Below are 144179 nucleotides of genomic sequence, written 5' to 3'. Positions count from 1 at the left end.
AATTATATACATAACAAACAAGTGTGAAACAACTGAAAATATGTCATATTCTAGGTTCTTCAAAGTAGCCACCTTTTGCTTTGATTACTGCTTTGCACACTCTTGGCATTCTCTTGATGAGCTTCAAGAGGTAGTCCCCTGAAATGGTTTTCACTTCACAGGTGTGCCCTGTCAGGTTTAATAAGTGGGATTTCTTGCCTTATAAATGGGGTTGGGACCATCAGTGGCGTTGAGGAGAAGTCAGTTGGATACACAGCTGATAGTCCTACTGAATAGACTGTTAGAATTTGTATTATGGCAAGAAAAAAGCAGCTAAGGGCCAACAAGTGCTAAGCATCTCTGGGAACTCCTTCAAGACTGTTGGAAGACCATTTCAGGGGACTACCTCTTGAAGCTCATCAAGAGAATGCCAAGAGTGTGCAAAGCAGTAATCAAAGCAAAAGGTGGCTACTTTGAAAAACCTAGAATATTACATATTTTCAGTTGTTTCACACTTGTTTGTTATGTATATATTTCCACATGTGTTAATTCATAGTTTTGATGCCTTTATAGTCATGAAAATAAAGAAAACTCTTTGAATGAGAAGGTGTGTCCAAACTTTTGGTCTGTACTGTATATGTGTCTTGCCTTTCCCTGGTGTTTGTCATTAGGCCTGAGGGAGACTCTTGTTCGTCCTTCGCTTTGGAGGAACAGGTAGACTCAGTCCTGACATTAGATCCAGGGTCCTATAGGGTGAGAAAGGATTCTAGGTATACGGTGTATGAACTTGCCTAATTTTGGGGCCTGTTCACACTGGTAGTCTGTCAGGACTGGAGTTAGGGTTTTCTCTAGGAGGTGTCCATCTTCCTTCCCTAGTTTCCAGGCCTTATTCTAATATCCCCTCTTCCTCCTATGCTCTGTGTGATGTTTTCCTCCCACACATGAGCGTGACACAAGGGCCAAACAATGACCTCCAGTCCTACAATTTTTGTATACCTAATAGGCACTGCCTTTGGCTTAATAGGCATTTTGTCAGTTTTATGTAAATTACGTGTCTTATTTGGTTGATGAGTGGATTGAATGTTCAAGTCCCCTACTGGAAAAACTAAATCTTGTTAAAATTATGTGAAAAATAAATCAAGTAAAAAAAACTCAAAAGAAAGAAAAAGAACACAGCTATACATCATTTTCATAATGACCTATACAAGAGAAGGAACACATTATTTATTTTTTACAGTGAACATGGTAAAAAAAAATTGTTAATGTTTTTTGCTCAAGTGACCTTCAAAAAAACAAGCTCTCACAGTTTCCTTGAAAGAAAAATGCTCTGATCCAAATTTTTTTTTAAATTAAAGTGTTTTTGTACAAAAGTAGTAAACATATAAAAAGAAAAAAAAAATAATTTTAATAAATTTATAAAAGTTATACAATATATTAAATGTTCCTCCAAATGGTAGTATTTAAAAAAAATGCAGCCTGTCCCTAAGTTGAGGGAAAAATAACTTTTAATATGTGGAGACTAGGGCTGAGCGAATCGACTTTGGAAGAAGCATCCAAAGTCGAGTCGCATAAAACTTTGTTTCAATACTGTACGGAGCAAGCACTTTATCTGCTCATATTCAGCCAAATGCTTCAGAACTCATTGGAAGGCACTTCACAACTGAAGGGAAAATGCCCCAAGAACAAGCAGGAACTGAAGACAGTTGCAGTAGAGGCCTGGCAGAGCATCACCAGGGATGAAACCCAGCGTCTGGTGATGTCAATGCGTTACAGACTTCAGGCTGTAATTGACTGCAAAGGATTTGCAACCAAGTATTAAAAAGTGAAAGTTTGATTTATGATTATTATTCTGTCCCATTACTTTTGGTCCCTTAACAAGTGGGAGGCACATATGCAAACTGTTGTAATTCCTACACCGTTCACCTGATTTGGATGTAAATACCCTTGAATTAAAGCTGACAGTCTGCAGTTAAAGAGGACCTTTCACCTATTATGACACTGTGAACTAACTATACAGACATATAGAGCGGCGCCCGGGGATCTCACTGCAGTTACTATTATCCCTGGGCGCCGCTCCGTTCTCCAGTTATGCCCTCCGGTATCTCCGCTCACTAAGTTATAGTAGGCGGAGATTCCAGTCACTAAGTTATGGTAGGCGGAGTCTGCCCTTGTTCTGCTCTAGCGCTGGCCACTCGCAGCGCAGAGCTCACAGCCTGGGAGGTTATTTTCTCCCAGACTGTGAGCTCTGCAATGCGATTGGCCAGCGCTACAGCAGAACAAGGGCAGACTCCGCCTACCATAACTTTGTGAACGAAGATACCGGAGGACATAGCGGGAGAACGGAGCGGCGCCCGGGGATAATAGTAAGTGCAGTGAGATCCCCGGGCGCCGCTCTCCATGTCTGTATAGTTAGTTCACAGTGTCATAATACGTGAAAGGTCCTCTTTAACCCCTTAAGGACGCAGGGCGTATTGGTACGCCCTATTTCCCGAGTCCTTAAGGACTCAGGGCGTACCGGTACGTCCTAACTTGAAATCGGCATTCCGGCGCCCCAGGGGTTAATCGGAACGGGATTTCGGCTGAAATCATTCAGCCGGCATCCCGTAACAATGCAGGGGGGGGTCATTTGACCCCCCCGCATCGACGATCGCAGAAAACCGCAGGTCAATTCAGACCTGCGGTTTTCTGCGTTTCCGGTCCATTCGGGTGTCCTGTGACCCGATGAACCGGAAAAAGACTGCGATCGGTGGCGTAATTTTACACCACCTATCGCAGTCCGAGGATTTGAAGAGGCGGTGCTGGCCCTGGTGCTGATGCCTGCTGTCCAGGGTGCTGATTGGTGCAGGGGAGAGAGGCGCGAGATTCAAACTTCCTGCGCTCCTCTCTCCCCTCCTCTTCCTGTCCAGCACCCTGACCATGCAGCACCGTCCAGAACGAGCTCCTGTGTCCCCACAATTGGCATCCATCACCCTCCTGCACCCATCGCCACCCAGGTAGGTTAGGGTCAGTGAGGGAGAGGCACCGTTAGGCAGGGAAAGAAGGGAAAAGTTAGTTAGAAAAAAAAACTTTTATTTCCAAACTTTCTTTGATCCATCCATCAGACCCCAGATCCCCCCCTGCCACTTGCCCCCCCCACCAGACCCCCCCACCACCAGACCCCCACCCCACCCCCCAGTGAGGATGAGGATGACCCCACGTTCCTTTTATCATCCGCATCCTCCTCATCATCATCTGATGACGATGAGCCACCAAGGCGGCGGAGACGCCGCCAGGCGGAGCCAGGGGCCCCACATGCTAGGGATCCTGTGGCCCACCCTAGTACGAGCCGCCCTGGGGTTCGTACTGGTTTCCCGGCCCACCAAATAAGTCCACCGGAGCCCCCTGCCGATGAACTTAGCTGGTGTCCCCCAGTGGACTTTGAGCCTGAGATTCCGGATTTTGCTGGCAATCCTGGAATCCAGATTCCCACAGTGGGGTTTACTGAAATAGACTATTTTAGTTTTTTTTTCAGTAACCCACTGGTGAATCTGATGGTGGAGCAGATGAATCTGTACGCCCAACAGTTCGTCGCTCAAAACCCAGGCTCATTTTTGGCTAGACCCAGTGGCTGGACGCCGGTCAGTGCAGCCGAGATGAGGACATTTTGGGGCCTCGTGCTGCATATGGGTCCAGTTAAAAACCCAGTGTCAGGCAATACTGGAGTGGGGACGTCCTATACCAGACCCCACTGTACAGTATGGTCATGACACGTCCCCGGTTTGAGGCCATCCGGAAATGTCTGCATTATTCCGATAATGCAGCATGTCCCCCCCGAAGTGATCCTGCCTATGACCGGCTGTACAAGATACGGCCGGTCATCGATCACTTTGGGGCCACATTTCAGCAGGCCTACGTACCTGGAAGGGAGGTCGCGGTTGATGAGTCTCTCGTTGCGTTCAAGGGGAGACTCAGTTTCCGCCAATATATTCCCACAAAGCGGGCGAGGTATGGCGTGAAGCTATACAAAATTTGTGAGAGTACCTCAGGGTACACTTACAAATTTTGTGTGTACGAGGGGCGAGATTCCCGGATTCAACCCCCAGAATGTCCCCCCACTCTGGGTGTTACCGGGAAACTCGTGTGGGACCTTATGTACCCACTGCTGGATAAGGGTTACCACTTGTACGTGGACAACTTTTATACCAGCATTCCCTTGTTCAGGTCCCTTGCCGCCAGATCCACGTTCGCTTGTGGGACCGTGCGGAAAAATCAACGCGGCCTCCCTGCCTACCCCCTCCAGGTACCTATCCCCAGGGGTGAGACCCGTGCACTTACCAGTGGAAACCTGTTGCTGGTCAGGTATAAGGACAAGAGGGATGTCCTTATGCTGTCCACAATCCACGGTAACAGCACCACCCCTGTCCCTGTGCGAGGTACCGCGGCAACGGTCCTCAAGCCCGATTGTATCGTCGCCTACAATCGGTATATGGGAGGAGTTGATCTCTCGGATCAAGTCCTCAAGCCATATAACGCCATGCGCAAAACCCGGGAATGGTACAAAAAAGTTGCGGTCTACTTGGTGCAGGTTGCCATGTACAACTCTTTTGTACTATCCCGAAGCGCTGGCAGCACAGGGACATTCCTCCAATTCTATGAGGCAGTCCTCAAGGACCTGATCTTTTCGGACCGGGAAAGAGCAGGCTGGAGTACCTTGGGAATTGGAGGCGCCCGGATCGTCCCTGGCCAACACTTTCCAGGTGTGGTCCCCCATACTGGAAAGAAGGGACGAACCCAAAAAAAGTGCAGAGTGTGTCGCAGGAGGGGGATACGGAAGGACACCACCACTCAGTGCGACACTTGCCCCGATCATCCGGGCCTCTGCGTTATCGATTGCTTCAGGGAGTACCACACTTCCATGGAGTACTAAATTTTTATAATCCCCAACAGTCCACTAGAGAACATAAAAAACTATGGCTCTCAGACTTTGGAGACACGGAAACATTATTTTTTTCCCAAAAAAATATTAGTTTTAGTGCAGGCATCCTCAAACTGCGGCCCTCCAGATGTTGTAAAACTATAACTCCCAGCATGCCCAGACAACCTACAGCCATCAGCAGGGCATGGTGGGAATTGTAGTTTTACAACATCTGGAGGGCCGCAGTTTTTAGGATGCCTGCTTAGTGTCTCCAAAGTCTGAGAACCATACATATTGGGCATCGTCGCGTGCGTAAAAGACGTCGCTTTAAAAATAACTTTTGCCCAAACGCCTCGGATGAACAATGTTAAAAATATAAAATAAAAACGGTGCCAAAACACCCATTTTTGGGCAAAATTTCCATTTGAATCCTTTTTGCCGGTAATAAAGCAAGGGTTAACCGCCAAACAAAACTCAATATTTATGGCCCTGATTCTGTAGTTTGCAGAAACACCCCATATGTGGTCGTAAATGGCTATATAGCCGCACGGCAGGGCATAGAACGAAGGGAACTCCATATGGTTTCTAGAAGGCAGATTTTGATGGACAGTTTTTTTTTTGACACCATGTCCCATTAGAAGCCCCCCCTGATGTAGCCTAGACTAGAAACTCCAAAAAAGTGACCCCCATCTAAGAAACTACACCCCTCAAGGTATTCAAAAGTTACTTTACAAACTATGTTAACCCTTTAGGTGTTCCCCAAAACTAAATAGCAAATGTAGAAACAATTTTAGATTTTTTTTTTGTTACATTGCCTCAAAAAAGAGTAATATAGAGCAACCAAAAATCATATTTACCCCTAAAATAGTCCCAAAACAACAACCACCTTATCCCGTAGTTTCCTAGATGGGGTCACTTTTGTGGAGTTTCTACTCTAGGGGTGCATCAGAGGGCTTGAAAGGGTACATGGTGTAAATAAACCAGTCCAGCAAAATCTGCCTTCCAAAAACCATATGACGTTCCCCTTCTTCTATGTCCTGCCGTTTAGCCAAATAGTAGTTTACGACCACATATGGGGTGTTTCTGCAAACTACAGAATCGGGGCAACCCATTTTGAGTTTTGTTTGGCAGTTAACCCTTGTTTTACTCCTGGAAAAAATTGATTATATTGGAAAATTTTCCAAAAAATAGAAATTTCTAAATTGTTTCTCCATCTGCCATCAACTCTTGTGGAACACCTAAAGGGTTAACAAAGTTTGTAAACCCAGTTTTGAATACCTTGAGGGGTGTACTTTCTTAGATGGAGTCACTTTTTTGAAATTTCTATTCTAGGGGTGCAACAGGGGGCTTCAAATGGGACATGGTATAAACAAAACCAGTCCTGCAAAATCTGCCTTCCAAAACCCATATGGTGTTCCCCTCCTTCTATGTGCTACCGTTCGGCCAAACAGTAGTTTACGACCACATATGGGGTGTTTCTGCAAACTACAGAATCGGGGCAACCCATTTTGAGTTTTGTTTGGCGGTTAACCCTTGTTTTACTCCTGGAAAAAATTGATTATATTGGAAAATTTTCCAAAAAATAGAAATTTCAAAATTGTTTCCTCATCTGCCATTAACTCTTGTGGAAGACCTAAAGGGTTAATAAAGTTTGAAATAACAGTTTTGAATACCTTTAGGGGTGTAGTTTCATTTTTGGGAGGTTTCTATTATCTAAGCCTCACAATATGACTTCAAACCTGAACTGGTCCATAAAAAGTGATATTTTGAAGATTTCTGAAAATTTCAAAATTTGCTTCTAAACTTCTAAGCCTTGTAACATCCCCAAAAAATAAAATATCATTCCCAAAATGCTACAAACATGAAGTAGACATAAGGGGAATGTAAAGTCATCACAATTTTTGGGGGTATTACTATGTATTACAGAGGTAGAGAAACTGAAACTTTGAAATTTGCTAATTTTTCAAAATTTTCGGTAAAAATTGTATTTTTTTATGCAAAAAAAATTAACTTTTTTGACCCAATTTTAGCAGTGTCATGAAGTACAATATGTGACGAAAAAACAATCTCAGAACGGCCTGGGTAAGTCAAAGCGTTTTAAAGTTATCAGCACTTAAAGTGACAGTGGTCAGATTTGCAAAAAATGGCCAAGTCCTTAAGGTGAAATAGGGCCGAGTCCTTAAGGGGTTAAAGCACATCTTGTTCGTTTCATTTCAAATCAATTGTGGTGGTGTATAGAGCCAAAAATGTTAGAATTGTGTCGCTGTCCCTGACTGTATATCTGCACTTGGCAGCTGAAGGCTTCTGTGTTGGTCCCATGTTCATATGTGCCCGCATTGCTTCGAAAAATTTGGTTTTAATATATGCAAATGAGCCTCTAGGAGCAATGGGGGAATTGCCGTTACTCCTAGAGGCTCAGCTCTCTCTGCGACTGCTGCATCCTCTCCACTTTGATTGACAGGGCCAGGCAGTGAAAATGCCATCACACCTTGCCCTGTCAATCAAAGTGGAGAGGATGCAGCAGCGGCAGAGAGAGCTGAGCCTTTAGGTGTAAAGGCAATGCCCCCTTTGGGGATAGCGCCATCCTGACTGCGCACACCCTAGGTAATATTATTGTGTTGTTATTTCAGTAATACCTTATCATTTTTTGGGCTTGTGGTGTCTTTCATTAATGGATATGTGTTGTTGTATCTGGCTTCCTTTGTTTCCATTTTTTCGAGCCTTATGTATACTGTAAGGGGACCCAGGGCTAATCTTTACACATCTGTGCCCTGGGTCTACTAATTGTTTACCTACCTTATCACCATTATAATTTGTGCATCTTTGCCCCTGCCCTTAGTACTACCTTTTATAGTTACTGATTTATTCCCATTAGGTGTCAACAGAGATGTCACCTTTTTGTCCTACTTCTCATCCTTGTCTCATTTTATGTATTGTATTTTTTAACTATTTATTTTAATAAAGTTTCTTTGATTATCTGGTATATCGTGGCTCTGATTTTTTTTCTTTAGGTTTGGATGCTTTGACATTGGTAGAGGAGCAGACGTTGGAATTAATCTGATTGGATCTGAGTGCTGAGTGATCGCATGACCACAGGAAGACCTTGCCAACTTGGCAGGCATGGATGGAGAAAACAGATTCCCTGCTGCTGCCATTCCCATACTTACCCAGTCTCCACTGGTCCTGGCTTGACACACAGGAAATGGCAGGAGATGCCTGTTCAGCCAATCACTGGCCACAGCAGAAACTTGCCTTATCTGCTGATTGGCTGAACAGGCACCTTCAGGCATTTCCTGTGCACCAAGGTGGTGCCAGGATCGAAGAATAGCTGAGACTCAGTGATCACTGGAACGGCAGCGGCATGGATTCAGTGAGGTGAGTAATGCCTAATTTTTAAACCCTTTTTTGTAAACCCATTCTTTTTATTCTTTCTTTTTCTGCCGGACAACCCCTTTAAGGCTGGCCCTGTTTTAACCAATCAGAGAGTATGTAAGCACTCCAATTGGCATTTGGAGGGTTGGTTTCTAAATAACCTAATCAAGCTACTCATTCATTCAGCATTTAAACGTCAAATTGAAATTCTATGCCATTTTTACTGTAACTGTCAAAGCTGCATGAAGGCGACTAAATTATATACCATCTTCATGTTTTCTAATAAATATATAGCTTTAGTTGAATAATTCATGTTATCATTGTATCATTACTTATTTTAAAAGAACCATTTGACGCAAAGTTGCAGGAAGGTGCTTGTAAAAGTCAATTATTGAGTTATCCCATTGCATTGCAAAACAATTAGAGGAATGTAGGCTGTCTGCATAAATTTTCTAATGGAAAATCCGCCAGTAGCGTGGCTTCACTAATTGTGGCCTCAGACCTCTAGTACGTCCCATATCAGGCGCATCTCGTAGATCATATATGGAAATGCTGTTAGGAATGTGAGTGGCAGTTCATACTGCATGCTGTATGTTCGACTGGCTCTTCGGTAGTAGTTTACCCCGCATCTTTATTAAACCAACTAACAAGCCGTCCATTCTTATAATCAATATCTTTTCATTGTGTAACAACCGAGAAGGATTGCAAACAGCGCCACCCTTGTCCTTGGGCTGCGACTGGTATTGCAGCTCAGCTCCATCATCTGCAATGCCAGATGCAACTATGCACTTGCATGACTTGAGTTTTTTTTGGGGAAAAAAATATAAGACCCTGTTTTCAAATCCTGGGATGCCCCTTTAAGCAATGCAAGAGAACTTTTATTCCTGCACTTTCTTGATATCAATGTTTGTGTATTATTATACAGTATATGGGGGAATAGCTTCCAGGAGCGCGCTCTGAAGTGCTGCTGATCTACTGCGGCAATAAATGCTTTAATATATTTTGTGTTTCTACATCTCTCCATGTAATGAAAACCATTTGCTATTATAGTTCCATTTCCATCAACACAGCTACTTCATACGTTCCGGAAAACATCCATTCAGTGCCGATGAGACTCTCTTAAATGGTTTTTCTATTAAAAGTTTTGGTACACCGCAGCTCGCTACGCGGCATCGCTTTCAGGGAACAGCCCTCAGTTATTGTCGAGTGCAGTACCTGGCACTTAACACGCACTTTTATTTAGTGTACATCCTGGTGCAGTGATATCTAACATCAAAGTACCCCCTGATATTTATCATACTGAATAGATTTTGGACATTGCATGGGATGCAAAGCGCACACAGATATATTTGTATATATTAAGACCCATGCACACAACCGTATCCATTGTGCGGTCTACAAACTGCAGATCCGTAAAACATAGATACCGGCCATGTACGCTCTGCATTTTCCTGTTTCGCACATCCCGCTCTATGTTAAAAACGCAGATTCTTGTCCTCAAAATATACATGAATAGGACAAGTTCTATCTGTTTTGTGTGCTGTCCACATGTTTGGGGGATCCATTGAAATTATTGTGCCGGCAAAAAATGCAGATCGGATGTGGAATAAAATAACAACCATATACATCGGATGTTCATGTAATGACAGTTTTATGTAGATATTGTATATAACTGTTATTACATTATTTTATATACTGTATGGGACTGTTATTTGGTTGCTATGTGTTGGCATTATTTGAGCACTGTATGTTGGTATTATTTGAGCTAGAGTTGTTGCGATACCAAATTTTTGATTTGATTTCGATACCATAAAAAAGTATTGCGATACTCGATACCACACCAAAAAAATAAAACACCAAAAAAGCCATGTGCAGTCCGCATTTTAAAAAATGGCGAATCGCGCAGTTTTTATTTTTTCAGTTCACCGCATAGATTTTTTAAATATTTTAATAGTTTGGACTTTTCGGACGTGGCAATGTGATATGTTTATTTATTTATTGTTTATATATTTTATATGTAAAATTGGGAAAGGGGGTGATTTATACATTTTTCTTTTAACAGTTTATTTAATAACTATTTCCCCCCTTAGGGCTAGAACCTGGGATCTTTTGATCCCTTGTCTATTCACCCTGATAGAGCTCTATTAGGGTGAATAGGACCTCACACTCTCCCTGCTGCCCTGTGCATACTACACACAGCAGCAGGGCGCTGACTATTAGCTCCCACGGCTTCAGTAGCGTCCTGGCTGCCATGGTAACCGATCGGAGCCCTGCGATTACACTGCTGGGGCTCCAATCAGAAGCTGCCACTGCCACCAATGAGGGGGAGGGGACCCCGTGGCCACTGCCACCAATGAGAAGGGGAGGGGACCCTGTGGCCACTGCCCCCAATGATTTTAATACTGGGGGGGTTGAGGGGGGCGGGCGCACTGAGCCACCAATGATAATTAACCTTTAAGACAGGAGGCGGGTACTGGCAGCAGATCAGCGGCAGTTAACCCCTCAGGTTCCGCACCTGAGGGGTTAACTGGCGCTGATCGCAGCTCCCTGTCAGAGGCAGGGTGCCGGCTATGTGATTCTGCTGCCGGGACCTGTCTCCTTTATTAAAGGTTAAAGATGACCTTTCATGAGCAGGCTACATAGAGGGGCGCCCAGGGATCTCCCTGCACTTACTATTGTTCCTGGGCACTGCTCCGATTGCCCGCTGTGGCCCCCATTACCGTCTCCTTCTCCATATACTAATTACTACTATCGGAGCAATGGGCAGGAGACATCAGCTTCTCTCCTGGGCGTTCCTTCTCCCTGGCTGTGACGTTCTGCGCTGCGATTGGACAGCGCTACAGCCAGGGAGAGGGAACGCTCAGGCGAGAAGCTGATGTCTCCTGTCCATTGCTCCGATAGTAGTAATTAGCATAAGGAGCAGGAGACGGTAATGGGGGCCACAGCGGGCGAACGGAGCGGCACCCAGGAATAATAGTAAGTGCAGGGAGATCCCTGGGCGCAGCTCTATGTAGCCTGCTCATGAAAGGTCCTGTTATCATTGGTGGCGCAGTGCGCCCGCCCCTCTCTCCTCATTGGTGGCAGCGGCAGCAAAGGCACAGGGGGAGGGAGACACTGCTTCCTTCTCCCCTGTGCTGCTGAGGGAACACGGAGAGCGCTGAGAGCAGCGCACTCATGTTCTGTGATACTAGACTGAAAAAATGGAAATCCCGGTATCGTACCGATACCGGGACAAAAGTATCGACTGGGTATCGAAATTTCGATATCCACAACAACCCTAATTTGAACACTGTATGCTGTTTTATTTGAACAAAGTATTTTGGTATTATTTGAGCACTGTATGCTGGTATTATTTGAACACCACATACTGGTATTATTTGAACACTGTATGTCGGTATTATTTGAGCACAATTATGTTGATATTATTTCAGCACTATATGTTGGTATTGCTTGAGGACTGTATATTGGTATTATTTGAGCATTTTATGTTGGTATTATTTAAGCATTGCATGTTGGTATCATTTGAGCACTGTATACTGGTATTCAGGGTGGATTTGATTTAAATCAAAATGATTTAAATCACGATTTAAATCACTAGTCAGAAAGGCTTGATTTAAATCATAGTTTTCTACATAAAGACAAATTCTTGCTGGTATAACTTATAATATGCAAGTAGATGAGAGTGTAGGGAGCGGATGCTGCTGGACTTGTGATTTCAGGGAGAGAATAGGAGTGAATCTAACTCAGCGATCTACCTAGAAATAATTGTGTGGGTGCAGGGCACAATCGTTTTACCCTGCCCTAAGCCCATTGACCAAAAAAAAAAAAACTTTTATAATTCTGTTAGTTAGGTGGGCAGCGGCGGCGGCCATTTTATGCAAGCTCAGTGCACCAGCACTGCATCTGAGCTTTTGGGACATTGCAAATCACCATTTTTTTGGGCAATCTACAACATCTGGATTAGTCAGTGTGCAATTTAAGCTAGAAATACACCCATCATTTTCTGGGGTTTTAAAAACACACTTTTTTTTTTACAAAAAACACTATTTTCAGGCCTTGCAGCATCAGCACGTGTGAAATTACAGGCTTATACACTGCTGTCAAATTCAGTTGTTAAACAAACACTCATTTGGGCACAAAAAAAATTAGTTAGTCATTGTGAGATACACCCTTAATACATTTGGGTTAGAGTCAGAGATTTTAAATACCGCCATTTAGTGCACCAATATTGAATTCAGGCCTACACTGGTTCAGGCTGTGTGAGATACACCCTCTACATACAGGGGTTTGATTCAGCCATTTGAAATACAGCCATTTTGTGCAAAGAAATCTTTAATTCAGGCCTACACTGGTTCAGGCCGTGTGAGATACACCCTCTACATACAGGGGTTTGATTCAGGCATTTGAACTACAGCCATTTTGTGCAAAGAAAATCTTTAATTCAGGCCTACACTAGTTTAGGCCGTATGAGATACACCCTTTACATACTTTCGTTCTATTCTACTATTAATTAAACACCCATTTAGGGCAAGATCCTAAATTCGAAAAATATGAGGAGAGCGTCAAATAACGGACATGCCCCAGGTCATGGTGCTGCTGGTGGAGCTCCTGTTGCAGGGAGAGGATGTGGTCGATCTGTTCCAGCTACAAGCACAAGTGAAACCCCTTCCTCAGGTGCGAGTAGGCGACAAAACCTGCAGCGGTATTTGGTCGGGCCTAATGCTGCTCTATACGAATGGTGAGGCCTGAACAAGTACAGGCGATAGTAGATTGGGTTGCTGACAGTGGATCTAGTTCCTTCACATTGTCTCCCACCCAGTCTCCTGCTGAAAGACCACAGTTGGCATCTGCAGCCGATGTCCATCAGTCTTTCACCTGACCCCCTTGCAAATCAGCCAAGCAGTCTGAGCCCCAAGTCATGAAGCAGTCTCTTCTGCTTTTTGATGACTCTGTTAGAAGGGTTTCCCAGGGCCATCCACATAGCTCTGCCTCAGAAGTGGAAGAGATTGAGTGCACCGATGCCCAACCACTTATCTTTCAAGATGAGTACATGGGAGGACCATCGCAGTTCGTCTTGGAGGATGACGAAACACAGGTGCCAACTGCTGGGCCTTTCGAAAGTGTGCAGACCGGTAAGGAGGGCAGGGGTGCAGACTGGGTGGAAGATGATGTGGAGGACGATGAGGTCCTCGACCCCACATGGAATCAAGGTCATGCGAGTGACCTATGTAGTTTGGAGGAAGAGGCGGTGGTCGCACATAGCCACCAGCACAGCAGAAGAGGGAGCAGGGTGTAAAAGCGGAGCGGCCATCCTCTAGACAGTACGCCTGCTACTGCCCAACGCAGCAAGGGACCAAGCACACCAAAGCCAGCACCAAGGAGTTCCCTGGCGTGGCAGTTCTTCAGACAATGTGCTGAAGACAAGACACGAGTGGTTTGCACGCTGTGCAATCAGAGCCTGAAGTAAGGCATAAATGTTCTCAAACTGAGCACAACCTGCATGACCAGGCATTTAAGTGCAAAGCACGAGCTGCAGTGGAGTAGACACTGCAGTGGCAGGCTCCTCCTGCTTCCTCTTCTGCTGCAGTCGCGGCCTCTTCATCCACCTCTGGAGTGACAGTGCCACCTGCCACCCCGCAAACAGAGGATCTGCCAGCAACCCCAACACCTGGGTCACCAAGCATCTCCACAATGTCCCACGGAAGCGTTCAGCTCTCCATCTCCCAAACGCTGGAGAGGAAGAGGAAGTACCCCCCTACCCACCACCGATCCCTAGCCCTGAATGCCAGCATTTCTAAATTACTGGCCTTTGAAATGCTGTCATTCCGTCTGGTGGAGACGGAAAGTTTAAAGGCCTTATGGCGGTGGCTGTCCCACAGTACGTCGTGCCCAGCCGCCACTACTTTTCAAGGCGAGCCATCCCTTCCCTGCACAACCAAGTAGGGGACAAAATCAGGTGTGCACTGCGCAATGCCATCTGTGGCAAGGTGCAACTGACTACGGATACGTGGACCAGTAAGCACGGTCAGGGCCGTTATATCTCCATAACAGCACACTGGGTAAATGCAGTGGCGGCTGGGCCGGAGGCGGATAGCAATTTGGCGCATGTCCTTCTACCACCGAGGATTGCAGGGCGCTTCAGTTTGCCTCCTGTTGCTTCCTTCTCCTACTCTGCTTCCTCATCCTCTACCAGCTCCTCATCCGGTCAGCAAAACACCTTCGCCACCAACTTCAGCACAGCCAGGGGTAAATGACAGCAGGCAGTTTTAAAACTTATCTGTTTGGGGGACAAACCCCACACCGCGCAGGAGCTGTGGACGGGCCTTGAACAACAGACCGATGAGTTGTTTGTGCCAGTCAGTCTCAAGTCCGGCCTGGTGGTGTGTGATAATGGGCGAAATCTCGTAGCAGCTCTGGGACTAGCCGGTTTGACGCACATCCCTTGCCTGGTGCATGTGCTGAATTTGGTGGTGCAGAGATTCCTTAAAACTTACCCCGATATGCCAGAGCTGCTGCATAAAGTGCGGGCCGTCTGTTCGCGCTTTCGGCGTTCTCACCCTGCTGCTGCTCGCATGTCAGCTCTGCAGCGTAACTTTGGCCTTCCCGCTCACCGCCTCATATGTGACGTGCCCACAAGGTGGAACTCCTCCTTGCACATGCTGGCCAGACTGTGCGAGCAGCAGCAGGCGATAGTGGAGTTTCAGCTGCAGCACGCACGGGTGAGTCGCTCGGCGGAACAGCACCACTTCACCACCAATGACTGGGCCTCCATGGGAGACCTGTGTTCTTTTTTGCGCTGTTTCGAGTACTCCACCAACATGGCCAGTGCTGATAACGCCGTTCTCAGCAATACTACCCCACTTCTATGCCTCCTTGAAATAAACGCTCCTGGCGATGATGAAAGAGGATGTGGCACAGGAGGAGGAGGAGGAAGAGGGATCATTTCGTAGGATTTCCGGCCAGTCATTCCCAAGTGGCTCCGAGGGTGGGTTCCTGCACCCACAAACCCAAGGTACACAATTGTCCAGCCAGGGCACAGTTCTGGAGGATGATGAGGAGGAGATGGAGGAGGAGGAACCATGTTCACAGCAGGGTGGCACCCAGACCAGCTCATGGCCATCACTGGTGCGTGGCTGGGGGGCTACAGAGGACACAGATTATACACTTCCCACAGAGGACAGCTTTTTGTTGCCTCTGGGCAGCCTGGCACGCATGAGCGATTGCATGCTGCAGTGTCTCCGCAACGACCGCCGAGTTGGCCACATTCTAACTTGTGCTGATTACTGGGTGGCCACGCTGCTGGATCCCCGTTACAAGGACAATGTACCGTCCTTAATTCCGTCACTGGAGAGTGATCATAAGATGCGCGAGTACAAGCGCACGCTGGTAGACGCGCTGCTGGGGGCATTCCCACCTGACAGCGGAGGCACAGTGGAAGCACAAGGCGAAGGCAGAGGACGAGGAAGAGGTCGCCAACGCAGCTGGGGCACCGCCAGCACCTCAGAAGGCAGGGTTAGCATGGCCGAAATGTGGAAAAGCTTTGTCAGCACGCCACAACAACCAGCACCACCAGCTGATATGGAACGTCTTAGCAGGAGGCAGCATTTCACCAACATGGTGGAGCAGTATGTGTGCACATACCTACACGTACTGAATGACGGGTCTGCCCCCTTCAACTTCTGGGTCTCCAAATTGGGCACATGGCCTGAGCTTGCCCTTTACGCCTTGGAGGTGCTGGCCTGCCCTGCAGCCAGTGTATTATCTGAACGTCAGGGGGCGTCATCACAGACAAGCGCAGCCGCCTGTCCACAGCCAACGTGGACAAGCTCACGTTTATTAAAATGAACCAGGCATGGATCCCTCAGGACTTGTCCGTACCTTGTCCAGAATAGACATGTATACCGGCACTAAGCAGCCATTGTTATACTGCAGCACAATTGCTCATGTTTGTATTTTGGATATTTCACACTCTTTTGGAGTGTACCTTAATTTTAAAAAACAAAATTAAAACCAAAAACCTGTGTTGGCTATCTCGTCCTCCTTCACTGCCGCTTCCACCTACACCGCTACGTCCACCGCCTCCTCAAACTCCTACTCTATATGGAACTCCACCTCATAAATCAAATTTTTATTTTTATTTGTACGTGTTTTATTTTATATCATTTCACTACTTTGTGAGTTACATTTTTGGGTGAAATTCACCAATTTTTGGGTGTATAGTACCACTGCTTATACCTAGTAGGCCGGTTAAAAAAATATATAATTGTCATTAACATTTTTGGGTGAAATTCACCAATTTTTGGGTGTATAGTACCACTGCTATACCTAGTAGGCCGGTTAAAAAAAAATATAATTGTCATTTACATTTTCCGGTGAAATTAAATTTTTGGGTGTGATGTACCACTGCTATACCTAGTAGACAGGTTTTTTTTTTTTTAATTGTCAGTTACATTTTTGGGTGTAATATACCCCTCCTCTACCTAGTTGCCAGCTTAATAAATTTCAATAATTTTTCTGTTACATTCTTGGGTTGACATTATACAATTTTAGACGTGAATAAACCCCTGCTCTGCATAGGTGACAGGGAATAAAATTTAATAAATTCTTCAGTAATTAATGCGCACCACATCCTTACATTCAATGCTTAAACTTTGAAAAGTTTTCACACTTTTACGCTTTAATCATTTAATAACAATGCTTCGTTTTGTGTAGGATGTCTTTGTGGTGCATGTGGACCGCGCCGACATCCTCCATTGTACGCATTTTTTTCCTGGGGATAGTCGTTTGCTGCGGTCCACATGCGGTAGGACTGTTCCCCCCAATGAGAAACACGCTACAGTGTTTGGGGTCTGAGCAGTTCCCCCATATTGGCCACTATATTTCTGTGATTTTGTTCCATATGTATTGAATGTGCCTTTACCTGGCATTTAACATTCTTTTGCACCTGGTAGCCTCCATCACACGGTCTGATATGGGTGTGGCTTACAGTCTTGCTTTATTCACATTGCACTAGTTGTCCTGCTAGGCGATTGTGTGGAAGCTTGGCTGTGAGCTGGATTTCATCACCTTCAGACCGTGTTCACACCATAGTTAGCGTAGTGGTAGGACCCTTGCCATGCTGAGAGACCATGACGTGGTGCATGATGGGCTCCGATGTGTTCCTGACAGGAATATATTGGCAAAAGTCTCAGCTTTTAATATCTGCTTGCATGACTGGCTAGTATAGTCAGTGGCATACCCGTTTGGTGCATTTTTTTTCTGTGACTTTAATAATTTCTCCCATATTTCAACTCTATAATTTTAAATTTGAAAAAATGAATCCTCCCTTGGATGTGGTCTCTCTTTCTCACTCTCCCTCTCCGGCCTGGAACCCTGATTCCCCGCCACCCGTAATCACCATGGTAGGCGCATAAAAGAACATCGAAAGTTGATAGAGCAGATATGAAATTGGATAGTGAACATCACGGGGACGTGCGACACGGTGGGGCAGTAAGTGTGCACACGCCTTCACGGTCTGACTGACAGGGGTCAGCCCCTGCAACTTCTGGGTCTCCGAATTGGGCACATGGCCTGAGCTTGCCCATTACCCCTTGGAGGTGCCGGCCTGCCCTGCAGACAGTGTATTGTCTGAACGTGCGTTTAGCTCGACTGCAGGGGGTTATCACAGGTTATATTTCCCAATGTTTTGGGGTGTACCCTAATTTAAAAAAATACAAATACATTTAAAACCAAAAAGCAGTGTAGGCTACCTCCTCCTCCACCGCTGCTTCCACCTACACCGCCACATCCACCGCCTCCTCAACCTCCTACTCCATATGGACCTGGTCCTCCTAGAGCAAGATTATTATTTTTTATTTTTACGTATTTTGTTATTTTAAGTCATTTCCCTATCCACATTTGTTTGGAGAGCACTTGCCATGCTCTTAACCACATTTTGACGACATTTGCAGACATATAGCCCTTTCCATGACATTTTTACAGCCATTTTAGTACTCAAAAGTTCGGGTCCCCATTGACTTTAATAGGGTTCGGGTTCTGGGTCAAGTTCGGGTCCCGAACTCGAACTTTTTTCCGAAGTTCGGCCGAACCTGAACATCCAGGTGTCCACTCAACTCTACTCACTAGTGCTCTGTAGAGTGGCATGAGCACCTCCCTCTTTCTACTGGTAATTCCTCTCCCTATACACCCCAGCATTCTGCTAGCATTTCCTGCTGCTCTATGACATTGTCTGCCTACCTTTAAGTCTTCTGAAATAATGACCCCTAAATCCCTTTCCTCAGATACTGAGGTTAGGACTGTATCACTGATTTTATATTCTGCTCTTGGGTTTTTACGCCCCCAGGTGCATTATCTTGCACTTATCAACATTACATTTTAGTTGCCAGATTTCTGACCATTCCTCTAGTTTTCCTAAATCCTTTTCCATTTGGTGTATCCCTCCAAGAACATCAACCCTGTTACAAATCTTTGTGTCATCAGCAAAAAGACACACCTTACCATCGAGGCCTTCTGCAATTTCTCTGATAAAGATATTAAACAATATGGGTCCCAGAACAGATCCCTGAGGTACCCCACTGGTAACAAGACCATTGTCTGAATATACGCCATTGACTACAACCCTCTGTTGTCTGTCCCTCAGCCACTGCCTGATCCATTCAACAATATGGGAGTCCACGTACAGCCTTATTCTACATAATTAAAAAACTAATCTTTATTTCATGATGGAATAACCTTTGGATGGTAATATATTTTCCTCAAAAATAATTTTATATAAAAAAATCAGATTTAAATAAAAAAAATCAGATTTAAATAAAAAAAATCAGATTTTATTTTATTAATTTTTAAAAAAATCATTGATTTTTATCCACCCTGCTGGTATTATTTCAGCACTGTATGTTGGTATCATTTGAGCACTGTATACTGGTATTATTTGAGCACTGTATGCTGGTATTATTTGAGCACAGTTTGTTGGTATTATTTAAGCATTGCATGTTGGTATTATTTGAGCACTGTATACTGGTATTTTTTGAGCACTGTATGCTGGTATTATTTGAGCACTGTATGTTGAACCAGAGCTGAAAGTTCTGAACAAATGACCCCTCTTTTAACTCAGAATTCCCTAATAGGATGTATGAAAAAAAACTAAACACCCCCTTCAGTGTAATATGAAAAGCCAGGTGCACAAAATACAATAGAAAAAGAACACTGCACTGAATTATCATGTGAAGAGAAATTGGTGACCAGCAAGAAGAGGACAAATATCAATTCTCTATCCCTATACAAGGCGATGAGCTCTCCAAGGGTGACTAATATGGTCCCATTACTGCGAGGAAGCTGTCATCAGACTTTCGACTGGTAAATTTGCCCAGCCATGAAGCTATATAGTCTCTGTTCTTGTGCTTTTGCACTGGTAGACAGACTTTGTGGCCAGGACTGGGAAACAGCTGCTCATCAGAACAGATTTAGATGACAAAAGCTAAGGACTATGTTTTATATTTTATGTTTTATATTTTAAAAGATATAGATTTTCTTATCATAGTAGAAATATTCTTTAAGAAGAAACGTTTCTGACTTTGGTCGTACTGTTTGGTGGACGAACGGCAAATATGCGCATTGTGTATTTCAATATGCTCTCTGAATTTTTGACCCACGGACATTAAATATACATTACTGAGGAATTCGAACAGATGGCGAATAAAACACAGTCCGGCAAACACCTGCGACAGATACAGGGGACTTGGATTTCACCTGTTGCCAAAATGTCTCGTTACTTATTTATTCTGTGAGTTGAAAGCGTTCAGAAGTGAAGACAGAACAACTGGCCTGGTGCGGAAGCAGTGATGGAAGTGACTTGTAAACTGGAAGAGGAATTTGCAGAATTCGCTTACAAACAAAAAGTCACGTCTTCTTGCCCACGGTAGAAATATAAAAGACCGTTGTCTGCCCCTATGATAACACAGAGCGACCAGATCACAAGACGTAATATTATGGAGTCAAAGATATCGCAGGGTTGTGTGGTGATCTTAGTCCACTTTCACATTAGCGGCAGCCTTCTCCGGCAGGCTGTTTTGGCGGGTGAACAACCGTGCTGGATCCGTGTCGAAGTCCGCTCCGGCCCCATTCACTATAATGGGGGCAGGCCGGAGGTCCGGCTGTAGCACGGCAAACATGCCAAGAGGCGGCCAGAATAAAACTACGACATGGGGCCGGAGCGGAATTCCGGCAGCACGGATCCGGCGGGTGAACAGCCTGCCGGAGAAGGCTACAGCTAATGTGAAAGTAGCCTTAGTTCAGTTTAGTAAAACCACAGCAGGGGTCCTTAAGATCATAATACAGATCCCAAAGTGATTTAAAGGGGTAATGCCATGAAAATCAGACATCATATGGTACATGACGATCTCTTTCTAACACAGCTAGAACCAGCCCTGTACCTCACATGGATCCAGAGATCTCCCCATTCATTGCTCTAATTCTTCTGCTAGATTGTCTTCATACTGGCAGCCTAGGGGATGTGTCCTTTCTGCTGCTGCTGCTCTCTCCCTGTAACTGCCACAGCTTCTAATAGAACCTATGGTCTGTGGCCGTTGAAGATTTAAACTGAGCACATTCGAACAGCTCAGTGAGACGGACACAAAGTAAGGAAAAGAACAAACAACATCCACAGATCCCCCATAACAGTGCGTCATCCACAGATCCCCCATAACAGTGTGTTATCCACAGACCCCCCATAACATTGTGTCATCCACAGACCCCCCATAAGAGTGTGTCATCCACAGACCCCCCATAACAGTGTGTCATCCACAGACCCCCCATAACAGTGTGTCATCCACAGACCCCCCATAACAGTGTGTCATCCACAGACCCCCCATGACAGTGTGTCATCCACAGATCCCCCATAACAGTGTGTCATCCACAGATCCCCCATAACAGTGCGTCATCCACAGATCCCCCATAACAGTGCGTCATCCACAGATCCCCCATAACAGTGCGTCATCCACAGATCCCCCCTAACAGTATGTTATCCACAGATCCCTCATAACAGTGCGTCATCCACAGATCCCCCATAATAGTGCGTCATCCACAGATCCCCCATAACAGTGCGTCATCCACAGATCCCCCATAACAGTGCGTCATCCACAGATCCCCCATAACAGTGCGTCATCCACAGATCCCCCATAACAGTGTGTTATCCACAGACCCCCCATAACATTGTTTCATCCACAGACCCCCCATAATAGTGTGTCATCCACAGACCCCCCATAACAGTGTGTCATCCACAGACCCCCCATAACAGTGTGTCATCCACAGACCCCCCATAACAGTGTGTCATCCACAGACCCCCCATAACAGTGTGTCATCCACAGACCCCCCATAACAGTGTCATCCACAGACCCCCCATGACAGTGTGTCATCCACAAATCCCCCATAACAGTGTGTCATCCACAGATCCCCCATAACAGTGCGTCATCCACAGATCCCCCATAACAGTGCGTCATCCACAGATTCCCCATAACAGTGCGTCATCCACAGATCCCCCCTAACAGTATGTTATCCACAGATCCCTCATAACAGTGCGTCATCCACAGATCCCCCATAATAGTGCGTCATCCACAGATCCCCCATAACAGTGCGTCATCCACAGATCCCCCATAACAGTGCGTCATCCACAGATCCCCCATAACAGTGCGTCATCCACAGATCCCCCATAACAGTGTGTTATCCACAGACCCCCCATAACATTGTTTCATCCACAGACCCCCCATAATAGTGTGTCATCCACAGACCCCCCATAACAGTGTGTCATCCACAGACCCCCCATAACAGTGTGTCATCCACAGACCCCCCATAACAGTGTGTCATCCACAGACCCCCCATAACAGTGTGTCATCCACAGACCCCCCATAACAGTGTGTCATCCACAGACCCCCCATGACAGTGTGTCATCCACAAATCCCCCATAACAGTGTGTCATCCACAGATCCCCCATAACAGTGCGTCATCCACAGATCCCCCATAACAGTGCGTCATCCACAGATTCCCCATAACAGTGCGTCATCCAAAGATCCCCCCTAACAGTATGTTATCCACAGATCCCTCATAACAGTGCGTCATCCACAGATCTCCCATAACAGTGCGTCATCCACAGATCCCCCATAACAGTGCGCCATCCACAGATCCCCCATAACAGTGCATCATCCACAGATCCCCCATAACAGTGCGTCATCCACAGATCTCCCATAACAGTGCGTCATCCACAGATCCCCCATAACAGTGCGTCATCCACAGATCCCCCATAACAGTGTGTCATCCACAGATCCCCCCCATAACAGTGCATCATCCACAGATCTCCCATAACAGTGCATCATCCACAGATCCCCCATAACAGTGCGTCATCCACAGATCCCCCATAACAGTGTGTCATCCACAGATCCCCCCCATAACAGTGTGTCATCCACAGATCCCCCATAACAGTGAGCCTGCGCACTGAGAAGAGACAGAAAGGAGGGGAAAGAATCTGCGGAAGCAAGCAGAGGACAGCACAGCAGATGACTGAATAGCCTCTTTTGTAAGTAAACTGTTTTTATTATAAAGGTATCCCTGCATACCACAATACTGTTGTATTTTGTAATCTTATTTATACAGTATATACTTATTTCGTTTTTCGTGAAAATTATTAGTGCCCCCCATTTTTGACTGTGGTATCTTATGTGCCCCCCCTATATATTGTTCCTAGAGTCGCCACTGGCTGTGATCAGCGATGAACGCAGCATCTGAGGGTATTCAATGATGGGGGGGGGGGGGAGTAATGATGGGAACTGCTACTTACAAGGAAATTCACTTCATGATGAAGTAATTCATTACAAAGGAAATTTCTTTGTGAAATTCGGCGAAGCAGCCGAATCTAATTTTTGTAAACTTCGCTCAACACTAGATACTGTATCATCTGAATTCTAAATATATATTATTAGATGATCTTTATTGTCCCAAACCATGGATCGAATATGGATCCAACACAGATGTTTTTTTTTCTTCACTTATAATAGATGTAATTCTTTTGCGTCTCCACTGACTACGGTAATTCTCGTCATTCGATGATGCATGCTGCAGTTTTATTTTTACTCTCATGGAATTAAAACAATTATCAGTGTGTGGGGGGTTTTCTTAGTTGCCGTCACTCAGTGTAGAGATGGGCTAGGGTGAATCATTATTTTGCCATGAACAACTTGACGACAAATCCCTTGTGTGCTACTGGTGGTGTCCTATATATTGGTGGTGTCCTGTACTAGTGGTATCCTATACTGGTAGTGCCCTATACTGATGGTATCCTATACTAGTGCTATACTATACTGGTAGTGTCCTATATATTGGTGGTGTCCTATATATTGGTGGTGTCCTATACTAGTGGTATCCTATACTAGTGGTATCCTATACTAGTAGTGTCCTATATATTGGTGGTGTCCTGTACTAGTGGTATCCTATACTGGTAGTGCCCTATACTGATGGTATCCTATACTAGTGCTATACTATACTGGTAGTGTCCTATATATTGATGGTGTCCTATATATTGGTAGTGTCCTATACTAGTGGTGCCCTATACTGATGGTATCCTATACTGGTAGTGTCCTATATATTATTGGTGTCCTATACTAGTGGTGTCCTATACTAGTGGTGTCCTATACTAGTGGTACTAGTGGTATCCTATTATTGCATCAAATAATAATAACGCCCCTATAGTACTTTAGTAGTAATAATATAACCATAATGCTCCCAGTGGCTCTAATGTCCCCCTGTAGTGCCCCCCACTAGTTCCAATATATAATGCTCCCCCCATAGTGCCAAAATATATGTAGTGCCAAAATATATGTTATAGGCAAATGGCTATTTGCCGCATTTGTGTGAGGGGAGGCGGGGCTATACTGCTTATAAGCCGCAGCCTCCTCACCACCTTACCGGCGGCTCGTTTCTCCGTCACTTCCGGGCGCCTGTACGCACGTGAGTATGCGGTCTCTGCCTCTCATCGGCATCGGTGTCTAGATCCCAGCGTTCACGTCTTCCAGCGGTAAGATCGGGGCCTTGAGGCTTTATTCCTGGGCAGGGGGGGAGGGATCTGCACGTCTCGGCAGGCGGCAGAGTCGGCAGAGTCGGCTTCCATGTGTTCAGAGCCGCGCTCTGCTGCCTTAGGTTGTCCCAGCATGCCATCTGCTGGTTGATGGTGTTATTACAGCTTACATTTGCCTGTCATGTCTTGATACATTCTAGTTATGGTTGTGTAGTATTACAGTGGTAAAAAAAAAAAAGGGGGGATAAAGGCGTTTTACAGAAAAAAAGAAAATAATAATAAATTAAAAGGGTTAAAAAAGATGATGAGTGTTTTAGATGTATATCCAGTATTGTTACATCATAGGACGGGGCAGTACATAGGCTATATTCAGTCCCATCAGGCTTATGTCTGGCTGCACAGGGACCTTGGTTGCATTGCTTTTCCTGATTCATGAATGTAAGTGACTTACTGCGGTCTTTCGTCCTCTCAGTCTGGCCGGCGGTATGTCGGCTCCTTTAGGTAAGGGAGCACCACTGCACCGGAATGTTTCTGCCTGGCAGCATCGGCTCCCCATGCGGCATTCTCTCAGGTTGCAGGAGTCAGCGCTACTCCGCTCTCGACACATTGTAATGTATAGCACGGGCCGCCGCGCTCGTAGTGATGCAGGGGTGCATGCAAGGCTGTTTTGCTTCTGGTAGGCTCTTGATTCATCTGGTCTGCTGGAGCCTGCAGGCAGCAGGTGATAGTGGTTCAAAGAAAAAATAATAATAATTGGGTGTGGGTTGAGAAAAAAAAGAAAAAATTGGCAATTTAACCCCTTAGGGATGCATTGAGCAAGCACCATAGCTAAATGCGTGGGGGGGTCCCGTGACAACCCCCCCCCCCCCTGTGTCGGCGATCGCCGCAAACCGCAGGTCAATTCAGACCTGCGGTTTGCGGCTTTTTATTGTGCGGGCGGCGGTAGTAGGCGGTGCCATCGGGTCCCAATGGGGCTGTGGGGGGGACCCGATGCCTAAGGAAGGCATCGCGCTGCCTTCCGGTGACAAGCCTGTGAGATCCAGCCCCCTGGATCTCACAGGCTGGAAGCTGTATGAAATACTCACTGTATTACTCATACAGCCAATGCATTCCAATACAGAAGTATTGGAATGCATTGTAAAGGATTAGACCCCCAAAGTTCAAGTGGGACAAAAAATAAAGTGAAAAAAAAGTAGAAAAAATAAAGTTTTCCCCCCAAAAAATTAAAAGTTTCAAGTAAAAATAAACAAAAAACTTCATTTTCCCCAAATAAAGTTAAAAAAAATTGGTAAAAAATAGGGGGGGGGGGGGAAGTATACATATTAGGTATCGCCGCGTCCGTATCGACCGACTCTATAAACATAATACATGACCTAACCCCTCAGATGAACACCGTAAAAAATAAAAAATAAAAACTGTGCTAAATAAACCATTTTTTGTCACCTTACATCACAAAAAGTGTAATAGCAAGCGATCAAAAAGTCATATGCACCCCAAAATAGTGCCAATCAAACCGTCATCTCATCCCGCAAAAAATTTGATAATCGCCCAAAAAATGAAAAAACTATGGCTCTCAGAATATGGAGACACTAAAACATGATTTTTATTTTGGTTCAAAAATGATATTATTGTGTAAAACTTAAATAAATAAATAAAAAGTATACATATTAGGTATCGCTGCATCCGTATAGACCAGCTCTTTAAAAATATCACATGACCTAACCCCCTCAGATGAACACCGTATAAAATTTAAAATAAAAACTGTGCTAAATAAACAATTTTTTTGTCACCTTACATCACAAAAAGTGTAATAGTAAGCAATCAAAAAGTTATATGCACCCCAAAATAGTGCCAATAAAACCATCATCTCATCCCGCAAAAATCATATCAAAAATCATATCATCAAGAAAAAAAAAATCAAATACAAGGGGACTCTTTAAGGTTCCGCAGCGTGTGTCGCAAGTTGATTGCACATCATCTTCTCTAGTGGGGTCATCTCAAGCAGTGCGTTACTTATCAATTATTGGGTCAATTGTCTACAGGTTTTTCTTTCATATATGCGTCCATAGGTTCATGGTTCCTTCTATCCACCCAATGCACGGCACGTTTAAGTCCTGTCACGACTACAGGCATCAATTCAATACGTCTGTCACGTCTACAGACACGTTAAGTCCTGTCACGACCACAGGATACGGTCCTACACTGTATGCCTCGTCCACTCTCATGTCTCTACACTCGTTCCGGGCTTGCAAGGCTACTTAGGTCACATTCTATTCTGCTATGTACACATCTTCCCATATTCAGTCACTTCGGTGAAGGGGTGCTCTGCATGCTGGACGGCATCTCGTGTGCTGGTACGGCGGTTCTTGGCACATCGGTGGTCCGTGATACTGGTGAATGGCACAAACTGGTGTTGGGTATTCATCTTCTGCATTAGTCATGTTGTGTTTTAGTAGGATGTCTCAAGAATCATTGATTGGCGATACATCATCATCCCGTGGGAGCGTGGTGTCACATTCCGCTAGAGACTCCACACCATCATTAAGGTCATGGACTGTGCCCAAGCTGATGGCAGAGTTATCCAAAAGAGGCATTCCATTTCCAGCTTCTGCAAGGAAGGCGGAACTGTTTCGTCTTCTGTCTTCAGTTCCGGAGGTCCAAAATCCGCAGGTGGTGTCCATGGACACTATTCAGACCTCGCTTACGCAACTGCACGTGGCCATCAACTCCATGGCATCATCAATGTTGAACTTTCAGGCCAGCTAGAGTCGGTCGAGGCAGGTGATACAGCTGCCCGTTTGGTGTGCCAAAGTCCGTCAGGTTCTTCTAGCCTCCAGGCTAGGGTTGCTGTTGGGTCAGGTTCTGTACCCCCTATCGCACCGTTCCACTTCGTTCCAGCCAACATTCGACAGGAAATAATTGGCGGCAAGGACGTGAACTTAGCGTCCTTACTCATAACAGCTCATGAGGCGCCAGACAACAAGACCATAGTCTGTGGGGAGGTCTCGGGGGTCCTCAAATCTAAGGATGTGAGGTTGAATAGAAACTCAGCATACCAGAGTTTGTCTTAGCCTTTAGTCTGTACAGAGATGTTGTCTTATCCTGTTAGGGTCCCATCCACTTGCAGACTGGGTACAGTATGTTATCAATGGTCTTTTAGCAGGTTTCCATACAGGGCTATTGGCTCTTCTCTTTTTGCAGGTCTCTCCACAAGCAGACCACGTACCATCACCAGTGCCCAGGCTCGACCAGCTAGTGATGGACTAACGGCTCATTTCGCCACCGCCAGGTCCCTTATGACTAAAGCCCTGTCCTGTAACACCCTGAGGCTATATAAGAAGGCAAGGACCTCGTTCTGTAATTTTAAGAGAACCCATTCTTCGGCAGGAGTGGGCAACATCTCTTACCTACTGGCCTTTGCCGCATTTTTGCCACTCTCACCACAAGCTGTCATTTAGCACTATTAAGTTATACCCGACTGGGTCAACATCATTTGTATCTACGGCATCCTAATCAACCCTCCTTGTTTTCAGCCCATCCAATTAGAATGCTACTGTAGGGTATCCAGAAGAGGTCCGCTGTGGCCCGCCCTACACGACAGCCATTTACAGGGTCAATGTTCAGATTGCTTTCAGATAAACTACGCAAAACCCCTTCAGTAAGCACACTAGTTTATTGATCAAGACAACCATGTACCTAGCCTTCTACGGCTTCCTCAGACCAGGCGAGTTCACCTGCGCCACAACATGCAAGAGCTATCTGAGGAAGGATCAGCTGTCATGGGATGGGTCATGCTAAGTTCTTACTTTAACGTCCACAAAGACGGCCCGAGCGGGTCAGCTCACAGAGGTTAGATACTTCCCCACTGGTAATAAGTGGTGCCCAGTTATGGCAGTGCAGGATTAGACGCGCTTTACCGAAGCAACCCCAGGGGATGCTCTTCTGCTAAGGGTCCATTCACACGTCCGTGGTGTGTTGCGGACCCGCAAATTGCGGCTCCGCAACACACCCGCCCGGCACCCCTATAGAAATGCCTATTCTTGTCCGCAAGCTGCGGACAAGAATAGGACATGTTCTATCTTTTGCGGAGCTGCGGACCCGAAGATTGGGGCTGCGCTCCGCAAATGCGGATACAGACAGCACACTTTGTATACTAATAATAAATTAAAAGGGTTAAAAAAGATGATGAGTGTTTTAGATGTATATCCAGTATTGTTACATCATAGGACGGGGCAGTACATAGGCTATATTCAGTCCCATCAGGCTTATGTCTGGCTGCACAGGGACCTTGGTTGCATTGCTTTTCCTGATTCATGAATGTAAGTGACTTACTGCGGTCTTTCGTCCTCTCAGTCTGGCCGGCGGTATGTCGGCTCCTTTAGGTAAGGGAGCACCACTGCACCGGAATGTTTCTGCCTGGCAGCATCGGCTCCCCATGCGGCATTCTCTCAGGTTGCAGGAGTCAGCGCTACTCCGCTCTCGACACATTGTAATGTATAGCACGGGCCGCCGCGCTCGTAGTGATGCAGGGGTGCATGCAAGGCTGTTTTGCTTCTGGTAGGCTCTTGATTCATCTGGTCTGCTGGAGCCTGCAGGCAGCAGGTGATAGTGGTTCAAAGAAAAAATAATAATAATTGGGTGTGGGTTGAGAAAAAAAAGAAAAAATTGGCAATTTAACCCCTTAGGGATGCATTGAGCAAGCACCATAGCTAAATGCGTGGGGGGGTCCCGTGACAACCCCCCCCCCCCCCCGTGTCGGCGATCGCCGCAAACCGCAGGTCAATTCAGACCTGCGGTTTGCGGCTTTTTATTGTGCGGGCGGCGGTAGTAGGCGGTGCCATCGGGTCCCAATGGGGCTGTGGGGGGGACCCGATGCCTAAGGAAGGCATCGCGCTGCCTTCCGGTGACAAGCCTGTGAGATCCAGCCCCCTGGATCTCACAGGCTGGAAGCTGTATGAAATACTCACTGTATTACTCATACAGCCAATGCATTCCAATACAGAAGTATTGGAATGCATTGTAAAGGATTAGACCCCCAAAGTTCAAGTGGGACAAAAAATAAAGTGAAAAAAAAGTAGAAAAAATAAAGTTTTCCCCCCAAAAAATTAAAAGTTTCAAGTAAAAATAAACAAAAAACTTCATTTTCCCCAAATAAAGTTAAAAAAAATTGGTAAAAAATAGGGGGGGGGGGAAGTATACATATTAGGTATCGCCGCGTCCGTATCGACCGACTCTATAAACATAATACATGACCTAACCCCTCAGATGAACACCGTAAAAAATAAAAAATAAAAACTGTGCTAAATAAACCATTTTTTGTCACCTTACATCACAAAAAGTGTAATAGCAAGCGATCAAAAAGTCATATGCACCCCAAAATAGTGCCAATCAAACCGTCATCTCATCCCGCAAAAAATTTGATAATCGCCCAAAAAATGAAAAAACTATGGCTCTCAGAATATGGAGACACTAAAACATGATTTTTATTTTGGTTCAAAAATGATATTATTGTGTAAAACTTAAATAAATAAATAAAAAGTATACATATTAGGTATCGCTGCATCCGTATAGACCAGCTCTATAAAAATATCACATGACCTAACCCCCTCAGATGAACACCGTATAAAATTTAAAATAAAAACTGTGCTAAATAAACAATTTTTTTGTCACCTTACATCACAAAAAGTGTAATAGTAAGCAATCAAAAAGTTATATGCACCCCAAAATAGTGCCAATAAAACCATCATCTCATCCCGCAAAAATCATATCAAAAATCATATCATCAAGAAAAAAAAAATCAAATACAAGGGGACTCTTTAAGGTTCCGCAGCGTGTGTCGCAAGTTGATTGCACATCATCTTCTCTAGTGGGGTCATCTCAAGCAGTGCGTTACTTATCAATTATTGGGTCAATTGTCTACAGGTTTTTCTTTCATATATGCGTCCATAGGTTCATGGTTCCTTCTATCCACCCAATGCACGGCACGTTTAAGTCCTGTCACGACTACAGGCATCAATTCAATACGTCTGTCACGTCTACAGACACGTTAAGTCCTGTCACGACCACAGGATACGGTCCTACACTGTATGCCTCGTCCACTCTCATGTCTCTACACTCGTTCCGGGCTTGCAAGGCTACTTAGGTCACATTCTATTCTGCTATGTACACATCTTCCCATATTCAGTCACTTCGGTGAAGGGGTGCTCTGCATGCTGGACGGCATCTCGTGTGCTGGTACGGCGGTTCTTGGCACATCGGTGGTCCGTGATACTGGTGAATGGCACAAACTGGTGTTGGGTATTCATCTTCTGCATTAGTCATGTTGTGTTTTAGTAGGATGTCTCAAGAATCATTGATTGGCGATACATCATCATCCCGTGGGAGCGTGGTGTCACATTCCGCTAGAGACTCCACACCATCATTAAGGTCATGGACTGTGCCCAAGCTGATGGCAGAGTTATCCAAAAGAGGCATTCCATTTCCAGCTTCTGCAAGGAAGGCGGAACTGTTTCGTCTTCTGTCTTCAGTTCCGGAGGTCCAAAATCCGCAGGTGGTGTCCATGGACACTATTCAGACCTCGCTTACGCAACTGCACGTGGCCATCAACTCCATGGCATCATCAATGTTGAACTTTCAGGCCAGCTAGAGTCGGTCGAGGCAGGTGATACAGCTGCCCGTTTGGTGTGCCAAAGTCCGTCAGGTTCTTCTAGCCTCCAGGCTAGGGTTGCTGTTGGGTCAGGTTCTGTACCCCCTATCGCACCGTTCCACTTCGTTCCAGCCAACATTCGACAGGAAATAATTGGCGGCAAGGACGTGAACTTAGCGTCCTTACTCATAACAGCTCATGAGGCGCCAGACAACAAGACCATAGTCTGTGGGGAGGTCTCGGGGGTCCTCAAATCTAAGGATGTGAGGTTGAATAGAAACTCAGCATACCAGAGTTTGTCTTAGCCTTTAGTCTGTACAGAGATGTTGTCTTATCCTGTTAGGGTCCCATCCACTTGCAGACTGGGTACAGTATGTTATCAATGGTCTTTTAGCAGGTTTCCATACAGGGCTATTGGCTCTTCTCTTTTTGCAGGTCTCTCCACAAGCAGACCACGTACCATCACCAGTGCCCAGGCTCGACCAGCTAGTGATGGACTAACGGCTCATTTCGCCACCGCCAGGTCCCTTATGACTAAAGCCCTGTCCTGTAACACCCTGAGGCTATATAAGAAGGCAAGGACCTCGTTCTGTAATTTTAAGAGAACCCATTCTTCGGCAGGAGTGGGCAACATCTCTTACCTACTGGCCTTTGCCGCATTTTTGCCACTCTCACCACAAGCTGTCATTTAGCACTATTAAGTTATACCCGACTGGGTCAACATCATTTGTATCTACGGCATCCTAATCAACCCTCCTTGTTTTCAGCCCATCCAATTAGAATGCTACTGTAGGGTATCCAGAAGAGGTCCGCTGTGGCCCGCCCTACACGACAGCCATTTACAGGGTCAATGTTCAGATTGCTTTCAGATAAACTACGCAAAACCCCTTCAGTAAGCACACTAGTTTATTGATCAAGACAACCATGTACCTAGCCTTCTACGGCTTCCTCAGACCAGGCGAGTTCACCTGCGCCACAACATGCAAGAGCTATCTGAGGAAGGATCAGCTGTCATGGGATGGGTCATGCTAAGTTCTTACTTTAACGTCCACAAAGACGGCCCGAGCGGGTCAGCTCACAGAGGTTAGATACTTCCCCACTGGTAATAAGTGGTGCCCAGTTATGGCAGTGCAGGATTAGACGCGCTTTACCGAAGCAACCCCAGGGGATGCTCTTCTGCTAAGGGTCCATTCACACGTCCGTGGTGTGTTGCGGACCCGCAAATTGCGGCTCCGCAACACACCCGCCCGGCACCCCTATAGAAATGCCTATTCTTGTCCGCAAGCTGCGGACAAGAATAGGACATGTTCTATCTTTTGCGGAGCTGCGGACCCGAAGATTGGGGCTGCGCTCCGCAAATGCGGATACAGACAGCACACTTTGTGCTGTCTGCATCCATTCCGTCCCCATAGAAAATGAATGGGTCCGCACCCGTTCCGCAAAATTGCGGAACGGATGCGGACTCATTTGCGGACGTGTGAATGGAGCCTAAGGCTGGGTTCTGCGCCTTTGAGTTGTTAGAACTTTCTCAAATTCATCCGAATATTATTGAGGAATGTTGGGGTCAGTCCCAGTTCCATCACAGGGCATTCCTTTCCACATGGTGCGGCTTCGCCGCCTCCAAGCACAACGTCTCAGTGCATGTTATTGAGAGGTTGGGCAGATGGCAGTCGTCTTGTTATGCACGATATATACCAAATCCGCAGTGTGAAATGTTTAATGCTTTCAGGAATCTGGTATTGTAATTTTGTTAATAACACTATTGCCCTGAGCTATGTTTGTTATTTTTGGCCCCTTTAGCTTACCCTCCGTACAGCAGTCTCGGCATACCCCTACTGCTTAGCATAGTAGGCAGGTAGGTAGGTAGGCGTACTTATCTTGAGCCGACCCAAATACAAGTTATAGGCAAATGGCTATTTGCCGCATTTGTGTGAGGGGAGGCGGGCTATACTGCTTATAAGCCGCAGCCTCCTCCTCACCTTACCGGCGGCTCGTTTCTGCCCCACCCTCCCAAATCCCCTTTTATTCTAACTACTCAATGGGGTGGGCTCCTTTAGCCTACCCTCCGTACAGCAGTCTCGGCATACCACTACTGCTTACCATAGTAGGTAGGTAGGCATACTTATCTTGAGCTGACCCGAATACAAATATATATATATATATATATATATATATAATGTTCTCCTGTAGCGCCAGTATATAATGCTCCTCTATTCCTCCCCAGTAGTGCCAAGTCTCCTTCCCTGGTGCCCCCAGCAGTGTGGACATTTAGTATAAAAAAAAAAAACTGCCTCCCTCCCGTTCCCCCGCTGCTGTCTGCGATGCAGACCACAGTTTTATCTGTGGCTTATGTTGCTGCGTCCCGATGCATGCGGTCACAATGACATCACCAATCCTGCTCCGGGTCTCACGTGATGACGTCATCATGCGAGACCCAGAGCAGGAGGTTGCAGTGATGTCATTGCGGCTTCTTGCTCTGTTCTAATGCCTCATAGGCTTGAGGCCTAGGCTACTTTCACACTAGTGTTTTTGCTGGATCCGGCAGGGTTCAGCAAAAACACTTCCGTTACTGATAATACAACCGTCTGCATCCGTTATGAACAGATCCGGTTTTATTATCTGTAACATTGCCAAGATGGATCCGTCATGAACTCCATTGAAAGTCAATGGGGACGGATCCGTTTTTTCTATTGTGGCAGAGAAAACTGATCCGTCCCCATTGACTTGCATTGTGGGTCCCAGGACGGAAAGCAAACCGCAGCATGCTCTCCGATATGAGAACGGAACGGAATGCATTCTGGTGCACTCCGTTCTGTTCAGTTCAGTTTTGTCCAGGGCTTTTTTTCTCTGAGAAAAGGTGGTGGAACTCACCCCCCCTCCCCTGGCCACGCCCCTACCCACCCACCCCTAGGACCGCCCCCCTAAAACCGCCCCTTTAGAGAACAGGGATGCAAGTAAAATTGCCAGTGACGGTCGTGACAGCCAGGCTGCCAGTCCACACATGGGCAGCACAGCCTGGCCTGGCCTCTTCCTTCCCTCCCAGTATAAAATCCCCCTATACAGAGCCCCCATATAAAATACCCCTTCTTTTTAGCCTCTGTAGATGTCCCTATAGTGCCACCCAATAATGTGCCAGTAATAAGTGCCCCAATAGATGCCCCCCAATCATGTACCAGTAAGATGTGCCCCCATATCATGTGCCAGTAAGATGTGCCCCCATAGATGCCCCCCAATCATGTGCCAGTAATAAGAGCCCCCCACCATCATGTGCCAGTAGCCTGAGTGCCCCCTATCATGTGCCAGTAGCCCCCCTATCATGTGCCAGTAGCCCCCTATCAAGTGCCAGTAGCCCCCCTATCAAGTGCTAGTAGCCCCCCTATCAAGTGCCAGTAGCCCCCCTTATGTGCCAGTAGCCCCCCTTATCCCTTATGTGCCAGTAGCCCCCCTTATGTGCCAGTAGCCAGTAGCCCCCCTTATGTGCCAGCAGCCCCCCTTATGTCTGTTCCAGCCCAGCAGCCCCTCTTATGTCTGTGCCAGCAGCCCCCCTTATGTCTGTGCCAGTAGCCCCCTTATGTGCCAGTAGCCCCCCTTATGTGCCAGAAACCCCCCTTATGTCTGTTCCAGCCCAGCAGCCCCCCTTTTGTCTGTGCCATCAGCCCCCCTTATGTCTGTGCCAGCAGCCCCCCTTATGTGCCAGTAGCCAGTAGCCCCCTTTATGTGCCAGCAGCCCCCCTTATGTCTGTTCCAGCCCAGCAGCCCCTTATGTCTGTGCCAGCAGCCCCCCTTATGTCTGTGCCAGCAGCCCTCCTTATGTGCCAGTAGCCCCCCATATGTGCCAGCAGCCCCCCTTATGTCTGTTCCAGCCCAGCAGCCCCCCTTATGTCTGTTCCAGCCCAGCAGCCCCCCTTATGTCTGTGCCAGCAGCCCTCCTTATGTCTGTGGCAGAAGCCCCCCTTATGTGCCAGCAGCCCCCCTTATGTGCCAGTAGCCCCCCTTATGTGCCAGCAGCCCCCCTTTTGTGCCAGTAGCCAGTATCCCCCCTTATGTGCCAGCAGCCCCCCTTATGTGCCAGGATTGTCATTTTTACATATAAAAAATTATAATAATAAACTTATACTTACCTCCTCCAGGATGCAATGCAGGCCTCTTCCGGCCTGTGTCCCTCGCTGGCTCAGGCGGCGCGATGACGTCATCGCGCCGCCTGCACCGGCCTCTGATAGGCTGCCGGCCTAGTGCTGGCAGCCTATCAGAGGAACAGGGAGGGGACACACCTCTCACTGCCCTGCCGCATTACAGACATTTGTATTGCCGTCCTGAGGACGGCGATACAGATGAGATGACTTTGGAGATGAGTGAGCGCTTCCACAATGGAAGCGCAGCGCTCATCTCCTGCTGTGCCCTGCCGGTGCCCCTCTTTTGACAGCGCCCCGGGCGGCTGCCCGACTCTGCAGTAACTAAAGGGGGGCAGGGCGAGTCGCCAGAAAAAAAGGTCTGGTTTTGTCCCCATTGACAATGAATGGGGACAAAACTGAAGCGGTTTTTCCAGTATTGAGCCCCTATGACGGATCTCAATACCGAAAAAATTGTAACGCTAGTCGCTAGTGTGAAAGTACCCCTAGCGGCCTGAGGCTTGTGAAGTTGGATCACCATGAGTGCGCCCCCCTTTATGGGTAGCAAATTGGCACCCTAGGCGGATGACTACCCTCCACTATCCATCATGCAGGCCCTAATTCAGAGCACATTACCGCAGGAGGTATAACAGGAGAGGACTATAACTCCCAGCATGTCTAAGCCATTATTATTTATTATTAGAGCACATTACAGGGGGACGTATAAGAGGATGGGACTACATTTCCCAGCATGTCCAAGCCGCTAGTATGTAATGTCAGAGTACATTACAAGAGGAGGTATAAGAGAAGACTACAACTCCCAGCATGTCCAAGCTGTTATGTAATATCAGAGTACATTATAAGAGGAGGTATACAACTCCCAGCATATCCAGGGTGTTGTAATGTACCCTGATATTATATAATAATGGCCTGGACATGCTGAGAGTTGTAGTCCTCTCCTGTTATACCTCCTCTTGTAATGTACTCTGATATTACATAACAAGCTGGACATGCTGGGAGTTGTAGTCCTCTCCTCATACCTCCTCTTGTAATGTACTCTGATATTACATAACAGGAGGTATAAGAGGAGAGGACTACAACTCCCAGCATTTCCCTGGCACTTACATTGAATCCATACTTCTTCACATAAACGGCTGGTCTTCTTCTTCATTACTTTACTGCACTGCTGAGCTCTGCCTCCAGTTCTGGTCACATGATGGTGAGGTCATCGCAGGTCCTTCATCCCCTCTTCTCTGCTGAGCTCCGCCTCCTGCATCTGACATTATCGCAGGTCCTGTGAGCACTGTGGTAATGATTTCTCTTATATGTGACGGAGGGGACCTTACACTGCATTGTAAAGTGCAGCTGTACAGCTGTCCGCCGTTTGCTTCCTCGGACGTTCATCTGAACAGAAGCACTGAAGCAGGGGGCCCCTTAGACAATGGGAGCCCTGGGCAATTCCCCCGTTTGCCCCCCCCCCCCCCCTAACGCCAGCCCTGCTGGTAGTGTCCTGTACTGATGGTATCCTATACTGATGGTATCCTATATTGATGGTATCCTATACTGGTAGTCTCCTATACTGGTGATATCCAATACTAGTTGTATCACATACTTGCCTTGCCAATCACATAAACACCAGTGCTCCCTCTCCCCTCTCACAGCATTAAAGCTAAAGAAGAAAGACTGCAGCATCATCCCCTTCCTCCCCCACTGTCTTCAGTTACTATATGACTAAAGTTGTATAGTGACTGTGAAGGTTTCTGGACATTTAAAGAACCCCTGCAGACAGGGAAGAAGGATGACAGCCTGCTGGAAGTTATGGTTTTCACCGTCTATCCCTGTAACAAGGTTTGGACTTTGCTACAAGAGAGTTTTCAGGGCCTGGTCAGCAGAATAGTCACAGACTGTCGGCAGTAGTGCTGTCAGAGCTGTGGTGTAGTAAGGAACGAAGCCAGGGTTTGTCACCAGGAAGACTGACGGCGCAACAAGTCCATGGATGAGGCTGAAGTGGAGTCAGGACCAGGGGTAGCTCTACAAGTACCAAGAATGGTAACCAAAGGGTAGTATCTAATGGATTTGATAGAGGTGTAGTCAGGAAATAGGCAGAGGTCAAGAGCAGGAATAGCACTATAGGTACCAAGCAAAAGGATATGCAGGAGCATAGTCAGAGACAAGGCTGAAGTCAATATCTAGATCAATAGCAATAGCACAGGAACAGAGCCGGTAAGGATGTACCTCTAGTACTAAGCAACACATGATAAGATGGTTTTCCTTTAACTAGGCTGCCGAACCTGATCATTATGATCATTAATTTTTTGGGTGACTATTGCTTTGATAACCCAGCGCAGCTGGAACAGAAAGACGTTGACCGGGGCAGGAATTGGAAGACAGATCAATAATATCCAAAGGGTTAGGCAGGTGTGTAGTCAGTAACTAGGCAGAAGTCAGGATCAGGAGTAGCACAATAGGTACCAGGCATAGTATTCAAGGGTTAGGTAGGCGTGTAGGAGGAAAAGTATCCAGAAGGATATGGAGCTGGAAGTAGATGACATGAGTAACAGCATTATAAAGAATCAATCATGTTCATTGTGGATGTTGTGGAAGCTGCGATGCCAGTGTGAACGGAGCCTAAGATATAGCAGTTACACCTGTTTCCACCTTCTTCCCTATACCCATACACTCACATCATATTACATTGAGCAGCTACTGCATAGAGTAAACTGTGCAGTTCATTCAGCTTTAATTGCTATTTTTTTTGTGATTAAAATGACTTAATTTTCACATGATTACTTTTTATGGCTCATAAATATGTATTGCACTTTGCATTTCCCTGCCCCGGGCTAAGCACAGAACATCTGGGATTAGTCGACGATACGTAAACCCGAGCTCAGGCTTTGATCTGAGAACTCTTTAAACAATATACAAATTACTTTACGGTGACATTATAGGTCATTTCCAGTGCATATTTCACATTTATCGCCCTCTAAATTACGTCCAAAACATTTATCAAAAGTAGCAAAAGCAACAGGAGCCGCAGCCAATGGAGGATATGGATGGAACACACTGTTCTGATCGTAATATACAACTGGCAAAAAACAACAACAGAAGTTTTATTGGCTGCCCTACATGGATGCAAACAATTCACTGCTCTCTATCCAACGTTGGGCACATTTTTATGTCACAGATGATCTACAAGTCTGGAATACGGCCTGCAGCTATGAATTACAAATCCAAAGTATTCTAAAAGTTGTGAACCATGAAAGCGCAGAGAGGTAGTACAAACGTTTGTGCATGTTCTGATGAAAGCTAGGAGGTTTCTCGCCATGATGTATTGCAGATAGTGGGTTTGCAGTGAAATAATAGAGCCCCATAGCATGATAAAACTTTGTCTGCAGGCAGTCACCACTAGGGGGAGCTCATTGCATAGCATAGGCAAATAGGAATCCATTAGGAACTGTAAGAACCTTAATGTAGAAAGGTTGCTGCATGAAAACACTGTGGTCCACTGTTACTCACTTCGCCTGGCTACATTCCTGCATCCTGGCGACATACCAACTGACACGTCCAGAAGCTCTCCCCTCTGCTGCTTCAAACATCTTCCTTTGCTGTGGTCCTGCTGGATCAGGTCACAACTTTCCTGAAATGGCTGTATGGAGCATTGACTTGCTAAGGTAACTGGCGCCTGAAGATGACGTCAGGCCTGGTGGACTAGGTAAAAGGTATTTTCTGGTAATTTGATATTGATCACCTATCATCAGGAGCAAAAGGCTGTGTTCACAGTGTGGTGGCCATAGTGAGGTACTGCAGCTCAGGACCCTTTTATGACAGCTGAACTGCAGTATGTTGGAAACTACAAAGTGGATGGAGGATTCTGATTCTGACTCCATCTACAGTAGTGATGAGTGCCCTTCCCCCTCATTCTGATATTGATGACCTATCCTGAGAATAGATCAACAAGATCTAAGTTCTAGAGAATCCCTTTACAAGGGAATCGTCTTGCCGCTCCTTCCCTACTCTCACTTGTGTTTCTTGTTCTGACTCCTGTCTTGTTCTCTGGCCTAATGCATCCTGACCTCTCTCCTGGTGCTGACCCTTGGCTCCATTCCTGATTACGCAGCTAAAGAGGATAGTTAGCAAGAGTTGTGTCAAATGTATAGTTTATGCTCTCTTATAAATGTGGTGATTTTGAACAAAAGATCTTTTAACTACTGCCATGAGCAATTCTGTGACTTTTAAAAAGGTGCATTATATGCCAAACACATTGATAAATAAGGGCCCATGTCTATATATTGGGAAGCAGGAGAGGCAGTTTAGTGTTGGCCACCTCTCACCATGAGCTATACAGTATAGCATGGCTGTGTGGTCTGACTTTGAATTGACTATTAATGGTGGGACTGGCTTTGTTTTTGTAATGTAATGGTGGCCGTAGATTTGACACAACTCATGGACATATCACAAGTAGAGATGGCCTTGCGGTTCGCCCGGGGGTCGTTTAGCGGCAAACTTTGCGTGTTCGCGATTCGCCGAACATGCGAACATATGGAGAAATTCGCGCCCGCCATATTCTTTTACATTGTGAAGAATTTTGACCCATGACACATCCATCAGGTGGTACAGGACAGCCAATTGAGACATTTCAGCACATGGACATACCTCCTACCTTATAAATAAACCTTATAAATGTAAATCTGGCCGCCATTTTACATTCAGTGTTTTGCCAGTGAAGGGAGAGGTTGCTGTGTGGAGCAGGGACAGGTTGTTAGGGACACCAAACGCTAGCTAATAGGGCCACAAAAGTAATTTTAAGGACTGGTATAGGTGTGCTATCGATAGGTGTGATACACAGAGGGGTGCGATATACTAATACTTTTATGAGTCAAAAACACATAGATCTATATAGTGATCACCTGGAAGTCTAGGGGCTTACTAGGGCCATTTTTATATAGGGTAAGGTTCCGGACGGGGTCACTCTTATCAGGACGGGTGGTCTGTGGTTAGGCTATCAGGGCCAGAATAGCACCCCCCTGTAGGGCAATATCAGGGACAGTTCTTTGCCCACCCTGTCCTTCAATACCACATCATCATCTAGCTCAGGGATAGATGTTTTTTGCTTTCCCTCCGGGATTCATCGATGTGCACTGGAACCCCCCGGATTGTGGTAGGACATATGGACATATTTCTGATTTGGTGCCGCCGAGCACTTGTTATTGCCGACCACATCTATGCTTTTTGCTTAACTTTAATAATTAAATTTATTTTCATTTTGAGGGATATCTTTTCGATTCACACGTCCGCAAAATGGGTCCGCATCCGTTCCGCAGTTTGGCGAAACGGGTGCAGACCCATTCATTTTCAATGGGGCCGGAATGTGCTGTCCGCATCCGCATTTGCGGATCCACATCCGTATTTGCGGATCCGCACTTCCGCATCTGTGCTTCCGTTTCCGCAAAAAAATAGAACATGTTCTATTCTTGTCCGCATTTGCAGACAAGATTAGGCATTTTCTATTATAGTGCCGGCAATGTGCGGTCCACAAATTGCGGAATGCACATTGCCTGGTGTCCGTGTTTTGCGGATCCGCAAAACACTTACGGACGGGTGAATGGACCCTCATAGTAATAATTATATGTAGGGTAGTTGGGATTTATAGATATTGGCGCTCCCACTAACAATTTAATGAACAATAGAGAATTTGGGAGAGCTTAAAATATAACTTTTACTATTAGTTTATATAAAATATATAGCGCCACAAACAGATGCTTGAGATATGGCTAAAATTTATGGAACAGTCTTACCATTCAGACGCCCCCTGGTAGGGATCAGCCTAGCGTGGTGGAAATAATACCGCGTCTGGGCCGAGAGTTAGATGTAGTTGTAGGTAATTGCAAGATGTAGACTGGTGCAGGGAACCACTGTCCCTAGTAGGCCCTAATTGCACGTAAACGGACGTTGCGCTGCGCTCCACGGCTTGGTGCGGTGCGGTCCATTGGATGGCCGCACCTGCCGATGGGGTGTAGTGTTCCGATCACGTGACCGGACCATCCCACCCCCAGAGGCGGTCGCTAGATACAGGGCGCGCGCTCTGCTGTTTAAATACAGCGTCCTCATGGCAATTCGGTGTGCAGCTGATAACATCAGATCAGCTGCCCCAGAGGCGCCCCTCTTCAAAGAATCTGTGGGGTCCTCCTTCCTTTAGGACCATCAATGTCGCTTTCTTTTCAATTCTAGTGATCCACTGATCTAAGGTATGTCCCTGTTCCATTTTTCTTCTAGTTCCCAATATATGTGAACCCCCCCCTTTTTTTTTTTTTTCAAGATCCTCATGTTAAATATATTTTTCCTTGCAGGATTACTTTTGCACATTTTGGATCTCTTCCCCTGATGATTTATCACTTGAAACGTGACACATTGGGAACCATCCTATTGGGCATTAATAGGGATACCCGCCCAATCTAGGGTAAGGTATCCAGACAGGGCCGCCCCTTGCGGGGTAGGAACTCTGTGTAGATAGGCAGGTGAACACTAGCATTGCCCCCTTCCCCAATTAGGGCCTACTAGGGACAGTGGTTCCCTGCACCAGTCTACATCTTGCAATTACCTACAACTACATCTAACTCTCGGCCCAGACGCGGTATTATTTCCACCACGCTAGGCTGATCCCTACCAGGGGGCGTCTGAATGGTAAGACTGTTCCATAAATTTTAGCCATATCTCAAGCATCTGTTTGTGGCACTATATATTTTATATAAACTAATAGTAAAAGTTATATTTTAAGCTCTCCCAAATTCTCTATTGTTCATTAAATTGTTAGTGGGAGCGCCAATATCTATAAATCCCAACTACCCTACATATAATTATTCGTATATTTCACAATAGCACGGCAGGTTTTCTAACAACAATTGGTTGATAGAGGCAAAAGACATTTTTTCAGAAAAACAATTTGAACAAAAGAAATACACTCCTTCTTTCCAGGCAGCTTTCAAAGACCTCACCACAACATACAAGAACCAAATCACCTCCTGATGGGAGGTCCAAGGTCTAGAGAATTATTTAAAACATAAAATAGTGCCTCGTGGCCTCCGCATCCCTATACTACCTGCGCCACGATTTAGAAATCCAGGGTTCTTAACTAGATGGGAAAAAGAGGCTACGGACAGTTCCCTGCGTTTAATGCAATTATTACTCACTGAGGAAAAAAATAGTCTGGAACAGCACAATAAAAGGCTGAACGAGAACATAGAAATACAGTCTTGTGAAAAAATTAGGACACCCTTTGAAAGCATGTGGTTTTTTGTAACATTTTTAATAAATGGTTATTTCATCTCCGTTTCAACAATACAGAGAGATTAAAGTAATCCGACTAAACAAAGAAAACTGAAGAAAAGTCTTTTCAAGATCTTCTGTAAATGTCATTCTACAAAAATGCCTATTCTAACTGAGGAAAAAGATAGGACACCCTTGCCCCTAATAGCGAGTGTTACCTCCTTTGGCTGAAATAACTGCAGTGAGACGGTTCTTGTAGCCATCTACCAGTCTTCGACATCGGTCTGAGGAAATTTTACCCCACTCCTCAATGCAGAACTTTTTCAGCTGTGAGATGTTTGAGGGGTTTCTTGCACGTACAGCCCTTTTCAAGTCACCCCACAGCATCTCAATGGGATTCAAATCTGGACTTTGACTTGGCCATTCCAGGACTCTCCATTTCTTCTTTTTCAGCCAATCTTTGGTTGATTTACTAGTATGTTTTGGGTCATTGTCATGTTGCATGGTCCAGTTCCGCTTCAGCTTTAATTTTCTAACTGATGGTCTCACATGTTCTTCAAGCACCTTCTGATACACAGTAGAATTCATCGTGGATTCTATGATGGTGAGCTGACCAGGTCCTGCTGCAGCAAAGCAGCCCCAAACCATGACACTTCCACCTCCATGCTTCACAGTTGGTATGAGGTTCTTTTCTTGGAATGCTGTGTTTGGTTTACGCCAAACATGTCCTCTGCTGTTGTGTCCAAATAATTCAATTTTGGACTCATCTGTCCAAAGAACATTATTCCAGAAGTCCTGGTCTTTGTCTACTTTATCGCTGGCAAATGTCAGTCTGGCCTCGATGTTTCTCTTGGAAAGCAAAGGTTTCCTCCTTGCACACCTCCCATGCAAGTTAAACTTGTACAGTCTCTTTCTGATTGTAGAGGCATGTACTTCTACATCAACAGTAGCCAGAGCCTGCTGTAGTTCTCGAGATGACACTTTAGGGTTTTTGGATACCTCTTTTAGCATCTTGCGGTCTGCTCTTGGGGTGAACTTGCTGGGGCGACCAGTCCTGGGCATGTTGGCAGTTGTTTTGAAAGCCCTCCACTTGTAGACTATCTTCCGGACAGTGGAATGGCTGATTTCAAAATCTTTTGAGATCTTTTTAAATCCCTTCCCAGACTCATAGGCTGCTACAATCTTTTTTCTGAAGTCCTCTGACAGCTCTTTTGCTCTCACCATGGTGCTCACTCTCACTTCAACAGTCAGGAGCACACCAAACTAAATGTCTGAGGTTTAAATAGGGCAAGCCTCATTCAACATGCAGAGTAACGATCTACTAATTATGTGCACCTGGTGTGATATACCTGTGTGAGATCTGAGCCAATTTAAGAGGGAATACATGTGAGGGTGTCCTATCTTTTTCCTCAGTTAGAATAGCCATTTTTGTAGAATGACATTTACAGAAGATCTTGAAAAGACTTTTCTTCAGTTTTCTTTGTTTAGTTGGATTACTTTAATCTCTCTGTATTGTTGAAACGGAGATGAAATAACCATTTATTAAAAATGTTACAAAAAACCACATGCTTTCAAAGGGTGTCCTAATTTTTTCACATGACTGTAGTTCAGACTTTTTCCCAAGAAATAGAATTCGGCAATAAAGAAAAACAACTGCAAAATACTCTGGAAAAATTTCAATATCACTTAAAAGAAAGGAAGCACCGGCAGTTTGTTAGGGACCTAGCGGACTTTAAAGAGAATCGAATATATACCTCAATAACTCCAAAGAATATCACAGGTGAACTCACTGACCAATCATCCACTGAGACTGATCTCTCAGATTCAGACAGGGAAGGGGGGTACAATACTCGCAGTAGATACGCCAAAGGTGGAGGTACCGGCCGAGGCCGCTATAGTGGTAGGTACAGGGGTCAGGATTCACGTTTTTTAGGCCTCAGCAACCAAGGCACATTCAATCCAGGGACCACCAACCAGGCCCCAGTGTACCCCCTAAGAAATCGTTTACAACCACCGAGACCCCCGCAATAAGAGGCCCACAAGTAGTAAACCTCTCTTCACGGTCCCTAGACCAAACGGAGATCTGAGTCCTTGAACTGGGCCTGTCTTTTGTGCCGACACCGAAGTTTAATAAATTCCACACAGTCAAAGATATAAATTTGTTTATGGGGAAACTTGGGTGGCACAAACACTTTCGGCTCCAAGACAGGCGGCAATGTCGTGAACTCGGCATACCCCTAGATATTCTGCCAGACGTACGTCTTCTCTTTAATTTAGACAACGATCTTTCACTGAGTGAAGGCACGGGACCATTCTCTAATCTTAAATCCAAGAGCAAGAAAATGCCTCCTCCTACCAGTGAGGTATCCTGTATAGACGTGTTTTTAGACTTGGTGACCACTGAGATAGGGGAGTTGACCCCTTCAAAACAAAGATCTAATTGTGATCGTGCCATGGCCACTGCATTGTCCAACCTCGAACATGATCTGTCAGTGGTGATCAAACCCTCTGACAAGGGGGGCAATGTAGTGATGATGGACAACGAACAATACCGTCAGATGTGTAACTCAATATTGAAGGACACTAACACCTATGAGATTTTACTTCGAGATCCAATTGAGGAATACAAAAGGGAGCTCAGGGATATTTTGGAGGAGGCCCTTAAATCTAACGTGATTACAAGGGACGAATATCAATTCATGTTCCCCACATTCCCTAGACAGGCAACGTTTTATTGCCTGCCCAAGCTCCACAAAGGGGTATCACCCCTCAAAGGGCGTCCTATCGTATCAGGGGTAGGCAATCTTTGCCAGCAGGTGGGCATATATTTAGATCAGATCCTGGCCCCTTTTGTTGTAGCTCTACCATCCTACACACGCGATACCACGGACCTACTTAAACGACTGGAGGGGGTCCACGTCGATGCGGATGATTTAATTGCCAGCATCGACGTGGAAGCACTTTATTCCAGCATTCCTCATGAATTGGGCCTCAAGGCTGTACAATTTTTCCTCCAAACGAGAGGTTGTCAGTACCGTGCCCACAGTCAGGTAATCCTCCAGCTACTGGAATTCACGTTGACCAGAAATGTATTTTCATTTAATGGGCGGATCTACCACCAGCTCAGGGGCACCGCGATGGGGAGCCCCTGTGCCCCATCGTATGCAAATTTGTTCTTGGGCTGGTGGGAGGCAACCCTGGTCTTCACTGATGACAGTATCTTCCTTACCGAGCCCATAGGACTGTGGGCACGGTACATTGACGATATCTTTGTCATATGGCATGGCACCAAGCAATCCTTTGAGTTTTTTGTGACGGAGCACAACAAAAATGAGATAGGGCTCCGTTTCACATATGAATCAGATGCACAGGCCCTGCCCTTTTTGGATGTCCTAATCACCAAGGGCCAGATGGGTGAGTTGGGTACTTCTATATACAGAAAGCCCAACTCAACCAACTCGCTCATTCGCTGGGAAAGTGAACACCCGCTTGCTTTAAAGCGCGGGATCCCTAAGGGACAATACCTACGTCTACGACGGAATTGTTCAAATAAGAGAGAATTTCTGCACCAAGCGGCTGATCTTCGCCAAAGATTCTTGTCTAGAGGCTACCCCGATCAGGTACTCAAAGCAGCATTTAGATCAGCCCTGAGTGAAGACCGCTCTACCCTCCTCACTCCCAAACAGAAACCAGTACAATCCAATAAACTAACCCGCCTAATAACCTCGTATGATGGCGCAGCCCAATCCATCAGGGAGATAATCAACCAACACTGGCATATCCTCTTGATGGACCCGGATCTGAGGGAGGTGCTCGGTGAAACTCCAAGCATATCCTATGGACGCGGAAGAAGCCTCAAGGATCGGCTGGTTCATAGCCAATACACCCCACAACCATCGTTGGGCTGTGCTTGGCTTAAGAACCCCAACCATGGCTGTTACCGATGCAGTGGTTGCATCGCCTGCCCACACATTACAACTGGCAAATCTTTCAGGAGTAATGTTACGGGCAAGGAATTTACCATTCGCGACTTTATGAACTGCAAGACCCGGGGGGGTTATTTACCGGATTGTCTGCCAATGTGGGAAAGAATACATTGGCAAAACAATCCGTGAATTCCGTAGGCGAGTAGGTGAACACCTTAGCGATGTGGCCAAACACGTCCACAACTCTCACAACGGCCATGGCCGTCTTTCTTTCATGGCCATTGATAAAGTGAATCCACCAACAAGAGGGGGAGACTGGGACAGAATCATCCTACAGAGGGAAGCTAGATTGATATATGAACGAAAAATACAAATGTGATAGCACTCTACATCCAGCAATTTGCCTCCATGCTGGATGAGGCATTGGTGTACATTTTGGCCAAAGCGTAGTAAGCCACTCACCACGTCAAGGTCGCCTCTATTTGAGTGGTCCCTAACACTAGTTTCTACCTGTTTATGGGCCATGACAGCCACACAAAATCCAGGGAATGCAGGTCAGCATGCACGCCAAGCACACTCTGCTTTTAACCCCGTCCGGTGCCATTACAGCTTTCATCGGATCCAGGGATGCAAGTACCAACATGCACGCTGAGCCCACCATATACTTCTCCTGGAGCCAAATGGCTACTGGTAGGTTCTATATAAGCAGACTCAGTTTTATACTGACTTTAAAACCAGCCTCCAGGACAGATTGACTGGTCAGGTGTGCAATGACTCCAAGGAGATCGCCACGCCTCCAATACATACTACAAAGAAAAAATGTGGGGAATTGGGTGTTAGGGACCACTCAAATAGAGGCGACCTTGACGTGGTGAGTGGCTTACTATGCTTTGGCCAAAATGTACACCAATGCCTCATCCAGCATGGAGGCAAATTGCTGGATGTAGAGTGCTATCACATTTGTATTTTTCGTTTGTATATGTATTTCGCCATAGTGATGTGCACCACATACAGGTTGTGCTGACCCAATTCCCTACATTTTTAGATTGATATATGACCTTAAGACCGTGGCTCCCTTAGGGCTTAACGAGCAGTTAAACTTTGGTTGTTTTTTGTAAACGGACCATCCCTCCACTGATAGTCCCAGTCGTCCCAGTATTTGAATACATCATGTACCCCGATTTAATAGGGGGCACATTAAGGGGTATCATTCCACCCCAACTACATAATGGAAGCTACTTACATAGTCCTTTCCCTACGTCCCCTTCCCGCCCCCCCCCCTTCCCTTCCTCCCTCCCCCTGATCAATGTTATTAAATGCTCATATTCATAAACCTTATGCCTTTTTGGCTTGTAATTAGAGTTGAGCGAACACCTGGATGTTCGGGTTCGAGAAGTTCGGCCGAACTTCCCGGAAATGTTCGGGTTCGGGATCCTCACCCGATCCGAACTTCGTCCCGAACCCGAACCCCATTGAAGTCAATGGGGACCCGAACTTTTGGGCACTAAAAAGGCTGTAAAACAGCCCAGGAAAGAGCTAGAGGGCTGCAAAAGGCAGCAACATGTAGGTAAATCCCCTGCAAACAAATGTGGATAGGGAAATGAATTAAAATAAAAATTTAAAAAATAAAAATGAACCAATATCAATTGGACAGAGGTCCCATAGCAGAGAATCTGGCTTCACGTCAGCAGAGAATCAGTCTCTTCATGCCATAGCAAAGAATCTGGCTTCATGTCAGCAGAGAATCAGTCTCTTCATGCCATAGCAGAGAATCTGGCTTCATGTCAGCGCAGAATCAGTCTTCATGTCATAGCAGAGAATCAGGCTTCACGTCACCCGCCACTGGAACAGGCCACTGTCACACATTTAGGCCCCGGCACCCAGACAGAGGAGAGCGGTCCCGTAACAGAGAATCTGGCCTTATGTCAGCGCAGAATCTGTCTTCATGTCATAGCAGAGAATCAAGCTTCACGTCACCCACCACTGGAACAGGCCACTGTCACACATTTAGGCCCCGGCACCCAGACAGAGGAGAGCGGTCCCGTAACAGAGAATCTGGCCTTATGTCAGTGCAGAATCTGTCTTCATGTCATAGCAGAGAATCAGGCTTCACGTCAGCCACCACTGGAACAGGCCACTGTCACACATTTAGGCCCAGGCACCCAGGCAGAGGAGAGAGGTCCCGTAACAGAGAATCTGGCCTTATGTCAGCGCAGAATCTGTTTTCATGTCATAGCAGAGAATCAGGCTTCACGTCAGCCACCACTGGAACAGGCCACTGTCACACATTTAGGCCCAGGCACCCAGGCAGAGGAGAGAGGTCCCGTAACAGAGAATCTGGCCTTATGTCAGCGCAGAATCTGTATTCATGTCATAGCAGAGAATCAGGCTTCACGTCACCCACCACTGGAACAGGCCACTGTCACACATTTAGGCCCCGGCACCCAGACAGAGGAGAGAGGTCCCGTAACAGAGAATCTGGCCTTATGTCAGCGCAGAATCTGTATTCATGTCATAGCAGAGAATCAGGCTTCACGTCACCCACCACTGGAACAGGCCACTGTCACACATTTAGGCCCCGGCACCCAGACAGAGGAGAGAGGTCCCGTAACAGAGAATCTGGCCTTATGTCAGCGCAGAATCTGTATTCATGTCATAGCAGAGAATCAGGCTTCACGTCACCCACCACTGGAACAGGCCACTGTCACACATTTAGGCCCCGGCACCCAGACAGAGGAGAGCGGTCCCGTAACAGAGAATCTGGCCTTATGTCAGCGCAGAATCTGTCTTCATGTCATAGCAGAGAATCAGGCTTCACGTCAGCCACCACTGGAACAGGCCACTGTCACACATTTAGGCCCAGGCACCCAGGCAGAGGAGAGAGGTCCCGTAACAGAGAATCTGGCCTTATGTCAGCGCAGAATCTGTATTCATGTCATAGCAGAGAATCAGGCTTCACGTCACCCACCACTGGAACAGGCCACTGTCACACATTTAGGCCCCGGCACCCAGACAGAGGAGAGGTTCATTCAACTTTGGGTTGCCCCACAATATAATGGTAAAATGAAATTAAAAATAGTATTGAATGAGGAAGTGCCCTGGAGTAGAATAATATATTGTTAAGGGGAGGTAGTTAATATCTAATCTGCACAAGGGATGGACAGGTCCTGTGGGATCCATGCCTGGTTAATTTTTATGAACGTCAGCTTGTCCACATTGGCTGTAGACAGGCGGCTGCGTTTGTCTGTAATGACGCCCCCTGCCGTGCTGAATACACGTTCAGACAAAACGCTGGCCGCCAGGCAGGCCAGCACCTCCAAGGCATAAAAGGCTAGCTCTGGCCACGTGGACAATTTGGAGACCCAGAAGTTGAATGGGGCCGAACCATCAGTCAGTACGTGGAGGGGTGTGCACAGGTACTGTTCCACCATGTTAGTGAAATGTTGCCTCCTGCTAACACGTTCTGTATCAGGAGGTGGTGCAGTTAGCTGTGGCGTGGTGACAAAACTTTTCCACATCTCTGTCATGCTAACCCTGCCCTCAGAGGAGCTGGCCGTGACACAGCTGCGTTGGCGACCTCTTGCTCCTCCTCTGCCTTCGCCTTGGGCTTCCACTGGTTCCCCTGTGACATTTGGGAATGCTCTCAGTAGCGCGTCTACCAACGTGCGCTTGTACTCGCGCATCTTCCTATCACGCTCCAGTGTAGGAAGTAAGGTGGGCACATTGTCTTTGTACCGGGGATCCAGCAGGGTGGCAACCCAGTAGTCTGCACACGTTAAAATGTGGGCAACTCTGCTGTCGTTGCGCAGGCACTGCAGCATGTAGTCGCTCATGTGTGCCAGGCTGCCCAGAGGTAAGGACAAGCTGTCCTCTGTGGGAGGCGTATCGTCATCGTCCTGTGTTTCCCCCCAGCCACGCACCAGTGATGGGCCCGAGCTGCTTTGGGTGCCACCCCGCTGTGAACATGCTTCATCCTCATCCTCCTCCACCTCCTCCTCATCCTCGTCCTCCTCGTCCTCCAGTAGTGGGCCCTGTCTGGCCACATTTGTACCTGGCCTCTGGTGTTGCAAAAAACCTCCCTCTGAGTCACTTTGAAGAGACTGGCCTGAAAGTGCTAAAAATGACCCCTCTTCCTCCTCTTCCTCCTGGGCCACCTCCTCTTCCATCATCGCTCTAAGTGTTTTCTCAAGGAGACATAGAAGTGGTATTGTAACGCTAATAACGGCGTCATCGCCACTGGCCATGTTGGTGGAGTACTCGAAACAGCGCAACAGGGCACACAGGTCTCGCATGGAGGCCCAGTCATTGGTGGTGAAGTGTGTCTGATCCACAGTGCGACTGACCCGTGCGTGCTGCAGCTGAAACTCCACTATGGCCTGCTGCTGCTCGCACAGTCTGTCCAGCATATGCAAGGTGGAGTTCCACCTGGTGGGCACGTCGCATATGAGGCGGTGAGCGGGAAGGCCGAAGTTACGCTGTAGCGCAGACAGGCGAGCAGCAGCAGGGTGTGAACGCCGGAAGCGCGAACAGACGGCCCGCACTTTATGCAGCAGCTCTGACATGTCGGGGTAGTTGCGAATGAACTTCTGCACCACCAAATTCAGCACATGCGCCAGGCAAGGGATGTGCGTCAAACCGGCTAGTCCCAAGGCTGCAACGAGATTTCGCCCATTATCGCACACCACCAGGCCGGGCTTGATGCTCACCGGCAGCAACCACTCGTCGGTCTGTTGTTCTATACCCCGCCACAACTCCTGTGCGGTGTGGGGCCTGTCCCCCAAACATATGAGTTTCAGAATGGCCTGCTGACGTTTACCCCGTGCTGTGCTGAAGTTGGTGGTGAAGGTGTGTGGCTGACTGGATGAGCAGGTGGAAGAAGAGGAGGAGGAAGCTGAGTAGGAGGAGGAGGAGACAGGAGGCAAAGAATGTTGCCCTGCGATCCTTGGCGGCGGAAGGACGTGCGCCAAATAGCTCTCCGCCTGGGGCCCAGCCGCCACTACATTTACCCAGTGTGCAGTTAGGGAGATATAGCGTCCCTGGCCGTGCTTACTGGTCCACGTATCTGTGGTTAGGTGGACCTTGCCACAGATGGCGTTGCGCAGTGCACACTTGATTTTATCGGACACTTGTTTGTGCAGGGAAGGCACGGCTCTCTTAGAGAAGTAGTGGCGGCTGGGAACAACATACTGTGGGACAGCAAGTGACATGAGCTGTTTGAAGCTGTGTGTGTCCACCAGCCTAAATGACAGCATTTCATAGGCCAGTAGTTTAGAAATGCTGGCATTCAGGGCCAGGGATCGAGGGTGGCTAGGTGGGAATTTACGCTTTCTCTCAAATGTTTGTGAGATGGAGAGCTGAACGCTGCCGTGTGACATGGTTGAGATGCTTGGTGACGCAGGTGGTGGTGTTGGTGGTACATCCCATGTTTGCTGGGCGGCAGGTGCCAACGTTCCTCCAGAGGCAGAGGAAGAGGCCGAGGTGGCGGCAGCAGCAGCAGAAGAGGCCGAGGCGGCGGCAGCAGCAGAAGAGGCCGAGGCGGCAGCAGCAGAAGAGGTAGCAGGGGGAGCCTGAGTGACTTCCTTGTTTTTAAGGTGTTTACTCCACTGCAGTTCATGCTTTGCATGCAGGTGCCTGGTCATGCAGGTTGTGCTAAGGTTCAGAACGTTAATGCCTCGCTTCAGGCTCTGATGGCACAGCGTGCAAACCACTCGGGTCTTGTCGTCAGCACATTGTTTGAAGAAGTGCCATGCCAGGGAACTCCTTGAAGCTGCCTTTGGGGTGCTCGGTCCCAGATGGCGGCGGTCAGTAGCAGGCGGAGTCTCTTGGTGGCGGGTGTTCTGATTTTGCCCACTGCTCCCTCTTTTGCTACGCTGTTGGCTCGGTCTCACCACTGCCTCTTCCTCCGAACTCTGAAAGTCAGTGGCACGACCTTCATTCCATGTGGGGTCTAGGACCTCATCGTCCCCTGCATCGTCTTCCACCCAGTCTTGACCCCTGACCTCCTGTTCAGTCTGCACACTGCAGAAAGACGCAGCAGTTGGCACCTGTGTTTCGTCATCATCAGAGACGTGCTGAGGTGGTATTCCCATGTCCTCATCATCAGGAAACATAAGTGGTTGTGCGTTAGTGCATTCTATCTCTTCCACCCCTGGTGAAGGGCTAGGTGGATGCCCTTGGAAAACCCTGGCAGCAGAGTCTTCAAACAGCATAAGAGACTGCTGCATAACTTGAGGCTCAGACAGTTTCCCTGATATGCATGGGGGTGATGTGACAGACTGATGGGCTTGGTTTTCATGCGCCATCTGTGCGCTTTCTGCAGAAGACTGGGTGGGAGATAATGTGAATGTGCTGGATGCACTGTCGGCCACCCAATTGACTAATGCCTGTACCTGCTCAGGCCTTACCATCCTTAGAACGGCATTGGGCCCCACCAAATATCCCTGTAAATTCTGGCGGCTACTGGGACCTGAGGTAGTTGGTTCACTAGGACGTGTGGCTGTGGCAGAACGGCCACGTCCTCTCCCAGCACCAGAGGGTCCACTAACACCACCACGACCATGTCCACGTCCGCGTCCCTTATTAGATGTTTTCCTCATTGTTCCCGTTCACCACAATTTTGAGAATGGCAAATTTGGGAATGCTTTTTCAACCCAGAACAAAAAGTCTGCTTTGACGGTCACTACAAATAACTTGACCAGCTAAAACTGTGCAGATTTGGTTGAATAGAGATGTGAGACCTGTTTTTTTTTGCGCTGTGTGACAGTTATAGCTTTAATCACAGAATGACACTTCTATCAGCACGCTAGCGTGTGTCTTAGGTTTTTCTGAATGATACTATCAATAACTTTAATGGAAGATTTTCTTTTTGGGATAGATTTCAAGTAGGCCTGAAATAGCACAAACTAGTTATTTTCAGGATGGCAAATTTGGGAATGCTTTTTCAACCCAGAACAAAAAGTCTGCTTTGACGGTCACTACAAATAACTTGAGCAGCTAAAACTGTGCAGATTTGGTTGAATAGAGATGTGAGACCTGTTTTTTTTTGCGCTGTGTGACAGTTATAGCTTTAATCACAGAATGACACTTCTATCAGCACTCTAGCGTGTGTCTTAGGTTTTTCTGAATGATACTATCAATAACTTTATTGGAAGATTTTCTTTTTGGGATAGATTTCAAGTAGGCCTGAAATACCACAAACTAGTTATTTTCAGAATGGCAAATTTGGGAATGCTTTTTCAACCCAGAACAAAAAGTCTGCTCTGACGGTCACTACAAATAACTTGACCAGCTAAAACTGTGCAGATTTGGTTGAATAGAGATGTGAGACCTGTTTTTTTTTGCGCTGTGTGACAGTTATAGCTTTAATCACAGAATGACACTTCTATCAGCACGCTAGCGTGTGTCTTAGGTTTTTCTGAATGATACTATCAATAACTTTAATGGAAGATTTTCTTTTTGGGATAGATTTCAAGTAGGCCTGAAATAGCACAAACTAGTTATTTTCAGAATGGCAAATTTGGGAATGCTTTTTCAACCCAGAACAAAAAGTCTGCTTTGACGGTCACTACAAATAACTTGACCAGCTAAAACTGTGCAGATTTGGTTGAATAGAGATGTGAGACCTGTTTTTTTTTGCGCTGTGTGACAGTTATAGCTTTAATCACAGAATGACACTTCTATCAGCACGCTAGCGTGTGTCTTAGGTTTTTCTGAATGATACTATCAATAACTTTAATGGAAGATTTTCTTTTTGGGATAGATTTCAAGTAGGCCTGAAATACCACAAACTAGTTATTTTCAGAATGGCAAATTTGGGAATGCTTTTTCAACCCAGAACAAAAAGTCTGCTTTGACGGTCACTACAAATAACTTGACCAGCTAAAACTGTGCAGATTTGGTTGAATAGAGATGTGAGACCTGTTTTTTTTGCGCTGTGTGACAGTTATAGCTTTAATCACAGAATGACACTTCTATCAGCACGCTAGCGTGTGTCTTAGGTTTTTCTGAATGATACTATCAATAACTTCAATGTAAGATTTTCTTTTTGGGATAGATTTCAAGTAGGCCTGAAATACCACAAACTAGTTATTTTCAGAATGGCAAATTTGGGAATGCTTTTTCAACCCAGAACAAAAAGTCTGCTTTGACGGTCACTACAAATAACTTGACCAGCTAAAACTGTGCAGATTTGGTTGAATAGAAATGTCAGGTCTATTTTTTAGGCGCTGGGTGACAGGCTCAACTTGCCCCTGATGTAATATATGGCCAAAAAATAACCAGACTGTTGATGGTTAAATGCACTTCGGTGACACAGGCTCAGCCTGCAGCTGATGTAGTATATGGCCAAAAAATAACCAGACTGTTGATGGTTAAATGCACTTCGGTGACACAGGCTCAGCCTGCAGCTGATGTAGGATATAGCACAAAATAACCACACTATCGATGGTTAAATACACTTGGTGATAGCTCGTGCTGGCGCACCACAAGTCACAAAATGGCCGCCGATCACCCCAGAAAAAAAGTGATCTAAAAACGCTCTGGGCAGCCTCAAAAAAGTGAGCAAGTCAATAATAGCACTTCAATGATCCACAGCTGCAGATCGATCACAGAATGAAGTCTTTTGGAGGAGTTAATCTGCCTAATCTCGCCCTAACGTCGCAGCTGCAACCTCTCCCTATACTGATCATAGCAGAGTGACGTGCGGCGCTACGTGACTCCAGCTTAAATAGAGGCTGGGTCACATGGTGCACTGGCCAATCAAAGCCATGCCAATAGTAGGCAAGGCTGTGATGGCCTCTTGGGGCAAGTAGTATGACGCTTGTTGATTGGCTGCTTTGCAGCCTTTCAAAAAGCGCCAAGAAAGCGCCGAACACCGAACCCGAACCCGGACTTTTACGAAAATGTTCGGGTTCGGGTCCGTGTCACGGACACCCCAAAATTCGGTACGAACCCGAACTATACAGTTCGGGTTCGCTCATCCCTACTTGTAATCATAGGAGCATTCATGCCTCTCCAACTGTTAATCTGCACGAAATGCTATACTAATATTTATAGGAGCGCAAGCTATTATGCTCGCTCTCTAGCAGCTGAACCTGGACGTCTGAGCACTCCCGGCGTCATTCAGTTGCCAAGCAACAGACGCTGTATTCAGCCCTTCTCCCGGCCGCCCCACGTAAACGGACGTTGCGCTGCGCTCCACGGCTTGGTGCGGTGCGGTCCATTGGATGGCCGCACCTGCCGATGGGGTTGTAGTGTTCCGATCACGTGACCGGACCATCCCACCCCCAGAGGCGGTCGCTAGATACAGGGCGCGCGCTCTGCTGTTTAAATACAGCGTCCTCATGGCAATTCGGTGTGCAGCTGATAACATCAGATCAGCTGCCCCAGAGGCGCCCCTCTTCAAAGAATCTGTGGGGTCCTCCTTCCTTTAGGACCATCAATGTCCCTTTCTTTTCAATCCTAGTGATCCACTGATCTAAGGTATGTCCCTGTTCCATTTTTCTTCTAGTTCCCAATATATGTGAACCCCCCCTTTTTTTTTTTTTCCCTAGATCCTCATGTTAAATATATTTTTCCTTGCAGGATTACTTTTGCACATTTTGGATCTCTTCCCCTGATGATTTATCACTTGAAACGTGACACGTTGGGAACCATCCTATAGGGCATTAATAGGGATACCCGCCCAAACTAGGGTAAGGTATCCGGACAGGGCCGCCCCTTGCGGGGTAGGAACTCTGTGTAGATAGGCAGATGAACACTAGCATTGCCCCCTTCCCCAATTAGGGCCTACTAGGGACAGTGGTTCCCTGCACCAGTCTACATCTTGCAATTACCTACGACTACATCTAACTCTCGGCCCAGACGCGGTATTATTTCCACCACGCTAGGCTGATCCCTACCAGGGGGCGTCTGAATGGTAAGACTGTTCCATAAATTTTAGCCATATCTCAAGCATCTGTTTGTGGCGCTATATATTTTATATAAACTAATAGTAAAAGTTATATTTTAAGCTCTCCCAGACCCTCATAGTAACATTATTAAAGGTTACCTTTTATCTTTATGTATATTCTAATGGATTGCCTTCCTTGTACAATGTTATAATATACTTTCTATGTTAGACGGTATATTATAGTGCATTTGTATTGTGCGGCAGTTGTGTGCGGTTCTGCTGCGATACTGCAGGTATATAGAGGGACGAGCGTTATTGGAACAAACAATTTCTACTGGTGTGATATACCAGTTGCCCCCAAAATAACTGATTGAAGCGGGGTGTTATGTACCAATATACTTTTATTATAGTGCATTTGCGAATGCGCGTAAGCGAAAATTATATTGCCGATATTTCGCATTGAAAAAAATAATGAATGGAGAACGCAAATTTTAATAATAATAACTGGTATGTCACTGTCCATGTTGTGGGACTATTTGTGCACTTCTAGTAATTATTTCTTGGCTGCAAATACTGTATGAGCTGAAGGTTTTTCAGGTTCGCCTGCCATTAAAATGAATGGGACCCCCTGCGAACTTGCGGTTCGGGAACATTTGATCGTGTTCGCGCGATCGCGTTCGCGAACCGTCCCGGCAGATGTTCGTCCATCACTAATCACAAGCCAGGAGTTTAATGACACATGTAGCCCTATTCAAATGAGTTATTCTTTCTCTGCATACATGAACCATCTTTTATTAGAATAACCAGCACGTAATACTGTAAATTTCCTGCAGGAGGCACAGTAGAAGAAATGTATATATAACAGCAACTTCTTTAGGGCAGAATTGTCTGTTTGCTGGAGGAGCAAGAATCCAGAGCTGAGTCGCTCATTCTGAAGTAGCCATATTGGTTGTTGTTCAACTTTCCTAGTGACAGATATAGCCAAACAGACTTTTTACAACCTCACAGAAGAGAATGTTTGGAGATTCATTTTATTGAAATGTTAAAGAATTCAGTGAAATATCTATAAAATTGTCAGAGCTCTCTTTTCTGATACAGAGCTCCAAATCCCCTGCTTGCCTTCTGCTTCCACTAGCTAGATACAGTATATTACTGAGTTCCATGGGATCTGTATACATTTGTCTACAGGGAGCTCCCCCTAGTGGTGGCTATTTATAACCAAAATTTAAAGGCTATGCAGTTTTTTTTATTGTTAATTTGCTTCAACTTTCTAAGTTTTTATTAAAAATCCTCTACCATTTTGCATTTTCAGAATGTGTAAAGGTCCATCACCTAGCTGCTAGTGCGGCTGTATCTGACATAAACGTGTAAAATATAAGAGTGAAACTGGATCGCACATCCTCAATACCATGCTTTTATCTAATAACTACTTCCCAGCATCATTAACATTGCTTCTCAGTGCAATTTATCGTATACCTACCCCTATGTTGCATGCTGTACATGAGGCATTAGAATACAATTTGATCAAAAAGTATAGGCCCACTCACCACGACAAGGTTGCCTCTTTGAATTGGAACCTACTCTAAAGTAAACTAATGCCTCATGTACAGTACGCAACATAGGGGTAGGTATACGATAAATTGCACCGAGAAGCAATGTTAATTATGCTGGGAAGCAGTTATTAGATAAAAGTATAGTATTGAGGATGTGAGATCCAGTCTCACTCTTATATTTTACATGTATCTGACATAAAGCCGTCAGACTCTGTTTCTGGCAGCTTCCTCTTCTCTTCCTCTGCCATTTTTTTTAGTATTAAAGATAGCAGCAGGGAGGGGATGGAGATTGTATGCAGACGCATGTGTATAGATTTAGGGGACATCCAAGGAGGGCAACTGACATGGGTTGTAGAAAAGGAAGGAAAGCACACACAAGTCAGCTTGCAGGGGGAAGACAGCAGCATCCTGGACACACAGGTCCACTCTGTGTTTTTGGGAGGGAGAAACATCTGCTAACTAAATATCTGAAGATCTGAAAATAAATGAAAGATTTAGTGCCATCAAGGTGACCACTAACCTATTTAAAAATCATGTTCTCCACGTCAAAGGTTTTGAAAGCCTTTAATAACTAAACTCTATGGCTGTAGGGGTTTGGATGCTCAGTCCCAAAAAATCAGGAATCAACCAGTCTATGTCTGTAAAATAGCACTAAAAAGCAACGCTGCAAGATTTTAACTTTGCTTCAGATTTTTTGCTTGAAGAAGATCTCTCCCATCCTTGACGTATTTTAGTTATTCTGCTATCAATGCACGGAATTATAAGAAGGAGCTTGAGTACAAGAACAGTGCATGGGATGACAAGCGAGAGCATGTACACAGGAGGCATATACCATCTGTATCTAGTAAGTATGAGGAACCTGTCCCAGCCATAGACCATCGCATGTCCAGTGCACAGCAGTAGGGTCAGATATCCAAGCTTCGACTGGAAAAAAAAAAAAGTAGTTTGCTTTAAATGAACACACATCATGACTAACTGACTGTGATCTATAGAGGGATTGATTACAGTGACTCCAGTGCTTCTCTGGATGTCGGTGGAGTGTACATGATCTAGCTCACGGTTACTGCATGAATATGACACGTGAGTTATTTGCATCATTAGGCAATAATGTATACATGCATCGTTATTGTATCCTTTTTTAGTGAGACTTGGTGTTTGTTTTTTAGGCATAGAAGAGATGTTCTTCGCTTGGATGGAGCAAACTGCGGGACATACCTGAACAAACCGGAATTCTCTCCAGTTGACTGCATTGCTGACGGATGGTAGCGATGTTATTCCCAGAACTATGTAGAAGAAAAATCCCAAGATTCCTAGTGCTAAATAGGTATCACTTCTCCAAATCAGGGGTTTCTCTAAAATTCTGGTTTTATTCAATTTTATCTAATAAAAATAGGAAAAGGATCATTATAAAGATAGAAAATGCACTGTTCATTGCCTAGGCATTAAAAAGGGGCTTTAAAGGGGATCTATCACCGGCGACCTCCCTATCCAGCTATTTGCATAGACACATAGCTGTGGTTCACCTGATTAAAACGCTGTTTTTCTTTTGTTGAGCTGAGTCTCTGTTCTCGAGTTATGACGCTTTTCTCTTAAAATGCAAATTACGCCTTTGGGGCAATGAGGGCGTCACCATTGCTCTTGTTGCACCTAAGCTCCGCTGCTGTCTGTGGCCAGCCCCTCCCTGGCTGCTTTGATTGGCAGGTGCAGACAGCGCCAAAGCAGCCAGAGAGAAGCTGGCCACAGTGGTGTAGCTATAGGGGAAGCAGGGGAAGTGGCTGCTTTGGGGCCCAAACCCACAAGGGCCCCTTTTAGTAGGAAGACTAAAAGATTTTATTGTCAGGGCCCCCTCAACAGTAGTATGCAATGACATTATATACAGTGACACTGTAGGAAATGAAGGGAGTGGCGGCCCCCCCCCCAATGTCAATTTCTTAACCTAACCCCTTTGCCACAATGAAAACACTCATTGTCCATGGCCCTTCCGCTGCCCCCCTCTTGCACCTACCTGGTGCTTCCTGAGGCGCCTCACCTGGCCTCATTGGTGGTGCACCCCTGGGTCTGAATGTAAGACAGCTCAGAAGCTGTCACCATTCCCCATCATTGCACCCGCTACATAAAAAGGAGTGCTCATCGTGACAAAGGAATTCGGCACAAATCGAATTTCTTTGTGAAATTCGGCGAAGCAGAAGAATCAAATTTTTCATAACTTCGCTCATCACTATTCTAGACGTAAGTAAGTCCCGTCCAGACTATTGCTTCTGTGGCCTATGCTGCTGTAAAGCATATCTCTAAATGCTGTTAACAACCTCTTGGGCAAGATGGCAGCCGTCATAAACTTACATAAAATATAGTACAATAAAAATAAAAATAAAATAAAAAACTGAACAAAAAGAGTATGTCTGGTTCAAATTTCCGAAAAAAAAAATTATAGGTGTCAAATTCTCGAAATTTTACACTTCAAAGGGCATCTGTCAGCAGATTTGTACCTATGACACTGGCTGACCTGTTACATGTGCACTTGGCAGCTGAAGGCGTCTGTGCTGGTGCCATGCTTATATGTGCTTGCATTGCTGTTTTTTTTTATATATGCAAAAGAGCCTCTAGGAGCAATGGGGGCGTTGCCGTTACACCTAGAGGCTCTGCTCTCTGTGCAACTGCTGCGCCCTCTGCACTTTGATTGACAAGACCAGGCGGTGAAAACATCATACCATCCTGCCCTGTCAAAGTGCAGAAGATGCGGCAGTTGCAGAGAGAGCAGAGCCTCTAGGTGTAATGGTAACTTTTAAAAGCGGTCGTCTTTTGTGAGGCCATGGTGGCAATTGTGATACATGCGGTGTAATTCCAATGTCTAAGCAAATTCTCGACGAGAAACCCTTTTGACAGGAGACTGATGCCCCCAACCTAAGGCTAGCACGACGGAGAACCTTAGTTCTGTCTACAGTACCCCAGTATGGATATGATAACCTTCAGCTAGGGATGCATTACCTGGCTGATTATACTCATATCTCCCCTGTGCCTGACGCTGTACCGGATCGGAATCACAAGGGTGTAAATGGCATGGAGGAACGCGTAGGACAATGCCACCAGCCCCAGCTGCTTACGACATAACATCCATCGGTCGAGCCAGTTTGGAAAGCGGCTGTACTTGGTTCCTCTGTAGAGCTGAATGATGGCAGCAAACACCCCTGGAAGATAACACAAGCCCAGTAGCATCAGCGAGACGACGGGGAAGATCCTGTTCGGGATGGTGATCATCAATAGAAAGGAGACGTCAATTTTTTTTTCCGCGTTGTAGACAATGTCATTTACGACACAGTACAGAAACACCAGCACGGTCAGCCCTGCGCACATGTACATGGGGAGCCTCCACATCGGATAGAGCTGCAACGGATAGTCTTCTATTTCCTTGGCCGCGACTAGAGATCCTTTGTCCTGCGGCGTCAACCCAATAGCGCGGACAATGTCCATGATCTGTTGCTTGGCCTTATTGTCATCTGAACATACAAAGACCTGGAACATAAAGTATACAAAAAGCGTACAGGATGATAAAGGTGCTACAAAGCATCATGGACCCAATTTTTTAAACAAATTGTTATGTAGCGCTTAAAGGATTTGTCCAGGATTAGAAAAACATGGCTGCTTTCTTCCAGTAATAGCACCACTGCTGTCCATGGCTTGTGTCTGGTATTACTGCTCATCTCCACTGAAGTGAATGGGGATGAGTTGCAATACCGTATACAACCTGTAGACAGGGGAGGGGTGCTGTTTTTGGAAGAAATCAGCCATGTTTATCCAATCCTGGACAACTGTAACCCTGGAAAATGATAGTTTCAGTCCACACACTTAAAATGTAATAATGCTTAAAATTTTATAATGGGAGGAATGGTCTGTGGGGCCCTACTGTGCCACCACATGGCTCATATTTTAGATTTTCAGAAGACATTTGTTGCGTTATTAAATGTTAAGTGTGTTAACTGAAACTATCATTTTCCGGGGTTACAGTGTGTTCTGTATTGTTTCCAGGGGGCACAGTGTACGGCAGTATTATATTCAGGGGTGCACAGTGTGGCAGTTTTGTTTTCTGGATGCATGGTGTATTGCAGTATTATATTCAGGGGTACAGTGTGTGGCAGTGTTGTTTTCTGGATGCATGGTGTATGGCAGTATTATATTTAGGGGTACAGTGTGTGGCAGTGTTGTTTTCTGGATGCATGGTGTATGGCAGTATTATATTTAGGGGTACAGTGTGTGGCAGTGTTGTTTTCTGGATGCACAGTGTAAGGCAGTATTATATTTAGGGGTACAGTGTGTGGCAGTTTTGTTTTCTGGATGCATGGTGTATGGCAGTATTATATTCATGGGTACACTGTGTGGCAGTATTGATATCAGGATGCACAATGTATGGCAGTGTTATATTCAGGGGTGCAGTGTGTGGTAGTATTGTTTCCTGGAGTGCAGTATTTGGCAGTATTGTTTTTAGTACACAAAGTGTATGTCAGCAGCCCACCAGGGAACTCGAGGATCCTCCGGTGGGCCCAGGATCTGATACCTTAGTGGACCCCAAGCAAGTATATTTGGAGCCATTTAGCGGCCACCAAGGTTTATTTATTTGTATCAAAACCTATTAGACTTTATTGATGATCTGGTGTTGGGCCCCAAAATAATTTCCTCTGATGGGCCCAAGGAACCCTAATCAGATGGCAGTGTTATATTCAGGGGTGCAGTAGTAATGTATCCAGGAAGCTAAGTGTGCAGCAGTATTATATTCAGGGAGAGGGTAGTATGTGGCAGTATTGTTTACAAGATGCACAGTGTGTGACAGTGTTATATTCAGGGGTGTAGTGTGTGACAGTACTCTTTTCTGGATGCACAGTGTATGGCAGTATTATATTCAGGAGTGCAGTATACAACAGTATTATTTTCAGGAAGCATGTGTATGGCAGTATAATATTCAGGGATGCAATGTGATACTATAAGTAGCTTGTCAGTATAGGGAGTAAGGGTTGGCTTCAAAAGTGAGGAGACAGCAATGTCTGCAGCTGGAGGAAGTCATCATGGTGGCCTGGGCTAATGGTGAATAAAAAGAAAGAGATTGACAACAATCAGAAAAGACATACAGAGTGTAATTGTTTATTCTGCCTTTGATTGTGCCTGATCAGTTCTGTATCACTATATGGTCTTCAGCGAGATGATGGGTGGTATTATACCTACAATTTTTTTTAGACTGTTTGCCTAAAAAAAAAAAAACTGCATAAAAATTGTACAGTATGTATGAATCCAGCCCAAAAGCTCAAAAACATTAGCAAAAGCTCAAAAACTTGACAAAACTTGAGATGAAAACTCAAGGACTAGGGAAGAAATTGACTGTATTGCAGCTGAGTGCTATTCAATTTACAAGGGCTGCATTACCACTCATAACCTGTGGACAGTTGTGGCGCTGTTTCTGGAAGAAAGCAACCATGTTTTTTCTAACCTTGTACATATACCTGTCTGTTGGCGTCCAGACCTCCAGACTGCAGGGCCCATGCGGAAACTGTGTTGAATGCTTTGACAACCGTGGCGGTGGGTACAATCTGGGCGAGGTGCTCAGCATTAGAATCAGGGTACTGGTTTACTTTGACATTATTGCTGACGTCCACCAGTATTTTCCCCTGCAGGACATCTTTGAGCTCCTCCAGAAAACCATAATGGTCCCTTTGCACCGCCACAATGATGACTGAAGATTTTTGGGCTGCTTCTGTATGACCGAGCACCTCGGCTGCCCTGGGCAGTAAGCTGGCGTCTCCAGGATTACGACTGCCAAATATCACGGAATATCCGCTCTGCAGCAGTTTGGATCCAAGTGATCGACCAAAATCCCCTGTTCCGAAAATGCATACGCTGTCGCGCTTCTCGGTGAAGTCTGAGCACAGCGGTATCAGGACCTTGGTCCCCATTATCTGAAAGAGAGGCGTCGACACATGAAGAATAAAACCGTATGCGAAATATGTCTACCAGTGCAGGGCACAGATGATGGGGCAACATGGGCACGTGCCCCGGACACAAGGGAAGACATGGCACTTACTATATCACCATGCCGTGTCATGCTCACCCTTTATGCTGCCCAATGCAGCACTCTCTGCGGTTGGGGGTAATGTGATATTTAAAGGGGTAGTACCACTCCCTTACAAGCTGCTTTCTTGCACAGACAGAGGCACCCTATCTTTTTGGGCATATTCAGACTGGGCGGTCAAGTCCAATTAATTTTTACGTTAATTACCACGAGGCCACATTAAAACTCTTCTGTGTCTTCGGTGGTATTGTGCAGAGAAAAGTGTAATGAAGTGTAAAGTATAAAAGTATTTTCTGTCGGGAACGCTGCAACCTATTTTCACAAGTCAGATACCGCTGTGATCAGCAGGATCAACCCTACCAAACAGCATGCATGGTTTAATGGGATTGCTCCTTCTGATAAGGGATTCTTTAAAGAGATGGGATCGGCAGAAACGTACAAAGAAGTACAGTATATAATGTACACATAGTACCATTTTCTGCACCCACAACGCGTGAACCGCGAAGCTCCTGGTCCCCAACGCATAATCTGTGAAATGCCTCCCACCTACCGTGTGACATTTATAATATGGTGTCCTTTGGGCCCCCCTCAGACACCAGGGCCCAGGTCAGAGTACTATTGCACCCCAACCTCCAGAACGTGTGAAACTACAACTCCCAGCATGCATACTGGCTCGGCTGTTCTCAAAACTCCCACAGAAGTGAATGGAGCATGCTGGGAGCTGTAGTTTAACATACAGCTACACCCCTGATTCCGCTTCTGTGAAATGTGGACAGTCTAAAACAAGCAGAGCAAAAATAATAATAATAATAATAATAATAAAAACACTGAAAACCGCTATATTCTCTATATTCATGGCACAAAAAAACTGTGCTGACAAAAATATTTGTAAAAAATAAATAAATAAATAAATAAAAGTGATGGCTGGTGTCATTAAGGGGTTAAAGTTGATTATATAGTCAGGAAGTCTAAATCTATACCTGTGATGCTTCAGTTTCCTTGCATTTAATTCAGCTTTTGTTCATTTTTATCCAAAGCAGTGGGGAAAAACTGGAAACCATCAACAAGCAGGTTGCACTTATCATTTCTGCATTGCACTTTGAGGCCATAATGATGTGCTGTTATGAATGGATGGTGGGGCTGCTTATCTCCTTAATTCCCTGAGGTTATGGCCACATATTGGTGCAGCAGGAAACAAATGCATCTATTTACAAGTAGTTTTGCAGCCGTGTGGTAATCGTTTAGACGTTTTAGCCCTCAACAGCAGTCAACCTCCTTTGTGATGGTTTCCAGAGAGGAGTCGTTTCTTTTCTACACTGAAAAATGAGTGAAAGCAGCAAAACAATGGTGACATAAACAAAGATGTGTATTCTGAACAGGGGACCCCCCCTCCCCCTCAGTGACAAGCTGTGCATATGCTTTATTAGAGCATATGGACAACCCCTTTAATCCAAATGACACCTTCAACATTTTACTTTCCACCTATAATGTACAGCAAGGCTGAGGAGTCTTTTTGCTGCCGAGGGCCATTTGCATATTCGTAAAATCGTTCGGGGGCCATCCAAAATTCTCGACGTAAAAATTTGACTGCTGTATTTGGTCAAACATATACTGACTTACGCTGGGTTCACACCTGAGCGTTTTACAGCGCGTTCCTACGCGCTGTAAAACGCTCAACAGGCAAGAACCAATGATTCCCTATCGGCATGGTTCTCACCTGAGCGTTTTACAGCGCGTACGAACGCGCTGTAAAACGCCCTACGCCCCAAGAAGTGCAGGAGCTTCTTTGGGGCGTATGGTCGCGCGTTCCCGTACATAGACTTCCGGGTACGCACGACAATGGGCGTTTGCTTGTTGCCGGCCGCGAATAGGAACGCCCGATAAAATCGCGCATACAGAGCGCTCCTACAGTACGCTCAGGTGTGAACCCAGCGTTAGCGGCAAGTTACAGAAATTGCACTTCAATTTAAAAAAAAAATTAAAATTTGCAGCACAAAACGGTGCCTGCACTATATATGTTACATATAGCACAGGCGCCATTTTGACCACCCACAGCAGTCTAATTTTTAAGTTCAGAATGTTATTTATTTAGTTCTTTATTTGGCATTAATGGCGACCAAGCTAAACCCAGGGGGGGGGGGGTCCAGAGAGGGGTTCACCCAGCTTTCCCTCTGCCACTGTCCCTGCCTCTTCTTTCGCAACTGTCCCTACCTTTGTCCCTTTCTCAGTCTCATGTCAGACCCCCACCTCCATCAGCTTCAAATCAGCCTCCTATCAGACCCCCCCAGCCTACATCAGCCTCAGATCAGACTCCCATCAGACCTCTCAGCCTCAGACCAGTCCTCCAGCCTCAGATCAGACCCCCATCAGACTCTCCCTAGCCTCAGATCACGCACCCATCAGACCTCCAGCCTCAGATCACACCCCCATCAGACCTCCCAGCCTCAGATCACACCCCCATCAGATCCTCCCTAGCCTCAGATCAGCACCCATCAGACCTCCAGCCACAGATTACACCCCCATCAGACCTCCCAGCCACAGATCACACCCCCATCAGACCTCCCAGCCTCAGATCACACCCCCATCAGACCTCCCAGCCGCAGATCAGACCCTCCAGCCTCAGATCACACCCCCATCAGACCTCCCAGCCTCAGATCACACCCCCATCAGACCTCCCAGCCACAGATCACACCCCCATCAGACCTCCCAGCCTCAGATCACACCCCCATCAGACCTCCCAGCCTCAGATCAGACCTCCCAGCCGCAGATCAGACCTCCCAGCCGCAGATCAGATCCTCCCTAGCCTCAGATCACACCCCCATCAGACCTCCCAGCCACAGATCACACCCCCATCAGACCTCCCAGCCTCAGATCACACCCCCATCAGACCTCCCAGCCTCAGATCAGACCTCCCAGCCGCAGATCAGACCTCCCAGCCGCAGATCAGATCCTCCCTAGCCTCAGATCACACCCCCATCAGACCTCCCAGCCTCAGATCAGCCCCCATCAGACCCTCTCTAGCTTTAGATCAGACCCCTCCCAGCGTAAGATCAGACCTTCCCCACCCTCAATTAGCCCCAGATCAGCCTCTATCAGACCCCCCAGCATCCAATCAAACCTCAGATCACACAATTAAAAAAAATTATAAACTTACCTCTCCAGCTCCGGACGGCACTGCCACTTGGCAGATTCACTTACCCTCCCTGGTCTTCTTCCCGCTGCGCTGTACTGTGACCTGACAGAGCACAGCGCCAGGTTATAGTGCGCGTCTACGTGTACTACGTCCTGACACTAAACGTGTCAGGACGCAGAGCAGGGTCGGAAGAAGACCAGGGAAGGTGAGTACAGCCAGTGCAGTGCTGTTCTCACCTCCCTTGCCTCCCACATGCTAATGACTGCTTCCATAATGGCAGAGGGCCAGGGGCCACATCAATTGATCCTGAGGGCCATATGCGGCCCACGGGCTGGAGGTTCCCCACCCCTGGAGTTCAGCGATATATATATATATATATATATATATATATATATATATACTGCACATAATGACCAAGGTTTTCCAACTATATGTAAATGAGGGTTACAACGCATGTCCACCCTTGGACACCGATTTTTTTTAACCTACAGTAATTGTGTTCAAAGTTATGTGATAAATAATTCTTAATAGGTCGTTATAGTAGTCAGAGCTTTCACAAACTTTTCAGGGGCATTGCTGTTAGTTATACTAGTGAAAATGATGGGACAGACTCCCTTTAAAAGATAGTATGCCATCTATCTGCAGCCACCAGTAGAGGGAGCTTAAGGCATTTTAGCATACATACATAGGACTCAATTATAACACAGTATGAAGTGAGCTCCCTCTAGTGGAGACTTCAGTTAGTTACCAAATTACCTTAACCTTTTCAGGACTGGGCCATTTTCCTTTTTTTTTTTCATTTCCAATTTTTACTCCTTGTCTTCCCGAAGCCGTAACTTATATATATTTTATTTTTAGCTTTTTTTAAACTTTTTTTTTACACTTTTATTAAGCTTGGTCTTTTGACATGGGATCCTTAGATTGCTTGTCCCTCACATTACAATAAATTAGGCTACACGCACACGAACGTTGTTTGTTTCCGTGTCCGTTCCGTTTTTTTTTGCGGATAGGATGCGGACCCATTCATTTCAATGGGTCCGCAAAAAATGCGGACAGCACACCGTTATGTCCATTCCGCAGCCCAGCAAAAAAAATAGAACATGTCCTATTCTTGCCCGTTTTAGGCATTGTTACAATGGATCCGCAAAAAAAAACGGATGGCATAAGGATGTCATCCGTTTTTTTTTTTGCGGATCCGCAATTTGCAGACTGCAAAACACATACGGTCGTGTGCATGTAGCCTTACTATGGCATTGTGAAGGACTTGCTCTATTTTCCTATTAAGTATTGCCACCTGCAGGGCTCGATGGGAACTACAGCTCTATTAGGCTGCAACTCTATCCAGCCTAATAGAGATAACGAACGCATTCCCCAATCTCCACATGAGGAAGCCGCTCCAGCCGCGGGAGCCCAGCGCTCCCAGCGAAAGCCGTCACAGATGCCGTGGTCACAATTAACCATGGCATCTGAGGGGTTAAAATTCTGTGATCATCGTTAACTCCAATTTAAAACAGCAGAAACCGGGCAGCTATGGTACCCCCTGCACCCAGGAGTGGGCGCCATTTTTAAAGAACGGACATGCGCCGTACATCACCTATAGAAATTTTGTGGGCTATCCCCTTTAGGCCTCTTTCACACGACTTTTTTTTTTCCGTTTTTAGGGGCCGTTTTTTGCGTTCCGTATACGGAACCATTCATTTCTATGATTCCGCAAAAAAATAAGGAATGTACTCCATATGCATTCCGTTTCCGGTATTTCTGTTTTTCAGTTCCGTTGAAAGATAGAACATGTCCTATTATTGCCCGCAAATCACGTTCCGTGGCTCCATTCAAGTCAATGGGTGCGCAAAAAAAAAACTAACACATATGGAAATGCATCCGTATGTCTTCCGTATCCGTTCCGTTTTTGCGGAACCATCTATTGAAAATTTTATGTCCAGACCAATTTTTTATATGTAATTACTGTATACTGTATATGCCATAGGGAAAAACGGAAAGGAAAAACGGAACAGAAACGGAAACACAACGGAAACAAAAAAAAACGGAACAACGGATCTGTGAAAAACAGACTGCAAAACACTGAAAAAGCCATACGGTCGTGTGAAAGAGGCCTTAGGCTCCATTCACAGGTCCGCAAAATGGGTCCGCATCCGAAACGGGTGCGGACCCATTCATTCTCTATGGGGACAGAATGGTTGCGGACAGCACATTATGTGCTCTCCGCATCCGCATTTCCAGAGCGCGGCCCCGATCTTCCGGTCCGCGGCTCTGCTAAAAAAATAGAGCATGTCCTATTCTTGTCCGCAATTGCGGACAAGAATAGGCATTTCTATGGGGGTGCCGGCCGGGTGTATTGCGGATCTGCAATTTGCGGACCCGCAATTCCCTACGGACGTGTGAATGGAGCCTTAATGTGTTTAGTGCACAAAGGATTCTCTAAACTGGATACAGCTACGTGCAGGACCCGAACAGATTTTCAACCTCCTGTCTGAACAGGAATGTTCAATTCACTGACAGGAAGCAGCTATGCTGAAATGAATTGAAATACAAAGCATATCAGAAAGTTGCAGCCATTTTTAGTATATACATAATATGTACCTATGGGACCTTATTAGTGACCCCACTGCACAACACTATAGTCTCATGGTCCTGAAGCGGCTGATAACAGAGAACCATAGATTGAATAGAGACAGCCCGTGAGAGTTACTTTTTTTTATATTCACGAGCAAATAGCACAATGCGATCTATGTTGTGTACTAAGACAAGAGCATATCACATAGGCATCGATACAAAAAGTATGAGCAGATGTAGCAGAGCTGAATCAGCTAACTTGAAAGGAAGACAGTTCTTACATCACAACGCTGAATTTCGAACTCAGCTCTGCTACATCTTAGTCCAAATGACACATTGAGCGTTAATACTCACCGCCTGTCCCAGCTGGGAATGCACAGAACGTGATGTCCTCTCTTTCCTTCTGTAACTCCAGTATCTGCCAGCTGCCGAGCAGATATGAAGCCAGCCCCTCAGAGCAGGAAAAAGTTTTTTCCTATTGAATAATCTGAGTCAGTGCAACTTGGCGAAACATTTGAGTTCCAATCATTATCCAAACGGATGTAATAATCCAGATAGGAAGAGGCGATCCAGGAATTTTTAAGAATGGCAGGAAGGGTAGAATGAGACAGATTTGTTGGCAGATCTCATTCCTGGATTTTGATTCTTGGGGACCCGATCATTATTATTTTCCCTTATAACATGGTTATAAGGGGAAAATAATAGCATTCTTAATACAGAATGCTTAGTAAAATAGGGCTGGAGGGGTTAAAAATGTTTTTTTATAATTTAACTCACCTCATCCACTTGCTCGTGCAGCCGACATCTCTTCTGTCTTCTTCTTTGCTGTCCAGGAGGAAAAGGACCTGTGGGGACGTCACTGCGCTCATCACATGGTCCATGACATGATCCATCACCATAGTGGTGGATCATGTGACGGACCATGTGATGAGCGCAGTGACGTCATCACAGGTCCTTTTCCTCAAAGAAGAAGAAAGAAGAGAAGCCGGGCTGCGCAAACAAGTGGATTAAGGTGAGTTAAATTATATATATATATTTTTAACCCCTTCAGCCCTATTGTACTAAGCATTCTGTATTCAGAATGCTATTATTTTCCCTTATAAACATGTTATAAGGGAAAATAATAAAATCTACACAACACCTAACCCAAACCCGAACTTCTGTGAAGAAGTTCGGGTTTGGGTACCAAACATGCCGATTTTTCTCACGCGCGTGCAAAACGCATTAAAATGTTTTGCACTCTCGCAGAAAAATTGTGCATTTTCTCGCGGCGCACCCGCATCTTATCCGGCCCAAATCCATGACACCCGTGTGAAAGAGGCCTAACAGGGTCCCGAGCAGGTAGTGCAGATATTGCATTTGTAAAATGATGAAAATGACATTTTATAGACAAACTGGTGGGAAAAAAAAGTGTCTTCAGAATAGGGGCCATGTGTCATCAAGATAACATTTGACTTGTAGTCCATGAGTTATTTCCCTCTCACGCCCGATGGGTGCAGATTCCACCTCTGGGCCCCCTACATGTTAGGAGAATGGGGGTCCTGCTTGGCTCTTAACCACTTCAGCCCCCAGTGCTTAAACACCCTGAAAGACCAGGCCACTTTTTACACTTCTGACCTACACTACTTTCACCGTTTATTGCTCGGTCATGCAACTTACCACCCAAATGAATTTTACCTCCTTTTCTTCTCACTAATAGAGCTTTCATTTGGTGGTATTTCATTGCTGCTGACATTTTTACTTTTTTTGTTATTAATCGAAATTTAACGATTTTTTTGCAAAAAAATGACATTTTTCACTTTCAGTTGTAAAATTTTGCAAAAAAAACGACATCCATATAGAAATTTTGCTCTAAATTTATAGTTCTACATGTCTTTGATAAAAAAAAAATGTTTGGGTAAAAAAAAAATGGTTTGGGTAAAAGTTATAGCGTTTACAAACTATGGTACAAAAATGTGAATTTCCGCTTTTTGAAGCAGCTCTGACTTTCTGAGCACCTGTCATGTTTCCTGAGGTTCTACAATGCCCAGAAAGTACAAACACCCCACAAATGACCCCATTTCGGAAAGTACACACCCTAAGGTATTCGCTGATGGGCATAGTGAGTTCATAGAACTTTTTATTTTTTGTCACAAGTTAGCGGAAAATTCTGATTTTTTTATTTTTTTTTTTTTCTTACAAAGTCTCATATTCCACTAACTTGTGACAAAAAATAAAAAGTTCTATGAACTCACTATGCCCATCAGCGAATACCTTGGGGTCTCTTCTTTCCAAAATGGGGTCACTTGTGGGGTAGTTATACTGCCCTGGCATTCTAGGGGCCCAAATGTGTGGTAAGGAGTTTGAAATCAAATTCTGTAAAAAATGACCTGTGAAATCCGAAAGGTGCTCTTTGGAATATGGGCCCCTTTGCCCACCTAGGCTGCAAAAAAGTGTCACACATCTGGTATCTCCGTACTCAGGAGAAGGTGGGGAATGTGTTTTGGGGTGTCATTTTATATATACCCATGCTGGGTGAGAGAAATATCTTGGCAAAAGACAACTTTTCCCATTTTTTTATACAAAGTTGTCATTTGACCAAGATATTTATCTCACCCAGCATGGGTATATGTAAAAAGACACCCCAAAACACATTCCTCAACTTCTCCTGAGTGCGGGGATACCAGATGTGTGACACTTTTTTGCAGCCTAGGTGGGCAAAGGGGCCCATATTCCAAAGAGCACCTTTCGGATTTCACTCCTCATTTTCTCCTGAATTTGATTTCAAACTCCTTACCACACATTTGGGCCCCTAGAATACCAGGGCAGTATAACTACCCCACAAGTGACCCCATTTTGGAAAGAAGACACCCCAAGGTATTCCGTGAGGGGCATGGCGAGTTCCTAGAATTTTTTATTTTTTGTCACAAGTTAGTGGAAAATGATGATTTTTTTTTTATTTTTTTTTTCATACAAAGTCTCATATTCCACAAACTTGTGACAAAAAATAAAAACTTCCATGAACTCACTATGCCCATCAGCGAATACCTTGGGGTCTCTTCTTTCCAAAATGGGGTCACTTGTGGGGTAGTTATACTGCCCTGGCATTCTAGGGGCCCAAATGTGTGGTAAGTAGGTAAATGACCTGTGAAATCCGAAAGGTGCTCTTTGGAATGTGGGCCCCTTTGCCCACCTAGGCTGCAAAAAAGTGTCACACATCTGGTATCTCTGTATTCAGGAGAAGTTGAGGAATGTGTTTTGGGGTGTCTTTTTACATATACCCATGCTGGGTGAGATAAATATCTTGGTCAAATGCCAACTTTGTATAAAAAAATGGGAAAAGTTGTCTTTTGCCAAGATATTTCTCTCACCCAGCATGGGTATATGTAAAATGACACCCCAAAACACATTCCCCAACTTCTCCCGATTACGGAGATACCAGATGTGTGACACTTTTTTGCAGCCTAGGTGGGCAAAGGGGCCCATATTCAAAAGAGCACCTTTCGGATTTCACAGGTCATTTTTTACAGAATTTGATTTCAAACTCCTTACCACACATTTGGGCCCCTAGAATGCCAGGGCAGTATAACTACCCCACAAGTGACCCCATTTTGGAAAGAAGAGACCCCAAGGTATTCGCTGATGGGCATAGTGAGTTCATGGAACTTTTTATTTTTTGTCACAAGTTAGTGGAATATGAGACTTTGTATGAAAAAAAAAAAAAAAAAAAAAATAAGCATTTTCCACTAACTTGTGACAAAAAATAAAAAATTCTAGGAACTCGCCATGCCCCTCACGAAATACCTTGGGGTGTCTTCTTTCCAAAATGGGGTCACTTGTGGGGTAGTTATACTGCCCTGGCATTTTCCAGGGGCCCTAATGTGTGGTAAGTAGGTAAATGACCTGTGAAATCCTAAAGGTGCTCTTTGGAATATGGGCCCCTTTGCCCACCTAGGCTGCAAAAAAGTGTCACACATGTGGTATCGCCGTATTCAGGAGAAGTTGGGGAATGTGTTTTGGGGTGTCATTTTACATATACCCATGCTGGGTGAGAGAAATATCTTGGCAAAAGACAACTTTTCCCATTTTTTTATACAAAGTTGGCATTTGACCAAGATATTTTTCTCACCCAGCATGGGTATATGTAAAATGACACCCCAAAACACATTCCCCAACTTCTCCTGAGTACGGCGATACCAGATGTGTGACACTTTTTTGCAGCCTAGATGCGCAAAGGTGCCCAAATTCCTTTTAGGAGGGCATTTTTAGACATTTGGATACCAGACTTCTTCTCACGCTTTGGGGCCCCTAGAATGCCAGAGCAGTATAAATACCCCACATGTGACCCCATTTTGGAAAGAAGACACCCCAAGGTATTCAATGAGGGGCATGGCGAGTTCATAGAAATTTTTTTTTTTTTGGCACAAGTTAGTGGAAATTGATATTTTTAATTTTTTTCTCACAAAGTCTCCCGTTCCGCTAACTTGGGACAAAAATTTCAATCTTTCATGGACTCAATATGCCCCTCACGGAATACCTGGGGGTGTCTTCTTTCCGAAATGGGGTCACATGTGGGGTATTTATACTGCCCTGGCATTCTAGGGGCCCTAAAGCGTGAGAAGAAGTCTGGAATATAAATGTCTAAAAAATTTTACGCATTTGGATTCCGTGAGGGGTATGGTGAGTTCATGTGAGATTTTATTTTTTGACACAAGTTAGTGGAATATGAGACTTTGTAAGAAAAAAAAATAAAAAATTCTGCTAACTTGGGCCAAAAAAATATCTGAATGGAGCCTTACAGAGGGGTGATCAATGACAGGGGGGTGATCAATGACAGGGGGGGTGATCAATGACAGGGGGGGTGATCAATGACAGGGGGGTTGATCAATGACAGGGGGGTTGATCAGGGAGTCTATATGGGGTGATCACCACAGTCATTGATCACGCCCCTGTAAGGCTTCATTCAGACGTCCGGATGCGTTTTGCGGATCCGATCCATCTATCAGTGCATCCGTAAAAATCATGCGGACATCTGAATGGAGCTTTACAGGGGGGTAATCAATGACAGGGGGGTGATCAGGGAGTCTATATGGGGTGATCACCACAGTCATTGATCACTCCCCTGTAAGGCTTCATTCAGACGTCCGGATGCGTTTTGCGGATCGGATCCATCTATCAGTGCATCCGTAAAAATCATGCGGACATCTGAATGGAGCTTTACAGGGGGGTGATCAATGACAGGGGGGTGATCAGGGAGTCTATATGGGGTGATCACCACAGTCATTGATCATGCCCCTGTAAGGCTTCATTCAGACGTCCGGATGCGTTTTGCGGATCGGATCCATCTATCAGTGCATCCGTAAAAATCATGCGGACATCTGAATGGAGCTTTACAGGGGGGTGATCAATGACAGGGGGGTGATCAGGGAGTCTATATGGGGTGATCACCACAGTCATTGATCATGCCCCTGTAAGGCTTCATTCAGACGTCCGGATGCGTTTTGCGGATCCGATCCATCTATCAGTGCATCCGTAAAAATCATGCGGACATCTGAATGGAGCTTTACAGGGGGGTAATCAATGACAGGGGTGTAATCAATGACAGGGGGGTGATCAGGGAGTCTATATGGGGTGATCAGGGGTGATCAGGGGCTAATAAGGGGTTAATAAGTGACGGGGGGGGGGGGGGGTGTAGTGTAGTGTAGTGGTGCTTGGTGGGACTTTACTGAGCTACCTGTGTCCTCTGGTGGTCGATCCAAACAAATGGGACCACCAGAGGACCAGGTAGCAGGTATATTAGACGCTGTTATCAAAACAGCGTCTAATATACCTGTTAGGGGTTAAAAAAAACACATCTCCAGCCTGCCAGCGAACGATCGCCGCTGGCAGGCTGGAGATCAACTCTCTTACCTTCCGTTCCTGTGAGCGCGCGCGCCTGTGTGCGCGCGTTCACAGGAAATCTCGCCCATCGCGAGATGACGCATATATGCGTGACTCTGCGCAGGGCTGCCACCTCCGGAACGCGATCCTGCGTTAGGCGGTCCGGAGGTGGTTAAAGAGGACCGTTCCCCTCTCCTGACAGGTCTGTTTTAGTAAGTACTTGTGCTCCCCATGTAATAACAATTCTGGAGTATCTACTCTTATGACTCTGTGTTGTGCCATTCCTCTATTATTCCATCTAGAAGCTTATGAGTGAATTGCTAGCAGTCTGCAATGAAGTTCCAGCTGGGTGTTACCAGTTCGGCACAGTTTGCCACTGGCAGCACTGATTGGATAATGTCAAACTGCACAGGGACACACCCCCAACAGGTAACACCCATCTAGACCTTCATTGCAGACTGCTGGCAATTCATTAAGACCTTCTAGAAAGTATAATAGAGGGATAGAGGGACACCGAGTCATAAGACTAGATTACATATGGAACGCAAGTAAGTAGTTACTCAAGCAGACATGTCAGGAGAGGGGAGAGGTCCTCTTTAAGTGTGGCCACTACTTCATTGAAGTGTATGGAGAATATGAACGTTGGTCGGCAAAACTCTATTGTCCTGATAAGTGAGGGCTCCGGAGCTTAGACTAATCCCTGTCAGGAAATTTGCAATAACCTATGACAAATTCAAGCCAATGAATGCAATCACCGCTGGAGTGACTGACAGCGTTGACCTTGAATGTTTAACCCCTTAGAGATCATGGTCAATAGCAACCACAGCTTCTAGATGGTCCTACAAAGGGAGGGGGCTGTCTCCATCACCCCGTAGGCACCCCACGAACATGATTGCAAGACGTTGATATATTGCCATGGCTATGTGCCTTATTTATTGCCTGTCAGTTCATTACTGACAGGCAATAATGCTTTGGTAGGCTTAGAGGATAAAATATAAGAAAAAAAGGAATTTCAGCTCACCCACCATCCTTCTTCGCCGTGCACGGATCCCGGACCAGGAATCAATCAAAACAGTAGAAAAAATCCAGCTGCAGGCTCAGGATAAAATCCAGTTTCTTCATTATAAAATTCGTAGGCTGACCAGACAGGCAAGGTCTACGCGTTTCGACTGTACGTCTTAATCATGACCACTATGATGGTACATACAGTCGAAACGCGTAGACCTTGCCTGTCTGGTCAGCCTATGGATTTATAATGAAGTAATAGACACTGGATTTTATCCTGAGACTGCTGCTGGATTTTTTTTTCTACTGTTCTGCTTAGTAGAGGATATACTAGGGGGACTACAACATATTTCTAAAATTTATTTAAAAAAAAAAAAAACTTTTTATCTATAAAAAAATGAGTTTATTTTGCAAAAGTGTGAACAAAAATAAAAAAAATTGTAATGACAAAATAAAGTTACCACAAAAAAAAGTTAAACGTTAATCAATAATTTATATGTACCCCATAATAATTTACCCCACTTTGATTGGGACCACATATGCTACGTGATCAGGAAATGGAAAAAGTTATGGCTCATAGAAGGTGTATGCAGAGGAGGAAGAATACAGAGGTCATCATCTGCTCATCATCTGGGACCACCACCAGCAAACTCCTAATCTGCTAGCTATCCTCTAGTTAGTGGATCTAAGGTTACACCTAGGTAGTGATCAGAGGCCACTGCAAGGCAGTTTGCATTTGGCTGCTAGGGATCCAGGTTTCATGGGTCAGGTGGCAGGAAACAGGTGTGGGCACACAGGTAGCAGGCCTACCAGATGAAAAGGAGTAGCAGGACAGAAGTACAAGCCAAGAAAGTCAGTGGGAGCCAAATCAAAAGACAAGTGGTTAATCCAAAGACAAGCCAGAGTAAATTCAGCAGGATAGTCAAATGAAATGAAAACATTAGATGATGGGTTAAACTACAGACAAGCCAAAGTAAGTTCACGAGGACAGTCAATTAAAATAAAATCAATAGACAAGGGGTTAAACTACAGACAAGCCAAAGTGATTTCACGAGGAGTTTTAAGCAAGAGTAGAAAGCGGCACCATTCACACATGAAGAAACAGGAGCCAGAACACCTATGAATCACAGGCACTGACAAGGAGCAAATGCCAGCTAGGAGATTGATGGTCAAGCCAGGAACCTGATTGGCTCACTGTCCAGGCTCCCTGACAGAAACTTTCCTAGAACAGTGATGCACTGTATTGTGGATTGGTAAATTCCTGACCGTCCCATTTGACTCATCAGCTGGTCATTTTTTCCTTAAAGCGGCTGTCCCGTTTGCTGCTTTAAGTACTTCCCCACTGGTCCCTAGGTGCCATTTCAGAGCTGCAGGAGGGTTGTGTCTCTTCCTCACAGACAAGCGGTGCTACCTGCCTATGTGTGCACGCTCTCAAGGTCCTGAAGTCTATTCATAGCTGTATAGAACAGCTCCAATAAGCATGCCCTAGAGCTGTTCTATACTAAAAACAAGAGGACAGACCAGGTGGTCAGGGTGAGAGCTACAGACAGAGGCAATATGAGGTGGCCAGGGAGGGGAGCTACAGACAGGCAATACCAGGTGGTCAGAGAGGGGAGCTACAGACAGGCAATACCAGGTGGTCAGGGAGGGGAGCTACAGACAGGCAATATCAGGTGGTCAGGGAGGGGAGCTACAGACAGGCAATACCTGTCACGGATGAGAGTGGGGGAAACCCTCAACCGTGCGATGTTAAAGGATAATGGAAGCTGCTAGGCCAGAACCACAGGATCAGGGAGCTGGTCACCTCCTATTGCGTCCCTAATACTGACCCTGACTCCTATCCTTATGAGCCAACCCAGATGGTAGGAGGGCTCATACTCCGGAACCTAGGGTCCCTACTAGCCCTAAGGAAATCCCTGGACTTAGGAGCAGGGTAAGACGACCTGTTCCTCCTAGACACGGACGAACAAGTGTCTAACTGGCCAAGCTGCAAGGAAGGGAGAACATATACAGCCTATGGATATGGCAGGTGAGTGAAACCACTTCCACACCTACCTGCCACAGACACACTGACTGGAACCCGTGCTCAAATGCTGATGTCCACACCAAACATAAAAGGACACAGCACACACACATAAACACACAGGAAACCAGATCCATAGCTGCAATGAGGATAGACACCACACAACATAAACATAACATCACGACATGTCTTTTATGACCACAAGGGTGGCCCTTACTGGACAGATGGTAAATGAACTAGGGGGATGACTCCAGCATAAAGCATGGCAGGAGTACCCCTCAGACTTCTGGCTTCCAGCAGGAGCTAAATAGCCCAAGCAGCCACACCCACACAGACACACACTGGGAAGGGAGTTAACCCTTCCAACACCAGACTAGGTAAGGTAACCACTTAAAGGGGAAGTGAACATACAACTAAATTCCGTGCACACCAAACAAACAAAGTGCACACATAAAACTACACATTGCCAGAGGCAAGCGCATGCATAGACAGCGAGCCGCCTAGCCACCAGCTCCGGCTGCTCCACTGCCAAGAACCTTATGTTGCCAGCGGCAACCACACGTGAGGCAACATACTAGCAGCCCTCACCTGGTTGAGAACAATACCAGACCGCGGGCAACTGCATGCGTCACAAGGAGTTATGACCATGACCATGACCATGGTCGCGACAATACCAGGTGGTCAGGGAGGGGAGCTACAGACACAGAGGCAATACCAGGTGGTCAGGGAGGGGAGTTACAGACATGCAATACCAGGTGGTCAGGGAGGGGAGCTACAGACAGGCAATACCAGGTGGTCAGGGAGGGGAGCTACAGACACAGAGGCAATACCAGGTGGTCAGGGAGGGGAGCTACAGACACAGAGGCAATACCAGGTGGTCAGGGAGGGGAGCTACAGACAGGCAATACCAGGTGGTCAGGGAGGGGAGCTGCAGACAGGCAATACCAGGTGGTCAGGGAGGGGAGCTACAGACACAGAGGCAATACCAGGTGGTCAGGGAGGGGAGCTACAGACAGGCAATACGAGGTGGGAGGGGAGCTACAGACAGGCAATACGAGGTGGGAGGGGAGCTACAGACAGGCAATACCAGGTGGTCAGGGAGGGGAGCTACAGACAGGCAATACGAGGTGGGAGGGGAGCTACAGACAGGCAATACGAGGTGTTCAGGGAGCAGACACAGAGGCAATACCAGGTGGTCAGGGTGGGAGCTACAGCGCATGTGTGCAATCCCGGCCACCAGAAAAGCCAGCATTCTTTGCATTCAGTGTGCAAGCATAGCCACAACTGCTGTATTGCAGCAGTGCCCATCACCTCAAGAGACGAGCCGTGTATAAAAACCAGCAAAACTTAAAAAAAAAAAAATTTGCATTATTGCTACAGAGAGTATTTGGGTAAGTGACTTGTATGATGATTTTACACAACATAAATATCAATTATTGAGCGAGGCAACACCTTTAAGAGATGCCCTATATTTCATAGTCCTGTCTCCTGTGGCCAGACACCCATTAAAAATTAAGAAAAAAACTGCAGTGACAATTGTGACTACAAGGTGATGAAGTTGCACCCTCTCCCCATGTGCACAATGCCGCTTCAGGGAAAAACTAAAACACAAAGAGCCTCAAAACACAAATACACTTAAGCGTCATGGCTTCTGTTATTACATGCATCAGAAATGTGGCTCGACTTTTGCTTGTTTTGGCTTTAAAGGGAGCCTGTCACCGAAAAATTAACTGTTAAACCAGATACAATGTCTTGTAGGACTAGCTTAGCTGGATGGAACTATACCTTTAACTTAATAATCAGTTGTTTCAAGTGCTTTTTTGGAGAAAAACTAGTTGTAATCCATATGCAAATTTGCTGATACGTGCACTGAGGGCGGGCTTAATCCACTCTGTGGACCCTTGCTCCTTCTGCTTTCGCCGTCTCCCTCTTCATTGACAGGTTTCTGCGTAGCCATCTCACTTTACCATGTCTATCAAGAAGGAGAGAGAAGGGCTGGCAGAAGAAACAGCAGGTGCAAGGGTGCACAGATTGACTTGGGCCCGCCCTCAGTGCACTTAACTGCTCATTTGCATTTGGATTAATAGGACTTTTTCTACAGAATGAAGCAACGTGCCCCTGCGCTTTGGGATGTGCTGATTGACCCCCTTTTTTTTCTCTGCAGTTCTTGCTGGAGGTGTGGCTGCCTCCCCAGTCGTGCACTCCTGACCAGCTCGTCTGTCCCACAGGTTGATTTTAATTAGTGTTAGTATATAGCTTGGCCCGCTCCCCCTCACTCACTGAAGCCATCTGGCACCAGGAGAGAGATAGTGTGTGGACTCTCATTGCAGTCCTTGGTGACCATGTGGCGCCAGGGGTGGTGTGGAGTGGGCCCGGCGTGCATGCTGGTAACTGCTTGCCCTGGATATAATGGAGGCCATTTTGGCACCGAAAATGACAGAAATTCAGGCGGATCCAGCATGTAAGTGGAACCTGCACTTTCTGAATTATATGATAGCCGCTATGGCACATAACAGGTATATTTAGTGTTAGGAACCCGTCCCAACTAGAGATTGCCTTGACGTGCGGCAGACGGGCTCAAATAATTTTGTACAAAACGATTTGCCAAGTATCTCTAACTTATTAGTTCAGCATTTGCAATTATGATGCAATTTTGTACTTTATTTGGTTTGCAGTGAGCTGTTGCATTGCTTGTTTTGTTTAACAGAATGAAGCAACGGATCTCTAAGTGAAAGTGATCATTACATTCAGCTGAACTAGCCCTACAAGACATTGTGCCTGGTTTATCAGTGAATTTCCCGGTTACAGATTTCATTTAACCAATGAGATTTTTGGATATTTAAGAAATAAATAAGTTACTCAAATTACAAGGACATAGTAAGTATACCTGAAAAGTAAATTTTCATTGGCAACTAGAAGGAACTGGAAGTTAAAGGTCCCATGTTGATATGTACCCGTTGCTCCTAGAGGCTCATTTGCATATACTAAAACATAATTTTTCTCAGTAATGTGGGCACATATGAACATGGGACCAACACAGATGCCTTCAGCTGCCAATCGCACATGTAACAGGTCAGCCAGTGTCATAGGTACAAAACTGCTGACAGATGCCCTTTAAGGGACAGCAATTAGCATACAGCATGCTCTTCTTGAAACCACCCCCAATAGGCGTCCTTTCAGTGGGTACAGGTTAGCTTCTCTTTTTTAGGGCGGCTCATAGATGGGTGACCTTATTCAGAAGCGGCAGACAATGGCTACCTGTGGAATCTCCAATACGCTAACGATAATAAATGATTCAATCTTTGCACTTACCTGCACTTGCGAGACTTTGGTAATATGAGACACAATCCTCAGGCAGTGTGATCTGCAGTGATTCTGCTTCGTGTTCACCTGGGATCAGGCTAAACATCATCTATTTATCTTGCGGATTTCACAACCTCATGATTTCCCTGTCCACAAACTCTTCTAAAAAGTAACAGTTGGACATTGTGCAATCCACTTCTCAGAACTTTCAATGGAAACTCCGGATAGTTTAATTTTGTAATTGCTCATAAATTAGAATCTCGGAATATCCCAAGTAGAATTCATTTTTTATTTTTTTTATGATTTTATTTCAATTTTTCAGATACAAAACAGAAAAAAAAAAAAAAAGAGAGAAAAGCCAAAACAAAGTCACAGAGGATTGGACCGTCCCTGAAGAAATATGTCTGCTGCTCAGATTATTGGAGACGGAAACAGGGAGGGAATTCTAAAGCATAAAGTTCAAGAAGTAAATAAAGAGGAGAAGAAAATAAAGAAGAAAAGAGAAATCTAAATCCAATCAATGTTTGATGTGACCGCCCTTTGCCTTTAGGTACACTTGCACAGTTTTTGAAGGAACTCAGCAGGGAGGTTGTCCCAAACATCTTGGAGAACTAACAACAGATCTTCTGTGGATGTAGACCTTACTGGAGTAAGCAGGGACTTCAAATAAAAAACTTTCACACTTGCACCAGACTTACTCCTGTAAGTTCTACAATATACTGATGTCTGGAGGTCTCTGCCATGAATACATCACACGGGCAACATTTAGGTCAACAGAGTGACCCTCAAATGCTATTATAGTGGATGTGACTGTTCGCAACCACCAAAGTTGTGAGCAGTACCTACAACACAGCATTTATTTGATTTGCTTGTCTTACTGTACTAACCTCTGCGCTGTTTTGTAGGCTGTGGATGTAGGCTTGATCAAATCCTTCTGTCTCTTCATGTAATCTCAGGCAGACTGGAGGATGTTGAGATCAGGGCTCTTTGGGGGTGATATGATCAATTACAGGATTCCTTGTTCTCCTTTACACTAAAGATAGTTCTTAATGACGGATGTATGTTTGGGGTAATTTTACTGCTGCGAACTAAATTTGGAGCCAATCAGACCCTGATGGTATTGCATGATGGATAAGTATCTGCCTGTATTTCTCAGCATTGAGGACACTATTAATCCTGACCATATCTCCAACTCTGTGCTTGGACAGCAGGAATCGCTTGGCACAGGAGCCTCTAAGCATTGACCCTTTGTGCTTTATAGCACCCACATCACACTGTACATTCCTTTATAGCTCTTTGATGTGGGTTCTGTGAGTGTAGCAGGAGCCACTCTCAGGTACACTGGTGAGTGGGTAGCACATCATTGTTTGCCCCTCAACCCTCAACCCCGGCTGATGAGCGTTGGCCACAATGTCCTCTACAGTATAAACAATTTGGTGTCAAGTCTTCCGCTATTGGCCTTCATATATACAGTATTTTCCAGACTATAAGATGCACTGGCTCTTGCCCCTCCCACATATGACATTAAAGGTCCTTTAGCTTTATGTGATCAGAGTTTTCATCTCCCTGTACTTTAGGACCGTGTTCCTCATCAAGATCCTACATCCTCCTGTCTGCCCTGATCATACAGATCGGTATCAGTCAGAGAGAGAGAATTTGGCAGAGGCATAGCTCTCTCATTGATCCAGCAGAGCGCTGTATGAGTCCTCTGCCGGATCACTAAGGAAGCCTTCAGTGGGTAAATGCCTTAGCATGTCATGTGGTCATCCAACCTCATGGTGGCACAAAACTAAGATATATATATATATATATATATATATATATATATATATATATATATAATTACAATATGGACGTTATTACAGGTGGAAGGACTTATGATGGCAATAGCTTTAATTTTATTTTGAAAAGAACACAAAATATGTGTCAAATTATTCTACAGAATTTAGTTTTTGAAAATGTTCAAGGGCTCATAATGACATTCATATCTTTTCCAACTGAAATCTGCTATTTGCTGCATGAAAAGGTAATTTACCAAAATATAAACACAACTTAAAGGGGCTAGCCAACTTTTTTCAGACCTCAGAGAGTGGCTGGTGGTGATCATACTTACCTAGTCTCGGCTTCATTGCTCCACCACCGGCTCTGCAGCTCCCGTCTCTCTCGGCATCAACATCTTGTTGATGGGGGCACATGACCGCTGCAGCCAATCACTGGTGGCAGCGGTGACCTGTCACCCATGCTGCACATCATTGAAAAAACTTTAGATGATCACTTTAAATAAAAAAAGAGTTTATATTTCCAGATGAATTTACATATATTACATACACATTGTTTGTTCGGGATGTATTAGATGCAGTATTACATTGGTAACCCTACGGGTAAGAATTTTGGCTAAAAGAAAGAAATTAGACAGTAGGTATAAGAGAGGCTGACATCCTTCCCTGACTTCAGGAGAATGACTACACTTTAATGGGGGAAGAGACCGTAGTGTCTTCTAAAAATTTTGTAGAGATGAGCAAATTGATTGGAAACAGATTGGAAATTGATAGAATTTTGTAAAAATTCAAGTTACATCTTGGTGGATTTTTTTTGGGGGGGGGGGGGCTTAGTATTGAGACTAAGAGGGTAAAGAAAAATGAAAGAAAAATGTCAGAGACTAGAGGGAAAAACACAAATCCTAGAAAATCTCCGAATGTCATATGCAAATTTTTGGACCAATTGGAGACCCCGAATTGGTTGACTCATTTGGCCAAATCGAATTGGGATAGAATTTTGAGCTATTCGCTCAAATCTAGTGAAGGGAGCAAGGGCTTCAACCTAAAACTCATACCACTCATTGTCAAGGCCATCTATACTAGGGGTTTTCCCAGTCAGAAGAGGTTTTAAAGGCTCTGTCTCCTCAACCGACATCAGCATCTCAGACAATCCTCAAAGGGAGAGTCCATCCAAGAAAGCATCATTGCTGTCTGGATTTAAACAGTATAGATCCTAATTTAGAATTCTTGCAAATTTGTCTGGCAACATACAAATACATTTCAGGTGGTTGCCTAGCAACAGTTATTGCTGCCAGCAGGTGACACTTACAGATCTCCTGTGTAGTACTTTCACTAATTATAGTGCACAAGGTTTGGCGCTTATAGCTGGAACCGCCAGTAATTCCACTCCTACGTTTCTCAGATCATGTAAAAATGTTTCAATTATGATCATTTCTAAAAATGCTCTTGTGTCTAGATATTGATGTTGCATTCTTGTTATGGCGCCCCCTGCTGTTATTTTCATTCCCTCTCAGAATATACATCTTTTGGGGCAGATTTAATAAAACTGGCATTTCATGCGCCAGTCTTAGCCACAAATCTCTTGAAATAAGTTGCTCCTAATTAAAGGTGTGGGCCAGTTACGAGTGGCATAAACTTGAACGTTAAAGGGGTACTATGGAAACTAAGAAAATAAAAATATTTAAACATTACTTTATTATACATATTTTCCCGAATACCTTTCTTTAGTTATAATGACTCGTTTTTTCTGGGGAGCAATCATTAGGAGAAATAAAATGGCCGCCGTCCTATTAGTACACACAGTGTCGGACTGGGGTACCTAGGGCCCACCAGTAAAATTTATTTTGGGGACCCACTGTACGGATACATTCATATATTACCTGCTCACACAGCAGCAAGATGCTACCAGATGATTGAATATGGGGGTCCCTGCAGCAACTTTGAGAAGGTAGGTGTTGAGGAGAAGAGGACACTGGTGGCTTTCCTCTATACCTAGAAGTCATCTCAGCTCTGATTGTGTCTATAATAATATACTGGGGAGTTTCTTTAATAATCTATCAAGTTGTTTTATATGAACATCGGCTGGTTGAGGTGCTGTACATTGAATATGAATATTGTATGTAGTGCAGTAAGTCTACTGTGTTATGTACCACAGTTATATGCAGGGGGTGAGAGACTAGGGGCCCACCTTGCTGAGGGGCCCACAGGGAGATACACCTGTACCAATGTGGGACAGTCTGAGCCGGAGTACACACAAAACCTGTCTTAATCACACAGGAGGACAAGTTACTTCACAACACTGAGCTAAAGAGCTGCCTCATTCTCCTCTCTGCTCTGCTTGTCAAGGATTATGATCCTGAATACAGCTGATAAGATCTTCAGATGAATCTCTGTAGGAATGGAGCTCATGAGGAGACATGAAGTATAAAGAGGATGGACAGGACATACGGAGGTAATGGAGACTGCATACAAGAGCTGTTTCTCATCAACCTCATCTCCACCTCCTTTATGTGCTTCATGTCTCCTCATGGACTCCAGTCCTACAGAGATTCATCTGAAGATCTTATCAGCTGTATCCAGGATCATAATCCCTGACAGGTAGAGCAGAGAGGAGGATGAGGCAGCTATGTAGCTCACTACTTTGATGCTTGTCCTGCTTTGTGATTAGGACAGGTTTTGTGTGCACTAGTAGGACATCGGTCATTTTATTTCTCCTGATGACAAAACGAGCCTTTATAACTAATAAAAGGTATTTGGGATTGTATTTCTAATAAAGTAATATTTAAGTATTTTCAGCAATTTTATTTTCTTAATTCCCAGAGAACCCATTTAATGTATGCCATTTTCTCACTGCTCTCGTTAATCCATGGCCCCCCTTTTTTTTTTTTCTTTCTTTTTTTGTAACAAGGTTGAATGTTGAACGCATATAGTTTAGATAATGCATCTCATAAAGCATGCTTGGTAAATCTCCCTCACTGTTTCCAGTGCTGGTGGTCATGCTTAGTTGCTCAGTCTCACCACCTGGATCTCCCCCATTGTCTCCAGTTCTGGTGTGGTCAAGCTCAATTGCTCAGCCTCACCACCTGGATCTCCCCCATTGTCTCCAGTTCTGCTGTGGTCAAGCTCAATTGCTCAGCCTCACCACCTGGATCCACCTGGATCTCCCCCATTGTCTCCAGTTCTGGTGTGGTCATGCTTAATTGCTCAGCCTCACCACCTGGATCCACCTGGATCTCCTCTATTGTCTCCAGTTCTGGTGTGGTCATGCTCAGTTGCTCAGTCTCACCACCTGGATCTCCCCCATTGTCTCCAGTGCTGATGGTCATGCTCAGTTACTCCTACTATCTTTTCTATAGACGATGGAATGATCCATATTGTTGAGCAGGCCAGTCACTAGAAGCAACTTCTTTTGACCTTGATACATTATTGGTATACTCACGTGTATAGTCCCAGCTTGCCTCACATACTTCCACCCACTCGTGTGTCATCCTAACAATCATGTCAGTAATTATTAGATTAAAATATATCAATTCAGTGCTAATCACGTTTTTAGGACACTTGACATATATTAGCCTTGGTTTTACTGCTGCAGTCATTTACCACAGCGTCACCAGCGCAGATTTGCTGCAGCCTTTCTCATATTGGGACATTTTTATACTCTTTTAAAATGACTATTTTATTTGTGGAGCGCTAAAATGTGTTGCAGTAAAAATCCAAAGATATAGGACTATAGTTCGAAACGTGACTGTATGGAAGCCTGTATTTTTAGACTACAACATGCTTTAATGCTATACAGATAGGACAGTCATTTTAAGTGACAAGTTCTGGATCTTTGCATCTCTTTGGATTAGTGAATTTACTGAAAGCCAGAAGGTTTTTTTGTGCACTTTGAAGATAAAGACTGGGGTGTAATCCACGGATGTTTGAAGTATTGAACATTAATTGTTGTTTTCACATGTTTTATGTTATTTTTTCCCACATAAAAGATGGGACATGCGGCTCTTAGAATGAGGTCACCTGGTAGAGATGTGCAAGTCGATTCTAAAATTTATAAATTCAAACTGAAATTTTCCAAAAAGTTCTGATGACCCAATTTTTGTGTGATTTAGTGAGTGCAGCTCTAGAGTATAATACAAGATGTAACTTGGAATCAGTATAGGGTAAGTGATGTAATGTATCCACACAGAGACTCCACCAGCAGAATAGTGAGTGCAGCTCTGGAGTATAATACAGGATGTAACTCAGGATCAGTACAGGATAAGTAATGTATGTACACAGTGACTGCACCAGCAGAATAGTGAGTGCTGCTCTGGAGTATAATACAGGATGTAACTCAGGATCAGTACAGGATAAGTAATGTAATGTATGTACTGTACACAGTGACTGCACCAGCAGAATAGTGAGTGCAGCTCTGGAGTATAATACAGGATGTAACTCAGGATCAGTACAGGATAAGTAATGTAATGTATGTACACAGTGACTCCACCAGCAGAATAGTGAGTGCAGCTCTGGGGTATAATACAGGATGTAACTCAGGATCAGTACAGGATAAGTAATGTATGTACACAGTGACTGCACCAGCAGAATAGTGAGTGCAGCTCTGGAGTATAATACAGGATGTAACTCAGGATCAGTACAGGATAAGTAATGTAATGTATGTACACAGTGACTGCACCAGCAGAATAGTGAGTGCAGCTCTGGAGTATAATACAGGATGTAACTCAGGATCAGTACAGGATAAGTAATGTATGTACACAGTGACTGCACCAGCAGAATAGTGAGTGCAGCTCTGGAGTATAATACAGGATGTAACTCAGGATCAGTACAGAATAAGTAGTCTAATGTATGTACTGTACACAGTGACTGCACCAGCAGAATAGTGAATGCAGCTCTGGGGTAGAATGCATGCTGCTACTCAAAAGGATCAGAATATATATTTAGCATGCACACAGTGACTGCCTTTTGTTATATAGATTAATTATGTATGTGAATAGCAGTGTGGATATTACACTATTACCATTAAGCAACCTAAACATAGGGTATTGCTTAACAAGCAGGGTTTGGTCAGAAATAATTATTCGCTTTGGGGGCCCCGTTCTGTCAGACTATTAATCGTGCACTAGTAGCCAACCAGTAGAAGTTCCAGTTCTCGGGATCCCCAACATGACTTATTCCATGGGCGGGCATGCTATAAATTCTAATGGAATACCCTTTTTATGAAGAGTTACACAGTATACAATGCAATGCCTGTCTACACTCTAGGCCAGGGGTCTCCAAACCCCGGCCCGCGGGCCACAACCGGCCCGCTTGTGCGTTCGATCCGGCCCGCCCGCAGCTGGCAGGTTGCAGGAACGAAAGCCGCACAACCGCCCATGCTGTCACGCTGTGCTTTTTGATTGGCTGCTGGGACCGCCGATGTCCCGGCAACCAGTGACGTCACAGGTGCGGCACCTCCCCTCTTCCCGCCCGCTGTTTGAAATAACAAATCCACGTGTGTAGCAGCGGGCGGGAGTCGGGACTCAGGAGTCCAAGAAGAAAAAAAAAAGAAGAGGAGCAGAAGCCGGCTACAGCGGAGGCAAGTGTTGCACAACGCTGATGGGGACACAATGGGGAACGCTGACATTGCTGTGCTGCGCTGATGGGGACACAAGCTGCTGAGGACACATACTGATGGGGATATTGCTGTGCTGCTGGGGACACTGCTGATGGGGACTTTGCTGTGCTGATGGGGACATTGCTGTTCTGATGGGGACACCGTTGATGAGGACACGGGTGTCCCCATCAATGGTGTCCCCATCAGCACAGCAATGTCCCCATCAGAGGTGTCCCCATCAGCGATGATGGGCACACTGCTGATGGGGACAATTCTGTTCTGATGGGGACATTGCTGGGGACACCGCTGTTTGGCACACTGCTGATGGGGACATGGGTGTCCACATCAATGGTGTCCCCATCAGGATAGCAATGTCCCCATCAGCGGTAACCCCATAATCGATGTCCCCATCAGCACAGCAATGTCCCCATCAGAGGTGTCCCCATCAGCGGTGATGGGGACACATGCTGCTGGGGACACCGCTGACAGGGACATTGCTGTGCTGATGGGGATGTTGCGGTGGACACTGCTGATGGGGACATTGCTGTTCTGATGGGACATTGCTGGGGACACCGCTGATGGGGACATGGGTATCCCCATCAGCGGTGACCCATCATCGGTTTCCACATCAGCACAGCGGCGTCCCCATCAGCAATGATGGGGACGCTGCTAATGTGGAAACTGCTGATGTGAACATTGCTGTGCTGATGGGGACATTGCTGAGGACACCGCTGATTGGCACACTGCTGATGGGGACAAAGGTGTCCCCATCAATGGTGTCCCCATCAGTACAGCAATGTCCCCATCAGCGTCCCCATTCTGATGGGGACATTGCTGTTCTGATGGGGACACCACTGATAGGGACACGGGTGTCCCCATCAACCGCGTCCCCAAAGGCAGTGTCCCCATCAGTGGTGTCCCCATCAGCTGCTAATGGGGACTCCGCTGATGGGGACATTGCTGTTCTGATGGGGACATCATTAATGGGGACATTGCTGTGCTGATGCTGACATTGCTGTTCTGATGGGGACATTGCTGTGCTGATGGGGACACCGCTGATGGGGACATTGCTGTGCTGATGGGGACACCGCTGATGGGGACATTGCTGTGCTGATGGGGACAACGCTGATAGGGACACGGGTGTCCCCATCAATGGTGTCCCCATCAGTGGTGTCCCCATCAGCACAGCAATGTCCCCAACAGCAGCGTCCCCATCAGTGGTGTCCCCATCAGCACAGCAATGTCCCCAACAGCAGCGTCCCCATCAGTGGGTGTCCCCATGATGGGAATATTGTTTTTCTGATGGGAATATTGTTTTTTTGATGGGAATATTTTTTTTTTTATGGGAATATTGCTTTTCTGATGGGGACATTGCTGTTCTGATTTGGCCATTGCTGTTCTGATGGGGACACCGCTGATAGGGACACGGGTGTCCCCATCAATGGTGTCCCCATCAGCCGCGTCCCCAACAGCAGTGTCCCCATCAGTGGTGGCCCCTATCAGCTGCTAATGGGGACTCCGCTGATGGGGACATTGCTGTTCTGATGGGGACATCGTTGATGGGGACATTGCTGTGCTTAAGGGTGACACGGCTGATGGGGACATTGCTGTGCTGATGCTGACATTGCTGTGCTGATGCTGACATTGCTGTGCTGATGGGGACATTGCTGTGCTGATGGGGACATTGCTGTGCTGATGGGGACATTGCTGTGCTGATGCTGACATTGCTGTGCTGATGGGGACATTGCTGTGCTGATGGGGACATTGCTGTGCTGATGCTGACATTGCTGTGCTGATGCTGACATTGCTGTGCTGATGGGGACATTGCTGTGCTGATGGGGACATTGCTGTGCTGATGGGGACATTGTTGTGCTGATGCTGACATTGCTGTGCTGATGGGGACATTGCTGTGCTGATGGGGACATTGCTGTGCTGATGGGGACATTGCTGTGCTGATGGGGACATTGCTGTGCTGATGGGGACATTGTTGTGCTGATGCTGACATTGCTGTGCTGATGCTGACATTGCTGTGCTGATGCTGACATTGCTGTGCTGATGCTGACATTGCTGTGCTGATGGGGACATTGCTGTGCTGATGGGGACATTGCTGTGCTGATGGGGACATTGCTGTGCTGATGGGGACATTGTTGTGCTGATGGGGACATTGCTGTGCTGATGGGGACATTGCTGTGCTGATGGGGACATTGCTGTGCTGATGGGGACATTGTTGTGCTGATGCTGACATTGCTGTGCTGATGCTGACATTGCTGTGCTGATGGGGACATTGCTGTGCTGATGCTGACATTGCTGTGCTGATGCTGACATTGCTGTGCTGATGGGGACATTGTTGTGCTGATGCTGACATTGCTGTGCTGATGCTGACATTGCTGTGCTGATGCTGACATTGCTGTGCTGATGGGGACATTGCTGTGCTGATGGGGACATTGCTGTGCTGATGGGGACATTGCTGTGCTGATGGGGACATTGCTGTGCTGATGGGGACATTGTTGTGCTGATGCTGACATTGCTGTGCTGATGCTGACATTGCTGTGCTGATGGGGACATTGCTGTGCTGATGGGGACATTGCTGTGCTGATGGGGACATTGCTGTGCTGATGGGGACATTGCTGTGCTGATGGGGACATTGTTGTGCTGATGCTGACATTGCTGTGCTGATGCTGACATTGCTGTGCTGATGGGGACATTGCTGTGCTGATGGGGACATTGCTGTGCTGATGGGGACATTGCTGTGCTGATGGGGACATTGCTGTGCTGATGGGGACATTTTTGTGCTGATGGGGACACCGCTGATAGGGACACGGGTGTCTTTGCGTTGTTTTGCTAAAGTTTTTTCTCTTTTGTTCTCAGTCATATCATGCTGATTACAAAAACGATCCATGTAAAATATATACATTTAATTTAATACATAACTGATTTTTTTTTCCGGCCCCCGAATACTTGTAAAATCTTCAATGTGGCCCTCCTGTTGAAAAGTTTGGAGACCCCTGCTCTAGGCAATGTCCTCTGCTTTGCATTGTGAATAATCCAATCCCTGACATGACACTTGTCTGGCAGCAAATACAAAGAGCCCCTGTTGATATCTGAAATGTCTCTCTCCCTGTATCTTCTTCAGGGATTACGGAACACATCACTTACAGTAAATCAGATTTTCATTTTTCTACCCAAATTATCACATCTATCATTGCCTGTTAATCCTGCTCTTCGTTGGCGAGAAGCACCAGAAGCACCAGGTGCCCAGCCACCGGACGGATAATGTAGGTCGCTGGAATTATCATGGCTGCCTACATCCTGCAATGATTTCAGGGGTCGCTTTGATCCTGAGTTGATAAATACTATGAGGAACTAGAAATGTTACATTTTATACTGACAGATCATGATTAGATTATGTTTAAATGATAAATATATTAAAGGGGTATTCCAGCTCAAATACAACAATGCTCAATGGCCTGCCAATGGTTAAAAATATAAAGGATGTCATACTCACAATCCCGTGCAGCTGCCGTTCCGATGGTGCCCTCCACTTCCTGTTCCTGTTCTCAATATGGCGGGTCATCGCTTAAGACAGGAATCAGCAACCAACAGCGCTCCAGCTGTTCTGAAACTACAACACCCAGAATCCTCCTTTCACTTCTGTGGGAGTTGCAAGAACAGCCGAGCAAGTTTGCATGCTGGGAATTGTAGTTTCACAGCAGCTGGAGCGCCGAAGGTTGCCGATCCCTGGCTTAGGACAAACCCTACTTGTGGGTCCTCTGACCATAGGCTGACCACAAAGTGCCCCCTCTGCTGGGTCCTCCAGTGATCAGCTGTAATTTGTGGGGAAACCAACATTTTAAGCTTGTCAAAAATGCTCGTTTGGCGGACAGCTTTCTGTCCCAATCCCTGATACACATGCATGCTTGGCTGAACATGCATGTGTTGCGAATGGAGGGAGGAGCGCTGCTGTCAGACACCTCTGGTGGTCGACTTAAGTCTCTGAGAGCAATAGGATGGGGCAGCACCCCAGAATAGGGTTACTACAGAGAGGACCTACGGTGTGTGAGGTCATCATACAGATGAGCAAAGTATTAAAAAATTTGGAACGAAAGGACTTCATCACAAAGCGCATTTCTTTGTAAGTAGTGTGTGCAATGACAGGGCAGTCGGCCGCTGTGGTGAAGTCATACGTCACCGTGCACGGGATTTCGTGTGAGATCTTCAGTCAAGATGGTGGCGGCCGTCTCTTCGCACTCAAATGGAGGAGGTAAGTATGATATTTTTTTTATTTTTTACTGCCATTCAGGGAAAATTGATTCGCCACCACGAAGCACGAGGAAATTCGGCTTTGCGGCAAATCAAACTTTCCCTGAAACTTGGAATGTAGTCCCCTTCGTGGAGTTCGATTCGCTCAACACTAAATTCATCAGAGCTAGTCCCAAATTTCGGAGAACAATCATCTCTGAGACTATAACTACTGAAGCAAGCTACTCTACCACCAAAAGTCCTCCAGACAGAGGGAGGCAGAGGGAATTAGGAGGTCCGGAAACTGCAAGGCCGTGCATTGAGTCAGACAGCAAGGTACTGTGCAGGTCTATGGCAGAGAGAGACTTTGCTGCTGTGAGAGGAAACATTGCTCACGCATCCTTCTGCACCTGGAGACGGTTTGGCCAGCTGCGACTTACATCTGTACCCCTCAGCTTAGAATTACACAACCTATACCAAAAACCTCAATTGTATGAGATACTTTAGAAAGACAGGAGAAGGAATACCACAACCCCCATCATCGTTGCTATCCATCCATACATTGGGGAAGTAAATTACACTGTGTTCTGCTTGGAATTGTGCCTTGATACTGTTGGATGTACTACTACTCCTACGCTGAAGGTTAGTAAAGAGAGACTTAAAAAGGTTTGTGCCACCAATTTTTTTTTTCAAGCCAGCACTTGGATCTGAATACTTTTGTAATTGCATGTAATTAAAACTTAGTATAACCACTGAGTTATTCAATGAAATGTATCTGTATAGCGCCACCTGCTGTTTGTTCTTTTCCTTATTTTTTCATCCACCTTACTGAGGTGGTCGCTTGCGCTCAGTTTAGGTCTTAAACTGCCATCATTCCCATCTTCTGTGGCTGTGGCAATTACAGGGAGAGATCTACAGCAGAAAGGACACACACCCTGACCTGTGGTAGGGAGAGAGCTGTAGAAGAAAGGACACACCCCCTGAGCTGTGATAGGGAGAGAGCTGTAGAAGAAAGGGCACACCCCCTGAGCTGTGATAGGGAGAGAGCTGCTAAAGAAAGGACACACTCCCTGAGAAAAGACATGCTCCTGAGTTGCTAGCCTGAAATAAATCTAACAGAGCAATTGGAGCAATGATTGTGGAGATCTCTGGATCCATGTGAGGAACAGGGCTGGTCCCTGCTTTGTTAGTAGGAGATTGCCATGTACTATATGATGTCTGATTTTCATTTTTTACATCAACCCATTTAATTATTTGTGTACATTTTGGCCAAAGCGTAATAAGCCACTCACCACGTCAAGGTCGCCTCTATGAGTGGTCCCTAACACTAGTTCCTACCTGTTTATGGGCCATGATAGACACACAAAGTCCAGGGAGCGCAGGTACAGCATGCACGCCAGGAACACTCTGCTTTTAACCCCGTCCGGTGCTGTGACAGCTTTCATCGGATTCAGGGATGCAAGTACCAACATGCATGCTGAGCCCACTATATACTTCTCCTGGAGCCAAATGGCTACTGGTAGGCGCTGTAAAAGTAGACTCAGTTTTATACTGACTTTAAAACCAGCCTCCAGGGCAGACTAACTGGTCAGGTGTGCATGACTGCATGGAGATCGCCACGCCTCCAATATATACTACAAAGAAAAAATGTGGGGGATTCAGTCAGCACAACCCTGTATGCAGGTGCACATCGCTATGGCGAAATACACATACAAACGCAAAAACACAAATGCAATAGCACTCTGCAACCAGCACTCTGCCCTGCCTCTATGCTGGATGTGCATGCTGTACCTGCGCTCCCTGGACTTTGTGTGGCTATCATGGCCCATAAATAGGTAGGAACTAGTGTTAGGGACCACTCATAGAGGCGACCTTGACGTGGTGAGTGGCTTATTACGCTTTGGCCAAAATGTACACCAATGCCCCATTCAACATCCAGCATAGAGGCAGGGCAGAGTGCTGGTTGCAGAGTGCTATTGCATTTGTGTTTTTGCGTTTGTATGTGTATTTCGCCATAGCCATGTGCACCTGCATACAGGGTTGTGCTGACTGAATCCCCCACATTTTTTCTTTGTAGTATATATTGGAGGCGTGGCGATCTCCATGCAGTCATGCACACCTGACCAGTTAGTCTGCCCTGGAGGCTGGTTTTAAAGTCAGTATAAAACTGAGTCTACTTTTACAGCGCCTACCTGGAGCCATTTGGCTCCAGGAGAAGTATATAGTGGGCTCAGCATGCATGTTGGTACTTGCATCCCTGGATCCGATGAAAGCTGTAATGATACCGGACGGGGTTAAAAGCAGAGTGTGCCTGGCGTGCATGCTGTACCTGCGCTCCCTGGACTTTGTGTGGCTATCATGGCCCATAAACAGGTAGGAACTAGTGTTAGGGACCACTCATAGAGGCGACCTTGACGTGTGAGTGGCTTATTACGCTTTGGCCAAAATGTACACCGATGCCCCATTCAACATCCAGCATAGAGGCAGGGCAGAGTGCTGGTTGCAGAGTTCTATTGCATTTGTGTTTTTGCGTTTGTATATGTATTTCGCCATAGCGATGTGCACCTGCATACAGGGTTGTGCTGACTGAATCCCCCCCCATTTAATTATTTATTACCACTAGCCTGGTCACCATTCGCCGGCCATTGCACCTGCATCCACACTTATGCCTGGCAACTGGCCAAAGCAATTAACACCCAGCAGCCACCAGATACGAACCCTATTGCCAGGATGTGGTCCAAGAAAAGAAAGGGTGTGCCCTCCTGTCACTCCACAGCGCTAGGTAGCATTGGTTTGAGGATTGTCAATGTTTTACCTGTGCACAACTATCATTGCCAGAGCCATTACCACTCCCATCCTCCGCTCTTTCTTCCTAGGTTTGCTGCACATGTTGAAATCCAACATGCCCAATGCTCCTCTCAGTCGGCATCTACTATTACAGGAGAGTTAGTATGCCCCCATAAACATGAGAGGAGTGGGATAGAAAGATTATTTCCCGTTACATACAGTATACCATTCTTTGCTAATGCAGAATATTTGATAATCTGGCCCAGACGTCCCTAGGGGGAGCTCACTGCATACGCTGAATAGCTGCCAACTGTCCTCAATTTGCACCGACTGTCTCCAATTTTCAGAGACAAAGTCGGGCTGTCCTGGGCCCAAAATGGGTGATTCGAAGGGCGAGGCTTACAGGTCCCGAATTTACCAACTAACAATGTTAAGTATAACACTGGAGTCAATGGGAGCAACAGTAATGCCTATGTGGTGAGCTCCCCCTAGTGGCGGCAGCCAGTAGACTCCTGCAGAAAGTATATCCCCCTGTACATGTTCCAGTCGTCTGCCTGTTTCAGGGAATGAATGATTATTCACCCTTCATATAAAGATAAGTGGTGTACACTTTTTTGGGAGTGGGGAGTCGCTGATACCATGCGGCTTCCTCCTTGGCGCATCAATGCCCAGAACCAGTCCAGGTGGGTTCTGAATCCTATGAAATGGTCTAGTTATTAGATATGAACCATCTCAGGACACGTTCACATACAGTACATGCTCTTTTATTGCCCATATGAAGAGGTCAGATCACGATGGGGAAGGAAGGGGGGGGGGGGGGGGGGGTCTTGCTTTTGCATTGGGGCCCCAGGAGCTGCAAGTTACACTTCTGTTTGTCCAGTGTCCATATTAAATAATGGAGGCATGTAATTACAGACTTTTATTATTTATAAGAAATGCTGCTATTATGTTCATATTAGTAACTCCGCTCCAGAAATGTTAAAAGGAATGTGAGCGCCCCCACGGACCCCCCTGTAGTAAGAGTTCGGGACGCCATTTATAAACACACATCATAGGCTGTTTGAGAAGGCACTGATGCTCACAGTAGCGTCGCAGGCTTCTCACTGCTTTTCTTAGGCCGCGTGATGTCATGTTAATCGGTCACATGGCCTAGGCGCAGCTCAGCCTCTATTGAAATGAAGGTGTGTATGTTCTTGCCAACCACTGAAGATTGGCTTGCAGGAGGTGTAAGGTCACGGTGCACGCAGCAGAAATTTTTGCCTTTCATTGCCACAACCCTTTTGAGGCAATACCCCTATTGATCAGCACCCACCCCTGCTTAAATGGTGTTCCGCCCCCTTTTGAGCAGCGCCCATTCCCCTCATGGTACTTGGGGCGCCACAGCTTCCTCTAATGATACTGGATCTCAGCGCCCCATACATTAGCAGGACATGGAGGACTGCTTTACCAGCAAATGGAGGCCAAAGGAACACTGTTTTGCCCTTCATTGTTAAAATAGAGGCGCGTGGGTCCCTTTAACATATGCGCCTGGTGTACAGTAACCCCATACTGCAGACATAGTGTGAAAAGACCCCTATCCACACAGGGGTATAGTTATTGTCACCTCCTGATGAAGCACGAGCGAAATGTGTTGAGGTTGCAAGGTCCATAGGAACAATTGATATGTCTCAGCCTGGTCGGTATATTTAACATGACATATAGCACATGCACTTTATTCTGTGCTTTGAGTACACAGCTTCCCTTTTAGGGATCATGCACACAATGTTTTTTGTCCGCATCCAATCTGCATCTTTGGGGGCCACTAAAGATGCGGACAGCACACCACCTGCAAAAAAAAAAAAAAATAGAACGTCTTATCCATAAAATGCACAAGGACAGGACAGTTCTACAGAGGGCAGGACATTCCGTTCTGCAAACTGCGGAACGCACACTGCTCGATATCTGTGTTTTGCGGATCTGCAATTCGAGGACCACAAAACGGCTATGGCCATGTGCATGAGCCCTTAGTGTTAGTTTACCGTTATATCTGTAGTTTTCACTTGTTTGCTATGTATTAATTTTAGCGCTAGCACTTTATTTCTTCCCTATTACCACTTTATTGATTTTGCAGGATTGCACATTATTATATTTTTTTGGGAGCCACATACATATAATTGTATTGCTCTCTCAAGCAGGGCGGCGACGACAGATTCGTTTGCAGACAACAGAATTAAAGTCCAAATTGATGCTTTATTTTATGACACTCCAACAATTTACAGGCAAACCCAGTTATAATTCACTAGGTACGGTGAAGTTCCAGCACCACAAAACAAAACAAACAAAATAAACTCCTGCCCATCTGAGCTAATACAGATTAGTTTCTAGCTCACCAATTGAGCGCAGGTCACACACAGAGACTCCGGCGTCTCTAGCCAGCTAGGCAGCCAGCTTCCTAGACTTCTTCCAGGCATAAAGACTGAAAGCCTGGGATGTGCTTTTATTTCCTCCTAACGATCCCAGCTGGCTACACCTGGGAATCCCTCAGGCTAGTGGAAAATCTGCCCTGGAATGGGGGTGGACTGGGGAGGTCCCACTACCAAACCTACCTTGCCAGTCCAAATAAAATCCAGCCCTTGAACTTTTAACAAAACTGTCTCAGCAAGCTACACCTTGCTGAAACCACTTTAGATTTCCTGGATTTTACTTACCTCCAGAGCCGGCCTTTGGGGTGTGCGAGCTGTGCAGCCACACAGGGCGCCATGGCAACAGGGGCACCCGGCGGCCGACACAGCTCGCAGTCGTCTCTTACGACAGGCCGGCCCGAGATTGTGTGAGGCGAGCCTGGCGAGCTGAGCCGCTGCAGCTGCAAGGTCAGGTTCTGGAGCTTGGAGGAGGAGCTTAAGAGCGCAGGCGCAGCGTCCAAGGATCCGCTCAATGTATGAGGGCGGCGGCCGGTGCTCTGCAGACAGGGAGGGAGCAGATGACTTCAAATAGTGAGTACCTGTTCTTATTGTTTTTTTTTTACCAAATATCTTTCATTAAATGGGGGCAGGGTCTAATTAAGGGAGGCAGGGGACAGGATAAGTATGACAGACACTGGGTATGATTAAGGGGGCAGCGGACTGGATAAGGGTGACAGACACTGGGTATGATTAAGGGGCAGGGGACTGGCTTTGGTTGACACTGGGTATGATTAAGGGGGAGGGGACTGGGTAAAGGTGACAGGGTATGATTAAGGGGGGCAGGAGACTGGCTATGGGTGACACTGGGTATGATTGAGGCCCTTAATCATACCCAGTGTCACCCATAGCCAGTCTCCTGCCCCCCTTAATCATACACTGTCACCTTTGCCCAGTCCCCTGCCCCCCTTAATCATACCCAGTGTCACCCACAGCCAGTCCCCTGCCCCCCTTAATCAGCTATTTGTATTCTGGAGCGGCAGGGGGGGGGGGGGAATCTATGAATGACAGTTTTATGGGGAACATTTGTGGATGGCACAGTTAAGGGGTGGGGGGTCTGTGGATGGCACTGTTATGGGCTGTGGGGGGGTCTGTGGATGGCACTGTTATGGGGTGGGGGTCTGTGGATGGCACATATATAACAGTGCCACCCACAGATCCCCCATAACAGTGCCATCCACAGATCCCCCCTGTAACAGTGCCAGCCACAGATCCCCCTGTAACAGTGAAAGCCACAGATCCCCCCATAACAGTGTACGTCATCCACAGATCCCCCCATAACAGTGTCCGTCATCCACAGATCCCCCCATAACAGTGTCCGTCATCCACAGATCCCCCCATAACAGTGTCCGTCATCCACAGATCCCCCCATAACAGTGTCCGTCATCCACAGATGCCCCCATAACAGTGTCCGTCATCCACAGATCCCCCATAATAGTGTCCGTCATCCACAGATCCCCCATAACAGTGTCCGTCATCCACAGATCCCCCCATAACAGTGTCCGTCATCCACAGATCCCCCCATAACAGTGTCTGTCATCCACAGATCCCCCCATAACAGTGTCCGTCATCCACAGATCCCCCCATAACAGTGTCCGTCATCCACAGATCCCCCCATAACAGTGTCCGTCATCCACAGATGCCCCCATAACAGTGTCCGTCATCCACAGATCCCCCATAATAGTGTCCGTCATCCACAGATCCCCCCCATAACAGTGTCCTTCACAGATCCCCAGTAATAGTGCCATCCACAGACCACCATTAGTTCCAAACCCACCAAAAGCACACCTTTTGGTTAAAAATTTTTTTTTCTTATTTTCCTCCCCAAAAACCTAGGTGCGTCTTATGGGTCTTATAGGGTGAAAAATACGGTATATATACAGTACAGACCAAAAGTTTGGACACACCTTCTCATTCAAAGAGTTTTCTTTATTTTCATGACTATGAAAATTGTAGATTCACTATGAAGGCATCAAAACTATGAATTAACACATGTGGAATTATATACATAACAAACAAGTGTGAAACAACTGAAAATATGTCATATTCTAGGTTCTTCAAAGTAGTCACCTTTTGCTTTGATTACTGCTTTGCACACTCTTGGCATTCTCTTGAGGAGCTTCAAGAGGTAGTCCCCTGAAATGGATTTCACTTCACAGGTGTGCCCTATCAGGTTTAATAAGTGGGATTTCTTGCCTTATAAATTGGGTTGGGACCATCAGTTGCGTTGAGGAGAAGTCAGGTGGATACACAGCTGATAGTCCTACTGAATAGACTGTTAGAATTTGTATTATGGCAAGAAAAAAGCAGCTAAGTAAAGAAAAACGAGTGGCCATCATTATTTTAAGAAATGAAGGTCAGTCAGTCAGCCGGAGAACTGGGAGAACTTTAAAAATAAGGGCTATTTGACCATGAAGGAGAATGATGGGGTGCTGCGCCAGATGACCTGGCCTCTATAGTCACCGGACCTGAACCCAATCGAGATGGTTTGGGGTGAGCTGGACCGCAGAGTGAAGGCAAAAGGGCCAACAAGTGCTAAGCATCTCTGGGAACTCCTTCAAGACTGTTGGAAGACAATTTCAGGGGACTACCTCTTGAAGCTCATCAAGAGAATGCCAAGAGTGTGCAAAGCAGTAATCAAAGCAAAAGGTAGCTACTTTGAAGAACCTAGAATATTAAATATTTTCAGTTGTTTCACACTTGTTTGTTATGTATATAATTCCACATGTGTTAATTCATAGTTTTGATGCCTTCATAGTCATGAAAATAAAGAAAACTCTTTGAATGAGAAGGTGTGTCCAAACTTTTGGTCTGTACTGTATATATATATTCAACTATCATGGCTAAATAATGTAATTGTATTGCTATTCTGTGGATCGTTTTAATATTCTATATATTTGGATTATTGTGAATAGGAATTGTATTACATAGAGGATAAATTTGTTTTTATTGATCTATAAAATATTTGAATTTGCTTGGAATATATTTATTTATTTATTTATAACTGAGGACTTTTTTGGTGTTTATTCTACAGTGCGAAAAGACACACATTTTTATGGGTACTGTATTACACTTCTTTTCCCTTGTGGTGGCGCTGCAGGAAAGCCGAACATTTATGTTTTCACAGAGGCTGTCCAAAGCAGAGAATCCCTTTAAGTAGAGCAGGTCATATTGGCACTCTAGGGGGAATGTAGACACTGAGTAGATAGTTTTCCCTATGCTGCAAGGTTTTACCTTATACAAAACCCCAGCACCGTCATGTGACACTGCCACTGCTAGTCAGAGAAACTAATATGTGAAATAGAGATTTTTTTTTTAAAAGAATGAAGTCGACTGGCCCTTTAAATATTTGAATAATATGCTCAGTACATTCTCACTGCTATGATATAATGTATATATGACATGTAATATGTGCTTGACTTCAGAATTATATCTTTTGTAGCTCTGTCTATGATGCAAATTGAGTATGATTCTGATTAGGTAATAGTTTAGGATAACAATCTATCTACACCTCAGATATGTTTCATTCATGTCATCAGATATTCCTCAACCCTGAGACACAGCTTGCACCCCTCATCCTTTGTCACGGAGAAGTCTGGCATAAACCTATGTGTAGTTTCATACAGACCCTAGCAAAGGGTGACTTGGGCCCTTAAAACCAACAAAAGGCTACCTGCATGCTATAGACACCATTGAGACAATATTTTTGATAGGCAATTTTGGTCCAAAAACATTCTGACGGTTGCTTAGCACAAGCCCCTAGTAATCAGAAGATACCATCAGATCTCCATATTTACAACTACATCTACCATTACTCCAGAGAAGGATTTTGAACACTGAAATCCCAATCCATTGGAGATATCAGACAGTCTTCATTCCTGGTGACAATTTTTTGTGGTCTTTTTAAATGGCCCACGGGGACATTTTTGTACTTTTTTGCATTGAAGAGCTTCATTGGATAACTGTACAGTATGTTTCAGCAGTTCATGTTGGCCGTCTTTGATTTCCTTTCCCAGCCCTGACGGATTCGTGTGATCTTCTGGTCCAGACATGGAATGATCAGGATGAATTTCATGGCCAGTACAGCGCATGGAATGATTAATGAAACCACAAAAACTGGAGGGAGATACCATCTGTAGAAGGGTCCGAAGATGAATCTGTCTCCACCATAGACAAGTGTATGCGCTGTACAAAGCACCAATGTCAGGTAGCCTAATTTTGACTGCAAAAGATAAAAATGCATAAAAAACGTAAATGAAATGGCAAAAATAAAAAGTAATAGACTTTTCTAAAAGAATATTATGTATAGTCATGACAAACAAATTTGAGACTGGCACAAATTATGGTTTTTAGAAAGTTTGCTGCTTCAGTGTTTTTGGATCTTTTTGTCAAATGGTTTTCTATGGAAGCAGATATACAATTATAAGAATTGCATAGATTTTTATAACATTTTTTGACAAATCCATCAGTTTTATGCAAAGACTCAATATTTCCAGTGTTGACCCTTTTTTTTTTCTAAAGGGCATCTGTCATCAATTTTATGGTGTCCAAATTAAGGGCAACATAAACTAGTTACAGATTCCATGTAAGACCTCTTCAATTTGCCCTTGCATGCTGGATATCAGCTTCTGGGCCAAGTCCTGACTGATAACAACCCATTCTTACCACAGTGCTCGGAGTTTATCACAATTTCTTTGTTTTTGTTTGTCCACCTGCTTTTTGAGGATGGACCACACAGGTTCCCAATGAACTTGAGATCTGTGAAGTTTCAATTTTTGTTCACCTAGCAACTTAATTATCACTTTCGTCTTGTGACATGGTGCTCCATCATGCTGAGAGAGCATTGTTCATCTCCGGAATGGTTGGGAGAAGTTGCTCTTGGATTAGGTTTTGAGACCATCCTTTATTCATGGTTGTGTTCTTAGGCAAAGTTGTGAGCGATTCCACTCCCTTTGATGAGAAGCGCAACCCTACACCTGAATGGTCTCAGGATACTTTACTTTTAGCATGACACAGGACTCAGGCAGCTCTTTGCCTTCCTGCAATCTCAGTAAAGGTGGTTCAAGTCTTTGTCTTCTACACACAAGTGATGTAACAGATGGCCTATCTGTCCTTGAAATAACGGTGAGGATGCCGGAAGCTAATAAACCTTCACCTTATTACAAAGGCGCCTAGAGCCTAGAATAATGGCTATTGTCCTTCCTTTGTCTTTCCACAATAAACTTAGTAATAAACGGTAGAATAAAGACTTCACCTCTTCCTATTTTCCTTGCTTGACACTGAGACCATGAATTGGCTCCTCTGGGCCGTGGAGCCCAAGAGAGAGCTGAGAGGAGGGGGTCCTCTCCTTCCCCCTTGCCCCTCACTCCATCTCCTACTGCTTCCACACTCTAACGCCAACTCCCTACATCTCGCCAAACCCCTAACTAGGCCTGAACTGTGGCACATATACAGTATAGGGTGCTATACTGCATACTGTGGGTTGCTGTATACTATAGGGTGCTATACTGCATACTGTGGGGTGCTGGGGTGCACTGTAACGCTAGGGTGAGCCGAGCCCCGGTCTCCTTCCTGCAGAGCGGTGCCCACTTCCAGCCTGAGCCCAGCTGCCCAGAGCACTGATCCTGAGCCGCTGGAGTCTTCAGAACTGGAAGTATTTACAGTCATTCACTGGACTCTACCAGGTGTGTGGATTTTTTGTGTGTGTGTTGTGGTGGAGGGCGTGATTGCCTGCTAAGGTGTGGGAAGGCGGGATCCAGGGGGCCCAAGTAAATTTTTGCCCAGGGTCCAATCAATATTAAAGACGGCCCTGCATATACTGTGGTGCCATCCCCATCCAGTGGTGGAATGTGTGAAGTGCACCCAACAGCCCGCTAACAAGGATTCTACACAAAAGTATAATACAGCATGATACAACATATAATATAACAACTTTGCAGTGCCGACGTACACTAGTGGGATGCTGCAGAGAGCCAAAAGTCATTCCTCTGCCGAAAGGTGACAATTCAGCTGTCACTACCCAAGCAAGTGAACATGCAGCGGGCCATTTGCGCAAGTGACTCAGAGCGACTCCCTGCCTCCATCTCCACTGCATACTGCCACGGTGTGCTTGGGTCATCTGCCTCGTCTTCCTCATCTCCCTCTTGCTCCCTCGGCTGTTCCTGCTTCTCCTCTCCTGTCACCTGTGTAGAAAAACCACCCATTTAGCTACACTTTGATTGTGCTCCAATGTCCTCCTCCTCCTCCAGTTCATCCCCCACAGGGTTCATGTGGCCGTGAGATGTAGGCGCCACATCTCCAGCCCCCTGACGAGACATCCCCAGCATCTTTTCCAAGATATGAAGTAGTGGAATTACATTGTTTATCCCATAGTCCTGGCGACTGACAAATAACATGGCATCTTCAAAGGGCCTGAGCAAACGGCAGGTGTCATACATGAGCTGCCACTGGCTGACATCGAAGTTACACAGGGAAGTACTCCTGTTGTCCGCTTGGATCATCAGAAAATCGTTAATGGCCTTTCTCTGTTCGTATAGTCGGTCCAACATATGGAGGGTGGAATTCCAACAGGTGGAAGCGCTGCATATCAGCCTATGTTGGGGGATACCGTTCTGCCGCTGCAGCTCAAGGAGGGTGTGCTTTGCGGTGTATGAGTGGCTGAAGTGCATGCAAAGTTTCCTGGCCATTTTTAGGATGTCTTGCAGATGGGTGGAAGACTTCAGGAAATGCTTGACAACATGATTGAATATGCGCGCCATGCAGGGAGCATGGCTCATCTCTCCTTGACGCAGTGCCGACACCATGTTCTTCTCTGTTGTAGGTCACCATGGTTCCGATTTTTGATTTGTCACGGAGAAAGCCAGGATTCGATTTCTTGATGAAGCACACGGAGCAGTTCCTCCCCTGTGTGACTCAGTTCACCCAGGCAAACTGGGTGCAGAACAGCGTGACACCGCCGTGCCCTGCACATGTGGTATGCTGGTGGGGCACTGTGAATTGTCCCTGCAGTGGAAGCTGAGGACATGGTGGAGTATGAGGAGGTAGACGCAGACATTGTCGCAGAACCAACTGAATGGAAACGTGGAGGCAGATGCGGCATCACCTGGTCAAGTTGCGGGTTTGGCTGGGCAGGAACCACATTTACCCAGTGGGCCATAAAGGACATGTATTGTCCCTGACCATAGTTACAGCTCCACACGTCGGCGCTGCCGTGCACTTTGGTAGACACCGACAGGCTCAAGGACTGGCCCACCTTCTGTTCTACATATTTGTGCAGGGCTGGTACTGCCTTTTTGGCAAAGGAATGACAACTTGGGATTCTCCACCTCGGCTCGGCACAAGCCATCAGTTCTCTTAAAGGTGCAGAGTCCACCACTTGGAGAGGAGCAACTTGGCCAGGAGCACGTTCAGCTTCTGCACCGTTGGATGAGTGCACGCATACCGTTGTCTCTTGGAAATCGCTTTGGTAATCGATAGCTGACGGATTGACTGATGAGGAGTAGGAGGGCGAGGAGCAGGAGCATCAGGACCAGTAGATGATGGGAAGGACAGACAGCTCCCTTCGGCTTAGGTGGTGGAGCCTTGACTGCCTGAAATCGGGTGCGTGCCACTGGGTGATGTAGCAGTTGCTGCAGCAGGCTGGACCATGACATTGGAGCCACAGTTCTCCCAGCCCACTTTATGGTAATGCTGCATATATTGACTCAGGGCCATGGTGCCAACATTGGCACCCTGGCCACGCTTCACCTTCTGCCCACAGATTTGGAAAATGGCCATGTTCACCTCCTTCGGCGGTTTAACAAAAAACTGCCACACCGCCGAGTAGGTGATTTTATCCCCAGCACTCCGCACTGACTGACTGCTACCTCCGCTGCCTCCGTGAACTGCTGCACCACTACTTTCCGGGCAGGTAGGATCCTGCGAAGCGGGTGGTCTACTTCGGGCACGTTTGGCTCCTGACCTACCACTGCTGCTACCCTGCTGACTCCTGGCCACGCTTCCGACTTGCTGGCTCCGCTGCTGCCTCATGCGCAAGCTGCAACCCTCTTATCCCGATGATGATGAAGCCCGTTCGCCACCTGGCTCCCAATTGTGATCGGCTACATCATCATCTAGTACTGTCTGCACGTCACTGATGTCCTCCTCAAGGTCTCTGAGCCAGGAGCCTGACCGCTTGCAACACCAGCTCCCACACCACTCTCCTCATCACTACTTGCCCACCTACTAGAGGAAGCGGCAGATGTCTCCTCCAGATCTTGGCTGGGCAGTATCTGCTGACTATCCTCTAGTAGCTCGTCCTCGCTGTATAGTGGAGCTGAGCCCACAGCGTATAATACTTCTATGGCTGAGGGAACAGAAAAGTACAGAGGCCGGTTGAGGACAGGTGAGGGCACAGGGCCTACTTATGGGCCATGCCAACTAAGGGTTGTGTCTGACGAACCCATCAACTCTTGGCTGGGGGTGTCTGATGTCACTTAGGACGAAGTGGATGACCGAGTCAACCATTCAAGAACCTCTAGTCAAGACACGACCGCTAGATGACAGTGGGAGCTCAGGCCTCTCAAAGTGACCCCAGTTGCCACGCCCCCTTACTATGCTGCGACCTGTGCCTGCGCCAGAAACATTTAGGCCTCTGCCCCTCCCCTGTGGAGGGCCTGGCACTTCTCTGTCTGGCATACTGTTAGATTAAATAAATAAATAAAAAGGAAATGACTGCACCCCAAAAAGGCTGTCATTTTCTTACTTTACCACACAATGGCTAATAAGCGTCTTTTCCCCCCACTAATACACACCAAAAAATGCTTTAGAACATATAACTGCACCGCTGAACGGCAAATAATACTTTTTTCCCCCACTAATACACCCCAAAAAAGGCTGTAATTTTCTCACTTCACCACACAACGGCTAACAAGCCCCTTTTTTTTGCACTTATACACCCCAAAAAGGGCTTTAGAACATATAACTGCACCGCTGAACAGCAAATAAGCCCTTATTTTTTCCCACTAATACACCCCAAAAAACGCTTTAGAACATATAACTCCAACGCACAAGGGCAAATAAGACATAGAAATATTTATTTGTAATACACCCTGTTAATGGCTGTATTACACAGCACTTGCACCCCAATAACAAGAAAAGTTTGCTGGAATGACAGAGGTATCATCTATTGCAAACCTGAAAGCAGATGTATAATGGCAATTTAGATCTCCAGTCAGTGCAGCAAGGTGTAATAGGATTGTTCCTATTACCCAGGCTGTACACTCCCCTATTGGACCCTGTTCTGCTTCAATAATGTGGAATAATTCCTCTCTATCCTTTCCCTACACTTCTAATGATCTTTCCCTAAACTTCTATTCAACAAAATAAAAGTTTTCAAGTCTTTCCTAGCACTTTCCCTAGTGCCTGCTGACGTCTCTCCCTGCACTAAGTACACTGGAAAATGGCTTAATCCACGATGGCTGAGGCTATTTATAGGGCTGTTACATCACAGGGCTGGCTGGCTACTAATTGGCTGCATGTATGGCATTGTGGATGATCCCTCATTCCCAGAGTTCTTTGCTCCATGTCCTAACATGTGCAGCAGTCATTTTATGAAAAAATGCGATTCGTTACCACGAAGCGTTAGGAAATTCGGATTCGGTGCGAATCGAATTTTTCCTGAAATTCGGATCGAATTCCACTTTGTCAACTTCGATTCGCTCATCTCTAGAGATGATCCTGGTACTTGTTAAACTTTCTTGGGTCCCATGAAGCCTTCTTCACAGCCACTGAACCTCTCTCCTTGAAGTTCTTGATGATCCAAGAAATGGTTGGTTTAGGTGCAATCTTACAAGCAGCAATGTCCTTGCCTGTAAAGCCCTTTTAATGCAAAGCAATGATGACTTCATTCTTTTCCTTGGAGGTATCCATGGTTAACAGAAGAAGACAATAATTTCAAGCACAGCCCTCCTGTTAAAGCAACTACTCTGCTCTTCTAATTTAATCATAATGACAGAGTGATATTATCTGCCTTGTCCTTGTATACACTTTCTTCCAAGCTAACGAGAAGATCACTGAATTGATTTTTGCGCATTATTTTGTGGCAAGGCTGAAATGCAGTGAATTTGGGGTTTTTGTGATTAAGTTAATATTCATGGCAAAGAAGGACTTTGTATTTAATAGCAATTCATCTGATCAATTTTCATAACAACCTAGAGTTAATGCAAATTGCCACCATAAAAACTGAAGTAGCAAACTTTGTGAAAACCAAAACTTGTGTCAATTACAAAACTTTTGGCCATGACTGTAGAAAAAAAATGTATAAACATATATACTCACCAACATTACTGTTGGTATATTAGGGACATGTAGACCCTGGAAATGCCCAAACCCCACAGGACCACCCACTTATGGGTGAGATTTGTGTAAGCTACTCCCTCTTTTGGCCTGGGACAGCCCAAATTTGCCATGACTCTCCCTAAAAATTAGGCAAAGTCCCTGCAAATTCTGGACTGTTGGCAACTATGATCATAAATTATGACAGAGTCTGTTCTCTATAAAAAACATAATAAAAATAAGTTGTTCTCACACATATAAAAGCCTATTGATCTACTCAAAGATAAAAGCAAATCCAGCATTACAATCACAAATTTTAAAAATGTAATGCTTATTGGGTTTGTGAAAGAGAAAGTACAATGTACTTACCTGTACGAAGCGAAATTCTCTCCAATTGACTGCATTGCTAACTGATGGCAGCGATGTAATGCCCAATAAAACATAAAAGAAAAATCCTAGTATGCCCAATGCCACATAGGAGTCTGAAAGCCAGGCATAGTAGTTGCTAAATGGATATGTTGAATTGTCTTTTATCTGAAAAGAAACAGTATGGGCAATTATTTTTCTTGAAACATTTGCCATCTAATAACCACAATCCCACTCAACCTTCACAGCCCCCTTTGCCCCCTAAGAAATTTCTAATGTCTGTAGACATGTGGTGTCGGTGTACTATTGCATGACTTGACTTCTGATCCATCACATAGTTCTGTTAAAGAAGTAAATTATGACCTTTGGAATTTTTGGATGGTTGGTAGACCATAGAATCCTCTGGTGTTCCAAGCTCTGACATGATAATGTAACCCTGGCCACAATCAAGCCAATGAGGTCTAGCTGCCAACAATCCTACTTGAAGATGACTTTGAGTAGACCACTTGTTGATAGGCTCTAAAACTTTACTTTTAATTTTACTGACTAAAAAATCCTTATTCATTGTTTTTTTTTTTTTTTTTACTAACATCCTACTGTTACCTAATCCTCTAATGAATCCTATGGGGGAAATGCGTCGGGATTAGGGTACTTTCACACTAGCGGTTTTCTTTTCCAGTATTGAGTTCCGTCACAGGGGCTCAGATTTATCCTAATGCATTATAAATGGAGAGCATTCCGTTTAGTATGCATCAGGATGCATCAGTTCAGTCCCTCTCATGTTTTATGGCCGTTCTTCCAGTCCGCGCATGCGCAGACCTTTAAATCTGTGAAAAAAATAAATACCAGATCTGTTTTTCCGGATGACACAGGAGAGACGGATCCGGTATTTCAATGCATTTCACATAAATTCCATCCGTTTGCATCCAGCCTGCCTGCCTGCCGGAATCCTCTGCTTCAAGTGTGAAAGTACCCTTAGTGTTGATCGAGCACCAAAGTGCTCGGTTGTTCGGGTGCTTGGGTAGAACACCTCGGGATGCTCGGGTGCTCTACCGAGCACAATAAAAATCAATGGGAGAACCCGAGCATTAAACCAGGCACCACTTGCTCTGAAGAGGGGGACGTGTCTGGATCATAGAAAAAGGTCAGAAATTGATGGAAACACCACCAAAATGGTTCGGGAACAGCATGGGGAGGATGTCTGGATGCATCTTGGACTCCCAGTTCGCTGCTGGGAATGATGTTGTCCGAGTAATACGCCACTTTTACAGACTGACAATAATACGCACAAAACCAAAGATAAAATCGATTTTAGAGGAACAATTGTTGGGAAACATTCTTTCCTGTATATTTACTTGTATATAAAGTGAAAGTGCTGCCAAAAATTACAAGGAAGAGACACTCCGATACAACCTGTATATCACATAATGGAGGGCCTCATTCACATTGTGGTACAATTGTTCAGGTAGTGGGGCTCCTACACTCATAAAGCCTATGCACTAAGTGAAAGGGCTTCCAAAAATTACAAGTGACCGGCACTCCAATACACCCTTTATTACACATAAAGGAGGGCATCATACACCCTTGAAAAATTATGATTGATGGCCTGCTGGTGACCCTCAAAAACATTAGGAGCAAGGGCCTACTGGTGACCCCCTAAAACATTACTGCTGCTTATCTGACCATATAAAACATTGCGGGTGAGGGTCTGCTGCAGAGCTGACTCTCTAAAACATTAGGGGCGAGTGCCTGCTGCTGATCTGAGCATCGAAAAAATTATGGGCGAGTGCCTGCTGCTTAGCTAACCATTGAAAACATTATGGGCGAGGGCCTGCTGGTGAGCTGACCCTGTAAAACATTATGGTTGAGGGCCTGCTGGTGAGCTGGCCCTCAAAAACATTATATGCGAGGGCCTGTGGGTGAGCTGACCCTCTAAAAGATTGTAGGTGAGGGCCTGCTGGTAAGCTGACCCTCTAAAACATTACATGCTGTGAGGGCCTGCAGGTGAGCTGACCCTCTAAAAGATTGCAAGTGAGGGCCTGTTGGTGAGCTGTCCCTATAAAAAATTATATGCAAGGGCCTGCAGGTGAGCGGACCCTCTAAAAGATTGTAGGTGAGGGCCTGCTGGTGAGCTGACCCTTTAAAACATTACATGCGAGGGCCTGCAGGTGAGCTGACCCTCTAAAAGATTGTAAGTGAGAACCTGCTGGTGAGCTGACCCTCTAAAACATTATATGCGAGGGCCTGCAGGTGAGCTGACCCTCTACAACATTAGGAGCGAGGGCAGACTAAGGCCTCATGCACACGGCCGTGTTCCGCGGCCTTGAGCGGTCCATGGAATGCCGGGCTGGATTCCTGCTGACAGCAGGAGCGCACGGCATCATTGGTTCCTATGACGCTGTGCGCTTCATAACGCCGCTGCACTACAGTAATACACTCGTATAGATCATACGAGTGTATTACTGTAGTGCAGCGGCGGCATGAAGCGCACAGCGTCATAGCAACCAATGACGCCGTGCGCTCCTGCTGTCAGCAGGAATCCAGCCCGGCATTCCATGGACCGCTCAAGGCCGCGGAACATGGCCGTGTGCATTCAGCCTAATAAGCATGTGGATATGATGGAAAAGGAGTTGGAGGAGGACGAGAAAAGGAAGATTAAACCATATACCCTTGTTTGTGGTGGAAAGGGTGCGTGGGAATTCAGTGTATTCAGTACATTATAAAAAACACATTTAAAGTGCCTTTATGTTCAGCCGCTTTCCTCTGGTGCAGTAGAGAAGTCAGGGGCAATCCAGGCCTTGTTCATTTTTATAAGAGTCAACCGGTCAGCATTTTCAGTTGACAGGCGGATGCACTTATCAGTTATTATGCCCCCAGCAGCACTAAATACCTGCTCTGACAAAACGCTGGCGGCAGGGCAGGCCAGCACCTCCAAGGCATAGAGTGCCAGTTCGTGCCACGTGTCCAGCTTGGACACCCAGTAGTTGTAAGGCACAGATGTATCATTGAGGATGCTGACACGGTCTGCTACGTACTCCTTCACCATCTTCTAAAATTTTTCCCTCCTTGTGACACTAGGCCTCAGGGTGAGGGTGCTGGCAGGGTGTCATAAAACTGTCCCAGTCTTTGGGGAGTCTTTGGGGAGTGTTGCCCTGCCTCAGTTGGAACTGCTGTGTGTTCCCCTCATCTCCCCTCCTCGGTTGCCCAAAGAACTACGGACTCTGCCGCCAGCGTTGTCAGCTGTAAATTTGTGGAGCAATTTTTCCACAAGGACCTTCTGGTATTGCACGATTTTGCTCGTCCTCTTCACCAGAGGAATGAGAGATGAGAAGTTCTCTTTGTAGTGAGGGTCGAGAAGGGTGAACAACCAGTAATCACCCAAAAATTGGATTTGATCCAAATTTTGGGAAAATTTGGAACAAATTGGATCTCCTTAGAATTGATTCGCTCATCTGTACCTGGGAAGCATTGAAATGGAAGTGGTGGGACATCAGTAAGATGAGTGTTACTTCTTTTATGAAGTATTCTGATCTTTTAAAATGATTTGTGGCCAAGCAACCGCCTTAAAGCACCGTTAAAGGAAAAATGTAGCACTACTTGGGAATAGGTGACCATACAATACATCCATTTAGTACATATTCATACTTACTAACATTATAGTTGTTAAATTTGGGGCATATAAGCCCTTCCCTGGGAACACCCAAAATCTACCAGGAACTTTCCACTTATGGGGAGAGCTTGCATAAGCCATGCCCATTATCTAGATATCCAAAATTAGGGACAGACTTTTCACATTTGGGACTTTTGGAAACTATGAATGGTATACTAATACTATTAATTATTACTTTTCTACCAATTCATATCCCAGTCGGTTTACAGCTCTTTGCACTGGAGAATTGTAGGATCCTGCAACGAAGTCAATGAGCATCACAATGTAAAAGCAGAGTACAATACGGATAGGTAGGTCATATTATAGCACTGATTACCTGTGTGATTAGATAACTGTTTGTCCACCATCGCACATAGTAGCGGATAGGCATAACCAGGGTGTAAATGGCATGTAGAAAAGCATACGCCAAACCTAAGAGTCCCAGCTGTTTTCGGCACAGCATCCATTGGTCCAGGCAGTCTGGAAAGCGGCTATACTTTGTGCCTCTGTAGAGCTGGATGATGGCAGCAAGGATTCCTGGTAGATAACACAAGGCGAGTAGTATAAGGGACACAACAGGGAACACCCTGTTGGGAATGGAAATTGCAATCAGGTAGGATGTGTCTTCTTTACGTGTAGCCAAAGGATGAAACACTTCAGTCACTAAGCAGTAGAGGAAGATCAACACCGTGAATACAGCACAGATATAACAGGGCAGTCTCCACATTGGAAATAGTTGTAGTGGGTAGTTCTCTATCTCATTGGCTGCCAGTAGAGATCCTTGGTCTAGTGGCATGAGTCCAAGAGAGCGGGCAATCTCCATTACAGCTTCTTTTGCCTTGGCATCATCACCACACAAGAAGACCTGTTGAGAGACAAGTTCTAATTTCAGAGTGTACTTTTAAGCCTAATTTGTGGAAAGACTTGAGACTTCATTAGCCAATTGACACATTCCAATTAAAGACACCTCCAGTATGCAAAACCCATTGTCATACACCCTCTTCGGAAATTCTGAGTATATAGAGGGGGGCTTCTGGACCATCATGTCTTGGCCAGAGTATAGAACAGTTACTTGTCCCTCGCTCTGGAGGACCTGTCCTGTCCTAGTTTAGGACCCTTTTAGACTGGTCAATGATGGGGAACATACTGTACATCTGAACGCCCAATCATTGCTGCGTGTAAACAAGACACATTATTGGATTTTACATGGGGCATTAAAATCATTGCTTGTCACAGTATCCAATGTAAATGGGATATGCTGATGACAAAAATAGCATGGGGATGAAGGATTGTGTTAAAAAACATTTGTCCTCATACTAACAGCAATTGCCACATGTAACTTGCACTTAACAAGTGCAAATCGACATGTTCTGTTGTCAAAGGGGTTGACCGAGTTATGAAAAAAAACATATACAGTGATGCCCATAATTATTCATACCCCTTGCAAATTTTTACTAAGTTACTTTTATTCAACCAGCAAGTAATTTTTTGACGGGAAATGACATAGGTGTCTCCCAAAAGATAATAAGACAATGTACAAGAGGCATTATTGTGTAAAAAAAACATTTCTCAGCTTTTATTTACATCTGAGCAAAAAGTGTCCAGTCCAAAATTTTGGCTATTACAGCAATCAAGCGCTTCCTATAATTGCAGACTAGCTTTTTGCATGTCTCCACAGGTATTTTTGACCAATCATCTTTACCAACGAGCTCCAAATCTTTCAGGTTGGAGGGTCTTCTTGCCATCACCCTTATCTTTAGCTCCTTCCACAGATTCTCAATTGGATTCAAGTCTGGACTCTGGCTGGGCCACTCCAAAACGTTAATGTTGTTGTCTGCTAACCATTTCTTCACCACTTTTGCTGTGTGTTCTGGGTCATTGTCATGCTGAAATGTCCACTGGTGCCCAAGGCCAAGTTTATCTGCAGACTGCCTGATGTTGTCGTTGAGAATCCTCATGTATTGCTCTTTTTTTATGGTGCCGTTTACTGTGATTAGGTTCCCTGGTCCATTGGCTTAAAAACACCCCCAAATCATTAGGTTCCCACCACCATGTTTGACAGTAGGGATGGTGTTCTTTGGGTTGAAGGCTTCTCCTTTTTTACGCCAAATGAAGGAAACATCATTGTGACCAAACAATTCAATTTTTGTTTCATCTGACCATAACACAAAAGACCAGAAGTCTTCTTCTTTGTCCAGATGAGATTTTGCAATGGCCAGGCAAGCTTTTGTGTGCCTTATCTGGAGAAGTGGCGTCCTCCTTGGTCTGCATCCATGGAACCCAGCAGTGTGCAGTGTCCGTTGGATTGTCTGCCTTGAGACATTGCCACCAGCAGAGCCCAGATTCACCAGGATGGCCTTGGTGGTGATCCTTGGATTCTTTTTCACCTCTCTAACTATCCTCCTGGCCAGCACAGGTGTAACTTTTGGTTTCTGACCACGTCAATAATACTTTGCACTGTAGCCACTGGAACTTGAAAACATTTAGAAATGGCCTTGTAGCCCTTTCCTGACTTGTGAGAAGCCACAATGTGCAGCCGCAGGTCCTCACTGAGCTCCTTTGTCTTAACCATGACTGTCCACAAACCAACTGCAGAGAGCTGCTGTTTTTCGCCTGTTGAGTTGATTAAAACAGCTGTTCCCAATTAATCAGGGTAATTAGGATGCTTTAGAACAGCTTGGACTATTTGGAATGGTATAGAACTTTTGATTTTCTCACAGACTGTGACAGTTTGTGAAGGGTATGAATAATTTTGGACTGGACACTTTTTGCTCAAATGTAAATAAAAGCTGAGAAATGTTTTTTTTCCCCACAATAATGCCTCTTGTACATCGTCTTATTATTTTTGGGGAGACACCTATGTCATTTCCCGTCAAAAAATTACTTGCTGGTTGAATAAAAGTAACTTTAAGTCAAAATTTGCCAGGGGTATGAATAATTATGGGCAGCACTGTATAGCACTGTAAATCTGATGGGCAGCAATATATAACTAAGCTAAGCAAGTTTTAGTCAAACAAAAATTCTATTTCCTCATTTCCCTGGTTCTCTTCTGACCCTTTGTTTACCTGCAATAACAACAATCTCTGCCCCTCCCCCTGCTCTGCAAAGGGGGTGAATACAAGTGCTGCCCTGAGTGACATGTCTGCCTGCTGGGATACTCAGCAGCATGTTGTATGTGTAGGACTACAAGTCCCAGCTGTACAGTGACACTGCTGATACACACAGGATCTTCTTCCTGCCTGTTCTTGTGCAATGCTCTGCAGAACTCTTCTAGTCTGTCAGCTCCTCTGCCCAGCATTTGTCTCCTCACTGGCTGTAGCTACTCAGTAAAGCCTTCAGCCCTGAGTCTGTGCTGCTAAAGGGGTTAAAGTTTTTTTCCTGAAGAATCCAGGGAGAGAGCAGACTTTAGTGCAGGGGGGCGTGGCCAGCACAGTGACATCTGGTGTACAGACACATATCTGCTCTCTCAGGCTTGTGCACGAAACATCATCAGAGCAGGGAGTGAAGCTGACATCACAATTCACAAGTCATGTGACTCTCAGTGAAATCTGAGAAAGCAGCCACTGCAGATAAAGTAAGTGCATGGTAAAGCCTTTACACTTGATTAATTAGAAACATACAAAGAACAAAAAGAAACTCGAACAACCCCTTAAATGCATGTTACTAGGCACAGATTCGCCTATGTAAAACTAGCCATTAGACAGCCAAACCATTGATTTAAATGGGCACTGTGTAATGCTTTATTTATTCTGTGGGGGTACTATACTTACTGCCAGAATTCCCCACAGTCAATCACTTGTTGTCCTAGGAAGAAGACACTTTGGAATTAGCGTATTGTCAGGACACCCTTTAACCAGCAGGAATTGTCCAAAGCAGACCCTTTTAAGCTCCACATCATAGATACTGTACACCCCTCTGATTAGTATGTTGTCTCAAGATGTCTTGTTGGCATTAAGGTTGTGTGTCCTTAAACAGAGAGGTCTAACTTGAACCTTCTGGGCCCGAATACAAAATCTGTTAATACTGGTGTCTTCTCATGTGACAGAGGAGCCTTTGTGTTCTAATTCCACTGCCACCTCTGCAACCCCCCATAGCTACCCCCCTGGTGAGGTTGGTCTCAATGTGGAAATCCCCCCTGCTGTAGGTGAGGCAATTTTGACAAGATGAATCATATTCTGCACAGGTCTTTCTCTGATTGCACACAATGGTTTGGAAACAGAAATTAAAATTTTTGGGCTCAGTTTGGAGATATTGTAATTTTCGTATGGACCCTGATCAATGATGTCAACTGAGCATCACCATGTTCTGGTTGGTGGAAGATGTGATTTAGAGGAAGCCATATGGACTGTAGCCAATGTACTTGGAAAACCCAAAGAAAAGTTGGTACCTTCTTGATGATGTTATGTGTCTTGTCTATTTTATCTAAGATGAGCTGGATTGGGAAAACGTGTCAAAAATCAAGAGGTGATTTTTTTCTAGGTATGCCCCCAAAGCTGTAAGTTGCAGTTTGCGGGCCCCACTTAAAAATTTTTAATAGACCCCCATGTACCATGCACAATTTAAAATACTGGTGTCTTCTTATCTCTAAGAGGAACCTTTGGGCCACCTGAGAACCATGCCCCAGGTGTGAATTCATTCTTTGAACCCTCTATAGCTACACTCTTGTGTATCTCTTACAAAGTTCTTGAGATTTAGATGTTTTTGAAACATCATTAGGTATAGCTGTAATCCTTACCTGTCTACTTGCATCTAATGTTCCAGACTGCAGGGCCCAGGCAGAGACTGTGTTAAATGCCTTTACTACTTTACATCCTGGTAACAAACCCGCCAGGTATTCCGCATTAGATTCTGGGTACTGGTTTATTTTTAGGTTGTTACTGACGTCTACCAAGACTTTACCCTTCAAAACGTCAGCAAAGCCTGTGAGAAAATCATAGTGTTCCCTATGAACTGCTATGATAATTATGGCTGATTTCTTTGCTGCCTCTGCATAGCTTAGAATATCTGATCCCTTTGGGACAAGATCGGAAGACTTAGGATTCCTGCTCCCAAAAACAACAGAATAGCCGCACTGGAGCAACTTGAGTCCAAGTGATCTTCCAAAATCTCCGGTTCCGAAAATACAAACAGTCTCAAGTTTTGCAGACTCCATTGCTTGAAGGGGAAAACAGTTAGATGAATCACACATCTCCTGCAAAACAGAAATAGCGGTTGGTTCATGGGTGAGAATTAGCAAAGAGCAGATATGATGGTGCATATGATGACATCTGAATTTCTTTTATTTTTTTTAATTAAAGTGAGGTTTTATTAACTGCTATTTCTATACTTGTTTCAGCTGCACATGAAGCCATAGTGGGGAGGGGGCTACTCTGTCCACACGGGGTTTTAAAACAAGTGTCCTGGCTTACTTGCCCCTCAGGCTCTTGCAGGCTGTGTTGGAGTGGCATAGTATCTGTGTGACTAAGTAATCTATAGCCACAGATAGAGAAGCACTAGAAGACAGAGGTGGGGAGAAGAGGGAGATGCAGCTGAAGTTTCTTGCTCATTCCTGTTTCATGCTATGAGAGAGGAAGTGGATCACAACTGGCTTACAATACTGAGAGTAGCTCTACCAGTCAAGGGGTTGGCCCATCTCACACATTTTTCACATATGGCTAGGATATGCCACAAATGGTCAGAAAGGAGCAGTTCCCGCCTCTGAGACCCGCACCTATCTCTAGCACAAGGCACCTAAAGAGAAGGAGAGTGCAAATTGCATGTGCTGCATGTTCTCCATTCACTTCTATGGGAGTTCCAAAAACAGCCAAGCTAGCGCACTGGGCTATTTCCAGGACTCCCATAGAAGTGAATGGAGAGCGCACTAGGCAAGCACGGCTACCTCTCCATTTACTGCTGTAGGACAGCTGGAAATAGCCAAGTCAGCACACTGCTACTTTCGGAACTCCCATAGAAGTGAATTGAGGGTGGCTGCGGTGCGTCCTTGTTCACTTGGGGGCCCCGTTCTAGAGATAGATGTGTGTCCCAGAGGTGAGACCCACATCTGTCTGACATAAGTGGCATATCCTACTGATATGCCACCAATGTGTGAAATGGGCCAACCCCTTTAAGAAGATCCCAACTCGGCAAACGGATCTACTAGAAAAATAAAATGTGTGTTTCTGAAAGGCAGCTGGTAGATGGAAATAAACCCCAAAAATATGTTGGTTGGGCGGACAGGCTCTTCTTGGTTTCACACTATGGCTGCTTTCAGCAATTTGTGAAAATTAGATGTCCCAATGAATTAAGTCCCTCTTCCCCTCTCACAAGATGAAAAAATGTGAAAGAGAAAGAAACTTCAGCTGCATCCCCCTCCTCTCCCTCCATCCGCTATGATGTCAGAGCAGTGCTGCATGCTGTAATCGATCAGACCCCTCTCCTCCTCATGCCATCTATGCAGACTAAGGCAGAGAGACTGTAACATAGTCACCCTCCCCATTTCTCTTTTACATTCAGATTTTTACATGCAGTACATGGGAGACATTACAGCAGCTCCCCTTCCTTTCTGTCAAGTAATGTTTATTTCAATCTAGAACCTGAACAGAGGCAGGTAATGGAAAGCTATGGGCTGCTTGAAATTGAGAAAGATGTCACCCTTTAATAACATACATGTACATCATTGCAAATGAAATCATAACGATAGGTACACTTAAAGGGAATGTTTATTAATTAGAACATACAGCTGGTGGCAGTTGAAGATTTAAACTAAGAACATGCGACCAGCTCAGTAAGGTGGACAAAAAATAAGGAAAAGAACTAACAGCAGGTGTTGCTATACAGATACATTTTATGGGATAACTCACTGGCTATACTAAATTTTTAATGACATGCAATTACAAAAGTATTCAGAACCAAGTGCAGGTTGGAAAAATGAAGAATATGTTTCGTACACAACTCCTTTAAGTTGCAATGCTCACGTCCTCTAAATGTTATGCATGCATTTGAATTTTAAGAGTTGTGGGCTAATGCTACCCAGCAGCCCTGGCTGACCGATTGCAGGGAGAAAGCTGTCAATCAGGGGCTGGAGGGTGCGGTGAGCTGGCAGCTTACAAACACTGAACGTACCCGAGCACTGCAACTAATAAGGTTTACATTCCTTTAAAACTCCCCCCACACACATAAATCATAGGGAATGCAGTACCTTATGCTGCATAGAGAGGGCAGCGTGAAGGTGGTGACAAATCCCTTTAAATCTTACATACCAACGATCAACTTGCCATAAAGCGAGCCAGCACTTACCTCGCTGTCTCTTGTCATGATTGAAGCAGCAGCTCTCAGTTGTCCAAGAAGTCGTCTGCAGCCTTCAGCCAAGAACACGAACGTGTCCTGTTTATTAAAGAGTCAGCTCTTTGCCAAATTTCAGTCCCTCCCATACCAGTAAAGCTCCGAGAGAGTTCACTCAGGGAAAGTCCCAATATTTCATAAGATGCGAGTTTCTTAAAAACATTAAGATACTGGCACATTTTACAGGGGATGGAATTACTCGATAATATGCATTTCGGGGTATTGGAGCTTTCCCTTACTTTGTAGTGATCTTGAGTTACATTTTGTCTTTTTCTCTGTTCACATCCAAGCTGCATTCAAAATGATGTTGATTTTTTCGCAGTTTTAATGGCTGCGTCGCCTCCTGGCATCTTCTTTCTGGTTCAGTGTCACTATAGAGCAGTGGTGGTGAACCTGTAACACCCCAGAGTGGCATTACCACTTCTGCACCTCACTACTATCTCCTATGGTTAACCTAGTGTCATCCTGTGTACTTATTTCCAAGCCCTATATAATGTGCATTTCCTATTTTGCAACTGTTTATGTTCATGTGTAATATGCCTGGTTCACCAGTAGGTGGCAGCAAAAATGGCAGAGTTATAGGTACAGAGAATGGAGCTTTCCTTCCATTCTAACACCCCCCTCTGTTATGTGGTGGGCGTGTCCCACTTGCTGCAGGAAGAGTGGGGACCGGTTAGTTCCAGTTTAGGTCTTCCCTAGACAGGGGAAGGGTGTGCAGCAGGTGCACGTCCCTGCTGGATGTGCCTTTTGCAGGCCAGCTAAAGCACCTTCTGCTCAGCTGCACATGGAGCCCACAACTTGGAGCCTCTGAAGCCAGGAAGTAATGTTCCCTGGACAAACCTAGAGCCAGACTACAAGAGAGAAGTTGCAGCACCCAGAGAAAGCTGAATTATATAGCCAGGCTATCAGCACAGCAGAGCCAGAGAGCAACAGATGTAGCAGAGAGGCGTTTGCCTGCAACAGTTAATGCTAAGGCCTTCTGGGATCCAAAACAAAGCCTGAGTCTCTTTGGAGAAACGTTTAATGAAAGTAAAGCTGTTATCGGCTTCATCACAAGGTCTGGACACAATTTATTTCTTCATCCCCCTTCATCAACAACCCCCCTTTTTTATTGCTTCGGGGCCAACGCCTGGGGTCCAGCGTATCCAGGTAGGAGCACCGTGACACGTGCACCAACATTAGGGACATTTAGGCCACCCTACACCACTCTGGCATTCCTACACCTGGGTACCATCCACAGTATCACTAAAAAGGGGCCCTGTGCCCTTGTTGCTTCACTGCTTCAGTACTTTTTTCCTCTTAAAGGGCCCTTTGGGGAGGCGCCCGTTGCAAACCTATGGCACGCGTGCCAGAGGGGGCACTCAGAGCCCTCTCTGTTGGCACACAGCTCTGTGTGGGCCATGCTTAGGGTTGCCACCTGTGTATTATTAGGGATCATTCAGACGGGCGTAGTATTTTGCGGACCGGCACTATGATAGAAATGACTATTCTTGCTCTATCTTTCTTGCTGTATCTTTCTTGCAGGGCCACCGAACTGAACATCTTTTGTGGCGCTATTGAAATGAATGGGTCCGCACCCGTTCCGCAAAATTGCAGAACGTATGCGGACCCATTTATATGGTCGTCTGGGCCCTTACTAATGGGCACTTCTATTGTGGAGAGCTGATTAGTACAGCCTTTGCCCCCCTCTTCTGCTTGTGGTAAAAAAATAAAACACACCTTATCCATTTCATTGCGCCACGGGATACAGTCACTGCTCACAGGATGCACAGGACAAGATGCGCAGGTCTTTCTAGAGGCCACTAATAGGGGTCTTATTAATACTGGGCGCCACCACTTGGGGCATTATTAATACTGGAAGCCACTATTAGGGCATTATTAATACTGGGAGCCACTATTAGGGCATTATTAATACTGGGAGCCACTATTAGGGCATTATTAATACTGGGAGCCACTATTGGGGCATTATTAATACTGGAAGCCACTATTAGGGCATTATTAATACTGGGGGACACTATTGGGGCATTATTAACACTGGGTGCCACTATTAGGGCATTATTAATACTGGGAGCCACTATTGGGGCATTATTAATACTGGGGGACACTATTGGGGCATTATTAATACTGGGAGCCACTATTAGGGCATTATTAATACTGGGAGCCACTATTAGGGCATTATTAATACTGGGGGCCACTATTGGGGCATTATTAATACTGGGAGCCACTATTAGGGCATTATTAATACTGGGAGCCACTATTAGGGCATTATTAATACTGGGGCCACTATTGGGGCATTATTAATACTGGGAGCCACTATTAGGGCATTATTAATACTGGGAGCCACTATTAGGGCATTATTAATACTGGGGCCACTATTGGGGCATTATTAATACTGGGAGCCACTATTAGGGCATTATTAATACTGGAAGCCACTATTGGGGCATTATTAATACTGGGGGCCACTAAAAGGGGCCTTATTAATACTAGGGGTCACTAATGGATCATTTTTAATACTATGGGGCGGTAATGGGGGCATTCATTTTACTGGAGCCTATCTTCAACCATGCCCCTACAGTTTAACTTGGACAGTATTTTTCATTTTGCTTTGTTGGGACTTCGCGATAAATAAGTGGGTTTCAGGTTGCAGTTTGGGCACTCTGTCTGTAAAAGGTTTTCCGTCACAGCATGCCGCTGTGCATTGTAGATTATAGGCACATGCCAGGCAATGGTCTTCTATATAAACAATCAATTCATAAGGCAGGGCGTGTGACATTATGGAATTTAAAGGGGTTCTCCGGGCTTTTAATATTGATGACCACTCCTCAGTATACGTCATCAATATCAGATCGGCGGAGGTCTGACACCCGGCACCCCCGCCGATCAGCTGTATGATGGGAAGACGTGTGCCATCTCCCTTCTCTCTTCCTGCTCACTGCTGCTATGTCTATGGCGAGCAGGTAAAGAGAAGGGAGACGGCATGCACGCACGGCGCGCACCTTCCTTTCATACAGCCGATCGGCAGGGGTGCCGAGTGTCAGACCCCCGCCGATCTGATAGTGATGATCTATCCTGAGGATAGGTCATCAATAGTAAAACCCCGGAGAACCCCTTTAAGGTAAGAAGTTATTGATTTCTTGGCATAGCGTTGACTTCATTGACAGGATTTTTAATGTTGCTTTGAATGTGGATGGAAAAAAGTTTAACTCAAGATAATTACAGCAGAAGTAAAAGCAAGGTGTGTACAAAGTCAAAGGGGTTTTCCTGGAGTTCATTACTGAGGGCCTATCCTGAGGATAGGTCATCAATATCTGATCCATGGGGGTCTGACTCCTGGTACCCCCGACGATCAGCTGTTTTAATAGGCTGCTATACGCCTCCCTTTCCTAGTCCAGTGATGTCAAATTCATTGGTCACATGGCCTAGGTGCAGCGCAATCCATTTTGAAGTGTTTACGACTTTTCAATCACTTTTTATTCAATTTATTTTGGGAGATAAAGTGATATAAAAATTGCATATCACCCATTTCGATTTTTTTTTTTTCCGTTATGGTGTTCACTGTACAGGATGAATACAGTTATATCCTAACAGTGCAGGCGTTTGGGGACACGGCGATGCAAATGAACTTTATATTTTTATTGTTTATTTTTATTCATCCATAAAATGTCCTGTTCAATGGCCAAGACCAAAATTTGGAAAGAAGGATGTCCCTATTACAAATATTCGCTAGAAACAAAGTGAAGTTATTGCTTATACTGCCAATGTATGTTTGTTTAGGGCCCCTTTAACAACGCAATAAAACCCAGCATTGTGGAAATAGCACAGCTCGACCATAGACTAACATTTTTACTGGGTTAAAAGATGAGAAATGGAACATAAGGTATGGAAGCACTCAAAGCCAGATAGCTGCTGCAAAGCCCGTCAAAGTACATAAAACAGGATGAAGACTAGAAGGACATAGTATGGGCCATCTCCTATCTGTAGATCACGCTTAGACTTCATATTGATGTGTTGGACATCATTTTCATTGGCAATGAAGCATATTGTAAGAAGGGGACAATATAAACCAGAGTAAAAAAAACATGTTGTTATTAGAAAAGTAAAGTTTCTTGGAGAAAGTCTAATTTATGAGTTGCTGAACTCATGTCAATGAAAACATTTTGTAAAACAACGACGTTGTCAAACTCGTTACTTTGCCCCTGATAAGACAGAATTTACTGTACCTGGAGGAAAGACATTTTCCTTATCAGCGAAAGCAGTTTTTATCTGAGAGGCTTCAGCACAAAAATAAGAAAATAGTTTACCACATTTCCTGCAGAATGTGGCCGCCACAGAAAACATAGTGGTTAAGATGCCTATAAGCTGGTCATACACATTAGATAAACGTTGACCAAACCCGATGATTTTGGCAGGACCTGCCGACAATCTAATTGGCATTGGAGCCTCCTGCCTTTCTCAAAATGGCAGATGTGAGGGGAGATAAGGATCAGGAGCTAAAATATTTGGCAAATGCATTTTTGACAGGTGGGGGGGGGGGCAGTTGACGGGAGATCTAATGTGTATTGCTAGCTGTACCTATAGGGACCTATAACTGTGTGCTTAGGTGACCCTGTGGGAAAACACAGAATTTTGAGTATTCAATAACAGAAGAGTCAGCTCACCTAAAAGCGTATAGACTTGGATTTCCGGCAGAGGTTGAAGTACATACAGTAGATGTGTGTCACCGCCAGCTCTCTGAGAAGGTCTGGCAGACGTTCTTCTGTACCTCTTGCATGATGTTCTTTGTTTTGGTTTCACTTTGTCATCTCCTTTCCTTCTCCCAGCTGTCACCTATTTACACTGATTGCCTCCCTTTATATTCCCTCCCATACTGCCTCACTTTGCAGTTTATACTACTTCCTGGATTGTGTTCACTGCTGGAGGCTGCAACTGGTGATTCCTCAGATAAGTCTTTTTTCCTTTATTTGTGTTTCCTTGCTGGCTTGATTCTAGGTGACCCTGACTCCGTCCTTATTAAGTGCAGTGAGCCGGTGGTCGTGTCCCCTCACTATTATAGGGTTTTCAGGTGTCACACAGTCTAGGTACGAGGGCATGCAATCGTCTATCATAAAGACCTTTGCATGAGCCTAGCAGTCAGGGAGAGCTCTAGGGGTTTTATAGGGCTCACCCATATGTTCCTTAGTTTGGGATCAAGTCAGTCGGATGTTTATTTATAACTTCCAGTTTTCTGCAACACCATCCGTGACAATGTGTCACGACTCACCAGCACTTACAATGATGCTTCTTTAGTGAGAAATCTATCTGGAACATCAGCATGAAGTAGGCTTATGCGTTGTGAACCTCACAAAGTTCTCACTCATGGAATAAATTGACATGTTACCATTTAAAGCCACATTCAGCCAATAGAAAAACACCTAGTAGGTGGATCAATTGATAGACACTCAAGAATGCTCTAAAACTAACATAAAAGAAACACAGTGTAAACAATATACCGTGTATCACATAACCTTTTTTCATATCGCATACAAAGGCTAACAATCCAAGAAACTTCTTTCCAGGAGGGGGAGTCAGTGTTGAATCCTATGTATATCAAATACTTGCTGTAAAGAAACAGAGGTGAGGAATAATATAGGGTTATTGTCCAGGACCACCAGCAACAAACTCTAAATTAGCTTACTTTATTCCTTCACCACTCCAGTTAGTAGTTCTAAGGCTACCCCTAGATGTTTACCAACAGTTGTACTCGGCTGCTGGGAACCCGGACTACATCTGTGGAGTAAGGCGGCATAAAACAGGTGCAACCTCACAGGTAGAAGATGCCAAGGAGCAGCAAAAGAGAAGTACAGTGGGAGCCAAGTGGTTGGAGCCAAGAGACAAGCCACAATCAGTAAACAAGGAGTTAATTCAAAGACAAACCAAAGTCAGTACACAGGAAGGTCCAACAGAAATGTGGGAGACAAGTCAGTAGACAAGAAATTAAAATCCAGAGACAAGCCAAATTGGCATTCATTCAATCGCCTGCAACATCGGGAGAAACATGAGAGGGACTCCCACAATTTAACTTTTTACATCTTTGGGACCGATCAAGCCCTCCCAAGCTGATTATTGTTAAAGATGTTGTCTCATCTTAGACATTGGTGGTATATCGCTAGGATATGCCACCAACGTCAGATAGAGGTGGGCAGGGCTGGCTCCAGGTTCATGTGGGCCCTTGGGCGATAAATCCCAGTGGGCCCCCTTGAGGCATTTTTTTACATTTACATGTCCCCCTGTGGCTCCCACACGGTATAATGACCCCCAGTGGCCCCTATACAGTATAATGACCACTAGTGGCCTTTCACACAGTATCAGGGGCGGACATACCGCCTGTGCAGCCGGTTCAGATGCACAGGGGCCCAGCGGGGGAGGGGGCCCTCCACAGGACGCACAGACAGCTGATTATTCTAATGGTGAAGCAGAGAGCCGCCCGCTCCCAGCTTCACCATTCATAACTCCATCCAGCATGTAGAAGGGCCCCCCTGGCAAACTGAGGCTCACTGAGGACGTGCTGTGCCGTCCACAGCTCTGGGCAGCCCGTCCTGAGCTGTACCTGTGATCGCCCTGCCTCCTGTGGCAGGCCTGTGCTGAGCCACTTCACTGTGTTGGTAGCTCTGCCCCTTCTAGTGATGGTGGTAGCTCCGCCCCCGTCTAGTGATGGCGGTAGCTCCGCCCCATCTAGTGATGATGGTAGCTCCGCCCCCGTCTGGTGATGATGGTAGCTCCGCCCCCGTCTGGTGATGATGGTAGCCCCGCCCCCGTCTGGTGATGATGGTAGCTCCGCCCCCATCTAGTGATGATGGTAGCTCACATCTGGTCCTCTCCTAGCTTTTCAGCACCTCAGAGTTGGTGCCTGCAGCAAACCAGCAACTCAGGAGAAAGTGAGTGAGGACTGGAGGTCGCCCCTGTGCCCGCTGTCCCTGCCAGACACTGAACTCGACACTTGGTATGTTATTTTTTTCACTCCACCCATCACCCCTGTCCCCCTCTGGCCCTGGCCCACACTCATATGGATGTGGTCCATGTGCGATCCGCATATTTTTGCAGACCCATTGACTTAAATGGGTCTGCAGACCGCATTTTGTAGAGAAGTATAGGACGTGTCACATTTTCTGTTTTGTGCAGAACGGACATACGGATATGGAAAGCACATAGAAGTAATTTGCTTTCTGCATCCTTATGTCTGTTCCCCAAAGGATAGAAAACGGTGACCTGTCCTATACTGGTCCCCAACATGCAGGCTCGTTAATGGGTCTGCAAAAAAAAGGGTAGATAGCACATGGACGTCATCCGTAATTTGCAGATCACAAAATGCATATGGTTCGTGTCGTGTAAATTGGTTAAAAGTGTTGCTCAGACACTCAGGGGGTCATTTATTAGGACCAGCGTTTTAGACCCCGATCTTAATAACCCCTATATCTGGCGGTGCTTCCGCTGAAGTTATGGAGAGGCGCCGGCCTCTTCATAACCCTTGGTGGATCCTCCGCCAGTTCTACATGTTATAGATGTCCCAGTTCTAGATGTAGATAATTTTCTACCCCTAAACCAGGCGTAGAAAATGGTGAATGAGACGGACCTGTCGCCCCTCCCCTTCCCCGTCTACTCATTTAGACATGGCGTGAGCGGGGCAGAGGCGTATTTCGGGATAATAAATGACCCCCTCAGGTTCTTCTGATCAGACACGGAGAAAGAGCAAAAACATTTCCGACACCCAACAATTATCAAATCAGAAGGGTCCACGTACGATACCTGCTGAGCGTGGCATGGTTGCTTTGTCTGGTGTCGGCAAATGGCATGCACCGGGGTCCCTCCACGGGTGATGTCAGATTAAATCCTCTTTCAATAGCGAATTTTCCTACTGGATGCGATGTGTGCAGCAAATGCATATCATCCAGACTGAATCCAGACCCATTCATTTCAATGGGTCTGTGTGAGGGGGCACATATCAGGGCATAGTACTGTGAGGGGCACATATCTGGCATAGTACTGTGAGGGGCACATATCTGGCATAGTACTGTGAGGGGCACATATCAGGGCATAGTACTGTGAGGGGCACATATCTGGCATAGTACTGTGAGGGGCACATATCTGGCATAGTACTGTGAGGGGCACATATCTGGCATAGTACTGTGAGGGGCACATATCTGGCATAGTACTGTGAGGGGCACATATCTGGCATAGTACTGTGAGGGGCACATATCTGGCATAGTACTGTGAAGGGGCACATATCTGGCATAGCTACTGTGAAGGGGCACATATCTGGTATAACTACTGTGAGGGGTACATATCTGGTCATAGCTACTGTGAGGGGCACATATCTGGGCATAACTACTGTGAAGGGGCAGATATCTGGTATAACTACTGTGAGGGGCACATATCTGGCCATAACTACTGTGAGGGGGCACATATCTGGTATAACTACTGTGAGGGGCACATATCTGGCATAGCTACTGTGAGGGGCACATATCTGGTATAACTACTGTGAGGGGCACATATCTGGTCATAGCTACTGTGAAGGGGCACATATCTGGTATAGCTACTGTGAAGGGGCACATATCTGGTATAACTACTGTGAGGGGCACATATCTGGTATAACTACTGTGAGGGGCACATATCTGGGCATAACTACTGTGAAGGGGCAGATATGTGGATATAAGTACTGTGAGGGGCACATATCTGGATATAAGTACTGTGAGGGGCACATATCTGGATATAAGTACTGTGAGGGACACATATCTGGATATAACTACTGTAAAAGGGGGCACATATCTGGGCATAAGTGCTGTGAAGGGGGCATAGTGTGGGCGTTACTACTATGTGCTGGCCTTGGGAGGAGTTAGAGGCGTGGCCTAGTATGAATAAAATATATAAACACATTGACCCATATTATCAAGATTTTTTTTTATTTTGCACGTATATATTTATATCTGTATGGGTGTTTTTTTTTGGGGGGGGGGGCCCAGGTACATACTTTGCACAGGGGTCCTCTGCTTTCTGTGTCCGCCCCTGCACAGTATAATGACCCCCCCAATTCCCCCCCACTGTATAATGACCCCCAGTGGCGCTCCATTCAGAATAATAACCCCCAGTCGCCCCCCATTCATAATAATGACCACCAGTAGCCCCCACACTGGGGGAATACTGTATGGAGGGGGTCATTATACTGAATGGAGGGTCATTGGAGATCATTATACTAATTGGGGGACACTGGGGGTCATTATACTATGTAAAGGGCCCTCACAGTATAATGACACCACAGTGGCCCTCCATTCAGAATAATGACCCCCAGTCGCCCCCACACTGGGGGTTATGCTTTATGGAGGGGCACTGGGGGTCATTATATTGAATGGGGGCTCTGGTTGTCATTATACTAAATGGAGGGTCAATGGGGATCATTATACTAAATGGGGGGCACTGGGGGTCATTATACTGTGTAAGGGGCCCTCACAGTGTAATGACCCCTCAGTGGCCCCTTCATATACCTATCATTGCTGGAGCGCAGGGTATCCGGCGGTCCTGTCATTCACTAACCGCAGCTCCCTGCGCTCCTTCTCTCCTCCGGCCCGCTGCAGCAGTGAGACACACGTCATGACGTCACCCCTGGGCCAGCCCTGGAGGAGAGAAGGAGCTGTGCAGTGATGTAGCTAGAACTGACTGGGCGCCACAGCAAATTTTAGTACGCCCTTCCCCCCCAGTGGGTTCACATTATGTTTTTCCTATCGGTTTGATGTATACAAATGTGCAGCACTCCACGTTTTTGTATCCTGCAGAGTCCAGTAAAAAATGCGTACGTTAACGTATATATGTTTTTTTTTACAATGGAACTGTATGGTGAACGGACGCCACTGTACGGCATCAGTCTGACGCATCTGTTAATGTATCCATTTTTGGTATACATTAAATGGATGGCACAAATGGGATGTGAATCCAGCCCTAGTGTTAGGATAAGCACCAGTACACATCGGAGCAGCGTGGCGGAGAGGGGAGGCCGCCATGTACTGACAGAGCGATACCTGGTCCTGGTGGTCAGGGATGAGGACTGTGTCTCCCAAGGATCATTTATCTGATGGGAAATACAGGGCACAGTATAATATACTAGAATCTGTATACTATAATCATATTAGCCCTACCCCCGAATAATAATACAATTAGGGGGTCATTTATTGTATAGATACGTCTATATTAGGCGTATTTCTGACACAGATTGTGGCGCAAAGGTCCTTAGCACCGCAATCTGTACTTTTCCCGCACATGCCAGTTCTAAAAAAAGTGGCGTGGGCAGGGAAGGGGATGCAGTTATTGGATACCACCGCCATATATTGATAACACCGCCATACAATGATAAAACCACCATACAGTGACCGGATAAAAGGGTATAAGAGAGCACAGTACAAGGAATGACTAGGGGCACTGCACAGGGTGTGGTAAGAGGGCACAATACAGGGTATAAAGGGGCACAGTACAGGGTGTGGTAAGAGGGCACAATGCAGGGTATAAAGGGGCACAGTACATGGTTGGGGGCACAGTCACATGACCCTGTGACGTTAGAAGGTCACAGGGTCAGATGCCACCATAATGAGAGGCAGAGGAGTGTGACAGGGGCCCGGGGCCCTGGAATGACAGGAGGGGTGGACAGAGCAAGTAGGTGGAAGTGGCTCTGAGGGGGATTCATACAAGAAGTAGTGGCAGGAGGTCTGTGCAGGGCAGCAATAGGAGATATGAGGGTGGGACAGGAGCTCTGGATACATGAGGGAGGAAAGGAGACAGCAGGGGCTCCTTGAAGATGAGATAGGACAGGATATGGGGGGGGGGGGGGGGCAGGTGTCATGAAGGCAAACTGCTTAATGAAGCAGTAAAATAACTAAATAGAATGAAGCAGCACCCAGCAGCAGCACGAATAGTTCCCTCCCTCCTGTCCCACAGAGAAAAGACAGTCACAGTGCAGACTTACTCACAGACTATCTTCACACTTCTGCTCCAGCCCTGCCTCAGGCAGCATGTCCTGTGTAGAGGGGGCGTGTCTGAGTCTCTGCAGCAGCCGGCCTCATGTGACTCAGAGGGCCCACCAAAGTGGTACTGCGTAAGTGAAATGACAGCAGTGAGAGCTTCCATCTGTATTGATGGAAGTGCTCATAGCAGCTCCGTGGGCCCCCCCAGGAGCATTGGGCCCCGGCACTTGCCTGGGGATGCCGGGTTATGACGCCGGTGTTCCCTTAGATTTCCCTACCTCATGAGATTTCTCTACCTTCGTCACTTCCGGCCGCACCGGACATGACATGAGGAGGTGTGGCGGAGGTGTGCCGCATCGCACAGGCGCACAACAACGGGTAGGGAAGTTTCACAGCAGAGTTAGCTGGACACCGGCCGACACTGCGCATGCGTCGGGGGACTCACCAGAGGTTAGCGTAGGGAAAAATTACGGGAGAGTGCGCAGGCACGGTGATCGGATGGATGTTCTCAGCTGGACACCGGCCGACACTGCGCATGCGCTGGGAGCCTCACCAGCGGTTAGGGTAGGGAAAAAGCACTGGCCCGTAATTTTTCCCTTCAAGAACCGCTGGTGAGGCTCCCAGCGCATGCGCAGTGTCAGCCGGTGTCCAGATACCTTCTGTGAAATTTCGCTACCGCGTCGTAGTGCGCCTGCGCGGCGCGGCACACCTCCGCCACACCTCCTCACGTCATGTCCGATGCGGCCAGAGTAACGAATGTAGGGAAATCTAACGAGGTAGGGAAATCTAACACTGGCCCTGGGTGTGGGACCCGCACCTATCTCCAGAACAGGACCCCAGAAGAGAACGGAAAGTAGCCACTAGCCACGCATGCACGACCACCCTCTATTCATTTCTATAGAACTACTGAAAATAGCTGGCAAAATCTCAGGCAATTGCATAGAAGTGATTGGAGAGAGGACGCATTTACACAGTGCACTCGTCATTCATTTATTTGGGACCTCCGAAAATAGCCAAGCCACATTCGCTCAGCTATTTTCGGAACTCCCATATAAATGAATGCAGAGTGCTCCTTGCATGTGTGATGGGCTCTAGCAATATGCCACAAATGTCTAAGCTGAGAAAAACCCTACTTCAGAGAGAGGGAATAGATGGGTTTTCACACTACGAGCTATGACACAGAAGGGACCGCATCAGCATTTAACGAGAAACTACTACCACTTTATTTTTTATGTAAATATTATAAGCGTTTTTATAAAAATGTATTCTACTTTCCGTCCTGGCTCTTTAACTTCCTCTTTGTTTGGACTTTTAGCACTGCAGACAGTCTCCCTTTCCATTACTTAGTCAGACCATGGCTGTGACCAGAAAGAGCCATTAGAGCGTCACCCATTTCACCAATCAATGCAATTCTCTTCTATGGACACCTTTATTTAAGCCTATCATGAGAACAATAGAGCTGTCATGCTGGTATTCCAATTCTACACCTACCATTATCATTACCGGGTACAAAACATCTTCTCCTCACAGCAGCAGTAAACTGTCAATAGATGACTTATCGCTAGAGGTGATCTTATTATTTGTGTTGACTGCTATAGAAGGGCGATGTATTTAAAGGGTACCTGTCATCAACTTTATGCTGCCCATACTAACAGGTGAGTTGATTTCTGTCATTTAAAAGTTAAAAGTAAGTGGTTGCCGAGAACCAACATCACAATCATTGCAGACTGGGCCTGGAAAAGAGTCACGGACACCTGAGAAGAGTCCTGGTTATTCATGTTCTCCTGCCACCTGCTGATGACTGACAGTCTTCTACCTAGTTTTCTCCCTTTCTCTCTAGTACAGATCTGTCAATCATCAGCAGATGGGCGAGAGAGCAGGAGATTATGAATAACCAGGACTCTTCTCAGGTAGATTTGGCTCTTTTCAAGGTTTGGGCTGCAATGATTATAAAGCTGGTTCTCAGCAACCATTTACTTTTAGCTCATGAGTGACACACCGCTGAGATCTGCATTTCTGTTAATTTATGCTGCCCTCAGTGAGGTCATGGGAACCACTGAGTTCCCGCAATTTGACGTAATAGTACGTCATAGTGATCGCGCGGGCACCGGAGCGGTGCGTGCGCGATCACTGCAGGGGCCCGGCAGTCCGTGGTAGCCGGGCCCCTTCTGTATCCGCCGGCATCGCTGTAAAAGCCGGTGCCGGGCAGATTAACCCCCTCTATGCCGCGGTCCGTTCTGACCGCGACATAGAAGAGGTTTGCGGCAGGTGAGTGATCGCATCGAGTCCCCGCGCTGCTGTGGCGGGGACCCGATGCGACACAAGGCAGCCCGATGCCGTGCAGAGGCTGCCCAATGCCTTGCACGGCATCCGGAACTGCCTTCTACGGCAGCCGAGGAGATCCAGCCTCAGGCCCGTCTCCTAGGCAACCTGTTAGTGTATGACTCAGTGTCATACACTAACAGGCAATGCATTACAATACAGATGTATTGTAATGCATTGCAGAGGGGATCAGACCCCATAAGTGAATGTCATAAATAAAGTAAAGTAAAAAAAAGTAAAAAAAAGTGTTTTTAATAAAATAATAAAGTAATAAAATTAATAAAGTAAAAAAGATAAAAAAAACCCTTTCCCTTATTTTATAATAATAAACAGAATTTTTTTATAAAAACACACATATTAGGTATCTCCGCGTCCGTAATTACCGGCTCTATAAATATATCACATGATCCACCCTGTCCGATAAACACCATAAAAAATAAAAAAAATAAAAACAGTGTAAACAAATGACATTTTTATCACCTTACATCACAAAAAGTGCAACACCAAGCGATCAAAAAGGCGTATGCCCTCCAAAATGGTATCAATAAAACCGTCACCTCATCCTGCAAAAAATGAGCCCCTACCTAAGACAATCGCCCAAAAAAAAAAAAAAACTATAGCTCTCAGAACATGGAGAAACTGAAACAATTTTTCTTGTTTCAAAACTGCTATTATTGTGCTAAAGTAAAATACATTAAAAATATATATATATATATTAGGTATCGCCACGTCCGTAACAATCAGCTCTATAAAAATATTACATGACCTAACCACTCAGGTGAACACCGTCAAAAAAAAAAAAAAACTGTGTAAAAAAAGTTTTACATCACAAAAATTGCAACAGCAAGTGATCAAAAAGGCATATGCCCCCCAAAATAGTACCAATCAGACCGTCCCACAAAAAATGAGACCCTACCTAAGAGAATCGGTCAAAAAATAAAAAAGCTATGGCTCTCAGACTATGGAGACACTAAAATATCATTATTTCGGTTTCAAAAATGCTATTATTGTGTAAATCGTAACTGCTATTATTGTGCTAAAGTGAAAAAATTAAAAAAGTATACATATTAGGTATCGCCACGTCCGTAACAACCAGCTGTATAAAAATATCACATGAACTAACCACTCAGGTGAACACCGTAAAAAAAAAAAAAAACTGTGTAAAAAAAAGCCATTTTTGTCACATTAGATCACAAAAATTGCAACAGCAAGTGATCAAAAAGGCATATGCCCCCCAAAATAGACCATCACCTCCTCCCGCAAAAAATGAGACCCTACCTAAGAGAATCGGTCAAAAAATAAAAAAGCTATGGCTCTCAGACTATGAGACACTAAAATATCATTATTTCGGTTTCAAAAATGCTATTATTGTGTAAATCGTAAATAAATAAGAAAAAGTAGATATTAGGTATTACCACGTGCGTAACGATCTGCTCTATAAAAAAGTCACATGACCTAATCTCTCAGGTAAACGCTGTAAAAATTAAAAATAAAAACGGTGCCAAAACATCCATTTTTTTGTTACCTTGCCTCACAAAAAACTTAATATAGAGCAATAAAAAAATCATATGTACCCCAAAATAGTACTAATAAAACTCCCACCTTAGGGGTGCATCAGGGGGGCTTCAAATGGGACATGGCATCTAAAAACCAGTTCAGCTAAATTTGCCTTCCAAAAACCATATGGAGTTCCTTTCCTTCTGCGCCCTGCTGTGTGCCCGTACAGCAGTTTACGATCACATGTGGGGTGGTTCTGTAAACCGCAGAATCAGGGTAATAAATATTGAGTTTAATTGGCTGTTATCCCTTGCTTTACTACTGGAAAAAATATATTAAAATGTAAAATCTGCCAAAAAAGTGAAATTCTGAAATTTCATCTCCATTTTCCATCAATTCTTGTGGAACACCTAAAGGGTTAATAAAGTTTGTAAAATCCGTTTTGTATACCTTGAGGGGTGTAGTTTCTAAAATGGGGTCATTTTTGGGTGGTTTCTATTATGTAAGCCTCACAAAGTGACTTCAGACCTGAACTGGTCCTTAAAAAGTGGGTTTTGGAAATTTTCCGAAAAATTTCAAGATTTGCTTCTATACTTCTAAGCCTTCTAACGTCCTCAAAAAATAAAATGTCTTTTTCAAAATGATCCAAACATGAAGTAGACATATGGGGAATGTAAAGTAATTACTATTTTTGAAGGTATTACTATCTATTATAAAAGTAGAGAAATAGAAATTTGGAAATTTGCTAATTTTTCGAAATTTTTGGTAAATTTTGTATTTTTTTATGAATAAAAATGATTTTTTTAAACTTATTTTTACCACTGTCATGAAGTACAATATGTGACGAGAAAACAATCTCAGAATGGCCTGTATAAGTAAAAGCGTTTTAAAGTTATCACCACATAAAGTGACACATGTCAGATTTGCAAAAAATGGCCTGGGCAGGAAGGTGAAAACAGGCCCGGGGTTGAAGGGGTTAAATTTTTTTGGTGTTTTGTAATGTAAAGGAAAGCATACAGGGTGAGTCAATATTTGATTTAAATTGGTAGGCCTGCAAGGTGTATTATTTCTGCTTGTTGTTAATGTACTATTTGATATATACGGGTAGATTTCTATTTGAATGTGTATTACAGATGGTGTCAGAATGGTGAATGGTCGTAAAACAGCGCGTTGTGTGGTCTATAAAATTAACTGAGCTGTGAATAGGGTGTTGTTTTTTCTGTATAGTAATTCAGTTTTTGAATAAGTAATGACACCGGTGTGATGCAGCAATACTCTGCTATTCAACATTTTAACATACATTTTGTCTGAAATATGAGAAATGTCAATATCTATATTGGTGGATTATCCTTCTGTCTGAGTAGTCAGTAAGTACTGTTCAGGGCAGGTCATGGACCTTGGTAGATAGCCAGAGTAGCAGGCTATCTATAAATATATCCCGGGGCAGTTGTGAATATCCAAGAAATGTCATAAATTGAATGAACGCCTGTATTATTATAATAATAATAATAATAATAATAATAATAATAATAATAATAAATAATGATTTTTAATTCCTATTAATCTCATTTAACCCCTATCTGAAATACACTGTATAGATGGCACTATCTGCATCTTGGTATACATGTTAGTGATAGTGCAGGCTGGAGACTTGAGCTCGTGTGATCAGCAGTGGGTGTCAGCAGTTGTATACAGCTGACACCCTGCTGCAATGGCCTGAGATCAGAGATAAGTATTATCCCAGCTGTTTAATGCCTTAGATGCTGCGGTAAACAGTAACTGCGACAGCTAAGTATTTAAAAGGAGTGAGCCCCGTTTGTCACCTCATCGGCTCAGACTGCAGGGTGCAGATGGGTTGCCATCGCAGCTGGTGGCTTAATGAAGGCCAATTTGGTACTCAGAGGCAGAGTTTAATAGTATGATTGTAAGCGTTAAACTCATAAAAACACTGCAATAAGAAAGCATTGAAATGTATTATGAGAGCGATCAAGAGATCGCAAGGTGAAATTCTCTATTTAAAATGTCAAGAAATTATTAAGTCATATTCAGCTGTTGCAGACCCAACAAATTTAACTCTTTTGGTTACTGCTGGTCACCAAACAGCTGTCACGGCCAGGATTGTAGAGTAGCAGTCATCCCATAGAAATGAAAGGGATCGCTATGCCAGGAACAAGAAATCCAGCCGTGTTGGATTTCTTGTGACTTTCTTGTGACCATCATTTTTTTGTGGGGTTTGGTTTTTTTGGCGTTCACTATACACAAAAAATGGCATGACAAGTTTATTCTGTGAGTCTGTACAATTACAGAGATACCAATTTTATATAGTTTTTGCTTTGTTTCACTACTTAAAAAAAAAATAATTTCTTTGGATTACCATATTCTGACACCTGTACCTTTTATTACTTTCTATAGATTTCTTTTTTAGAAGGGACAAGGTGACCAAAAAATGACGAATCAGAATTCTCTTTTTCCGTTAAGACCCCTTTCACACGAGCGAGTATTCCGTGCGGGTGCAATGTGTGATGTGAACGCATTATGCCTGCACTGAATCCGGACCCATTCATTTCAATGGGTCTGTGCACATGAGCGTTGTTTTTCACGCATCAGTTCTGCGTTGCGTGAAAATCACAGCATGTTCTATATTCAGCATTTTTCACGCAACGCTGGCCCCATAGAAGTGAATGTGCGGATGCGATGCGTTTTTCACGGATGGTTGCTAAGAGATGTTGTTTGTATACCTTCAGTTTTTTATCACGAGCATGCAAAACACATTAAATCGCATGGCACCAGAGCGATAAAAACTGAACAACTGAACGCGATTGCATACTAAACTAAATGAACTTGCTTGCGAAATCGCGCATTTTTCACTGAACGCATCCGCAACGCATCCGGACTTAATCCCATCATGCTCGTCTGCAAGGGGCCTAAGGCATTTACTACACAAGATAAATATTTATACATTTTAATAGATTAGACATTCTTGGACTTGGCAATGTCTATTATGTTTATTTTTTTATTATGTATTTATTTTTATATGTAAAATTGGGAAAGGAGGTGATTTGAATGTCTAATATTTTTGTGCTTTTTTTATTTTGAAAAACTTTTTTTCCCCACATACATTTTTAGCCCCCATAGGAAATTTGTACATGTGTCTATGGGATTTTTACAGGCTACCTGTCAGGCTGTGTCTCGGGCACATCTTTTCAGGCAGATCACTATGAGGCTCCATTCACACGTCCGCATTTTCGTTCCGCTTTTTGCGGAACGGAATTGCGGACCCATTCATTTCTATGGGACCTGGAATTGCGGATCCGCACTTCCGGGTCCGCATTTCCGTTCCCGAAAAATATAGAACATGTCCTATTCTTGTCCGCATTTGCGGACAAGAATAGGCATTTTCTATTAAGTGCTGGCGATGTGCGGACCGCAAAATGCGGAATGCACATCGCCGATGTCCGTTTTTTGCGGATCCACACACACGGACGTGTGAATGCAGCCTTACAGCATTGGAATCTCTCACAAGGTCCCAGGCTTTCATGGCAACTGATCAGAGAGCCCCGATCTGTTGTGGGCGCTCCAATCTGGGGGCAGATGCCCCATTCACTACTGACTGTGGCATCTGAGGAGTTTAAGGAAATGTGTCACCAAAAATTTTTATCTGCCAGTTAAATCCAGATAGTAACACATCTTCTTTTCTAATCTGTTTTTATTTTCTGATTGCAGATTTTTTAAATTCTCTTTCCTGAACATGATTATGGGGGCAGCCATCTTGCCTGAGCTGTTCTTAACAGCATTTATACAGCATTAAAAATTGCTTTACAGCAGCCACGTGGTCCGGGAGGGGAACTCATTGACTTCTATAGGAGAGTTCTATGGGAGAGTTTTCTAGGCATGTTCTGTGATCTGTGGAGAGGAAAGAATAGATAAGCTTTGACAACCACCTATTGTGAATGGTGGATCCTGTCTTATCTATACACAGAGGTGATATCATTACAGGCAGGATAAGAATGACAGATAAGCAGATGATGACAGTAAAGTGATCTGTACAGACCAAGAAGTGGTGCCAATTATTAGATATAGTGGCCGGTGCGAAAACTGCAGGATTTTTGTTTTTAGTTTAAATATGAAAAATGACATAGAAAATGAAAAATAACAGCATCAAAAATTAAAAAAAAACTATGTTAAACATAAAAAGTAATTTACCAGTAGGTCATTTTCTAAAGACACATTCCCTTTAAATGACCAGGATCCTTGTGGCTCGGTGGTGGCTGTGTATCAGCTGATGAACTCGCTCCATACACCTCTTGCGCTTTACTGATGTAATGTTTTGTCAGGGGGCGCAAAGGGGCGAGACACGTACAGAACATTAACTTCTCAATGTTTGTATCTGGCGAGCCCCTAATATACATAATTGACGGGAACTTTAGGGAAGGATTTAGGCAGGCATGGGATTCAGCCAGTTCCCTCCAGTTCTCCAGATCCGGTTGTTAAAATTACAACTGGATCGGAGAACCGTGTTAACGTCTGAGTCCCGATCCAGTGCTCTGGCGGCAGCAGGGCAGCTGGAGATGTTTGTTTCCATTGCTTTGCGCACCGCTGATAGTTTAGCTCCTTAGTTGGGTGGTATGTGTGTGTGTAGTGTATATATGGTGTATTTATATATGTGTGCCATGTAATATGGTGTATTTATGTGTCTCTGTGTTGCATATATGTGGTGTATGCATATGTAAACATGTTTTGTGACGCTGCGTGTCTGCTGTTGAGTAGGGACCCTGTTGTTAAAAATTTTAATCCTACCCCTGGATTTAGGAATCCCGTTAAGAGATGCTCCTCTGATTGTCAGAGGAGAATTCCTATCTCTAAATAAATATCTGTGAGTATGCCAAGGACAGTGACCTCAAATATTAATCACTGATGACATCACCACATCATCACGCTCAGCGCAGGTCCTTTGGCAGGTCTTTTCAATCAAGAGAGGAGCGGACTGCCTCTGCGCGAGCGAGTGGATAAGGTGAGTGATTTTTTTCCCCCCGTTCTTTCTAAGAAAACTCCAGCAGCCATTTTAGGAAAAAATATTTGTTACCAAGAAATGCATGGACATTCTTGCTATGTCTAGAATTAAATTTTTCCTACAATTCGCTAGTTAATATGGTGAACCATACGAGAGTGGGGGATCGGTCTGTCATATTCCCTGACACTGCAGGACGAGCTCTGAGTGGAGAATTATGCTCTCCTTTGCCCTTTGTATGGGGGTGGCAGCACAAATCTGTGTGAGCTGGTGCATGCCCAGATGGTCCTGCTGAATAAACCCAGTAAAATACAGAACGTGCAAACTTTAAGTGATATGAATCTGATACCAGAATACTAAGCAAGCAAAATTTCTGGCTTTGTGTCTTTTATTAAGCCATATATTGAGGAGATAGTTCACCTATGAGCAAAAAATTCTCCCTCCTCCTCAATACTTGGCTTGATAAAGGGCACAAGCCCTAAGGCTGGGTTCACACGGGCGTTGCGGGAAAATGTGCGGGTGCGTTGCGGGAACACCCGCGATTTTTCCGCGCGAGTGCAAAACATTGTAATGCGTTTTGCACTCGCGTGAGAAAAATCGCGCATGTTTGGTACCCAAACCCGAACTTCTTCACAGAAGTTCGGGCTTGGGATCGGTGTTCTGTAGATTGTATTATTTTCCCTTATAACATGGTTATAAGGGAAAATAATAGCATTCTGAATACAGAATGCATAGTACAATAGGGCTGGAGGGGTTAAAAAAAAAATAATAATTTAACTCACCTTAGTCCACTTGATCGCGTAGCCCGGCATCTCCTTCTGTCTCCTTTGTTGAACAGGACCTGTGGTGAGCATTATTACAGGAACAGGACCTTTGATGACGTCACTCCGGTCAACACATGATCCATCACCATGGTAAAAGATCATGTGACGTACCATGTGATGACCGGAGTGACGTCATCAAAGGTCCTGTTCCTGTAATTAATGCTCACCACAGGTCCTGTTCAACAAAGGAGACAGAAGGAGATGCCGGGCTACGCGATCAAGTGGACTAAGGTGAGTTAAATTATTTTTTATTTTTTTTAACCCCTCCAGCGCTGTTTTACTATGCATTCTGTATTCAGAATGCTATTATTTTCCCTTATAACCATGTTATAAGGGAAAATAATAATAATCGGGTCTCCATCCCGATCGTCTCCTAGCAACCGTGCGTGAAAATCGCACCGCATCCGCACTTGCTTGCGGATGCTTGCGATTTTCACGCAACCCCATTCACTTCTATAGAGCATGCTGCGATTTTCACACACCGCACAAGTGATGCGTGAAAATCACCGCTCATGTGAACAGCCCCATAGAAATGAATGGGTCGGTATTCAGTGCGGGTGCAATGCGTTCACCTCACGCATCGCATCCGCGTGGAATACTCGCCCGTGTGAAAGGGGCCTAAATGTTGCCTACTTAGAAGCTCAAATTTACAGTCGAGTCACATTATTATGACCACTTCCTACTTTCAATGTTGGCAGGGTGTAGCTCATGAAGGAAGTCACATGTCCTGAGCAGGCTTGGTGGGTATATAAGGTTTGTGATAGGCTGTCTGCACACATCCCTCGTTGCTGTCATGGGTAAAAGGGGCAATTTATCAGAGTTTAAAAAAGGGATGATTATTGGCTTTTGAGCCAAGGGTGGTGGTATTTCTGACACTGCACAGTTTGTGAACCATTCATGTGCCGCTGTGGTAAAAGTGTATTGAGAATGGCAGCATTGTGCATAAGTGATGTGGAGACTGCGAAGCACCACGTGGCATTAATTTGAGAAGTGAACATCAGCTACAGAGGTGCCCAAAGGCGGACCGACGCTACAGTGGAGCAGGTCAGCACCAAAATGAACCAGGGGGCTACCAGACGTGTGTCTAACACAATAGTTCAGCAAACCCTACTGTGTATGGGGCTCCCAAGCAGACAGACAGTCCCTGCACCTCTGATAACCAAGTTGCATGAGGAGAAAAGGTTTCAATTTTCACGGCAGTATCGGAATTGGACCTCCGCTGAGTGTGCTTCACTGAACAAATGGACGTTGCCATGTCAGGCGAGACCCATCAGAAAGCAAATACCCTGCAACCATTGCTGGAGGAACACAAGCTGGTGATGGTAGAATTATGGTCTAGGGAATGTTTTCATGGCCTACTCTGGGCCCACTCATGTTGAAGGGACTCTCTACGGATTTGGGTACGAATCCATCCAGATCACGTACACACTTACCTGATAATTGTCTTCCCGGGGGCGGATGAGATCTTACAGCCGGGCAATGCGGCATGTCACATGGCTAGAAATGTCCGACATTGGCTGGAAGAGCATGACCAAGCAGTTTCTGCTCATCAGTAACAGTGAGGTTTGATATTGCATCCAGAGCTTATGTAAGGACGGATAGGCTGCTTATATATCCCCACATAAGCCCATATAGCGAATTCAATTTTGGATAATGAACACCCTATACATATTTTTATTTGTATAATATCTGGTGGAAACCTTAGTATTTCCCATGAGGAATCCTGCAAGAACCTATACCTACCCCGAGGGCCTAATTTATATCTGTTCTTAGGGCCCCAATCTATATCTGTCCTCAGGAATTCTGCAGCAATCTATATCTCCCCTGAGGGCCCCGCATTATATCGCCCATGAGGAATTCTGCCCTAATCTATATCTCCCCTGAGGCCTCCATTCTATATCTCCCCTGGGAATCGTTTGCCCATTTTTTTTTCTCCTGAGTACCCCAATGTATATCTCCATTGATGGCCCCATTCTATATCTTTCCTGTGGAATCTTGACTCAATCAAAATCTCCCATGAGGGCCCCAATCTATATCTCCCATTAGGAATCCTGACCAAATCTATATTTTCCTTGAGATGAGGGCCTCAATCTATATTTCCCCCCGAGGGCCCCAATGTATATCTCCCCTGAGGGCCCCTTTTGGAGGGACAGTCCCTATTTTGGACCCAAGTCCCTCTGTCTTTTTGATCTTAGATATAGATTTGCATTGTTACACTTACAATATTAATAAAGAAAGTGTTTGTCTGGTTCCTCTATGTATATTTGACCCAAACCGTACAGTATATTATTTCATTATTTGATGCATTTTGGATTTTACAAATTTCTATATTCAGATAATTTTTGCGCTGTTGTGTGCTAAGAAAACTATTAAAGTGTATAAATATACAGGAAAATGGACTTTCACACAATGAACCATAATTGTCCCTTTTTGACCGTTCAAAAAGTTGGGAGGTATGTTATATCTCCCCTGAGGAATCCTGCTGCATTACAGGAGGAAACACATAGACAAGATGCGAGCATATTATTTAATTATAATAAAAAATAAAAATGCAAGTTATATTTTAGGATCTCCTATTTTAGACATTTGGTATTCTTTTATCATTTCAAGTATCTCCAACCTTTAAAATGTTTATCTCTGGTTGGGCTGGTATTAGCTAATTTACAAACTTTTTTCCCATGAAGCATTGCTTGAAAAATCTCTCCATACACAGCCATGTCTCTTCAATGAAAAACAGAGCCCCTCTCAAACATACTTCTCAGACCATCGTTTTTGTCCTCTTCTTCCATTTTAGACATTTCGAGTAGAATTTATAGCTTGGTAAGTAAACATTCAGAGAAACTTGGCTTTGGTAAAATTAGCAACCTGAAAGGTGAAATGCATGGCAAAATAAAGTTGCTCTTTAAAAATGTATACAGTAACTAAAACAATTGCCTGAATAGAACGTTAAAATAAAATAATAAACCTTTATTGTGCAATTTCACTTTAAGAAAAGAATCAGATACTCTCGCTCATAAATAGAGCGACTTAGGCTAGGGTGTAACCCCAACTAGCGGAGGGGAGGTGCTATTATTTCGCAATTATTGCTTTTTATTCAGGAGTTAAATACCTCATACACGAATAACCTCACTACACCCTATTGATCTGAATAACACTGTATCAGCACATACTTGCTGCAGTGTTGCTTTACAACACAGTACACAGTGCCTGCTAACATGTGATGCAGACACTATGTTACTAATAGCTACCTATTAGAGCAGGTTTTAGGAGTTATTGGGACTTGTATCTAAGCATTGTTTGTTTTGAACTGCTCTAGATACAGTACCTTGCAAAAGTATTCACCCCCTTGACTTTTTTCGTATTTTGTTACATTACAGCCTTAAGTTCAATGTTTTGTTAAACTGAATTTTATGTGATGGATCAGA

General features: G+C 45.3%; 2 protein-coding genes and 2 long non-coding RNA genes across 6 annotated transcripts; 1 reads left to right on the top strand and 3 right to left on the bottom strand.

Annotated features, from left to right (window-relative positions):
* Positions 1–56914: 56914 nt before the first annotated feature.
* LOC121000597 lies at positions 56915–78244 on the bottom strand. Its single transcript, XR_005778867.1, has 3 exons — positions 78234–78244; positions 72418–72420; positions 56915–58146 (listed from the first exon to the last, which is right to left on the bottom strand). It is a non-coding gene; the product is annotated as an uncharacterized LOC121000597 (long non-coding RNA).
* LOC121000595 (metalloreductase STEAP4-like) lies at positions 58239–81768 on the bottom strand. Of its 2 annotated transcripts, none has more exons than XM_040431126.1 (5): positions 81647–81768; positions 63178–63630; positions 60677–61201; positions 58907–59071; positions 58239–58615 (listed from the first exon to the last, which is right to left on the bottom strand). In XM_040431126.1, the coding sequence occupies exons 2-5, from the start codon at positions 63625–63627 to the stop codon at positions 58343–58345; spliced, it is 1413 nt and encodes a 470-aa protein (XP_040287060.1). In that variant the 5' UTR covers positions 63628–63630; positions 81647–81768; the 3' UTR covers positions 58239–58342. The 2 variants fall into 2 exon arrangements, with proteins under 2 accessions (XP_040287060.1, XP_040287061.1); XM_040431127.1 differs by lacking the exon at positions 81647–81768 and adding an exon at positions 69475–69535.
* On the top strand, positions 76820–83648 carry LOC121000596. The gene is made up of 4 exons (XR_005778866.1): positions 76820–77984; positions 79090–79323; positions 79527–79725; positions 81960–83648. It is a non-coding gene; the product is annotated as an uncharacterized LOC121000596 (long non-coding RNA).
* A 17649-nt stretch (positions 83649–101297) lies between these two features.
* LOC121000593 (metalloreductase STEAP4-like) lies at positions 101298–120200 on the bottom strand. Of its 2 annotated transcripts, none has more exons than XM_040431124.1 (5): positions 120077–120200; positions 117537–117992; positions 113139–113666; positions 109156–109320; positions 101298–102694 (listed from the first exon to the last, which is right to left on the bottom strand). In XM_040431124.1, exons 1-5 carry the CDS (start codon positions 120092–120094, stop codon positions 102449–102451), a joined length of 1413 nt encoding a protein of 470 aa, XP_040287058.1. In that variant the 5' UTR covers positions 120095–120200; the 3' UTR covers positions 101298–102448. The 2 variants fall into 2 exon arrangements, with proteins under 2 accessions (XP_040287058.1, XP_040287059.1); XM_040431125.1 differs by lacking the exon at positions 101298–102694 and adding an exon at positions 108126–108559.
* Positions 120201–144179: the final 23979 nt, after the last annotated feature.

This window comes from Bufo bufo, chromosome 5, assembly GCF_905171765.1.
Source record: "Bufo bufo chromosome 5, aBufBuf1.1, whole genome shotgun sequence".
Classification (NCBI taxonomy): domain Eukaryota; kingdom Metazoa; phylum Chordata; class Amphibia; order Anura; family Bufonidae; genus Bufo; species Bufo bufo.
This window is presented reverse-complemented; position numbering and strand designations above follow the sequence as displayed.

What these genes read in the sequence shown, in the direction of transcription:
- LOC121000595 (XM_040431126.1), bottom strand. Translation starts at nt 63,627, where the DNA reads ATGGGGACCAAGGTCCTGATACCGCTGTGCTCAGACTTCACCGAGAAG. An exon ending in ATATGAGTATAATCAGCCAG is followed by an intron (nt 59,072 to 60,676) that starts GTAATGCATCCC and finishes TATTTTTATTAG; the next exon opens with ATAAAATTGAATAAAACCAG. An exon ending in GAGAATTCCGGTTTGTTCAG is followed by an intron (nt 58,616 to 58,906) that starts GTATGTCCCGCA and finishes TTTTTTTTCCAG; the next exon opens with TCGAAGCTTGGATATCTGAC.
- LOC121000593 (XM_040431124.1), bottom strand. An exon ending in CATTAGATGCAAGTAGACAG is followed by an intron (nt 113,667 to 117,536) that starts GTAAGGATTACA and finishes GTCTCTCAACAG; the next exon opens with GTCTTCTTGTGTGGTGATGA. An exon ending in ACAGTTATCTAATCACACAG is followed by an intron (nt 109,321 to 113,138) that starts GTAATCAGTGCT and finishes GTTTCTTTTCAG; the next exon opens with ATAAAAGACAATTCAACATA.